Below are 144,179 nucleotides of genomic sequence, written 5' to 3'. Positions count from 1 at the left end.
CAATGTGTGTGGCAAGGACACATCTGACATGCCTCTATCCACCAACATTTTTTTTAAGGATGGCACTTCCATTCTATTCAATGCAACAAATATTTCTTAAGCAACTATTATGTGCCTGATCCTGAGGTAGATACTGGGGATAGAGACAAAAGAAGAAAATCCTGCTTTCAAAGAGCTTACACTTTAATGGGGCACTTCCTTGGTGACTGAGATCAGTGGGTCAGTTCCAAGCCTTTGCCATCGACTTCACAGCTAGATAGCATCCTAGCTATTATGTGGGAGAAGGGCTATATCTCAGTTTTGTTAACACCAATAAGTCCACAGATTGTTAGAAAGGAAAACGTTCCCCACATTTCTCTGTATTATTTTCTAATTATGACCGTCTACCTCTTCTGTTAATTAAGGAGACAGTGGCCTTTTCCTTCCTAGAACTAAACAGGGAGCAGGCCTTGAGGAAAGGAGATGGTTATGAGATGAAGTGAAGCCTTTGGTAACATGATTCTTGGGCTACAACTCCCCTTCCCTATATCATAGATGATGGAATTCTTGCTGAAAGGTCAGGGAATTGTTTCATTCCTGCTTCTGCCTCCCTCTTTCTGGGTTGGCAGCCCTTTGGGTTATGCTCTCTGAGCAACTGTAGGATTTGGTGGGGGGAAGGGAAAATGACTCCATCAAGACATTGGTGAAATTGTCGGGGTAGGGACTGTATTGAGAAACAATGTTGTCTGGTAGATGAGTTTGAAGACCTGGGTTCTAGTGCTGACCTCTGCCACTGTGTGACTTTGAATAATTTAAATTAATATTTGTTAAGCACCTACTGTATGCAGAGAACTTCACTAAATGCTGGAAGAAATACCAATTTTATATAAGATTTGGTCCCTGACCTTATGAAAAGCTCATGGTCTGGTGAATCATTTAACCCCTCAACTTCCTCCTTTGAAGAATGGAACAGTAATTTCCCCCCTACTTCCCTTACAGAATTTTTGTGGTAATCAAATCAAATTGAAACCTTATAGTGCTATACACATGTAAGGTATTATTCATGTTGTTTTTTAAATTGTTGTTGCTTTTTTCCAATCATTCAAATTTACTTTGGAGCAACAAAAAAAGGCAATACATTTGGAATCAGAGGGCCCAGATTCAAATAAAGGCTCTATAATTGTGTGACCTTTCGCAAATCACTTACCCTCTCTGGGCTTTTATTTTCTCACCCATAAAATAAGGGAGTTAGACCTAGCTCTCAGTGTATGGTATTATGATCCTAAATTGTGTTTTTAGGGTTATTCTGGGACAGAATAAGTGTATCTATTGGAAGGGTGAGTGACTAATAAAGATTAAAAGACAAACAGCTGTGTGACCCTGGGTAAGTCACTTAACCCTCATTGCCCCACCAAAAAAAAAAAAAGACAAACAGGTGGACATCCCACCAGAACTCAAGTTTGTTCCCCTTAGTAGTTTCCTTAATGAACATCTTTATGAATCTTCTAGAAACACAACTGTGCATTCAGATACATATATGTATATGTATAAACCCATGAAATACAACCTCCTTAAGGACAGGCACCGTTTATCTTGTTGAAATTCCTATTACATGCCCTTATAATAGTGGGTGCTTAATAAATGCATATTGAATTGACTTGTGTACATTGAAGACCCTGACATACATCTAATGATAGGGACCTGGAAGATACCAAAGGCCCGTAGATAGTTTATTTCTCCAAGCATCAGAAGCCACACGAATGAATACAGTATGCATATTATCTCTGCTCTGACATGACATCCTCTTTTCTGTCTCTGAGATGGAAAGAGATTAGAAGGTAAATGTATGTTTGTTTTGCCTTGTAATGAATACTTAGACTTACGTGGACACATGAACTCACAAATATGTCTATGATGTGCTTGGCCAAATATGTCAGTCTGTGTACATCTATGAATCTCTTTTGTGTGTTTGCTTGTATAAGTCTGAGTCTAATGCATCTAAGTGTAAATAAGAGTGCATAGAATGGATCACAGCTGGCAAAAACACATTCCCTCATTGGCCTTCCACTTTTCTCTCCAAGGACCAGGTTTCATGTGCCACATATTTCCCCTTCCAGTGCTGACAAAATAATTATTAAGTTTAGGAGGCCTGAGATAGGACTTTGCCTGTTGCCTCAACAGCAACACTCATCTAGCAATTACTGGATTTTGATGGAGTCCCTTTGAATTAGTTAAACAGGAAGAGAATTGGTCAGGAAAGTCAGGGTAGGGAAGATTGATGAAAGACTTGTGGGACCCAAGAGCACAGAGTGCTTGGGTCAAGCTCAGATTCAGGGAAGGGAAAAGGACAAAAGTAGGTCAATTCCACATAGCCAAGACTTGGGCTTTAGTGAAGGTTTGAGTTAAAAGTTCAGATTCTGTAATCTCCCTCTTCAGTCTTTCACTGGCGATGCCATGTCTTTGCCCCTGATGCTGTGATTTCCCTTCCCTTTTGAGTAAAAGTTCTAGAGTGCCTCCAACCTTGCCTCAGAGCAGTAGGGAGGGGTTGGGGAGGAGAAGCAGAGAACGGTAGTGGTCCTCAATTAAGGACAAGTCAGGGCACCCAGGAGCAAGGGAGTGGTGTCTGTGGCCCCATCTTCTAAGGATTCTGGAAAAGCCTGTGGAGGCCATGGATAGGAGGGGACCTAGGAGAGAGGGAAAGTGGAGGAGCTCTAGATGCTGGAGCCAAATTGGCCTGGACCATTTATTTATTCTAGTGTGTTTGAACAATTCTCAATGCAAACCTGAAAGTATGCAAGTGGATTTGTGCATATTTACATACTTTACTATGTCTTCACATTTATCTCTTTCTCTGTGTGTGTGCTTGCACATGTGTGCACCCTGCCCAGACACCCAGATTCCATTCAATTATTCAAAGAATAGCTATTGCACCATTAAAGAGAGAGGTTGGGGCTGAGAGTCAGGTTGTGTCTCCAGGGCTGCAGAGAGCCAAGGCAAGGTGGAATTCTCTGGTGACCTCAGTTTATAAGGACAGGATTATTTCATTCGGCTTCACCTAGGCCTTTGATCTTTGTGCAAGGCTTGTTTTAGTGTGGGCCAGGCCCACATAGAAAGACGGGAGGCAAGGAGGAGAAGGAAGACAGAGACTGAGAGACAAGTAGAGAGAAATGAGCAGAAATGGGAGAGTGGGGGAAAGAAACAGAGGGTCAAACAAAAACATATCAAAAGAGGCAGAAATGGAGAGAACTGAGTATAAATGGAGAGAAAGAAACACAAGGAAGGAGGAACCCCCAGGAGAATAATAAAAATGGAGAGAAGCAAAGAAACAAAGATGGGAGAGAGACAAAAGTGACAGAGATAAAGATAAATAGAGAGATAGAGAACAGAGGAACAGAATTGAGAGAAACAAAGAGATGGAGAGAAAGAGAGGAAGAGATGAAGAGAAACGGGGGAGAGGGAGACAGATGTACATAAAGAGACAAAGATGAATATAGAGACTGAGATAGATGGAGACCAAAGACAGACAGATAGACTGAGCTGGAGAGACAGTGAGAGGGAGAGAAAGAGAGAGCGAGCCAGGAGAATTGCTGCGCCTCCGGAGCTCGGCGGGCTGGGCTCCCCAGGGAGACGGCAGACACTTTGCGGAGATGTGACTCCGGAGTTGGAGACGATGATAAATATGATAATTTGTGTAAAATCTGAATGGGTCCTGTTTTCAGGGAGAATGCCTCCGATGATGAATGGGCCCGGCTCTCAGAGAGATGGCTGATAAAAAGTGTATTGGATTGTTGAGAGCGATTTTAATTTTAATTCCCTACCTGCAGATGTCTGCTAATAACGCTGTCTCCGGGTAGCGCGGGGCTGGGGAGAACCACTGGCCGGCTCTGGCCACGGCCTCTCCAACAGCTCGGGAGACTAGTGAAATGACTCTAATTACAGAGTTATTAATTTTAAGAGGAGGGTGAGCGGGGGTTTATGATTATTAATCGAGCCTGTGCGCTCTCCAGGAGCGACGGGGGACTGGGCAGGGAGACGGGGAGCGATGCCTAGCGCCCCGCTCTGGGAACCAGAAAGATCCGGAGGATTGGCCCGCAGTGCGGCCGCGGAGCCGGATCTCTGTAGATTTGCTTAGTTCTCTGGAAGCTTTGGGAAGGATCCAACCCCTACTCCCTACTTGCAGTGAAAGAGGGTGGTTTCCCTAGAACTATCCGGGTAAAATACCCAGTATAAGAAAAAAAAGGGGGGGTAGGAGAGGGACTGTTTTCAGGAATTCTCCCCCCCTCCCCTCCCCACCCCGACTTCCCATCTGTCAGCTTTCTACTCTTTCTCCATCTCAGGCCTAGCTAGGAAATAGAGAGCCTGGGGGGAGGGGGAGGTTTGAGGAGAACACTGACAGACCCAACTCACAACTACCCACATTCGTTCACGGTTACACATACACACTCATTTCCTCATGGAGTCACTTACATCCACTCACACACGAGTATGACTGATATCAAAGGGAATGGCTAAAAGGTGGTGATACTTAAAAAAAAAAAAACACACTAGAATTTATCCATCCAAATCAGAGCTCTCCCATTCAAGGGCATGCCCTTTTAAGGAAGCTGCTCGCCAAATTCCAACAAGACTTCATCTTCTCCAAGCACTTCCCAGAACGAACTCTTCTTTTGTAACTGCTGTGGACACAGGAGAGAAAAGCTTTTTGTTTTATCCTTTGCAGTCTCTTTGGTTAATTATTGATCAAAGCAGAATGCCCAAACCCATCTCCCTACTCACAACTCACATTCGTCTCTAAATCTGTTTGGACAATTTTAAAACTCAATTTATCTTTCAAAGGACAAAGATTTTCTGTCATGGAGGATATTCAGAAGTCTGTACAGTGGTTTCCAAAGGCAATTCACAAACAGGAGTGAATTCCTAGAACATTCCCTGCAATGGAAGCCTTGTTGGAACAAGTGGTTGCCCTTCCAAGGCAACTACTTTAATGGGGTACTGTGTTCATATGGGTGCATAAGTCCAGGTCTGATGGTTAAACTGTCACATCCTGTATACATATACAAAGCCATGCTCATACCCAGACATTCAGGCATACATACAGATACAGATGTACACACACCAAGAGAGATATACACCAAATACACAATATATAGATATTCACAAATGCATACACATAGAATACATATGGATAGAGACATATGTGTACAGATGCAAACAAACAGAATCTTTCTGAGCCTCAATTTCCTCCTTTGTTAAAAAGAGAGGTCAAATTAGGATAGCTCTAAACAGGTATCCAGTACATTGTACAATTCATTGATTCTATGCAGACATGCAGAGACATATACCAGGAAAACATCCCCCCTCAATAATCAGCAAGAGAAGAGTGACCTGGAGATTTTTCTTTTCCTTTTTAAAACCTCTGTCTCTTTATAAAAGGCCATTTCTCCTCCAGGCTGGTCTTTGGAGTGTAGCATCTGCCTCCTGCCAGCTCAGGGAAGCCTCGAGCAGAATCAGGTTAGTTTACAGGCAGAGTTAGTAGCATGGAGAAGCCACCAATTGCTTAGTCAGTCCTGGAAGCTGGTTCCTACTCCGAGCATGGTCCATAGGTGTTGGGACAGGGACAATCCAACAAAGGCTAGTCCCACCAGAAAGCAGGTAGTGGGCCTGAGGTGTGAAGGATGGAGGGGTCAGTTATGGCTCACCAGAATAAGGCGCAAAAGCGGGGAAAAGATTTAGGGGTCTCTGTGGACTTTGGGTGAAATCTATGATTTGCTTAAAGAAGCAAGTAAATAGACCCCAAGAACCCCTTATTACACACACACACACACACACACACACACACACACACACACAGAGTATTAGAGCTCCTACATGGGTGAGCAGGCAGGAGTGGGTAGTGGCCCTCTCACTGGTTCCAGCAGAGATCAGACCAGTCCCTGTCCAAGCTGGCTCTGACCTCCTCTCCTCAGAAACAGGAGAAAACTCAAGATGGTAAAAGCAGAAAGCGCAGGAAACTGGAGCACAGCGAAGGTTAAAGTTAGATCTGGAAAAGAAATGGATTAAAAAATTGTGAGAACTCAGCCCGGAGGACTTCTCAATTCCACAGAATTAGATCAAAATAGAAAAGGGACCTCCCCAAAAGAGAAAGCCGCTGGCTAGTTCCGGTTTCTTCTCTCTAATCCACAAACATCTGAGACCCAGTTCAGGACTACAAATTCTCTGCTTCCCACTACTTGATGGTCATCTACCTGCAGGGACCACTCATGAAAGCCTCATTGACTAGGTGAAGGACAATCACCAGGGTGCCTACTTCTCTTCTCCAAATCCTACATTCTTTTTTCCCCTACATGCTTTTGAAAGCCAAGTCATACATAGATCCATTTCAAACCCCCAAGTCTTCCCTGAGTACCATAGCCTGCTCTGATCTCTTTCTCCCCTTAGGATGCTTCTATTACCACATGATTTCTGCACTGATACCTACTACTCATCACCTGCTTTTTGTTGGCTTTTTGAGTGGGTGTCCAGCCTTATACATACTTGGTGTTTACTTAATGTTTGCTGAATTGAGTTGAATTGAAATGAACTGTTAAGCTCCCTAAGGACAACCTCTCTATCTGACCGAACCTGGGAGAGGGTTTTATATATTCAGAGGTTCAATAACTAATGAATGATTGGTTTAATGTTAGGTATAGAGAGGTTCTGTGTTCAGAAGAGCTCAGACTCGAAGGCAGAGGACTCATGTGGGTAAGTCATTTAAACCCAGAGCCTCAGTTTACTAATTTGTAGAAAGAGGGAGGTGCACTATACAATCATTAAAATCCCTTGAGTTATAAAGCCTAAGGATTCTTCTGCTAAAGTGGTCGTTCCACACACTGATGGAAGAGTGCCAGGTTGTATGATAGCCCCAAGGACAGGCTATCTTCTTTGCTTTACAAACTGAGCCAAGAAGGAGGGAAGCGAGAGCCGAAGGTAGTAAGGAATTTTTTTAAAGCCCGCATCTCTTCCTTTCTTCAAGTGGATACAGTGCAGTTCCAGGAGGCCAGATCTTCCCTGCCATGTTCTACAGTTCCCTTGCTCCCTGCTTGGGCAGTCTGCTAGCTGACTCCTGTGGGGCAACTTTATCCCACAGGATGGCTGTTCAGTTTGATTACTGGAAAAGTTGGGTGCGATCAGAAATGACCCCTCAAATCGAGCTATTCATTTCCCAGATGTGAACCCCTAAGCACAAATAGCCAAATAGCAAGCAGAGAATTCTCGAGTGTGGAAGGTTCAGTGCAAAGCATGCCCCAGCACCCCCTTCCTTTCATACATTATATATATACACACACACACCATTTCTGTATGGTCTTTCTTTTGTATGTAGTGTAAGAGGCCCAAGCTTCCTGGTCTGCAGATCCTGGAAGGGATAAGGTGTAGGGCCAGTCTAGAAATGAATATATGTGTGGGAGAAGAGGTAGAGTAGGGAGGTAAGCTCAGGGTGGCCCAGGTGAGGCAATTCTGATGGTCACAAGAAAACTTGTTAGAGCAGAAAGAAAATAGGAATCAGGAAAGGAGATTCTAGCCCCACTTCCTACACTTATTAACTCTTTGGCTTGAGCAAGTCACGCCCCTAACCTCAGTTTCCTTTTCTGTCTTTTTGTTTGTTTGTTTTTTAGTGAGGCAATTGGGGTTAAGTGACTTGCCTAGGGTCACACAGCTAGTAAGTATTAAGTGTCTGAGGCCGGATTTGAACTCAGGTACTCCTGACTCCAGGGCTGGTGCTCTATCCACTGTGCCAGCTAGCTGCCCCTCCTTTTCTGTTAAAGCATGTCCTTTCAAGTACAAAATGTTGAGGTGGCTTGAGAAAGTGTCCAGGGAAAATTCCACCAAAGAATCTCCTACTGTTCTATATCTGTCTGTCTGTCTCTGTGTGTGTCTCCGTCTGTCTGTCTCTCTTTCTGTCTTCCCCACCCTTTTCTTCTCTCCTAACCCCAAAGAATCAGGAAGATTCTGCGGATTCTGCGATCTATATGCCTTTTTGCTCTTTAGGAAAGAGGCTGCGTAGGAAATGCGCCCTCCGCTTGGCCAATGAATACAGTTTCTTCCTGACGCGCTTCCCAGAAACCAACATTCTGAACCCTCGGGTGTATGATGGTGGAGTGAGAACCACCCCAGAGAACAACTGTATGGACTAGGTGGGAGTCAAAGCTTCAGAACAGCTCTGATTTATCATCCCCAAATTGGGTAAACAGCTTTTGCCCGGTTGTTTCCCCTGACATTGCAAAAAGCCCCTAGCTCATGCTGAGCACTCAGGAAAATGTGATTGATAAGGAAGTAGAACTCGTCCTCTGCCTCAAGTTCTCAGTCAAGTCGACTGCATCAGGTCCCCTTCCTTCAATCTCAAGTGGACAGTCCTGGGACTTATCTCCACCCTCCCCCCAACCCCACCCCACCCCCACAAGTGCGGCTCTTTCTCTCCTGTGAATTCCTAACCCCAAATCCCCATTTCAAACACCTGGTCGGGCACCTGGAGTCGAGGTCGCAGCAGCCAGGGCCCGAGTTAACTACGCGCGACCCTGGGCCCAGCACTGCGGGCGCGCTTTCGCTCCTAGACAAAGCTCCCTTGGGGCGCTAATGCTTAAAAACAAAAGCCATTCCTGGTTTCTTCTTCTCCTTTTCTTCTCTCTATTCTTTGTCCTTCCTTTCCCCCTTCATTTCCTCTCCTCTCCATGTTTCCTTTCCTCTATCTTTTGCCTTTCATCTACCTTTTCTCCGCCTTCTCCTGCTACTTTTACTAGGGTTACTTTCCTGTCATATGTATCTCTACTAAGACTGTCCATACATGTGTTTCTTTGTACTGGTTTCCCTACGCCTGTCGAATTTTCCGTACCTCCTGCGTTCTCTCTCCTTCAAAAGCTCCCTTTGGGCTTATTTTCTTCCCCAGTAGGCGTCAGGTGCTAAACTGAGTACCCAAACAAGAAGACAGATTTCCAAAAGAAGGGTTTGGTGAACAAAATTATCCTAACGACGGATTGTGGCCGCTCGGCCACAGCCCGAGGCCCGGAGCTGGGGAATAAATGGAACCGAGCTGAGTCCCGGGAAGAGAGATCTGTGGCAGTTCTCCCGGAGTTGCAGTGCCCACAGCCCGCGCCTCGCCCCTTCGCTTGGAATTTCTTCCTTCCTTCCTTCCTTCCTTCCTTCCTCCTTCTTCCTTCCTTCCTTCTTCCTTCCTTCCTCCTTTCCTTCCTTCCTCCTTCCTTCCTTCCATCCTTCCTTCCTTCCTTCCTCCTCCTTTCTTTCTCTATCTCTTTCTTTCTTTCTTCCTTCCTTCCTCCTTCCCTTCCTTTCTCTTCCCTTCTTTTTTTTCCCTTCCCTGGGAACTTTTCCGTTCAAGTTTACTATTAACCGTTGGCAAGAGCAATTTCTTCGGAATTGTAAACGATTTCCTTTGCTCGGCGGAGGCAGATTAACATGCAAATAATGAGATTCCTGGTTCTGTCCCGAATCGACAAGGATCCCCCTGGCTCTAACAACCGGCCCTTCTCGTCGGAAAACTACAGCCCTCCCTCCTCCCTCCCTCTCTTGCTCTCTCTCCCGCCCCCGCGCCCAGTTCAGAAAACCGTGACGAAACCTGGGCGGCTTACAATTGTATGTGGAAAAAGCCGACTGCACGTGCTTATGTGTGCTGAACCTATGTGTGCACGGCTGGTGCACGCAGCCACTCATACCTAAAGATGCGCACACAAATACAGTCACTCATTTTTAGAGACATGTATTTTAACTTTCTTGAGTTGCCACACTCCAATCTTTCTCAACTAAAGCTATTTCCTGTTATTTACCAAATTTAAGCCTTGGCCACAATTACTCCAGCCCATCCCCGAAAATCTCTGGTTTTTTTCTCCGCCCAACCCAAAATTCTCTGCCCTCCCTAGACCCCTGAAGAGGCAGTTACTTTCTCCACAGAGTCGGTTCTCAGCTGCTCCACGCTTATTTCCTACCCAGCCCCAGCCCCATCCATTACAGAGGGCACTTTCTCAGGAAGACAGAGGAACATCCACTCTTTTTCCCCACAAGCAATCCCAGGCTCCCTGTCCTTGCTATTCTCGGCCTGGGTGAGATCAGACTGGCCTTGGCGTTCCGCAGCAGGACTTCCCAATACTCATTGCCCGGCTGTGCCTGGGCACAGGTGGGGAGTCCTCTGGCAAAGCGCGAATCCCTTGTGGGGTGGCGTTTCTGGCCTCACCCCACTGCCCATCTTGGATTTTCTCCTTCTTTTGTTCTATCCTTTCGGGTGGGGGTGGTGAGGTGCTTTAAATTCCTGACCCATTCCCCTCTGCCCTTCGTCTGTCTTTCCGTTTCTTTAAAACAACACAACAACAAAAACAAAAACAAAAAAATCATCCTTCTACCACCTTCGGAACGCTTGCTCCTTTCCTGCTTGACTGCCTCTTTGTCCCTGTCTCTCTATCTCTAGCTGTGTCTCTCTGTCTCTGTCTCTGTCTCTCTCGTTTGTTCCAAAGCCCGGACACTGATTGCGCCTTATGAAGTTCTAACTGGTTTTCTGTCAGGAAGATCTTTCTCGCTGCTCCCCAGCCTGGCGTGACGGATTAAACATCAACTAGTTAAATAAAAATTAATATCAACTGCCTCCTAACTTCTAATGTCATGTTGTTTATAACTAATGAACTGATTAGGGGATAAACACATCAGGGAGACACATTCCGCTGCCCCTGCCTTTCTTCACATCTGCCCGTTGCCACCTTCTTGCACCACCCACTCCTTCCCGAACTGGCAGGCCCAGGGAGGGCCTGCCACAGTTGAGGTCAGATACTTTTTGGAGGAAGCCCTGGCCTCCACTATCTTCCTGCCTTTTGCTCTTTCTTTCTCTCTTTCCATTCTCTGTCTCTTCTCCCCTTTACCCTCTGTTTTTCTTTCTTTGTCTCTGCCTGTCTCTGACTTTTTTCTTTCTTCCTCATTCTTTTTCCCTCCCTCTTTGTCTTTCTCTTTCTGTCTCTGTTCCTTTCCCTCTCTTTCCTTTATCCCTCACCCCCACTTAAGTTGAATTCTTTCCTCCCTTCCAGTGAGTGGTTAATGATTACCAGGATTTGTGTGTAGGGTTGGAGTTTCTGCTGCTGGTACAAAACAGACTGCTTTCCCTCTAGGCCATGCACCTAGTAGAAATAGCTCGTAGCTAGGCTAAAGTTGTTAGCAGAAGGCAGCGATGGAGGAGGATCCATCCATTCATCCATCCAGAAGAAGAAGAAAGAGGAAGAGAAGGAGGAGGAAGAAGAGAAGAAAGAGGAAAAGGAGGAGGGGGAGAAGGAGAAGAAGGGGAGAAGTGAGATGGATGTCTACATTTCCTATTGCTTCTTTATCCTGGGGTGGGGGGGCTGGACAAACAGAAAGTGACTTTTTTTTTTAGAAAGTGATCTTTAAAACTTTCTCTTTTTATATTGTTCCATATTGCTCAATAAAGGAACCCTAGAGGGCTAAGTTATGTGTAAAGGGGAAAGAAAGATCCCAGGATGTCTTCTTTGCAATCTCTAGGAGAAAGGAGTGGGGTGAGCCAGCTGAGAGGCCTTGCCAGCTGAGCCCTTCCCATATACCCTTTTCCACTTGCCTAGATCTCCAGACACCTTCTTTTCCTAAAGAAGATACCAAAACACAGTTGCAGTCATCATGATTCCAGTAACACTCCTGGGGGTGAGAGTGGGGGTAAGGGTATTGAAATCACAGTAGCATCACAAGGTGTGTGTGTATGGGGGGGATTTTTTCAAGAACTCTTTTGTGCCCTCAGACCACAGGGTCTGACAAGACAATAACAATGGGGGTGGTGGTGGAAGCTTTTAAAACCAATTTAGCAAATGTGAAAATGTAATCCTAATGAAGAATCAATAAGATGGTGGATCATTTTTCCTGGGACTCCTTGGAGGACCTGAGAGAGACTTTCAATCAATGGGGGGGGGGGGACAAAAAATCCAAGAGAAAGAGCTGGTCTGAGAGCCTAGGCATCTGGAGACAAAGAATCAGGAATTGACTAGATCCCGGTCCTTTCCTTGGGCCACTTTTTCTTCTTATACTAAATATTTTCCCAAACCCTTGGGCTGTTGCTGGGCAGTACAGAAGGTGTTTGTCAGACTCCCCAAAAGCAACACCCTCCTTCTCCAATGCTCACTTGGGATTCTATCTAGATTACATCCCTCTTCTCTTATAGAACTCACCCCCAACACATACTATTCTGGCCACCTTGTCCCTTCTGCTCAAGTAACTCTCCACCAAGGAGGCTTACAGGGCCAAGAGCAGGCCAGGGAATAAGAACCTCCATCCACCTGAGTGTCTCTCAGTTCCAGGTGCTTATTCGTGCATGACCTTATGCTTGAAGATACATTGTGTGTGACTGAATCTTCATAAAAGATTCTTGAGTATATATTTTAGAAAGTAATGCTGTAGTGCCTATAAAATGCAAGGTATGTATTTGCTTGTGAGAGGAAGTATATAAAGGGGTGCTTCTGTGAGATTGTGAAGAAACCCTTGAATTTGTGTCTGCCTGTGAAGGTGTGACTGTCAGACTTATGGGTGGCTTTAGTTGTGTAAGAAGATGTGTGTCCCTGGAACTGTCTCTTTCTGTGTGTCCAGGCTTTTATTTCTCCAACCATGGAAGAACTCTGTTAAAGCCAAACTGGAGGCCAGATTGGGGTGGATGGATGGGATCCTGCTGGTTAGATCATCCAAGTATGTGTAGGTTTTAAACTCGAGTTTCTGTCATTGCTTGATTAAAAAAAAAAAGGAAAGCCTCACTCTTGGGTTTTATCAATGATTCTGGCGCTCGAATTTGACCCCAAGAGTAGAATTTCATCCTCATTTAGGAAAAAAATGTATAATTTAAAATCTGCAGACCAGGGATTTGTGGTTCATTTTCTTCAAGTGTCCTTTTACAAATGGTATGGATGGGGAGAAGAGAGGAGGGCACCTACTTCTGGGATGGGTTGATTCAACTGGGGCAAGCTGAGGCAGGCCAGACACAGGAGAAGGGAAGTCTGGAGCCTAGGCAGGGCGTCTCTGATCAAGCCTACAGCTTTCCAAACCGATTACCCAAGGAGCCTGAGGAACTTGAGAGCCTTTGTAGCTCTGTGCATTTGCTTTCTGTGTGCAAGCAAGGGTATCATAGGAAATGCAAGGTCATTGAGTTATTGTGTGGTGTGTGGGTGTGGGTGTGGGTGATCTCCAGAGGCTGTGAGATGTGGTATATAGGGAAGGGTATACACGATTGTGAGAAGGGTGACAGAATGATTGTATATGTGTAGATGTGAGAAAGGGTTTATGAGTGCGGGAGAGAAAGAGAGAGGGGTGTTAGGGTACAAGTGATTGATAGAATGTAAGTCAGTAACAGTGCCTATGTGTATAGGAATGTCCACTAGTTGAAGATACATATGCATGTGAGAGTTTCACTCACATGCAGTTATTTTCTCAACCCCTACCCAGCAGCACTTTTCCCAAAAGTGACTCAGAGTTAGAAAAGAGGCCTGGCATCCCCTGGTTGTTTGACTAGAGGACAGTCGGCCCTAGTTTGTCTTTCATCTCTTTCCTCCAGGCCTCAAATTGTGTCCTCACTATGGGACTCTCTTTTTTATTTTAATTTTTGTTAAAAGCTTACAGCCCCTCACCTACAGGTTGGAGAGTCTATATACTTTCTCTAATGAGTGCAAGAGATAGTTGGAAGTACATTTATGACTGTAAAGATGCCCAGAAATGTGTGAGAAGGTTGAGTTGTGAGTGGATGAGTGTGAAACTGTGGAGGAGTATGTGACTACTAGAATGTCTGGGAATGTGTGATTGTATTTCAGGGAGTGTGATTAAGGTTGTCAGTGTGTGACTAAGTGTCAGGGAGTGTGTGACTTGTGAAGATGTGGGGGAGTGTGTGGCTGTGTGTGTCAGGGAGTGTGTGATTGTGTATGTCAGGGAGTGTATGTGACTGTGAGTATTAATGGAGTGTGTGACCAAGGATGTGAGGGAGTATGTGACTGTGAGTATATTTCATGGAATGTGTGACTGAGGATGTGTGTGAGTATCCTGGGAGTGTGCAATGTGAAGTGTATGAGGAGCGTGTGAATGTATTAGGGAATGTGTGTGTCTGTGAGTGTGCTGGGAAGTGGGTGAATGAAGGTAGGGAATGACTGTGTGTACCCGGGGTGTTTCCCTGGGTTCGACTGTCTTTTGAGTATGTAGATTGGTGGTGGTGGTGGGGTGTCTAGGTGACCAACTGTAGGCTAGTGTCCTCGAGGCTTACTTTGTGTGGATGCGTGGAGTTGTGAGTGTGTGCCTTAGTGTTACTGTGTGTGTGAGAGAGCGAGCGAGCGAGCGATCGAGAGCGAGAGCGAGAGAGCGCCCGCGCGAGAGCAGAGTTAGCTAGGTTATCTGAGCCGGTCAGTTTTGGGTGGCTGCGCCCGATCTCGGGGAAGAGGCAGTGGGGAAGGCTGAGAGCTCAGGAGGCCAGATTGCACCGCTGCGGCCGCACTGACAAGGGGGACTCGGAGAATGGCTCAGGGCGCGGGGCGTACAGGTAAGGGGTGGCGGTAGGGTGGGGGACCCGCGTCCAACCCAAAGCGGGAGGAGGGAGCAGAGTCCTAAAAAGGGAGTGAAACTCGGGCCTCGGTCGTAGCCTGATGTCCCCGCCATCTGCCCCGATCCTTCCTCGCCTCCAGTCTTTCCCGAGTGCGTACCCAGGTGGGGGCTGTTTTGAGAGAGGGAGTTAGGGATGGGGGAGTAGAGGTAGGAGATGGCTGGCTTGGAGAGCCGGACTGCAGGCGGGCCATCTACTGAGGGCGGATCTCTCCCGAGGCTTGGAGGAGGGGGGAGGGGCAACTACTTCAGTCGGTGGGAGAAGCTCGGCTGAGTTTCTGTGCCCTCAGTCTCTAAGGGTCGCCCAGTGGGGGAGGGGAGGGAAGGTGGGTAGTGGCCGCGGAGCATAGGGACAGTAGCCCCGAGGCTCGCCCTTTCCCAGGTACTTGGGTAGCTTCCAACCTTGTGTTCTTGAGTTTGCTAAATGCACCACCAAAAACTTTTCTCCGAAAAAAAGTGAGTTTTCAAAATTCTCCTTGGTCTTACAACAGAAATCCTCTTCCGTTCTCTTTGCTTCTTTCTTTACCTTCTCTTTTTCACTTGCTCTTCCCGTTTTATTACGCCATTTCTCTTATAAAAAATGCCGCTTAACTTGATAAAAGTTTGGGCATAATAGTGCATTGTTGCGTGGGGGAGGGGGAAAGTCTGTGCAAGTGTGTGCGAGAAGTCATTGGAGGTAACCCCCCTGAGAAGCTTGGCACGGAAGTGATTGTCCTATTCAGGGGACTTATCCTCCCTGGGAGGTGGCCCAACAGTGGGAAGAGTGAAGGGGTTCCCGAGAAACCCGGAGGGCTAATGAGAAGGGGCAGGAGTCCTCTGCAGTTTGAGTGGGTCACTTAGAAGAGTGGTTGCTCTTTTCCACTCCCTGCCCTCTTCCCCGGGGCCCTGAAGCTCCAGGCTGCCCTGGAACACGGACAGATTCCCAACTCGATTTGAGCTTGTGGTTAAAATCTTTAGGCTGCTTCATCCTAGTTACTTGGGATGTCCTGAATCGGGTTGGGAGAGGTGGTGGTGATGACAGAGAGAAGGGCTAGTTACAATTTGAAGGGTGGATGAAGGCTTCCGAGAAGTGACTCTCGTGCCTTCTTAACTAGGCCGGGAACCCAACACCCTCATGTTTTCCCTTCCCACGCATCCCAGGTCCTGCTAGTTTTCCTTTTTATTCTTACACTGTCCCCTTTCTGCCATCCTGCCTGCCCACGTCTCCTCTTTGAAGGGCCAGCTCAAACCTCTTTTTCTTTTGACAACGAAACGGCCCAAGCCAGTGTGTAAACCTAGCTTTCTTTTCGGCCTCCTTGCCCCAGAGGTCTCCTTCTCTCAGGCCTGCCTAGCCTAAGATCTAGGCCTCCACCTCGGATGCTGAGCTGCCGGACTTTTGCTTCCACTGGCCTCCCCCGGGGTTTTCGGGACTCAGAGAAACCCCTCCGCACCGAAGGTTTAAGTAGGGAGATCAATAGCAAACAGTTGTAATGATCTAATTAATTATGGCAAAATTAAAAGCGAGTAGAAAATCAATCTCTGATGGTGTTGAAGATGGAATTCAATTGAGAGTCCATCTGTGCACCCCCTCGACCGTATAAATATGCAGCCCAAGGACAGAGCTAATAGCTCAGCCTTCCTGAGAACCTCTCCCCTTTCTCTCCGTGTTTAGGACTTGAGCTCTGTCCCTGTCTCTATCTATCCTTTTCTCCCTCCCACCCTTCCTTCCTCTGGGATTCTTCCTACTTAGCTTTCTCCTTTTTCTCCTCCCTTGTACTGTGTAGCTTGTTTCCTTTCAGGCCCATCAACATAGCTCCTGCTCTTTCTGGAAGTGATACACAGGCGTTGCTTTTCGCTTCAACTTTCCTTCCAGATAAGCAACCCCCACCCCTTCGCAGTTCCTACCGATGCTGCGGGCTTTTGCGGGGAAGGACAAATAATCGGGAAATCAGCGGGGTCAGAGAAGGCTGCCCAATTGGCTTGGCGGAAGCCAGGCAGCTACCTCCAGCTCTCCTAGTCCTCACAAAGTTTCCGGACACCACCTCCTGCCTCTCGGGTTGGAAAAATAGATGGTCGGGCTAGACGGACACCGATAGGATTGAGGAAAGAGTCAGGGATCGGTTCCGGCTTTCCCAGGGGCATAGGCAATCCCCCCACCCTCCTGTGCCCGTGCCTACCTGCACCTGCCCCAGCTCTGCCAGCCGGCTCCCTGCTCCTCGGGGCTAGTTGGAGGAGATGGGAATGCAGGCACCAAGGCAGCTGGCCCGAGAGCCGGGGGCCCGCGCCCCTTCCTCCCTCCTTCCCTCCCTCTACTTGGCGCTCTGCGCTCTCGACCGCCCCGTGGCTTCAGGGGAGGGGGGAGGGACAGAGGCGGGAGCGGGAGCAAAAGAGGGAGGGAGGGAGGGCCGGGGTTATAAAGAAGGAACCGGCTCCCCTCCCGGCTGCAGGGGAGAGGCATTCGGACTACCTCTCTCTCCTTTCTCCCTCTTTTTCTCATTCCCTCTTTTTCTCTTTCTCTCCTTTCCCCGCCCCCCACACATACTTTTCTCCCTTCCTCTTCTCCCACAGCGTAGTAGGGCCAGACGCAGAGCCACACCAGGGTTAGGGGGCCTTTGGCATTCCTCCAACTGGACCCCACTTCCCACGGCCCTAGATTGTGCCCCTCCGGATGCTGCTAGTTCAATATGATAAAGACACACCGCAACAAACCCTGCGGAGCCCGGGCACTGCCGTTCAAGCGAGGTTTCCGAAGGATACGGGTTTTACTTGAGTTTTACTGAGCCAGTTCCTTCCGAAAGCAAACTGTAATAAACGAGGGAGTGGATGAATAAGCAGTGGGAGGTGGAGAAAAAAAAGATTTCGTTTTTGCCAGTTGCATTCTCAGTGCCTCCCCGCTTATTTTCACATAATAATTAAATATTAAAATAATAATTTGAAAATTCCCCTCTCTGCCCCCTCCACTCTTCTCTCCACTCTTATCCTATTGCCCCTCCCACTCCTTTCCCTCTACTTCCTTCTCACGTGTCCCTTTCCCACCCCTTTTCCTCCCTTTTCTTCCTTCACTCTTCCTGACCCTTTCCAACTTCTCCTATCCCCATCCTTCTTCCTCTCGTGACATCTCATCCTCTTCACGTCCATCTTCTTTTTCCTGTTCTATGGGGAAGGAGCTGGGGAAATCGGACTCTTTGGCCAAGGACACTAGAATTCAGCCTGACTCCACCATCCTGGTCCCCTAAGGCCTCAACACCACGGGAGTTTGGTTTGCTATATAGTATAATTGCTATACTGACAAAAAGGATTGATTGGCATCATTGCTGGAGGAGACACTTTCTCAGTCTCTTTCCTCCCTTCCTTGTGTGGTTAGCGTCCCTATAAAAGTCAGGGGGCAAAGGGAGAATTTAGTGAGTGCTGTTTGCTCTGAGTCCTCTTGTGTGTGGGGGGGGGCTAATGTCTGAGTTGAATAAACACCCCTCGCTTCTCATCCCTACCTTACCCCTAAAAAACAACAACAACATCATCACTCCACGGATATACACATTGAAATATATGAAAAGTTCATCCTGGTTGAATCAGAAATGGCAAATGAGGCATAATATTCTTAGTAGTCAGTTTTCAGGAATAGTCTTCTCCTAGTTTCCGGGGAATGAGGGGAGATGGAAGCTGCCTTGTTCCGATCCAGGAGAAACTGCTCCTGCATTTACTTTGTACTTTCTCTTTTCTAGGAGCCACAAAGTTAGAAATTGGAGGATGATTCTTGAAGAACGATTAATTTTTTTTAAGTTTAACATATTGGATATTAATGATCTTGACCTATGTCAGCATGGATTCATTTTACTCCTTTTGTTTCAAGTTCATGTTAGGGGGCAAAATTTGAACTTGATGGCAGAATTCGGACTGAGAAACAGGCACTACAATTTAAAGACCCTTAAGAACCTTCCCGATCACATCTCTCTCCCAGATTCCATATATGTTGCTCTATACTTTCTCCTCTCACCCCCAATACACATATAACTCACTAGCACAAATACACCTCTGAACCACACACTCACCATCATCAGTAAACACCATACAAAAGCATCAGGAGAGCCAGCCACATAAACATGCACACTCAGCTGGGGCTAAAGACGTTTGTTTTCCCATCTCAGAGAGGGGGAAAGAGGCAAAAGAAGAAGGGACGGAGGAAAGATATACAGACCTCCGCAGGGCAACAGAGATTCCCTTTCTTCACTTTACTCTTTCTTGGACTCTATGCGTCTCACCTTTATTTCTCCCCCCTCTCCCTTTTGGTACCTTGAGTCTCTTTCTTTCCATGTTAATCTTTTTTATTCCGTCCCTGTTTCTGTCGCTATCTCTGCTTTACTTCGTTTCTGCCAATCTCTGCCCCCTCTCTCTTACTACCCTCACCCCCCCCCCTTTCAGGCTCCCAGACTCTCTCATTCTCTTCCCCCTTTCTTCAGAGTCCTTAGGAAGGAAAATAGGGAGGAGTTTGGATCAGGGAGAGGATATTTGGAACCTCATCATAACTCTAAGAAAATTCAGTTCCCGTCCTGTCTCTATCCCCCCACCCCTTTCCAACCATCGGTCTTCTTTTTTAGGAATTCCACCTCTGTGGTGTGTGCCTCTCTCTCTCTTTTCCTCTCCCTCTTCCTCTCCCTCTTTTTGTTTCCTTTCTTCTTCTTCCCTCGCCTGTAAATCCGGCTCTCTCACTATTTCCCTCACTCTTTTCTACTCTGCATCTGTTGTTGCACCCCCCCACACACTTCAGCCCCTCCCCTTCCTAGGGCTGCGTTCCCCTTTTGCTTAGCATTCCCTCCCTCTCGCCCCTCTGATCTCTGAGGTGGCCAGAAACAGCAGTCAGAGTCAGAGACATCCCCGCTTCTATCACCACACCCCCCCTCCACACCTCAGCTACCACTCAGTTGTACTGAGGGCTCAAAGCTGACTGGGGAGGGGGACGGTTAATCATTATATCTCCACCAACATCCCTAGTCCCAGCTCCTCGCTCTGCTGCTTTCTCCCTGACTGATGGTCCAACTGCCCGGTTGGGAAGCTTTTTCTTATCCAACACAACCTCTTGAGTCCTTCCAAAGAGTCAGGTGCCTTCTCCATATTTCGGGGTTCCCTAGTTCACGCCTAATTCTCTTCCCTCTTACTACTTCCCTATTATATCTCCCCTCTCCCTCACCTTCCCTGCGCTCTCCCTCTCCTCCCCGGCCTCCTTTCTGTCCATTAGACTTTTCAGCACACCCCTAGAAACCCCTCATCCAAACTCAGTGCTCTGGTCATGTCTGGCTTCAGGGTTTTGTGCCTCTCTTCTTTGTTTGAAGAAGGGAGTTGACGGGACGGGAGGAAAGGGATCTCTCATGCCTCACTCATCCCATTCCCTTTCTCATTCCACCTTGCACCCCCCCCCCCAAATGTGCTAGCTCTCCAGGCGGTCTCACCGAACTGGCCAGGGGAAGGGACAACGCCAAAGGCCATAATTAACCCTCTTGCTGGGGAGGGAAAGGCAGCGGGGTACTGAGGAGTTGTCTGCTCCTCTAGCAGCTGCGTTGCTGTAAGGAAAACCCACACTGAAAGCGGGACAAGGAAGAACAGTGAGGGCATAGTAAAAGAAAATTGACAAACTGGGATAGTATTAGGAAGTAGTTAGTAGGAAGGGGGGGCGGGGAGAGAAGCTACAGGGGAATTCGCAGGCAGAGATGTAGGAAGGAACCCTTAGCAGCCCTCAGAGCGTGGCAGCCTTTGTGAAAACCTACAGCCTCAGCCCCAGAGGCATGACCACAGTTCCTGCCTTTTCCCTCACCCCTTGGGGCGAGAGGGAGATGCAGAGAAGGCAAGAGCTGCCCAGGTATTCTTCAGGCTAAACTGGGGGGCCGTGGTCCCACAGGGATGTGTCTGAGGTCTGCCTCAACCTCCCGAGCATACGTGGTTTGGGATCCGTGGACTCCCTCCACCTGGGCACTCGTTTTTGTCCACTTGCATGCACATGGATGTATGGGCATGATGTATCATTCCGAGGGACTTGCTTGGGCCATCTTCACTGAGCCATTAGGACACTTAACTTCTGTTGGAATTGACTATTCATAGCATGAAAGGCACAAGGTTACTGCTCGACAACGACCCTCAGCCCAGTCAGTCCCGGCCAGTAGGTGCTGCTCACCCTCATGTGGGTTGGCCTTGTGGTCACTACCGGCCTGCACACTTGGCTGAGCCCACTTTGGACCTCATCACGAGCCGCCAGTAGATCAACACAGTGGCATCAGTCCCTCCAGCCCAGCCTCAGAGAGGCTGCTTTGGTGGCCAGATGTCTCGAATTGTCGCTACCCTCTCCAAGGGGCTGAGAAGGGCCGGACAGGTCGCACCGCTGGGCCGAGGCCGCTAGTAAAAAGGAGCTCAGGGTTAAAGGGGGGCGGTAAGGATAAAGGGCCAAGCACGTGCGCAGGGCTCAGCAGGACAAACAGACCAGGCTGAGAAATGCTTGAAGCAGTGGGGGGCGGGGGGAGAAGTGGAAAGAAAAGAGGGGCGAGGGACGGCCTCCTGGGTCTCCAACAAGGAGCCCAAATATTAGGGACAAAAGCAGAAAGAAGAGAGAGAACGGGAGGGAGGGAGAGAGCGAGGGAGCGAGAGAAGCAGAAATTAGGGGGTCTTAGATGAAAAAAAAAAGAAAGTAGCTTTAGGGGAAATGTGCTGTGGAGTGTGAAATTGCAGCCCATGGTGCTCCATATTGTACCAGAAGCTCTTCCAAAAAAAACCCCATCCTCCAACGTGACCAGAGGGCTGGGAAGGGGGAGGGGGAGGGGCAGGAGGAGAAAAGGAGGAAGAGTGGGGCTGGGCTGGGCTGGGCTGAGATGGGGTAGGGCTGCAGTGGCAGCAACTGTGCCTGAATCTGGGTTTGGATGTCGGAGGACTTGTGAGCGTGTGCCCTCGTGTGTCTCCGTGTGCAAATGTCTGTTCATGTGAATGTGTGTATGCGCTTTCATACTAACTTTGGGAGTCTCATTCATCTTAACTAGGGAAAAAAGAGGATCCGCCATTGAGCAAAGCTCTCCGTTTCTCTTTAACACACTCTCTGTCTCTCTGTCTCTCTCCTCATTTCCCCTCCCCTTTCCTTCTCCTCGTTCTCTTTTTCTTCCCCTTGGACTAGTTTTTCCCCCCTTGGTTCTAAACAGCTTTTTCTGAACTTTAATGCGTTTAATTTGGTCCGCGCTGTGGGGAGCATTTCCTGGGGAGATACATTTAATTTCGGAATTTCTAATCCCCTCCCTCAGAGCCCCAGCCCCAGCTCCCCTTGCTGCGCCCCGGGAGGTGGAGGGAGGGAAGGAAGGAGGGAGGCAGGAGGCGGCAGGGCCACTGGGGGGGGGAGGGGCGAGGGTGAGATTTTCTTGCATTATGCAGGGGCTACAGCTGTGGGATCCGGACACTCTCGGCCTCCCGGGACACAACCCTCGACCTTCAGGCCGGTGCACTGTGATAAGCTCCAAGAAAAGAAGGAGAAGCCTTCAACTCCCCATCCCCAAAGGCACTGGCCACCACTTCTCCCGCCCCCCCCCCATCAAAGTCCCAGTTTGGCATTCTGAAAGAGTGCAAGAGAGGAAATAAAAAGCCCCAGTAATGGATGAAAAGCACTGAACTCTCGCCAATGAAGTTCTTCCCCAGGCACCCATCGGGACACGTGTAAAAGGACGAGAGAAGATGTAGATCTAAGTATAGATATAGATAGCAAGACTATGGTGAATATGTATATGTATGCAGCAATAATATTGGTCTGGAATCTACGGGTATGCAAGTCGCACTTATGGTTCGTACCCTTCCCGTAGGTACACATGTGCAAACCTAGACAGTCTTTCAGTAGCACCCCCTGTGGTACTATTGACACCTTTGTAGCCCAAAGGCAAGCAGATATTCTTGTAGCCCAAATCCCAGCAATAAAACAGTGGAGAGACATGCAGAGCATGCCACACAAGCCAAAGGAGAACCCCTGGGCTCCAGCCCCGAGGCCTCCGTGTTCCTGGTGAAGGGAAAGTATTGGAGAAGAGCAGGTTGGAGGGGGCCTGGATCGTATCTAGCCAAACTGCCTGCTCTGAGAGGGAGGGAGAAGTCAGGAGCGCCTAAGGAGCGAGGAGAGGGGAAAGAGTCGGAGCTGAGATCCACAAGGAAGATTTATTGGACAGATCAGATGCAGAGAGGCGGCTAATGAAGCAAATCCCGAGATCGGTATCAGAGCAACTCCCCAAAAGTTTATTTTCCTTTAAATTTCCGCAGGGAGGCGGGCGCCTTGTTTGAAGTGTAAATGCCCCTAGGTTGGGGGGTGGAGGGGCCGCTTTGAAAACACCAGAGAGAAAAGGTTCATTTAGAGGCGGAGGGGAAAAGCAACCAACCCTGACAGGTCGGAGCTCTGGTGGTGTTTGGGGTTAAGTTGTTTTTCTTTTTCTTTCCTTCCTTCCTTCTTTCTTTATTTTTCTTTCTTTCTTCTTCCTCTCTTTCTTTTTCTTTCTTTCTTTCCTTCCTTCCTTCTTTCTCCTTCCTTTCCTTTCTTCCCCTTCCTTTCTCTTTTTTCTCTTTCTTTTTCTCCCTCCTTCCTTCTAGTGTTTTTTTTTGCTCCATCCCCCATTCATTTTAACCAAAAGAAGAGGGAAAGGAAGAAGGAATAAAAGAGGAGAGCTAAAAAGAAACTTTTCAAGTAGGGCCCTTTACCATAGGACTCTGGATTATGTGAGGAAAGTCAAATTTATCCTGGATTCACATATCCTGCAGCTTTTTTAGTGGTATTTTTTAAGGCTACCTGAGAACAGACCAGAGCCTGTGGGGAAAGAAACTAGCTTTGTGAAGAAAGTTGACAGGGGTGTGCAAAGAGGGTTTGCAAAAGACAGTTGAAAAAGGGAAAGGGCTCTTGGGGTAGCAAGTATGTCTGTCTGCCCACCTCTTGGTATTTTTAGAAGTTCCTACCAGAGCCAGAGTGTGATTGTTACTGTTTGTGTGTGAATACATCTTTTTATATGCAAACTGCATCATGGGAATACATTTTCATTGTGCGACTACGTGCTTACACATGGATGTGTTTGTTTATTTGGCTGTCTGGAAGCAAGTGTGAATGTGGCTCTGGGAAGGGTCCTGATGTTCACACACCTTCCAAGAACTTCAGTTTCTGAATAAGAATGAAAGAAATGTGAGCGAATTTTGGACTTAAAGTTGGGCCTGCACACACTGGTGCACAGAGCCCTGAACATTGCCCTTTTACTGTAGGCCAGGATCTTGATGGCATACAGGTCCAGAATGACTGGAGGGGGTCCCAAGAAGAGATGAGGGGATCGTTGCCAGTTTTCTTCCTCCAAGTTAAATAGTCATTCAGACTCTTCCCCGTAAGGGACACCAAGGCTAGTTCCCATCTTAGAATGGGAAGGGGAGAGTGTCTTCTAGTGTTCCCCTAAATTCTGTCTTCTCTACTGCTTCCCTTCTCCCCGCAAGCCGATGCGTGTTCGTGGGGTTGCGAGGCCAAAGTAAACCTAGGAGCGCCATCTGCAGGTTTTCTGTGGAAGAGACTGACCCTGGACTCGGCCCCTGAAACAAACTACAGGCCCAAGACGCCTTATCTTCCTTAGGAGATGGCTGGAGTTGGGTCGGTGTTGGAAAGGGCAGACGCTTTCATCCTAGAACTTTCTCAGAGGTTGGAGAGGGCCAACCTGGAGGAAAGATTGAGGATCAAGCTGCGTGTACGACCCAGAGAAGGGAAAATACTGGGAGTCTCCTTGGGAAACCAAAAAGCAGGCCTAGGACCTGAGTCAGTCCAGTCTCCACTTAGCTAGATGGGAGTTGCCACCGACAGCCGTGCCCACTGGAGAAACAGGGTGGGGTCTTCTGTGTGACTACCCTGGTGCCCAGAACTTTCTCTGTCAGGATGTTTTTAGGCAGACTCGGTGGGGGACTACTGTCCAACCCTGTAGCCCCCTCAGAAGAACAGTGGACCTCTGCAGAATCTGCCCTTTCGGAGACCTAAAGAAATGGGGGGGGGGAAGGAGAGAGAGTTAAAACATCAGCTGAAGTGCCAAGATGATTTATGAGACGAGGGAAAATATTTCATAAAGATCTCTCAGATATTCTGTACTTAACCAGTTAGGAGACAAAGGGGCCTCTGCTGCCTAGCACGGGTGAAACAGATCCGAGCAAACGAGGCTGGGAAGAGATTGCTGGGAAGCCAAGGATGTGCTGTTTTTGCTCTGGTGTACTCGGCTTTGCTGCAGTGGCCGCTCCCGAGCTCCGCTCCGGAAAAGAGGCTGTGCAGGGCGCCGCCTGCCTTGCTTCGCGGCGGGCTCTTCACTCCACCGGGGGACAGAGTTAGTTATCCCCCGCTTCCTTAGCTGCCAGCTCCGCACAGCCGCCCACATTCTTCCGAATCCCGCTCCCTTAGAAACAGAAATGCAAACGGAGCCGAGAGAAACTCTTAGTGTTTTCTTGTCTTTGATTTGGGTCACACTGAGGCAGTTTACTCGAGGTGGCCAGTCCTGTTTGGGCTGGCAGAGATGGGGAGAAGTGATCATGGGGACGGTGGCGGGGGCTGGGGGGGGGTGAGGAGAGGTGAAATACCTAGCGTGGGAGCAGATCTAGCACAGCTGTGAGTAGTTGAGTCTAGAACCGTCTGGTCGCTGTTCTGGAGGTGGCAGCTCAGAGACCAAGGAGGTAATGGACAGAGTATCAGCAAATGACCAGGGGTTCATCAATTGGGCTTTCTAATTTGGAGCCTGTGGAAAGCAAGTTGAAGGGGGCTAGAAAACAAAGCAGAGAGGAAAAATACGTAGAGAAAAGGGAGGAAGGAAGAGAGGAAAGTGAGGAAGGGGCTGGCGGTGCTACGTAGCCTTAAGAGAAAGGAGCTAGCAGCCGCACTAACGACACTCACTGCCTGTTGGAGAGGCCAGGACTCGGGACTCGATGAGTTGGGAACGTAGGTCCGGAAGAGCTGAGCGCAGTGCGCTCCACAACCCCTCCGCTGTTGCCTGAATATTCATTAGCCCGGTCCCTTCTTTATCCTTATCTAACGTTTATCTTATCGGCGAGTTTCGTTTCTCTCTGTAGTTTTAATCCTCGGCTCCCCCAGTTCTCACCACTACTCCCCCACCCCACCCCCGCTCCGCACCCCTCCCTCCCTCCTTCCTCCCTCCCTTCCTCCTTCCTCCCTCCCGCTCTCTCTGCCCTCCCCTCCCCTCCCCTCGCCTCCCCTCACCGCCGCCGCCGCCGCCGCCGGAGTGACAGGCGCGGGGCCCTCCTCGCCCAGGCTCGGGGCTCCGGCGCTGGCGAATCACAGAGTGGTGGAATCTATTGCCTTTGTCTGACAAGTCATCCATCTCCCGGCGTGGGGAGGGGGAGGGAGATCTGGAGGGGGCTTTGCAGCTTTTAGAGAGACACACACCGGGAGCCCAGGCTCCAGACTTGGGCCAAGCCTCTTCGCAGCCGCATCCCACCTGGGGACAGAGCTGCGGACACCGGCTCTGGCTCCAGCTCCAGCTTCGCTCTCAGCCGCTACGAGCGTGCGCCTGCCTTTTTTTTTCTTTCTTTTTTTTTTTTCTGGGGGCGGGGGCCCGGTTCTCGCTCCATCCCTTCCCTCAGGCGCTCGGACATCCCGGGGATTGCTACTTCTCTGCCAACTTCACCAACTCCCGGGACTTGAAGCGGCCCCACTCCCCGGCCCGCGCACTCGGGCCACCTGGCCTTCCCCACCCCGAGCCCTCTACAACTGCCGTCTCTTCAAATGACTGGGTTTCGGGGGATCTGAGAACAGTTTCCCTGTCCCCCACCCCCCGCCTCAGCCGCCGCCGCACTGGCCATGAGACCCCTGTGCCCCCCGGCCGGCGTCACTGCCCCGGGGGCACTCTGCTGAACGGTCAGTCCCCGGCCCCGAAAGCCGGTGCAGAAGCGGAAAGTTGTGGCTAGTGCGGCGGCGGCGGCTGCTGCAGGTTGGGGCAGAGGCGTCCTCTCTGCCTAGTGTAGCAGCCCCTAGTCCCCCTCCCTCTCCCCAGCCCCCGCCCCCGCCGGGTCCTCCCCCCCCCCCCTTTCGCTTGGCTGACCCGCGGCAGATCGGCCCGTTCTCGTCCCTCCACTGTCCCTCCCTTTTTTCCTCAAGTCCTGAAGTTGAGTTTGCGAGGCGACACGGCGGCGGCGGCCGCGCTGCTCCCGCTCCTCTGCCTCCCCATGGATATGCACTGCAAAGCAGACCCCTTCTCCGCGATGCACCGTGAGTACCGGCGCCCAGCTCCTGCTCCCCTTTCACACTCCCCGCGGCTCGGGATCGCCCCCGCCCCCACCCTCACCCTCACCCCACCCCCCATTGGCTTCCCTTTACCGGCCCCCCCCTCTCTTTCCTTCCCCTTTGGAGCCTCTCCGACCGCTCTCTCCTTTTCTCCGTCCCTTTGCCTCTTTCTCCCTTATTAAATTTTTTTCCTGTCTTCTCTCTGTGTCCTTCTCTTGTCTCTCTCCTCTAACCTCTCCCTACTCTTTTCATCCTCTCATCCCCTGCGCCCCTCTACAGCTACACCCCCACCCCTTCCACCTGCTCCTTTCGAAGGCGGCCAGGTCTGCCCCAGCCCTCTCTTCCTTATCTAGCCTGGCTTTCTGCCGCTACCACTCCCTCGGCGACCCCTTTCTGCTCCGGTAGCCGAGGGAGGAGAACCAGGCATCCTTCCGTTTCTTTCTCTCTGTGGAGTCCGGGACATCAGGGAGACTCAGGAGGGACCCCTGGTGCAGGGAGCAACAGTGAAAGGGCAGAGCCCTAATCCGAGGTGAATCCGCCTGCGGGTGGCCCCTTCCCATCATTGCTCCCACCAGCTCAGGGCTCGCCAACCCTAGCCGGAGCTTATCTTGCTAGTTTGTTTTAAACATTCCCCTTCCCTTCCCTTCATTTTCTTTCCTCTTCTGTTCTTCCTTTTTTCCCCTTTCCCTTCCTTTCTCTTTCTTTTCCTCCCTCCTTCCTTCTCGTTCCTTCCTCTTTCTTTCCTCCTCTTCCCTTCCCTTTCCTTCCCTCCTTCCTCCTTTCCTTTCGCTGTCTCTTCCCTTCCTTTCTCCTGTCCGTTTGGATTTTGGAAGCGGGGGGGGGGGGGAAGTAAAATGTCTTGTTAATCCCCCTGAGAGCTGCTCTAAAAACAAAGGGAGTTTCTGAGGGAAATTGCGGATCGGCTCTAGAAAGAGCAGAGTCCTCGCCGGGCCGCATAGCAGACGGGCCAAAGCCAAAAGCCCAGGTACCTGGGCAGTTCTGACCAAGTCTTCCTGCAGTCTCTGGATAAAGCAGAGAGTGAGAGAAGGAAAGGAGGGGGAAAGGGAAATTATGGGGAAAGAACAAAAGGATAGCAAATGACAAATGAAAGGAAATATCGAATGCATGTGAGGAAACGAAAAAATTTAAAAGAATAAGGGGCATGAGAAAAGAAAGACCAGGAAAATAAGATAGAAATTAAAGAAATAAAGAAGGGGGAAAAAAGGAAAATTATTTTGATGAAATCCGAATTCTTCTTAATCGTCTTCAGCTTGGAAAACAATTGAAAAAATTTGGTGAGTGAGTGTTTTAAAAGAAGCAATATTTCAGACGGGAAACTCATCGCCTCAGGAGCTTAATAATTAAGGATAATTTGCAACTTTTCACAGGGAAACTTTTTAGACCTGGCTTGGTTCTGTACCAAGGATAATTGAACTGAAGGGATAGCAGATTTCTCTAAATAGACATTTAGAGTTTAACATCAGATTTCTACCAAGCCTCCGAAATAAAACATATTTTTTTGCCTCGTTTCCAATAATTACAAGTCAAACGAAGTCCGAAGCTCCGAGTCTGGGGATAGCCCCAGCTCTTCCTGAGCCCAGGGCCGTAGAACTGTGCCCCATTGGGAAGCTTATAGAAGTCTAGCCCCCTAACCCTCTCCGGCTGACTGCTTGCTCGCCTGCTCTCCAGCTCGGCTCCCAGTCCCGGCGGCTGCGGTTTCTCGCGTTCTACGGCTTGCTCCCGCAGGGACAAGCAGTGACCACTGACGCAGCTTTGAAAAGCAGAGGAAGGGATGCAGGAACTGAGGAGCGAGGTGGAGTAAGGGTAGCGAAGGACGGGAGAGAGCAGAGAGCAACGCAGCACCGGGCTAGCCAGCCGGAGTCGGAGCTGGAACCTGTGCGGGAGCGGGCTCAGGCTCGGGCTCGGGCTCGGGCTCCAGCGCGGCCCGCGGCCCCACTCTCCTCCTGCCGGGCTCCCCGAGCTCACAGCTGGTCTAGGTCGCAGCTAGCTAGCTCTGTTCTCCCTTTCTCTCCTTTCCCATACCCCGTCACTGCTCAGATTGGGCCAGAGGGGCCGGGCCGGGCCCAAAGCCCGGACAGGCTGAATTATTCATCTCTAATCTGCCCGCAGCTGCCGCCTTTTCAAGCCGGTAACGCGAGTTCTCTCGGGGCCTGAATTATTGATGGTCTAGGTTGGAGTGGGTGTGGTGGTGGGGACCGAACCGGAGCTGGGCCCTTGTAGATGGAGAAGGTTCGAGAGGGGAGAGCCCCATTTCCTCTCCATTCCATTCTAGGGAGTTAGGAGCGAGCGGCCTTCTCTCTCCAGGGAAAAGCCGGGGCTCCTGCCCTTCCTTGCTCATCCGGACAGGTGGACCGGGCAGCGCCGGAGGAGTTGGAGGTTTAAGAGGGGAGGGGGACGGGAAACACACTGGGAGGCACAAGTATGCCTGCTTTCCCCCAAAAAACTTCTCTATTTTAGGGCAGTGAGTTCTTCAAGTTGTCAGCCGCCCCCAGGCTCCAGTGTCTAGGGCTGCCGCTGTAAGAATCCTGAGCCAAGGCCTGTCTGGCCACGGCTGGCTTCTTAGCTCTGATTTGTTTATTTCCAGGAGAAGCTGCAGGCCAGGGAAGGGCCTTGGAAGTGGAGGGCTCAGTGCCCCCCTATGGCCGCTACCTTCCTCCCTCCCCCAACCTCCAGTCTGGGTCAGGTACCACGGCCGCTGTTTGAATGTGTGTGTCCGTGTCAGTAGGCAACTGGGATTGAAATTCCACTCTTCCTCCCTTTCCAGGGAGGGACAGTCCCTTCATTTTAATGCCCCACCACCGACCAGTGGCCTCTCTCCTCTTGTTTGAGCCTAATGATTTGTGAGCCAGGCCTCGGCGGGCCGGGCAGGGCGTTTTCTCTGATCGTTTGCCCTTTCCCAGATCAGACTCTTATTTCAGCGGGAGCGGCAGGGTTCGTGGGGAGATATTTTTCCTGGGGTGCAAAAGCAAGACTAAGCTACTCTGTGGCGGCAGACCGGCCAGAGTTTAACAGCCCCCGAGTCCCTGCCCGCCATCTCCTCTCCCTGGTTTGGTTTGGTTTTGGTTTTTCCTCTCTGGATTTCTTGCACTTCATCTTCCCTTAAAACAAAGAGGACAAAGAAACACTAAGTGAGAAAAAAAAATAAAATAAATAAAGAAGTAAGAGGAAAAAGAAAGGAACGAAAACTGACAGGAAGAAAAATCAGGGAAATGGAAAAAGAGGAAGGGATAAGAGCTACAAAGCCAGGGGGAAAGCGTTGGGTTCAGAGAGAGACTGCCGCTCCTCTACTCAGTCCGTTTTCCTGCCTATTCCCCACACGAACCTAAGTAGCCTTGGATCTCAAACCCCTATTCCCTAAGGTCTGGGGCTCTAACCTCAGAAAGATTAGCCTTCCTCCCCCCCACCTCCCCCCAAAAACTTCTCCTTTTTTAAGCGCAGAAGGAATTAGTCCCTTCCTTGTCCCGACTGTGATCCTGAAAACATACATCTCTGCCGTCTTGTTCCTTCCTTCCCCTTCCTAGCTTTCTCCTGTCTCCTTACTCGTTCCATTTCCTCCTTCCTTTTCTCTCCCTATCCCTGTTTCTCTCCTTGCCTCTCTCGATACTGGTCCTGCTGTTCCTTCGGATGTCCCAAGCAACACGTCCTGTTGTCCCTATCTCTTCCTTTCCTCTCCGGCCATCTATCTCTTCTCTTTGCTTTCCTCCTCTTCCCTTCTGTTTCTCCTCCCCATCTCTATATTCCTTTCGGCCTTTTTCCTTTCCATGCCCGTTTCTTCCCCCTCCGTTTCCTCGTTTAATCTTTCAGATTTTGAATTGTTTCCTTTCTCTCATGTTTATTTATTTCCCCTCTCGTTCTTTTTCTTCTATCTCCCTTTTCTTCTTTTCATCTGTTCTTTTTCTTACGCTCTTTCTTTTAAGCCTCTTCACTTCCTTTCTTGTCCTACCTTTCTTGAACCACATTTTCCTCTGGATGTCTTTCCCCTCTGTAGTCTTTCTTTCTGCTTCCCTGTGTGTCTTTTGTCTGATTCTTCTTCTCTCCCTTTTCCCTTTTCCTTCATTCATTTCCTTGTCTATCTCCTCACCCCTTCCTCAGTGCCGCCCGCCCCCTTTCTCCTTTCCTTAGCCTTTTCTCTCAGTCCGGGTTCAGAACCTAGTCCCTTCGGTCTCGCGCTGGCTCCCAGCACCCCTAGTCCTCCCGCTCCCACCGTCGGCTCTGGCCTGCCTGCTGTCCCTGACTAACGGCCTGTCTCTGCTGTGTGTGGGGCGTTGTGTTTTTTCTTCTCTCTCCCCAGCAGGGCACGGGGGTGTCAACCAGCTCGGGGGGGTGTTTGTGAACGGACGGCCCCTGCCAGATGTGGTGCGGCAGCGTATTGTGGAGCTCGCCCACCAGGGAGTCCGGCCTTGTGACATCTCTCGGCAGCTGCGGGTCAGCCACGGCTGCGTCAGCAAGATCTTGGGCAGGTAAGGGCTACCCTGAGCTCCAAGCTTGCTCAAAGAGATCTTTTGGAGGTCCCCCCTCTTCCCTTTCCATGCCTTTAGGCTGAGTTTCTGGACAGAGAATTTCCCCCCAAACGCAGAGAAATAGGGTCTGATAGTGGGTGACCCCTCCATCCTGCCCTGGGACACGTTCCACCCAAAGAGAGAAAGGTGCACTTGTGAACGCTGCTCTTGGGGCCTCGACTCTCTCCCTCCATGCCTGGCAAGGGTAGGAAACTGGGAGAGAAGGAAGAATGGGATGCGTGAAGCCCTTGGTGGCACTTCAGGGACTCTACCACCAGACCCCAAATCTCCAAAAGTGTGTGTGGGGGGGGGGACTATCCTGGATAAGCGTCGCCCTTAGCTAATGGTTTGGAGGAACAGAGGAGGGGGCGGAAAGCGGGTCCCTAAGGGGCAAAAGCCCCGAAGTCCGGAGGAGGGCCCTGGCTGCAGTACTGGATTGCGGGGATCAGAGGGTAAGGGTTTGAAGGGTGGCGCCTTCTAGCTCAGCGCTCTTAAATCAGAGGAATCGATGGGCAGTTGCCCGCTGGCTCATCCTCCTGAATCTCTGCCTCTGGCCGTCCCCCCCCCCCCAGGGGAATGGAGGTCAGCTTCTTTATCCCCTGGTCCAGCGTGTGCCTGTTCCCTCTTCCCAACCAATAAGCCTTCTTGGGAGCTCTCCTAAATTCTCCCTCCTCCCCACTCTAGGGGACTCATGCTATTCCGGTGAATCAAAAGTGCTTTTTGGCTTGTTCCTCCGATAGGACACTCCGAGGCTGCAGTGCACTAGGGTGCTCCAGGGCTTAGGATTTGGGGGCCGGCGGTGGGACAGGTCGAGAAGCTTGGAGCTCTGACCTGTGGTCCCAGAGGGAAACTATCCACCAGCATACTGACCAGAAGGGGGGGTGGAGGGGGGCTTTTCGATCACAGGTCTAATACGAAACGGGCAGTATCAAGCCCGGGGTGATCGGCGGGCTCCAAGCCCAATGTGACTACACCCAAGGTAGGGGGTGGACACGATCGCTGAATTACCCGCGGCAGAACCCGACCATGTTGCCTGGGAGGATACTGGCGACCGACTGCGGCCGAGGCATTTGCGACAATGACACAGTGCCCAGCGTCTCTTCCATCACAGTGATGAGAGCGCCCCCGGCCGGCGACCCAGTGCTTTCTTAGTGGGCCAGGGTCAGGCCAGGTGATTAGGGCACCCGCTCAATCTGCTCTGCCCTATCCTCCAATCACGTCTAAGTTGGGACCCTTCAGCCAGGTGGTACCAAGGGTATAGGAGAGGCCACTATGTGGTGGCAGATTGGGAGAGGGAATGAGGCTTCTCTCCGGCTTCCTGGACTCGGGCGTCCCTGCCCGGCCTCTCTCGCTGTCCTGGAAATGAATCCAAGTGTTTGTGGTAATTAAGACTCCAAGATTACTCGCCTCACTATCTAGAGACAATCACAACCCGTAGCCCGAGCCGTTAAAATGACCAGTGTCTATTCATCGGCCTCCAAACAGACTTCCCTTTCTAAAGGAGAGTTCGCTTTCCCCAGGGGCATCGCCCCCCTACTCTGCCCAGGTCCTAGCCTGGGCTCCTTGCTCCCTCTTCCTCCTCCCCGCCATCAGAACCGCTCTCCAGAAGCTTTTTAGCCTTGCTAGCTAGACCGAGAAAAACATTCTTCCTCCCTGTGGCTGGCAGAAAGAAACGACCACCCACCAGGCACAGATTGCTTCACCCCTAAGCCCAGGACAAACCACCCCTCAATGGGAGGGAGAAAGCCAGGTTTCCCTTGTGTCTTTGGAATAATCTCCTACTACTTTAATCTTCCTAATGGGATTTGTGAAAAGTCGATCAGCAATAAATACCCACAGTCTATCCCAATCTTAGACTTCGTCAACACAGTTGTTTTTGGATATTGCCATGGCCCTTAGTTTAGACACTGAAAGCTCATACTCTGCTTCATCTATGTTTATAACCAATAAATCATTCCCACGTGTCCCAAGGAGAAGCACCCACCAACGACACCTATGATTGCAACCTGCACTGAGATCTTTATTTAGTCACTCATAGCAGAGTACACATTGAGGTTCTCTCCTCTAAGCCTCCCCACCCCCACAGGGATCCCATTGGGAAAACATGTATACTGGATCCATGTGCCCCTGCTAGGGAATGGCTCACCTTATCTGGTAATGGAACCCCATGTGGATCACAAAGTATAGCTGAAAACCAGGCCTGGCTGGGCTGAGGTGATCACAAATCATATATACAAGAAATACACACCTGCAGCTGAGGGAAGCCCACAATAGGTCAGCCAACATTTTAAAAAAGCTAAACAAACAAAATTAAACACCCAAACCTGTCCATGAAAGATGCAGAGGGCAAGGGAATGTGTGTGTGTGTGTGTGTGTGTGTGGTGTGTGTGTATGAGAGAGAGAGAGAGAGAGAGAGAGAGAGAGAGAGAGAGAGAGAGAGCCTGTCTGTTTTCCTGTGCACTCTTCAATCAGGCTATTATCAGAATAATGCTAATAATTCAGATGGTGTTGATTTCTGAATTTGGCATCACATATCAAGGGTTTTTAATATTTTTGCAAATGATATGGAATTATCCCAAATCATCTTGAAAACAGCAGGTAGAATTAGCTGGTAGAATGTACCTTGGCTAAAGAAGATTCCCTCTGCCACTCTCAGTCGGCTGTACCGTACGACAAGGCGACCCCGGAAATTATACCAGCGTGTGCCATCTGTATTAAAATGGTTATTCAGTTATGAACAGGGTAACCATAATACTTGATCAGCTAATTATACACCCCTCCTAAACCCCTCTAGCTCCCTGGGTCTAGCTCAGCCAGGTATTGAAAGCATAGCTGTTTGACATTTCAGACACCCTAGCAAGGAGCTAGGGAAGGCACAGGGGTGTTCCTGAAAGGGATAAGTCTGTCATATCTCACAGTCCAGGAGAAGGACGGCTAAGGCCCTGGGGAAAGAGGCCTTGCTTTCAAAGCCAAGCTGAGTTTTAACCTCCCTCTGCTGGCTGTTCCTCCTGAGTGTGGGTCTGGGCTGGCGCGGCTTTTCAAGGAGGGAGGGATTGGCATTGGAGAGAGCAGCTGGGACAAGCCCTGCTGTGGAGACAGACTGCCAGGACTGGACAGTGGTGTCTGTGGGGACGGTAGAGGGGTTTTTAGTGGGACAAGTTTGTTCTTTGGCTGGGACTTAAGAGTAAAGTAACCACCTTTGTTCATTGCTAGGACTAAGCTGTTAAAAAAAAAACACCAAAAACTGAAGCTTAATGTCCTGGGCAACTCTGTCATGAGAAGGCACAGCTAAGGAGGCTGGGGATTCCAGACAGTGCCAGAGCCCTTGGAATATATACCTATTACCTGCTGGAAATGAGAGAATGTAGAGTGGGTGAGCACCCAGGCAGGTGAAAGGAGGAAAGGGTGATTGGGAGAAAGAACAACTTGTGTATGCAGGTGGTGGGAGCAACTCAGATGAGGCTCTGTGCCCAGCATGTAGGCGGAGAACGCTTCCTTTCGGGTGTTTGGGGGGGGGGGGGCGGGGGGGGGGGGGAAGGTTCACAGTGGGAATTTGCTGCTTGGATAGAAGTCAGTGGGAGGGGACAAATGGGGATGCCACTAGCAGCATAGGTGAAAAGATCCACTGGGTCTGACAGTCAGGTGGGAACAGGTTGGCACTGTTTCTTTTCAAATGAGGAGAGGCTAGAATGTTCCTATTTCTCACAATGGGGCAGACGCCACTTTCTGTTTCATATTTCAGAAAAGGCTCCGCTGGTGGCTCAGGGCTGATTGGCTGCTGGGTAGTTCCTGGCCATAGCACCCCACAGGCCCTATTCCTTTGGATCAAGGCAAGCCTTTAGTGCTTTTTGCTTCAATAAGGAAATTCTTTCTTTCTTTCTTTTTTCTGAGATGAGTCTATTTTCTTGAAAGCTCCATGAAAACAGGAAACTTCCTGTGCATTGGTCAAGTGTGGGATGAGGGCTCAATTGTAGAGACAGGATGGTGTAATGAAAAGAGCAAATGGATTTGGAGTCAGATGACTTGTAGTGGACAAATGGTTCTGCTTTTTGCTGCCTGGGTGACTTTAGACAAGTCATTTATCCTCTCCAGGACTCAGTTTCCTCTTCTGGAAAATGATCTGGTTGATCCAGATGATCTCTAAGGTTCTGTCTAGCTCTAAACCCTAAGATCTTCTGGGTTGTGCTGGGGTCATTGTCCTTTCTGTCCTGAGTTGCAGTCACTCCTTAGTGCAAGGGGAAACTGGAGGCCTTCCTCTGCTGGGGAAAAAGATGGGGTCTTGGGTAACAAGCAGTAGTGGAGCTCAGTGGTTACTGCTTATGTGGTGACAGTTTGTGCCAGTCTCTGTGTGTGTGTATATATAGCTTTGGCAAGGAGAGAGGCTACACAATTGCTCACCCACCTGATCCACACTGCACGGTTTTTATCTTCCCCTCCCCAAAACAGATGCTGTCGCTGCACTTGAAATATGCTGTTGCGCTTATAAACCAAATTGCTTTTCATGCTTTAAAAATTGGCTCTTCAGTCCCGGCAATCTCTGCTCCTGTTGCCATGAAGACTTGTGCCACCCATCCTAAAGCTTCCTGTAGCACATCCTTTTGTAAATGTCTAAGGGAGTCCATTGAGAGCATGGCAGATTCCTATGCGGTTTGTTGGGATGGCCCTTGGCAGTGCTAGGAAGTCAAGGACATTTCATTATTTGTGTGGCACATGGAATTTATCTGAACTGTTCTCAATGTTGGGACACTTGCCATTTGTGGAATGTGAGTTTGTAAGCTCTCTAGCCTGATGGCTTTAGAAGAAGACCTGGGGTTGGAAAGAGTCTGCAATAGAAAGCAGGAAAGTGAGATCTTCGCTACAGGAAGGGGGAAAGGTCCTGAACTACTTTACTGGGCAGTTGATTAGGAAGGGAAAGATTTTCCAGATAGAATGCTAACATTTCCAGGTTTAGCTATTGCTCTGAGTTGGGAATGCAGCTTCTTCTTCAGAATGGAGGCAGAATTCAGACTTTGCCAGACTTCTTACAAGGAAGAGGGTGCATATTTCTTGGAGTTTCCATTTCTGATTGAACTGGCTCTCACTGATACCATTCTTCTCCATCTCTCCTAGCCCCATTCACACTTTAGGATTATGGAGCCCAGTTTTCTCAGCCTTTCTGACTGAGATTCTTCCTTTGTTGCCCATTCCAAGGTGAATCCAACGTCCTTCTTCCTCTGTACCAGCTGTAAACGAACTGGGTTAGGGCTCTGAGTGATGGCTGCTGCCCAGGCTGCCACTGGGATTGTTAGAGTTAAGGAAATTCATCTTACAGCATTCATGATCCCCTAATAGGTAGATTTCTTGGGACTTTTAAAGAAGCTCTGGCGTCAGAGAGATATGACAGTCCACAAGCTGCTAGGTCAAAGACCTTCCCAAACCAAATGATTGCCACTAGCCATGGACTTTCTAGCTAATTAGGTATCCCCAGATGGGGTACTAGGGTTGGTATCTGTGGTTTTTCTTCTGATACTCAGTGCTTAGAGGTTAGCCATGGAAAGGAACTTGACTCTCATGAGATCCTATGCTTCAGTGATAGTGAGTGGGATGGCATGAAGTCATTATGCCCTTGTAACTATTTGGAGGAAGGACTCTCCAAGATGGGCTGCTTAGCCTGCTGGAGATCCCAAGAGTGTCCCTTTGTAGGTGCAGGAATGAGTGCACGTCTAAGGAAATTCTGAGGTGAACACTTGGCCTTCTCTGACCTTGAAATAGTTAGGGCAACATCTAGCAGAAGAATGTACTATTCTGCTCAGGTATAAACTAGCATGAGGTAGCCCACAGTCCTTGGGCTTTGGTGGGAAACCCCCTTACTTCAGGAACCTGGACTCCTTCAACCCTACCGAGAAGTGAGCCAACATCTGGCTTTCTCATTGTTTGGAAGAGGCTGAGTATGCCTCGTCTTGAGTCCCCCTTTCAATTTTCTCAGTGGTTCTAGCAACTGTTTGCTACTATTAGCTTCCTTCTCATTGGGTAGGCTCTTCAATTCATCTCTCTGTCTCCTGGTCTAGTACAGAGTCCGTGTTAGTGCACGTAGGCCCTGAGTAAGGAGAAAACCTCTACATTGTGAAGCTTAGTGTCCCCCCTAAATGGGGAGGGGGAGCATGGTGGCCGGCTGACAGGATATAGCCATCTGACTCCAGAGGAGGAGAAGGTGGGAGGGGTGGTCCCCAGTGAAAGCACCAGGTGGGTTCCCAAGAGAACTACAAAGAAAAAGAGAGGAAAAACCCCTAAATAAATAAATAAATTGTGTCCTAACTGCTCAAAGAACTCAATAAAACAATCACATCAAATATGAGGAGGTATAAATCTCACGTCTGCACAGGTAACCCACTCAATTGCTTTTATTATCGCTCAAGCTGGCTCCATTTATTACCGTCCGCAGCCTGGGTGAAGGAGACTGCGTGGAGGGTGGTCTCTGGTGCAATACTACACCAGGAGTGGCAACAATCAGCCCATACAGCCAGGGATTTCGATGGGAGACTGGGACGGGCCCATCTGTCTGCATGAAAACCAATCAATAACTCTGTAACCAGAGCCCTTGTCACCGGGAAATGGACAACACAACAGTTCAATACAGGGGCCACAGGGGGAATTAGCCAAGTGGAGACGGGGCCAGGCAGGAGATGGCCCCCGGAGGGAGGAAGGGAGATATGGGGACTAGGGGATTTGTGTTTATGTTTTATGTGCCAGAGGAAAAAAGCATATTTACATCTGTGTGTGTATGCACACACGAATGCGTCTGCACACACACGAATGCACAGAAGGGAGTTCTTGTATATAAACATGAAGGAGAGGAAAGGAAACAGGAATGGAAGGTGGGGGGGAGAGAGAGAGAGAGAGAGAGAGAGAGAGAGAGAGAGAGAGAGAGAGAGAGAGAGAGAGAGTGTGTGTGTGTGTGTGTGTGTGTGTGTGTGTGTGTGTGTGTTTAGGACCAGATGGGAGCATTCCTGTTACTATAGGTGGCATGTGTCTGCGTGTGATTGAACTAAAACTGAGGGAATCAGAGCTGGAAGGGATTTTCAAGATTACCTAGTCCAACCCTTTCATTTTGCAGATAAGGGAACTAACTGAGGCCCTGAAAAAAGTTAAATGACTTGTCCATTGTTGCAAACCTGGTAAGTGACAGAGTCAGGATTTAAATCTAGGTGTGCTTATTTCAAAGGCTCTGGGCTTTCTGCTATGCCACAGTGACTAGGGGTAGCAGGCTATCCAGGGAAATGGACCTTGACCTTGCTGTCCCTTGGTCAGCTCCCCAAGGTGCAATCTTCCAAGTCTGTTCTCAGAAAGGCAGGCTCTAGTTGAATGCTCAGGAGTTAATGCTCCCTAGGTTTCTCGATGGGGCTTTTTTGCCTAAAGGATAGCGCTCCCTTTCCCCCCCGAAGAGAAAGAGCATCACAATCCTTCCTTGGTTTCTCCTGATCCCACACCCACTAGCATTTCTTAAGCATCCCTAGGGGTATTTTAAAAAATTGAAAAGTACCTACTAAAAAAAAAAAAGAAAAAGAAAAAAAAGGGGGCAGCTAGATGGCGCAGTGGATAGAGCACCGGCCCTGGATTCAGGAGTACCTGAGTTCAAATCTGGCCTCAGACACTTAACACTTACTAGCTGTGTGACCCTGGGCAAGTCACTTAACCCCAATTGCCTTACTAAAAAAAAAAAAGAAAGAAAGAAAAGTACCTCAAGGAGCTTATATTTTCCTGGGAGATAGAATAAGGACCCAGATAAATAAATACAAGATAATCTGAGGAGTCCAAGAGCAGACAATGCTCAGGAGGATCACAAAAGGTTTCCCGTAGGAAGTGCCTCCTTATCTGAGCCTTGAAAGAAGCCAAGAGGTCCAAGGGGCCCAAGTGAAGAGGGGGTGCACTGGAGGGATGAGAGATAGCCTCTGCAAAGACAGAGAGGTGGAAGATGGAATACCAAGTTCAGGGAATAGTGGTGGTGGTGGGGGGAGAAATCCAATTCTTAAAAAGACAGCACTGTGTAGGGGAAGAAATATGAGAATTAGAATTTCAATTGTGGCTTTACTTTAATTCTGCTTGAGTAGAGCGGGAGCTAGGTGGTGCAGTGGATAAAGCACCGACTCTGGATTCAGGAGGACCTGAGTTTAAATCTGGCCTGACACTTGACACTTACTAGCTGTGTGACCTTGGGCAAGTCACTTAACCCTCATTGCCCAACCAAAACCAAAAACAAAGTAGTGCTCGAGTGGCCTGGAAAAGTTACTTTGCTTCTCAAGTCTCAGTTTTGTCATCTGTAAAATGAAGGGTTAGACTGCAATGCCCTATAATAAGGTCCCTTTTAGTTTTAAATCACGATTGTAATCCAAAAACTCAATGAAAAGTGTTATGTAAGTCAAAAGGCAAAATATTTCCCTGCCACAGTCCTATACCCCACATCCACACCCCGAGAAATCCCAAGTGCCAAGTCCAGGGTCCGAGGCAAGGCAGCAGCTGAAGATGTGGCAGGGCTCCTGTGGGAGTAACCTATATAGAAGGGTCTGGAGAAGGCTAGACGTGTCCAACTTACCTAAGTAATAAGCAATGGAGGCCATATCTGTCCACCCAGTTCCAAAATAATATGGTGAAGAGAAAAAAATAAAATAAAATTGGTTTGCATTTTGCTAACAAGCACCAAATAACCAGATTCATGAATCTACAAAAAAAAAAAAAAACAAAAACCCCACAAAAAACAACCCAACTCTTTTTCCCACTGACCTGACAGGTTGTACTGATGCAGTGAATACAACTTGAACAAACCTGTGATAATGTTCTGACCTTCATGTCAGCTCCAGCTATGTTTGTATGCATATGTGTATGTGAATGCAGGTTTGTGTGTACTGTGTAATAGATCTGCCCCTAGGGCATAGACCTTAATGACTTTGGAAATTTTCAGGGGCACCAGTTTCCTCTTGGAAGGAGTCCAGGAGACCCTTCCTCTTGGCTCAAGCCTTTCTCCTTTATTATATTTTAAACCTTGCTTATGTCTAATCCACTGGGATGAGGCATGGAGCCCCTAACCTTCTTTGTCTCTGATTGCTTGGCCGTTTGGGCTCAGAAATCAGCTTCATCCAATGCCTAATTAGCTTTTCCCTTTTCAGCCTTGGTCACTATCCATGAAGTTTTGATTCTAGCAACCATAACTGCTTTCCTATCTTTCTTCTGCTGCCACATGATTTCCTTTTCTAGGTTTTTAAGCACAAGGGAAGAGACTAGTTTACTGAACTCTCAAGAATAGGTTTGCATGTTGGGATAGAATGGAGTCTAATTTTAGTTCTAAGGGCCCCAGTCCCAGTCATGAGGCAGAGCACTTGGTCTGGAATTTTTAGTTAGTTTAGGAGAGTTTAATAAACTTGGGTACTATCTAGTCTAGGATGGATCATTTTTCTTTTTGTATTCTAGTTTCTTTTGTAATTGTAATGATTATTTATAATGGGAGTTTCTTGTATTTAACAATTTGTATTACTTTCCTTGGTACATGAATATCCTTTCACAAATTCAAGGTGGTTTGGATGCGGTAAGAGAAAAATGTGCTCCTGTGATAGCAGCACAGGGCATCTCTGAATACTACATCTAGATACAGAGTTCTCTACTTTGGGAGAGTAGGATTCAGGCTCTCAAACATGAAATATTGCCCCCAACCAGAAGGAAAGTCTGGAAATTTAGTGAATATTGTGGCTGCCTTACTTCAGATATAGGGCAAAATTCTTCACGGAGCATGCTCATGTGAGTGTTCTTGTGAGGGTGTGGATATGCCTAAAGGGTATATTTGTGGGTGTATGTATATCCAAGAGTGTGTGTGTGCTCATACTTGCATGAGTTGTACAGGTGCCTTTTTGGTCTCCTATTGGGGGAAAGGAAAGGGCTGAGGGTAAGAAATAAAAGGGAGGAGAGACTACAAAATAGACAATGGCAGATAAAGGGCTGTCCCAAGTGTGACGCAGAATCATATGGTACCTCTATAATACAACAGGCATGGTGTTGGGTCGGGGCTTTCTTTCTTTCTTTCTTTTTTTTTTGGTGAGGCAATTGGGGTTAAATGACTTGCCCAGTGTCACACAGCTAGTAAGTAGCAAGTGTCTGAGGTCGGATTTGAACTCAGGTCCTCCTGAATCCAGGGCTGGTGCTCTATCCACTGTGCCACCTAGCTGCCCCAGGTTGGGGCTTTCTAATTCATGAGAATATAAAAAAGAAATCTCCTATTTTATATAAATAGGCTAAATTGTCACATCAATTGCCATTTCACTGGGTATAAATCCAAGAGGCAAGCTATCTTGAGGTCACAGGATTTTTTCTTTAGTAATGATGGCAAAGTCAAACATTTTGTCAGGACATGAGAACACCGAGCTGGTTCATAGTACTGGCTGGTAACTAGCTTTACCGATTCAGAGGAGAGGCTCTGTTGGAGGGCTCTCTTTCCTCCCACAGTCACAGCCATAGCCACAACCACAGCTAGAGCTAGCCAGCCACAGCCAGAGTACCTCAATGTGGCAGCCTGCCCAGACACAGGGTGGGGGTGATAGAACCATCACCTCACCACCTACTGGAGCACACTCATTGGTAGAGTCCTCCCAAGGGACAGGCCCTACGGCCTGCAGCAGAATCTTTCCCCAGGAAGCCAAGATGCCAGGGAAACCAGGAAGGCTTGGAAGAAAATGTTAGATTAGAAATTGGATGGAATCTAGAGGTCTGGCAGGGCATGATGAGGACAGGGAAGCAGCAGAAACCACAAAAGCCCTGAGGGAGAGGAGGTTATAACACCACCAGCAGCAGCTAGCATTTATAAAGAACTTTATAAAACATTTTACAAATATTTTCTCATTCTATCTCCACAATAACCCTGGGAGGTTGAGTCTATAGGTGCTATTATTATCCCTATATTACAAGTAAGGAAACTGAGGTATATAGAGGTTAAGTGACTTGACCAGGGTCATATAGCTAGGAAATATTTGAGGTTGGATTTGAACTTACATCTTCCTAACTGCAGGTCAAATATTACCCACTGGACCACTCAGCTGCCTATAATTATAAGGGAAACAAGAGGAGATCTGGGACAGAAAACAAACCAGGGGACCCAAAGGGAACAGGACATTACAAGGTCCGGGGAGGGTTGGGAAATGGACCAGCTGTTTATAATTGTAAACCTCTCATTGACAATCCTAATTAGCTATTATCATGATTTTTTGGTTGCTATTTGATATAAACAATATACCTTTGTTGGGAAGCAAAGCATTTATGTTTCCCCCACTGTTTGACTGGGTATATGCATCTGAAGAGGTACCAATGAGGGAAGGTTTACTATAGGTATGAGAGGACAAGAGCAAACATTGAATTTAGAGTAATAGGTTCAAATACCAGCTCTAATTCTTATGACCTGTGTGACCTTGGGCATGACCCTCCATCTCTATGAGCCTCAATTTCCTCATCTGTAAAATGAGTTTGACTAGTTCGCTTCTAAGGTCCCTTCTGTCATTCCATGAAAGTAGCCATAAATGGGAGGTTGAGGAAATTCCCTCTGCAGAGAACTAAAGTTGGGAATATGTTGAGGGTCCATAGGATTAAACATCACTTTTTTTTAAAAAAGACTTCTTTTGACTGGAAAGATTAGCAGAAGACATCAGAGTTTTGGTTTGGTTTGGTTTTTGAAAAATAAAAATGATGAGCTAGCTAAGAAGAATAGAAAGGAAGAGAGGCCACTGTGAGAGTGTGAATATGCACGTTGGGAACGAAAGAGAGAATCGAGGTAGAAAGTGCCAGATAGCTCCCTCTGTGTGTTTAATGCAGCTCTTTGAAGGTTTATATGTAAATACAGGGATTGTGAAAGCTAGGAAAAGAGGCAAAGGAGTGTGCTCATTTGAGCTAAAGGTTTCTTGGACCTTCTGTTGTTTGCAAAGGGCAAACCCCATTTGGGGTCAAACCCCAGGTCCTTCTGGAAGGCAACCAGAACACTGAGAGGTCATGGAACATCCTGAGGGTTGGGGAACTGCCTGTTTTAGAGTGCTTAGAGGCACAAAAGAGCCTGGAGGGAGAGAGGGGAAAGAGAAAGAAACTCATGTCTGTAAGAGAAAGGAGAAGTTTCTAAGAAGTGACCTGAGAGCAGGAGGTGGAAAAGCTCCAGAAAAACTGTGAGATTCTGGGAGCAGATCCAGGAGAGCATGTGGTGCCAGGCACGGCGGCCGTGCGACGGACATTGATGGTCCAACAGACAGGCAGCCGGGCAGCGTACCTGCAGTGGGAGGAGGTGGGTACCAGGGGCAGAGCAGACTGTTTTCTCAATGACCTGCAGTCTGGTTGCCTGCAATGCAGTTCCCCCCACCTTATCCTAGACGTGGAGGGAGGAAAGGAGAGCTGATGACCTCTATTCCCTGTGGCTTCTGCTTCAGAAGTATTTCTTGTTCTGGAAGCTGATGGTAGGCCTGGGGAGGACTCCCCCATTCCCCTCAGGCTACATGCAGCCTGGCCTGAACCTCATTGAAGTGAACAGCTCCCTCCATTGATTTAGGGACAAGAGAAGAGCAGTGGGTTCTTGAGAGGAAGGAAAGGTTGTGTAAGACAACAGAGAGTCTGGAGATAGAGCATGGAAAAGAAAGGCAAAGATGTGGGGGGACAGAGAAAAGAATGGAGAACATTAGGACAGAGGAGAAGAGGAAGAGTGGAAGCAAGGTAGAGAACTTTGGGAGGAGAGAGAGAATGCCCTTAGCTAAGAGAGCCTCTCTTGTTTTGTTTTTGGGTTGTTGTTTTTTTTTTGTGAGACAATTGGGGCTAAGTGACTTGCCCAGGGTCACACAGCTAGTAAGTCCTCTCTTGTTTCTAGAAGTCATCTCTTTCGTGTGATTTGGTTTTGCTCTAATCAGATAGGGTAGAGGGGGGTGGTACATGTTTGGGGACTATGGAGAGACCTCTCATGGGAGAAAGGCAGGCAGAAAAGATAGGAGGGTCTCAGCACACTGGCCCAACCTTCTTAGAGGGGAGCCACAGGAATCAGAGGGGAAGCCCCAGAGCCCTGACAGCAGCAGGCAGGTGGACCAGTGGATGGAAAGGGGAGGATCCTTGGGTTCTGATGGCATCCAGTGGCCTCCTTTCTCACTCTTCCTAGGCTAGCATGGCCAAGTGTGTGCAGGGACCCTGGGGGTGGGGGACAGCTTATGGATAACATCTTCTTGGTTATTTGCTAGCAATACTGGATGGAGTCTTGAGTCCCTCAAACTTTGGGATTTTGATATTTCTCTGTTAGGAAAAGGGATTGTGTGGCAACCCAGCAGCCCTGGTGTTGTGTGGAGATGTCACGAAGGTTCCTGTTGAAATGTCTGTTCAGAATTTAGAATGTACATTGTTACTACTGCTTTGGATCCACACCCAGATAGATCTGATGATGAATAAGAGGCAGGGGTTTTCATGGGTCTTTTATATATATACATACATACATGTGTGTATATACACACATATGCACATATGGATAGATATATGTGTATATCAATCTTGTCATGTAAGTAAAGCATCATGATATGTGCCGGCAAGCACATGCATGTGAACATATGTGTCCTAACTCTATATGTTGTTTTATGTCTTGGTTTGTGCATGTTGGACAAAGATTAATTTTTCATGGTTGTGCAGGGACGAGTATATGTAAGATGAGTATAATATGATCCAGCATGTTTTAGAGAGAATCTTTCAGTTCAGGCTTGCCAAGTGTGCAAGAGGATTTCTGAGGTTCAAAATATTTATCCCCTTTTATCATCTACTGAGTTACATATCTCAGATCCTCTCCCCATCTGTCTCTCTACATCTTCCTCCTCCTTTTCCTTCTACTCCTCCTTAACCAAGTTAGCTTGTTTGGGTTAAGAGGCCAATCTCAATAGACTATAATTGAAGAGCGAAGAGAATTTGATAAGATAAGGAAGGGCCATCCTTCCTCTAGGGACCAATAGAGGTTTCATGTTCCCCCACTCCCCTGCTGTTTCCCTAACGAGTTGACACTCGGGAGGGGAGGGCCAGGCATAGGCCACTTTCCTAGCTTAGGTTGTCTACCAGGGACAGAAAACAGATAGAAAGAGGAAAGTAACTGCTTATTGGTTTTTTTTCCCCTACCTTTCCCTAATCACTCTGGAATTATAAGGATTTTTTAAAAGCCTTCGAAGAGTCTTGAATGAGAGACAACTGGCCTTTGGATTAAGAAAGGAGGAGGATGAAGGGAGGAAAGTGGGGGAGGGTGGCCGCAGTGGGGTACAGAGATGGCTCCTTGGCATTAAGTTTCTCTTCCCACTCCGCTCTCCTCCCCCAAGCCCACAGAGTAGTCCTCAGAATGGGGGAGGGTAAGAGGGCAGAAGGAGTCTTGCTTTCCAGTTCACCTCTGAAACCTTTTAGCCAATCTGTCGTGACCCAGTGGGAAGACTTATCTACCTTTGAGGTGCCCTCTCTCCATTCCTTCCAGATACCCTGAACCATTCTCTGAAGTCTAAGTGGGTCCTATTCCTCAAGGAAGCAGTTTAGTGAACCCAGGAGCCTCCCCGGGGGACAGCCCTGAGGCAGGCACAGAAAAGTAGGAAGAAATTCATTTCATGGCCTATGGCTGCTTAGAAAAGGCGATTCCAGCATATGTATGTGATAAATGTTAACTGAGCATTAATCGCATTAAAGAGGGCCCTATAAACTTTTCATTTCTAATTAAATTCAGTCCAGTGATGCTGCTGGAGCCATGTACTCTGGGCCTTTGTTTATGTGGAAAATTAAAATGCAAATACAATGGGATTTATTTTCATGACTGGAGTGTTAGGTTGGTCCCTCTGGCTGACTACCAGTCTCCAGGGACCAGCAGAGTAGGGGACTGCTTTGATCTGGGGTGTTGCCACCCTTGGAGTTTAGGCTACAGTGAGAATAAAGAGGCCAGGGTTACCTGTTAGGTTCAAGGTCAAATGCAGATTTTTCCTTTTTCTTTGGGAGAGAGATAAAAAGCCAGTGATGAAGTGAGGGAGAAGGGGAAAGAAGCATCAGAGCACTAACTATGGAAAGAAGGCTTCCATCCCACTCCAATAGCATTCCAAAGTCCATTTAGAAGCACCCTCTCATTCACAGTAATGTTGTTGTAGTTTGTAGGGGTGGGGCAGGGTAGAGAGGTTTTGGAGGAGAGCCGTTCTTTCCATGGGGCTGTTCTCCATGGTCCTGCTCCCCAAAATAGTGCTTCATTATTAGAGTGGGTCAGAACTAGAAATGGTCTCTAAATGTTTAGGACTCTTGCCTTCTCCACTGAGATATGCCTTCCAATATGAACCTACATTATCACAGGGCCACGAGCAGACCCATATAGGAAAAGCTGACTATGTGTAATGTATAAGAGTACATACATATATACATGTTATGTACATAAGAGTAAATACACGTGTACAAGGAGGAAGCATAGTGCTCGCTCCTCTCAGCAACCAGAGGGTCAACCAACAGGCAGGTGGGTCATTTGAAAATTTCACAATACTTAGTGCTTTAGAATGGGATACTATAAAGTTGGGTTTTTTAGTTCCTCTGTGTATTCCCTTCACTAACACATTTTAGCAGCTCAGGTGTAACTCCATCATATTGGAGATTTACCTGGTTCATTCAGAGAAAGAACAGATGACTTGTCCATGGCTATATGGCTTGCATGTATCAGAAGCAGGATTTGAACCCAGGTCATCCAGACTCCAAAGCTTGTCTTCTAAGCCACATTGTCCCCTACATATAGGGGAATCTTTTTTTTATAAAGGAGACAAAACCAAAGATTAACAAGGAATTCCCTTTGCTGATGTCAGTTAAAAGTTCTGAAAGTTTCTTTTTATTATTATTTTTTTGGGGGAAGGGCAATGAGGGTTAAGTGACTTGCCCAGGGTCACACAGCTAGTAAGTGACAAGTGTCTGAGGCCAGATTTGAATTCAGGTCCTCCTGAATCCAGGGCTGGTGCTTTATCCACTGCACCACCTAGCTGCCCAAAAGTTCTAAAAGTTTCTTATGGAGAGATTACATGAAGTTGACATTAACATTTGAGAAAGAAAGGAGAAGGAATAAGCATTTACCTACTATGTGCCAGGCACTGTGGTAAGCACTTAACAAATTTCATCTCATTTGAGCCTTACAACCTACCCTGGGAGGTAGGTACCTGGGAGATATGATCCCCTTTTTACAGTTGAGGAAAGTGAGACAGACAGAGGTCAAATGACTTGCCTAGGGTCACACAGCTAACCAGTGTGAGACTGGATTTGAAGTAAGCTCTTCTAGACACCAGGCCCAGTTCTCCATCCACTGCATCATTTAGCCGAAACAAGGTAGATAAGGTAGGTTGAGAGGAGATGGCAAAAGACTAATGATGTTATGTATGAATTTTCAAAATATGTACCTGGACCATCATAAGAATGTACAAGCTTTGCAGAAACACAAGCAAGCACACACACACCCATTCAAATGGTATGAATGAGGTTGCATCTGTGAGATGAGATCTAATTGGGTATGACACCATTAGCTTCATATCTCTGTTCAACTGGACCATGGTCAACCAGCTTTACAGTAAAGTGATCTGATTTGATTTTAGAGAAAGCCAAAGTAGCCATGTTAGCCTGTGACTTGAGTAGTCTTCAGGGTCAGTTTTCCAGAAGTTTTATGTACATGGTGCTAAGAATCTAGATCTTAGAAACATTCAGTCAATTGAATTTCTCAGTTTTTATACATAATTTTCTACTTATAGACCCAGCCAATGAGAAGCTACCTCTCTAGGACAAAACTCATAGGCTCTTTTAACAGCCAGAAAAGAAAGCTTTGGAAGCAAGAAGTCAATGTGACTGATACCCTCAAGCCTGGTCCTCTGACCTGATGGGAGGCAGGGGCTGACCCAAAAGCCATGTTAGGGAAGCTTCTTTGGGTTTGGCAGAATTCAGCTAGTTTTACAAGAGGAACAGCAACAGATAGGAAATTTTTGTGGCTTAGGGGAGGATTTTTTTTGTCCTAAGAAGCTAGAATAGGAATTACGCAGCCAATTTATTTTTATTTTTAATTTTTCTCAATTACATGTAAAGATATTTTTGAGCTCCAAATTTTTCTCCCACCCTCACTTCCCTTCCCCCTCCCAAGGCCAGCAAGCAATTTGATACAGGTTATACATTACAATCATGTTAAACATATTTCCACATTAATCAGAACAAAAGGAAAAAAAGCAAGAAAGAATAAATAAGAACAATAACAAAAAAGCAACAACAAAAGTGAAAATAGTATTATGCAGCTGATTATCTTGGGTGTTTAAAAGAAAACAAGGCCAACAACAAAAAAAGAATGCTCTCTTTTGTCACAAGTTATTAAATAATGATGATGCCAGGGAGTTTATAGATGTGGCATGTCATATATAAATGTACAAGATAATGAACTGCATATGGAGTTGGTGTGGTACAGAAGGGAAAGCACTTTGGAGTCAAAGGACCTTGATTCACTTCTCCTCTATGGTCCTCAGTTTCCTCATTTGTAAAATGTGAAGGTTGATTTAACCCTATGAGTTTCCTTCAACCTCTAAATCTATGAAAGTCTTCTCATAAATAAGTTGAAGGAATCCAATAAATAATTTGGCAGGTTAGCTTTAAACTAAATGGCACTGAACTGCATGACCTCCAGTGACTTTGGAAAGCAGACCCTGGACTTTTATGGGAGTGAGGAGCTCATTTGGGACTGTGGCTATATAAGTTAAATGGATAACTGAGGTCATTTTCCGTATGTTTAAAGAAACACAATTCTTTGTCTCAATTACATGAAGATTTCAGGGAAATCTGATTTTCTTTGCATTTTGATTAAACCACATGACCCAGTTGTCCATTTCACTTTGTACCTATAGCTTGTCTTTATTTTTTCCCCAATTCTCATAAAGTATTTTATTTTATTTTTTCCAATTACATGTAAAGATAGTTTTCAACATATTGTAAGATTTTGTAAGATTTTTGAGTTCCAAAACTTTTTCCCACCCTCCCTTCCCTCTCCCCTCCTGAAGCCAGCAAGCAATCTGATATAGGTTATATATTATAATCATATTAAGCATATTTCCACATTAGTCATGTTGTGAGAGAAGAATAAGAACAAAAGGAAAAACACACAAAAAAGAAGAAACAGCAACAAGAAAAAAAACACAACAACAACAAAAGCAAAAATAGTCTGCTTCAATCTGCATTCAGACTCCACAGTTCTTTTTCTGGATGTGGGGACATTTTCCATCGTGAGTCTTTTGGCATTGCCTTGGATCATTGTATTGCTGAGAAGAGTTAACTCTATCACTGTTGATCATCACACAATGTTGTTGATATTGTGTACAATGCTCTCTTCATTCTGCTCATTTCATTCAGTGTCAAGTCATGTAAGTCCAGGTTTTTCTGAAATCCACCTGTGTAGTATGTCTTTAAATGGGAATATATAGGCATGGGTGAGTGCCCACTCCTCCTTTATGTTAATGCTTGCTGTTTCTCTAGTGAAAATCTCAAGCTTGGCATTTTCCAGACTTCCTGGATTGTGGGACTTTACATTTGATGGCATACTTTCTAATGTGAAAGGAAACGATACAGGAAAAACCGTCTTTGGTATTCCTTTGGTATTTCTGGTGCTATGGAGGGAAATTCAGGTAAAGGAGATGAGAGGGGAAGGAAAGGGTAGAAATGAGAGAGAAGAGAAGAGGAATAGAGGATGGAGATGGGGAGAAAAGAATGGAAAGGAAAGGGAGAAGAGAGGAGAGAAGAGATGGAGAAATAAAGGTGAGGGAAAGTTAAAAGGGAAGAAAATATATAAGCAACTGGGTGTCAGGGTAACTGTTCTTCACTCTCTGACTGTATCCTTATCGCTGTTGGAGTACTTAGAATCTACCAGGCTCTTTCTGGGTCCTTCTCATAAAAGGTGCCTAAATCTATCAGAAGCCTGAGAAGCCCAAAGCAGCTTTGGCCCCAAAATTCCTGTGCACAAAACCAATGGCCTTCACTTGCTTAGTCCATAGGAGGCTTTGACCACACTTTATCACATTACATTTTCTCAGCCTCACTCTTGTAGACACTTCCAAACCAAAGGGAAAACTTGGCAGTTATCTTTCTAATTCAGACCAGAGTCATATTTTGCCTGAATTATTCAAATTTTTCAGTTATAGAAATGGGGTATGGGTAAGGTGGGGAACGTTTTGTTTCTGACAAATTCTTTCTCTGCCAAGTTCTTTCACACACCTCTGATTATATGGACAAAGCCAAAATCAGAATTAATAAGATTCAAAAATTTTTTCTAAGCATAGGTGGCAAGGTATTTTCATTTACCAGATAATCCAGATTTTAAAATCTCAATTTAGGACTGGAAATGTGAGATTCAACTGTCTACATTTTTCAAATGAATGGATAATTGTAATTCTTTTCCTTTTCCTTTGTGCCCACCCAGATGAAAATGAAACCCTGATTTTCCAAAGCAGTGAATAACCATGATCACTTATATTTATATAGACTGTATTTAGGTTAGTGTTTACGAAGTTGACAAAATAGCAAATAACCATGATCGCTTATATTTATATATAGGGTAGTGTTTACAAAGTTTGCAAACCCCTTTTTTCTTCTTCCCTACCCCCTTCTCCTTCACCTTCCATTTTTCTTTACATCCTTTGCTTACTCACTACCCTAAGTTCCCCTCACCAGTGGGACTAACACACACATACATTTATAATTTTCATTTGATTCTCATAACAGCCTTAAGGGTCTAGGATATTATTATCCCCATTTTACAAAGGTTGCCCAACACAGATAGTAAGTGATGGAGGTTGAATTTAAACTTAAATCTTCCTGACTCCAGTACCCTATTCACTATGTCACCCTGCCTTTCAATTATTTGGAGACCTTACTCCCAGGTCCCCTAACTTTATGTAGAAAAACTTTGGTGATTCTTAGAAGGTGGTTCAAGTCTCCTTCCTGTCCTTAGAATTCTCACTCTTCTTCATTAGCTTAGTTGAGCATGTCTCTGCCATTTACTCTTAATATTATATTATTTTTTTTTGTGGGGCAATGAGGGTTAAGTGACTCGCCCAGGGTAACACAGCTAGTAAGTGTCAAGTGTCTGAAGCCGGATTTGAACTCAGGTCCTCCTGAATCCAGAGCAGGTGCCTTATCCACTGTGCCACCTAGCTGCCCCCTGCCATTTACTCTTTTATAGGCAACTGAGAAGTTTAGCTCAGTGGGCTTGAACAACACATAGAAATTATTTTATTTCTCAAGCTCTTCTTCCCCACAACTTACATAGCTGAATTTAGACACTCTCCGTAATATGGGAAGGTCAAGCTAATCCCTATCTATTTATTGATTGAAGAACTGGCTTTAATAAGTAGGAAATAAACACTAAATCTGCTGAGTAACTAAGTTTGAGTTCTGGAAACTCAGTTAATTTTCCTTTAATTTAAAACAACAACAACAAAAAGGAATTTAAAACAACATAGTCAATAATCAAGAAATATTTATTAAGCATCTGCTATGTTCCAGGCACTGTGCTAAGTTAAGCACCGGGGCTACAAAGAAGGGCAAAAGGTAATCCCTGCTTTCAAGGAGCTCGCAATCTAATGGGAGAGAACACATGCAAACTACTATGTACAACAAGATAGAGATAATAGAAATTGGAGATAAGAAACAGAGAGTAGACACTAGAATTAAAGGTGATAGGGAAAGGTTTACTATAGAAGATGAGATTTTAGCTGGGACTCCAAGGAAGCCCAAGAGGTGGAGATGAGGAGGGAGATCATTCCAAACATAAAAGATAGTCAGTGAAAATGGCCAGAGTGAAAAGTGTTTTGTGCCATTAAAAACATTTCCCTCTCTTTTCTCCCTTGCCCTGTCAATGCCAGAGGGCACTGAGAGGGAGGGGAGAAGGAAGGGAGGGAGAGAGAGAAGGAGAGGTAGAGGGGGAGGGAAGGAGGGAGGGAGGGAAGAGAGAGAGAGAGAGAGAGAGAGAGAGAGAGAGAGAGAGAGAGAGAAGGTGGGAGAGAGAAGAGAGGGAGAGAGAGTTCTGGTGAGAATGAGAAAGCTCCAGCCATCCACCTTTTTAAGCTCCAGGCTCATGACTTTCTCCCACTGCAGGTCCCTCATTTTTCTAATTTTAAAAAATGCCCATACTTTGTTGACTTTGGGTCCTCCTGTAAGGATACACACAAACATAACCACTCATACTTCTTGGTGTCTAGGCCCAGGAAATTGTTCTCTTCATACTTACACATGTGAACCAAGGGAAATGCTGACATGCATACTCCTCCTCTCCTCCCCCCATTCTACCATATGTTCTTTATGTTCATGCACAGCTGTGAGTTCATACACTTACCTACAAGCTTGGTGTACAGAACACTGTGCCATATGTAGAGACTCATGGCCCATTCTACACATGTGAAATACATCTATAGGCTGCTCCACCCATGGTGTACATATACCTGGCCCAGGTCACAACACATCTGCCTTCACTTTCTATCCCAGTCAGATATTTGTAATACTCTCAGACAAGGGTGTAAAGTGGCCATACTCCCTTAGGATTCAGGAACTTTCAACATGTGTCAGATCATCGCTGAGTCATATAGTCCTTGGCTGGACTGGTATGGCAGGTGTGAAGGAGAGAGTTATGGGCAAACTCACTAGATTGGACCTTGCTAGAGATTCTTAGGGACAGAATGAAGATTTCTGTTGTTAATTTTCTCACTTCCACAAGTTGTGGGAATGAGAAGGGGGATTGTGGAGGTATGCGTTTCTGTTTTTTTTTCCAACATGTGGGGACTTCTGCAGGTACAGTGTTTAGCTCCATAACCAAATGTTCCAAATAAGCCTCATAAGTGGGAGTGGGAAACTGATCTTGGAGGGAAATCTCCTTATTAGTGTGGTATAGGACTGTTCATCAGGGCATCTTTCTCCTCATTCCTTCCTGGGAGGATTTTGGATTCTCTTTCACCTGGTAGTCTGCAGATTTTTGAGAAGAGTATTTGTCCTGGGGCCTGGTTTCTGGAATAGGCAAGATGAATTAATGGCAGAAGGGGTGTTCAAGTCCCTTGTAATTATTCAATCTACATCACCAAGGAGACACCCATTAACCTAACCTTTGAGACACATATTACCAAAAAAAGACACAGATATGATCAAGGCACACGCCACAATTCAAAACAGCAACACAGACATTAGCTCTAAACAATACTCAAATTCCTCCAACTCAATGCTATACAAAGTGCACCCATTTCTCTCCCTCTGCCTTATAATGTCACAAAGCCCAGAGTAACAAACTCTAAGCCAGCTCCAGGAATGCGCCCGCACAATACAATACAAGCTGACAGCACAATACAATACAATACAAACTCCGAACCTGTAGTCACACCCATGTCTACACAAAGAGGGAAATTCAGGCAGTGAACACAGGACCTCGGCAGCAAGAGCAAGCACTGGTCAAAACACCCAGATGGAGTCAGGAACACACCGCCAATGCTCTCTCATTAGCGACCAGCTGTGCAAAGCCTTCCTATGCACAAACAGCAGGCAGGGACACAACTGTAGACCAGAATAGACCCCTCCCGATCTGGGTTCCCCAGATCGCATCGTGGCCTTCCAAAGCCAGTAGCAATTGCAATGGCAGAGCCTCCATCAGGGGCTGCAAGATGGGCCTGAGCCTTCACCTCCAATAAGGCCTCCAGCTTCTCATTACTCAGAGAATAAACTGTCCCCAGAGTCCTTGTTTCCCAAGACAGGGTAGATCAGCTCTACCCTATTTGGGCCCATAACAAGGTTTTGCAGTAACTTAAAATGACAGCGCTCCAGGGAAAGGGGGGAAGGGGCTGACCAACCTGGGTGCAGGAATCCCCTTCCTCCCCCAAGCCTCAGTCTGTGGCCCTTCTAGAGCCGAAGTCCTCTTGCTGGGTGTTCGCTGAGTATTGATTCAGTCTGCAAGCAATTTTAATATTTCTTCAGGGACTCCCAGCAACAGCACAAGTCATTAATTCACCCTCCCAAATTGCTTATTCAATAGCAGGAACATGGCTCCTGAATAAAGTCCCAGAATTTATGTGACTCACATGAGTCAGGAGGTCAAACAACTGTTATGGAGCGAAGTTAAAAATCCAAATAAAATATTGACACTTTTTTGGGGAGGGGAGGGGGAAGCAAAGGTATTTAAAATAGGGTTTTGTTGCAATGCCCCCAGGATAAAGAACAGAAGGAGACTGAAGACAAGTTGGAGTTTGTAAAATCAATGGAATTTATTGCATATTTGCTTGGTGTTTAATAATTCCCTCATTTCCCCATTCCTCTACCCTGGACATAGGTAGAGATACACAAGTACACAAACACACACATCAACACCAGTATATAGGCAAGCATACAAACAATATACATCTCTAAGCACACCAGAAAACAATGACAGGTCCATATTTGTATACCCCCTTACATATATGAATATGTATTTGTACATATTATATATATATACAATATAGTAAATTTACACAGATAATCCCTCGATACAAAATACAGAGGTACAAGTACATTCAGAAATGCAAGAAATCAGATGTATATAATATCCTGCATATGTGCACATACAGTAGTCTATATGTAAGAGAACTATCCATGCACATGAAATATATGAAACCTACCATTATCTAATTGAAAGAAAAATGCAACCCCATTTACAGGGCAGACGTGCATGCTTACTCATCACAGGACATGCATGTACACTACATGAACAGATATTTCTATTTCCCTGGCCACATGTTCTTTTTGCTAAACTGCCCACACATAAATTTGCTCAGGTCACTGGCTCAGATGACTAAATCATAACCATATCAAGCTACAGCAAAATAGAGAGACCAGTCTGTATATCCCAAAGTCACTGATAGGCCCAGAGAAATGCCAGTCTAAAGGCTGAGCCTCACCCCTTCAAAAAACATCCCAACGACTGGACTTAAGGTTTTCTTTACTCTTCTGTTCCTGGAGTGGGACCCATTAGAGAGGAGAACAAAACATTTCCAGGCAGGGCTTGTTCTAGGGTCTGGCTCTAAGGGTTGAGCCCCTTTCTACCTGGGGTCATTTCTTTACAAATACTATGGAAATATGGATAGGACTATACTTTGAAGAGAGTTAAATGCTGGGATTTACAATTTGAACTTGATGTAGTACATAGTAAGTGGGAAATTACTGGAGTTTTTTGAGAAGGAAGTAGTAATTGTCATAATTTATAATAAATATTTATACTAAATAATTATAATAGAAATATGCTTAAAATAGAAATATTTATACTATAATTATAATCATTTCTACTAAATATACATATACATTTATGTATATATTTAAGGTTTTCAGAACCTTTATTCCATACATTATTTTATTTGATCCCCTCAAATAAAATGTATAAACACTGCAGATACTATTATCCCCATTTTATGAATGAGGAAACTGAGGGTCAGAGAGAGTAAGAGACATATAATATTATATCCTGATTAAATGGGAGAGACGGAATTCGGAACTCTTTCTCTTTATCAGAATGGGCTGGATTGTAAAAGGGAGAGCCTGGAACTGGAAATGCCTCAGAAGAGGAGCTCCCCATCTTTCCTGCCCCAGGGCACAATTCTCTCAAGGATCGATGCAGAGGGAGTGATAGAAAAGAATAGGCTCTCATGTTTCCTGTGGAGTGTAGAGAGGACATGGTTTCAGGTGGAGATCAGACTGGATGACCTCCTCATGTCCCTTTTTCAACTCCAAGACACTACGATCCCATGATTCTAAGTGTGACTTTGCCTCTTCTAGGGAAGAGAGGCTTGGCACAAAAATAATGTGTAAGTACAGATCCCTAGTCCTTCTCCTAACCTCTGGAGGTGGAACCTTTCAAGGCAGGGTGGTGTACTGGGCAGTAGGTCTTCCTACAGCCCACTCTGTCACCAGACAGGCCCTGGCTCTAACCTGGAGAGCCCTGATAGAATCTGAGAACAGACTCAGTTCAGAGTGGGACTAATCTGGTCACGCTCTGGGTTTGGCAAGCTCCTCAGACTGGTTTCCAAATGGTTTGTCAAACACATTTCCTCTTAATTTTTAAACCTATGCATATCTTAAAGTCAAATTAATCCATATGCTTTCAATTCATTCTTCCAAGCCCATCTGAACTGTCCCCCCTCTGTCAGCCCCTTGGTTCACCCAGCCTAGAATCCTGTTTCTGCCACAGGCACCAAGGGACATATTGAGGGAGGGCCTGGCTCTTCTCCTTGATGTCAGTCTTAGAAGGCCAGGCATATACCCAAACAGTCTAGCTTCCTCAAGCATCCATTAGGGATCTGTCATCCAGGAACTGGTCAGAAATGTTTATTAAACTATTTCTATCTGCCCCCAATTCTCTGGGCAGGGGCTGTTTTCTTTCAAAGCTGCAGGAACCTTCTTATCTTTTTAAGTTGGGTGAGTGGCAGTAGTGGGCCACCTGAAGGACTTCAAAGGCAGGGCTAGATAGGACCAATGCATCCCCAGGATTAACAAAATATTGGCTGGCTGACTGCTTATAACCTTCCATGGCTCTCTTGAAAGAAACCCCAAAACAACTCCCCCATAAGGATCTGGTTTCAGCTTCTGCATCCTTAACACATTGACGTATACTGTATGCTTGGCTAAGTCCCCTGGCTTTGGTTTCCCTCCTGATAGGCTTCTTTGGGGCTGAGATTGCATTAGCAAACATTTCTTGGGTGCCCACTCTGTTGGGTTAGGCAGGTGGACACTGGGTGTGATACAACGACAAAGCCAAATCATGTAGAGATGGGAAGGAGTATATTTACCTACTTAAAAGCATTGTGTGTATCTCTCACTGGACTATGAATTATACTTATTTATGTACATCTTGTGTCATGGATTATAAGGTCATTAAGGACAGGGACCGTATCATTCTTCATCATTGTATCCCCAGCACCTAAAAAATAGGCACATAATCTTTGAATTGAAAACCAACATGATACCTGTCCTCAAGGGGCTTACAATCTAAGAAGGGGCATAGAAAATGTAAACAAATGACTACCATACAAGGTTGGCTATAATGTGGACAAAGGAAACCTCCAAACAAAGTGTTCCAAGAAAATTTGAGGAGGGAAGGGTCTATTTAGCTGGGGGATCAAGAACGGCTTCACTGAGGATTTCTCCCTGGAGTTGGGTCTTGAAGGTAGAGAAAGATTCCAGGAAACAGGAAGGTAGAGGAAGTGTGGGATAATGCACAGAGGAAAGAAAATTGAAGATAAAAATTGAGAAAGAGGTAGTGGTTTAGTTTGACCTGAAGGCAGATTGTGTGAAGGGAGAAAATGAAAATAAGAATAGAAAAGTCTATTGTAGTGTATATCATATCTTGACTAAGCTATGGTGATTTTAGGCCAAAGAAAGCTAGCAGAAGATTGGCCAGAGGCCCTGGCTCCAAAGGGACTGACTAGCACCTACTTTACTGATTTTTGTTTGGCCAGGGGCAATATAGCCACACTAAAGAAATGTCTCTTGCCTGGCCAACTCCTCCAGACCCCTTTCCAGCCATATATTCCTAACTTTCTCAATTTTGTTCTTACTGTTGTTTAGTCATTTCAAACTTTTCATAACCCCATTCGGGGTCTTTTTGGCAAAGATACTGGAATAGTTTGCCATTTCCTTCTCCAGCTCATTTTACAGATGTGGAAACTGAGGCAAACAGGGTTACATGACTTGCCCTGGGTCACACAGGTAGTCTGAGGCCACATTTGAACTCAGATAGATGATTCCTGATTCCAAGCCTAGCGCTTTATTCACTGTGCCACCTAGCTTCCCCTTTCTCAAGGACTTGCCCAATTAACAAAATATTTATCAAATGCCTACTGCATGTAAGGTATTGTGCTGGGCTGTCAGGATGCCTGCCCTCCCTTAAGAAGGTTACTAGATAATTATGGAAATAAGTGAAAACATATTTTCCATATTTTAAAAAAAGACAAATAACAGTTCAGTACAATATCAGATGTGATAGGACACGACATTAATTCTCAAATGAGTGACACAAACACCAAGTGTTATTGCAGTTCAGATCAAGAAGAGATCACTGTGGGATGGAGCAGTCTGGAGATTTCAAAGATGAGGGATTAGACTGGGGCTTGAAGGATGGGGAAGATTCAGTTCAGCAAAGGAAAGGGAGCGCGAGGCGTTTTAGGCAAAGGGGAAGAGAAAGATATAAACCAAAGCATGAGTCGGGAGGCTCAAGACATGTTGAAGACAGTGAGATTTCTGGCTTTGTTCCATATATCATGATAAAACCTTTTTCTCTTGATTCTAGGATACTGATATCTGACCAATATTGCCTATGAAATACTATCAATAGAAAAATTTTATAGAGGCAAACTTTTCTAATTATGATCAGCTATCTTAAAACTATACCAAGGGATTAGATGGCAACTAGCTGTATTTCTATGATCTTGTATGTGTGTGTATGTATGAATGTATTATATATATATATATATAAACACACATATATAGTTAGAGCTACAGTGTATTTGTATGTGTATGTGAAGTGAGTGTTAAGCTTTGTGCCAACCTCTTTCTTGCTGTTCATAGAATACCATTTCATGCTGCACACCTGTCTTATAGCTGTGGGGTACACCCTCCTTCTGCCAGGTGCACACATATACTCACACATGTGTATTTCAATCCCTTCTTCTTGAGCCGTGAGACATAGTAGGCAATTCTGAGGGCCCAGATGCACTTTGGAGATGAAGAGGTTGGAGGCAAAGGACTTTGACCCCTCCCCTCCAAAATGTTTTTAAATGGTCTAGCAATGTAGTCCAGTCCCACAAAGATGTTATTGTCTTGATAATATGGATGCTTATAGCTTTATTTTTAGTGAGGCAATTGGGGTTAAGTGACTTGCCCAGGGTCACACAGCTAGTAAATGTTAAGTGGCTGAGGCCGGATTTGAACTCAGGTACTCCTGACTCCAGGGCCAGTGCTATATCCATTCTGCCACCTAGCTGCCCCTGCTTATAGCTTTTTTTTTGTTTGGTTGGTTTTTTTTGTTTTGTTTTGTTTGTTTGTTTGTTTGTTTTTGCAGGGCAATGGGGGTTAAATGACTTGCCCAGGGTCACACAGCTAGTAAGTGTCAAGTGTCTGAGGCCAGATTTGAACTCAGGTAGTCCTGAATCCAGGGCCAGTGCTTTATCCACTGCACCACCTAGCTGCCCCTGCTTATAGCTTTTTAAAAAAGGAAATTGAAAAGGAGCTCCTTTATTTATTGTGAGTTCTTTCTCTAGAAGCATAAGCTCGGGATATGGCAAAGAAAGAGAAATAATATATATAATATCTATTTCTTTTTGTACACAGTGAGTGGAAGGGGACTGAGAGGGAGAGAGAGAAAGGGAGAGAAAGGCAGAGAGGGGAGGGGGACTGAGAGGGAGAGAGAGGCAGGGAGAGAAGGAGAGAAAGAAAGAGAGAGAAAGGGGAGAAAAGGAGAGACGGAGAGAGAAGGAATAAGGGAAAGAGATGGGTGAGGGAGAAGGAAAGGGAGAGGGAAAGGGAGAGAGAGGGAAAGACTAAAATTCTATATAGGTTTCAAAGCTAGACTCAGTATGGGACTGGAGATCTCATATAAACAGGGTTCTTATGTTCATAATAATCCTTCAAAAGCTCTGTGATTTTATTGATATGAGCACTCACCCTATCTGGAAGGGGTGTCAGCCCTCCAAGCAGCCTGGCCAGCAGAGCCTTATCTGTGTCAGATGATTTAGAGAATTGTTGCACCCCCTACCCCCAGCCCCAGTCATCACACGGGGTGGTCAGTCTTCTAATGTTGACACTCTAGCAATAGTGAGAGGCTGCCCTGGTAGACCCATATGTTGCAGGGTCAGGACCTAAAGTCTGTTCTACTTGGTGGATCCTGTCAAGGTTCTTGTCTTCAAGAACTGAGTCATGTCCATGCCATGATAAGACACCAGAGCAGAATCTTAGTGCAGATGAATACCTTACATTTATATAGCGATTTATGGTTTGAAAAGCACTTTTAAAATTCTGTCCCCTTTGATTCTCACGACAATGCTGTGAAGCAGATTATTTCCCCCAAATTAAAGAGGACACTAAGACTCAGAAGATTGAATGATTGACCAAAGGTCATACAGATAATAAGCTATAGAGCCAGGATTCAAACCCAACCCAGTTTTTCTGATCCCAAGTCTAGTGCCTCTTCCACTATACTACAGCTATATACCTATAGAAAGTCTTAAGGTTTGGAGGTGAGATGGAGAGGCAGGAAGGATGAGGGGGAGGTAAGGCAAATGCAGACTGTGTGGTGTGCCTTAGGGCTCCGGAGGATAGTGTGGGATGCTGTATATTGGACCTTAGACTTCTGAGGGAACAGTATGGTATGAATGATACACTTTAGTGATCAGGGAGGGGGGGCATTCTGGTGTGGATGATGTGACCTTGAGGTTCTTAAGGTTAGCAGTGTGGAGTGAACATTATAATGGTTCTGAGGGGCAGAAAAGTAGGTGTCATTTCTAGTAAAAGTGAATCTTTTAAAAATGATTTTCCATAGTTCATATTTGAAACCCTGTTGGAAAAAGTCTCATGATGCTTTTTGTGGCTAATTTGCCTAAGGGGCATATGGCTAGTGTGGGCTGCTTAGGAAAGACACCTGTGGACCGAGGTAGAGTGGAAGAAATTACATGGATTAGTTGGTCAAAATCCCCTTGGCTTCATGAATCACAAGTTTTATTGGCTGGGATGTTCTTGATTATGGTTCTCCAAAGCATGGATTCACTGAGTAAAAGCCCTACTGTCCACTTGCTTGAGGCAATCATACTTCAGGATCAATGAGCACAGGGAACCAGCTGGTCAGAAATAGTATGCTTGGTAGACCCTTGGATTTGCCGAGTAAGAATGGCTCTCTCTCTCCCTTCCTTCCTCTCTTTCTCCTCCTCTATCTTCTTTTCTCTCTCCTCTCTTTCTCTTCTATCGTCTTCCCTCCCTTCCTCTGTCTCTCCCTCCCCCCCGTGTGTATATATATATATATATATATATATATATATATATAAAACACACATTTATAGTTAGAGCTACAGGTATTGATTATAGATATAGAGTATATTACATCCTCATCTGAGACCCCCTCAGCCTGTGTACCCTGTGCTCTCTGCCAGTTGCTACTGTGCCTCAGGGCTTAAGCAAACCAGCACCAGAAAGGTGGTTTTCATGGGAAGAGGACAGCCTGTTTTGCGTCACTGGTCAAGCCTGGCAAGGTCCACATGATACGCTCTTACCACCATCACCTGGTTCCAGTCGGTGGTGTTGTCCCCATTTCATAGTTAGAAACAACCCGGTTGGCCCCTGGGGTCCCTTCTAGCTCAAGGTATGCAATTGTCTGAATGACTTGGATTGTGGCAGTCACTGACAGATTGGAAGGAGAATCTCTAAGTATGTTCTTCTGCTCTTCCATGATCCTGCGTGTCTTCCTTTTGGGGCTTTCATGAAGAGGCATAGGAGCATTGCTCCTAAAAAACCCCTGGTAGACCTAGGTCTAGAAAAGATGTTCCTGGATACCACTTTAGTCTAAGGTGAGATGTCTGGTGTCACTTCAATGCTAACAGGACCTCTTCTTGTCCCCTCCTCAGGGAGACTTTTCACAAGCTATTTATTATAATCTAACATCATGCAATATAATATCATACATAACATAACATAATATGATGGGTAGGTTAACTTGGAAACCCTGAGGCGGACTGTGGATGGATGGATAGATGAATAGATACATTTGTACTAAGTATACATACATTATATCACTCTATTGATTTGTAAAAAGTTCCTGGTCTGCCTGGCTGTAATGAGATTTTTGAACTTTGCGTGGCGATCAATGAGAGGAATATTATTGGCCTGGAGAATTGATATACCTGCTTTCGGTGGCTTGTTCTGCTCCCGGGCTGCCCCGGCCCCCCAGGTGTACGATTCCAGCAGACACTTAACCTTTTTTACAGTGTCATCAGGCTAAAAGGAATCTAATAGTGACACAGGACTTGTGCTCAGCACTCTGGCACTATTGCTTTCCTGTCACAAATAATTTATAGCCTTCTATTTCCATCCCTATGCCTGCACCCCAGCTCTACCTCCTGCTTTCCCCCGGCTCCGGGGAATCAATACACTCACATAGCCACACTGGTACTTCAGGGTGCAAGTGGAGGGAGACTGAGACAGAGAGATAGAGAGCATAGACAAATGGACGGACAGACCAAAAGGAAAGAGAGAGAAGCTGAGAAAGACAGAAAGAAAGTAAAGGAAATGAAAGAATTATATATTACATGTAAAAGATATTACATATGAGAGGAGAAACAGAGAGAAAAGCGAGGAGGGAGGGAGGAGAGGAGAGGGGAGAGAGAGAGAGAGAGAGAGAGAGAGAGAGAGAGAGAGAGAGGTGGGGGAGGTGGGGGAAGAATGTAGGAGAAGGGAGAGAAGAGGAAAAGGAGGGGGGTGAGAGGACAGAGAGAGAGAGAATAATGACAGAAAAGGGACCACATCCCAGGCACATTGTTAGAAGCTTGAGATTTTTCTCTTCAATGTTGGTTTAAAAAAAAACTTATGGGACAGATTCTCTTGATTTAATGCTCATTAGAAGTACTGAAGAACTCACCTGTCTGTATTCTTAACCCATAAGGACCCTCTGGCTCCTGGGACTTAGCTAGGAAGGGGGTTGCCCTATCCAAACATCTAGACCTTCCTTGAGTGTGAGGCTCTCAGGGACCTTCCTAAATATCAGCTCTTCTCAGAGAGAGCTGCTGCATCTGTCTTCTAGATATTCTCCCTAGGAGAAGATCCTGGCCAGGGAGGACCAGGCCATCCCTCCCATTCTCTCTTTCTCAGTCTTCCACTGTCCTATATCATGATAAGTGTTCCATCAATCCCTTGCAAAAAATCTGTGGCCAGGAAGACAACCCTTCTTTCTTTGTGCTTTCAAAAGGGTCTGCAATGTGATGTGATGGGGCCTATGACCAGGCCTTGCTAGGCCTGAGGTGTGTTTGCCCACTGGTCCTGAAATATGTACAGGAAGGGTCTGACTGTGTGGAAGCCCTTGATACCCATGGCTGGCAGTCCCTCCTGAGTTGAGACTCACACCAGAATTCCAGAGCCTTCTTAGGGAGAAGGTCTGAAGTGAAGACAGAAAGAACACAGTATATATTTAGTTGAGCTTCCATACAGAGGGAAGGAAGAACTGACAGGCTGATGGAGTACCAGCTATCTCAACCCTTCCTTGGTAGAGTTAAAGAGAAAGCAATGAGTCTCCAGAATCTCTTATGTGTGCCCTCCAATGATGGGGTGCTGGGGGATGGTGGAGGCAATAGGAACTACTCACCAAGAGTATCCTAGGCTCTAAGATTTAGCCTGCTGATTGGGAGTGGAGGGATATCTAGGGATCTGGCCTTTCTGAGACCATAAGTGAATATGTGTATGTGTGTATATACACGTGTGAGCCAGGTTGGGGGCTACCTCATAAGTTTCTTAGCATTTCAAACTGGAAAGGATCTTAGAGGTCATCTAGTCCAAACCCTCTCATTTTACAAATGAGGACCAGAGAGCTTCAATGGGTTTGATAATCATGGTGGAGCATGAAGTATATAGGCTAATCAGCTGCATTGTTTGCCCTGATGCCCTTCAAAGGGAAGGAAATGGAGTGGTACCATGCTGTAGAAAGAACACTGGGTTTGGAGTCTGAAGTCCTGGATTCCAATCCTGATTGCCACCTTTTATCTGATATGACCTGGACAGGTTATTTAATTTCTCTGAGTTTTCTCATTGGTAAAATGAGGGGGCTGGGCTAGGTGACCTCTAAATTTCTTTCTAGCTCTACTTCTAAGACCCTATAGCCTATATTTATTCCTTATGTTGCTCTTGGTTGTTGGATTCTTATCCTGGATCCAAGAAGGAAATGCTTTGCCTTTAGGAGGATGGTGGGTTTGTTTTTCCCAACATTGCCAGCTCTTAAGTATCCTGAGATCAGCCCCAGGGACTGAGTGCCCGCTCAGTTGGTGGCATAGACACCAGGACTATTAGTAACCGACAGCAGGAGCCCCAACCAACTCCTTTACCACGCACCACCAAACTGCTGTCGGAGAATAGTGATTTTCCATCACATTCTGACTCAGCTAAATCTGCACTAGTGCCCCGGGGGTCAGAGGCTTTGGGTAACAAAGACAAGCGGCCCAGCAAGGAGAGCCCTATCTGTGCTAAGCTTGCAGCTATGGCTTCTCATAGTCTCAGCATTTCTTACCCTTGGCCCATAGCCCATCAGCCAGAGTCTGTATTCCAAATCCAGAGACCTCAAGGCCACCTAGGATGCCCATTGGCAGGCTCCAGAGCTTCCTGCTCCTGGGTTAGGAACAACCTGCCATGACTGTTCAGCAATCCTTTTATTCATCTCGTGTTGACTCCCTGGCACACGTGCCTCTCTTTTCTAACTTCTTTAGGCTCTCAAGCCTACACCCAACTCCCTCTTTCTCAGCAGATGACCTCACCTCCTCCTTTACAGAAAGGTCATTTAAGCTTCCTGGCATTGAAAAATATCTGTTTTTATCAGTCCTTAGTTCCTTTCCTCCACTCTGATGAAGATGTTTTATTTCTTCCCAATATGGAAACTCTTGCCTGATGCCCTTGACCCCATCCCCTTCCACCCTCTCTCAGACCTTCACCTATCAAAGATCCCTCCTCTTGCATGATCAAGCATTCCCTCTTTCCACTGGTTCTCCCCATTCTCCCCACAAACATACTCATGCCAACCTCTTTCCCTCAGTCTTTCTGACCCTTTGTGTTAGAGCCAAATCTCTTTCCTTTTTCTACAAAACTTTTCAAGAGGACAGCCCACTGCCTCACTTCCCACTCACCACTGAATCCCTTGCAGTCCAATGCCTATACCCTCCTCTCCCCCAGTGCAACCGAAATCACTCTCTCCAAGGTCAACGATCTAATTCCCAGGCCTTTTCCCCTTGACTTCCATGATACTTCCCTGCCTCAGTTCTCCCTTACCTGTCTCTCACTGGCTCCATGTCTTCACCTACTTCCTTATTATGGGTATTCCTAATGGTTTGGATGTTAGCTTTTCTAGCTATACTTTCTCCTTCTGAGATGTCATCCATTCCGATGGACTTCAACTATCATTTAAAGAAATACAAGGATAGGAAGAGGGATAGAGACTGGATCATCGGTGATTTCCTAAGTACAAGCACCTCCCAGAAGAGGAAATTCCTTCTCCCAGGGCAATTTAGAAGCTTAGATAATTACCTAGAGCAGTGTTGTCAAACTCCAATAGAAATGAGGCCACTATTCTGTACACAAGGATCCCCGAGTGCCAGGTATTGACTTAGTTCTAAAAGATAATATTATATATGTTTCATTGTATTCTTATTTATTTTAAAAAATATTTCCCAATTACATTTCAATCTGGGGCTGTACTTGAGAGTGTCTCAGGCTGAATACAGCTGGCAGGCCATGTTTGATACCTCTGGCCCAGAGCCCTGAGAGGTTAAGTGAATTGCCCTGGGTCACACAGCAGTATGTGTCAGAGGCATGCCTTGACATCATGTCTTCAAGGCTTCAAGGCCACCCCTCTCTCCACCACTGGACAGGCTGAGTCTCTCACTTGAATACAAATGATCTCTAAATTTACATTTCTAGCTCTGCTCTCTCTTCTGAAGGTCCAATACTCAGGACAAGATACTTAATGGCCCACTGAATATTCCCACCTCAATATCCCACCTCAACCTCAAACACAACATGTTTAAAAATCAAACTCATCATCTTTCCCTCTTCCTGATTTCCCTCTTTCTGTCAATAGTGCCACTAATCTCCTAGTCACCCAGGCTTGAAACCTCAGAATTATCTTCCTCCTCTCCCCTCCCCCCATCTAATCAGTGGCCAACACAAGTCCTGTGGAGTCTTCATTTTGAGTCTTCCTTTGCAATGTTTCTTCAATCTGTCCTTTTCTTTCCATGTCCACTGCCAACACCTCAGTCCAGACCCACGGCACCTCTTGCCTCTTTTATTACAATGGCCTCCTAGCTACTCTCCTTACTCCTGGTCTCTCTTTACTCTGATCTAACCTACACTTTGATGGGCAGATTCATATTTCTTTTTCTTTCCTTTTTTGAGGGTTAAATGACTTGCCCAGAGTCACACAGCTAGTAAGTGTCAAGTGTCTGAGGCCGAATTTGAACTCAGGTCCTCCTGAATCCAGGGCTGGTGCTTTATTCACTACACCACCTAGCTGCTCCCTCAAATTCATATTTCTAAAGCACTGCTTCACTCACATTCCCCTTACCCCCAACCCTTCAAAGGCTCTTCATTGACAGCCCCACACATTGAAGGATAACACTCATGTTCTTTTTCTCCCCAAAAGCAATAGATTTAGACCATCTGAGAAAAACACCCCATGCATACTCCTGCCTGTATATCTGTGCTTGTACCATTTCCTCTACTTGTACTACCCTTCCCCTCCTCCTTTCTCATTTTAGAATCAGACATATATACTTTCAGTGAAATTGTTTTTTCATTCCTTCCTTCCTCCTTCCCTCCCTTCTTTCTTTTGCTTTCTCTCTTCCTTCCTTCCTTCCTTCCTTCCTTCCTTCCTTCCTTCCTTCCTTCCTTCCTTCCTTCCTTTCTTTCCTTCCTTCCTTCCTTCCTTTCTTCCTTTCTTTCTTTCTTCCTTTCTTTCTTTCTTCCTTCCTTCCTTCCTTCCTTCCTTCCTTCCTTCCTTCCTTTCTTTCTTTCTTTCTTTCTTTCTTTCTTTCTTTCTTTCTTTCTTTCTTTCTTTCTTTCTTTCTTTCTTTCTTTCTTTCTTTCTTTCTTTCTTCTCTCTCCTCCAGGCCAGAAGCGCAACAGTCACTCACATACCCAATCCCAATAGTGATTTAGAATGAATGGCTAGACCTAGGCCATTAGGCAGCCTGCTGGCACTCTGTTCTGGGGCCTTTCCTTATGAGTGCTAGACTTAGCACAGATACCCCAATGGGCTTTAGTTTAGCCCTTACTGCAGCTTCAAACTCCTGAAGTCAGGTGATGCACCAGCCTCAGACTCCCCCAGGAGCAGGGGATACAGGTGTGTGCCACCATGCTTGGCCTTCAATGCATTTTCCACCACACCCATGTAACCTCTTATTTAAGTTATGTGCTGCCTTTGAGACCCAGCTTAGTTCTTACCTCCTCCTTTTTCAGACATTTCCCAGATGTATCAGCCTACAGCACTCTCCCCTTCCATAAACTCCTATAGCGCTTCTCCCCTACTTCATTCATTTGGCCTTATCATAAACTGTTTTGTGTTCTGGATTAATTTTTTATCCTTCTGCCCAAAGTAGATCAGGAGTCCCTTGAGGAGAGTATTCCCATACTTATTTCTCCCCATCACCTAGCCCAGTACTCTACAAATCTCAGGTGTTCAATTAATATTAATTTTTCAGGACCTTGCACGTAGCTGGTATAACTATTTGTTGAGTATGCATTCATGATAATGCTAATTTTAATTCAGCTGATAGCCCTGGTTTATTGAGTTAAGAACAACTCACCCGAAAACATCCCAGGAAAAAGTAGTAGTTTCATTGAGAAAGGTTTTCCCAGGGTACTTGATTTGTCCAGTGTTCTGAGGGACCTTCCCTTAAGCACTGGTACTTAGGGAGGGTCTTTCAGGCTGTTGGTCGGCCACCCTGGAAACCACGATCATCTCTCAAACCTGAGACTTCTCTCTGGTTCCTTTAATTCTGAGTCAATTCACAGAGCTCCAACCAAAGCTTTACACATAGTAGGCACTCAGTATATGTTGATTGAACTGAACTGAATTCCTGAGATCATAGGATTTAAGAGTAGAAGGGATGGAGAGACTCAATTTGGATCCAATTTGGATATTGCCTGTTTTACTGATGAACAAATAGGCCCAGGGAGGTCATTCAGCTGGGCAAATTGATATGAATGGCTATCCGGGGAAAACATTTTCTCCAGGTAGAGTTTGATCTCTCACAGAATCAGACTGGGGCTCTGCTCTGTCTGAGGCCACTACGTAGGAGCAACAATGGAACAACCTCCTCCATTAAGGCTTCACACTGGGACACTGTGTGATCTTTTCACCATGAGACAAAGGGGCATGAGGGTGGTTCACACCTGTGAACCATCTTTTGCCTTCTTCTTACCTTCTACTAAGCAACCCCTTCTGGTCCCCTGGAAACATCCTGGCACCTCCCCTTTAGCTAGGGTGCTATCCCTTCTCCTTCTATGCATCAGAGCCCTTTACTGGGAGGGAAGCCTTGCTTGTTGTCTCTGACATCCCCCTCCTCCCCAATTCCTATGTGCCTTGTTTACTTCAAAGGCTGGGGTGGGGGGCAGGAATATGGGACTCCACCACAGAGAGTGCAAGTCGCCCTCCCCCAACCTCCCAGAATGGGAAATGCTAGCTACTGTGGCATGCTGTGCTGTATAGGGCCGTTGCCTGGTCTGCCTTTTCTATCCTTGCTGCTGAAATGAAGCTGCAATTTGGATGATGCCCAGGGGTAGGACAGAATGCAGATTGCTTCCTCACTGAGCTGCACTAGATTGGATTGGCAGAGCCAACGGGAGGGAAAACTTGCTCCTTGCAGCAGTCAGGGCTGGGCAACTGGGAGCAGATGGATGAGAGGGAGATAAGGCGCTAAGGAAGACAGAAAAAAAATCAAAGCCAGTGGCTGGGCTGGGCTGGGCTGGGCTGCGCTGGGGTCAGCTGGGGTCACCCAAGTTTCTGACTTGACACGCTGTTTGTTGCAGGATCATCCGGACCAAAGTTCAGCAGCCTTTCCACCCAACCCCAGATGGGACAGGGACAGGAGTGACAGCTCCTGGTCATACCATAGGTAAGAAGAGAAGAGGACTCAGGGGATGGAAAGACAGATCTTGGGCCCTGGGAGAATCCCAGGGCAATGCAAATGAGAGCTGTCCCTATGAGATGCTCACCTAGCAGCAAAGGGAGATGCATAACAGAGCCCCATGGAGGTGGTCTAACTCGCCTGCTTTTCCCCAAGGTCACTGAGGAGCTTAGAATTTCTTCTTTGGAAAGCTATCAGATGATCCCTTCCCTCCTCCTTTTTTCTTGTCGCTTTGCCTCTCATTCTCCTTCCTTCTTTTTTTCCCATCTAATACTGTCCCTTGGCTATCTGTCTCATCCTAGCTTATCCTCTCCCCTCTTACTCCTTCTTACTGCCTCATTTACTCCCTTTTTCTTTCCTTCTCTGGATCTCTAGCTCCCTGGATTTTTTTTCTTTCTTTCCTCCTCCTCGTCTTTCCCCATTCCTGTGCATCTCTCTTTCTCACTCTCTAACCCTCCCTCTTCCTAGATCTCTATTTTTCTTTCTCATCTTCTCTCTGTATGTTTTGGATTTCTCCCTCTCCCTCCTCTTTTCTGTCTATCTGAAGTCCATGGTGTGGAGTTCAGCCTTGAAAGAATAAGAAAAAAATGTTTGCTCCAAGGTGATCCCATCTGGTCTAGGAAATGGAACCAGGTTATATGTGGAGGTATCTGTGAAATGGATTTTGCTACATTTTCTATCCTTGGTCGAATTTATCTTGACACGCCTTGTACCCCACCTGCAATCCCTGAAATATCCTGAGTAATGTCTTGTCTCTGTGATGTAAGGAAGGCCTGGGTTCAGGCCATCATTACCACAGAGAAGGTTGTGAAAATGAGGGAACATTAAATGGGGTTGAAATGTAGCCATGGGGTGGCCCATATTGAACACCAGAAAGAGGAAGAGATCATGGGCTTCCCACTCTGACTTGGGGTTCTAGCCTGAGTCTAAGGCTACTTTCCTGACAGCCTTTCTACTTTGCCTTGTCTAGTTCCCAGCACGGCCTCCCCTCCTGTTTCCAGCGCCTCCAATGATCCTGTGGGCTCGTACTCCATCAATGGGATCCTGGGCATTCCTCGCTCCAATGGTGAGAAGAGGAAACGTGATGAAGGTAGGGAGCAGGATAAAGGCTTGGCCTCCTCTTTGCGTGCTTTGTCTCTGGGCACAGGGCTCCGGTTTCTGGCCTGGCCTCGCAGCTGCTCTTTGGTGAGATCAGTTTTAGTAGTGAAGCCTGGTCCCCCCACTGCCCTGCTGGCTCCCAGACAGGGGTAGGGTACGGACTCCACCATCTGCTCACCTACCATTAGGACTCACCCTATCCCCATTTGATTCTGGGTGGAACAGGAACCACTTGCCTTGAAAAGGTTTAGGGAGGCAGAAGATACAGAAAGCCAAGGAGCTAGTAGAGCAGCTCCTCCTATTTCCTTCCTCTGACCTCAGACTGTCAAGATGGGGGAAGATGCCATCCACGACAGGCCCTGGTGCTATTTCTCTATGGCACCTGGAAAACTATCCTATTTGACCAATTGGGGGGATTTCTTAGCCTTGTATGAAGGGGTTATTTCCTCCATTTGCTGGGACAATTCCAACATTCAAGGAGGAAAAGAAGGAGGAAGGAAAGAAGGAAGGAAGGAAGGAAGGAAGGAAGGAAGGAAGGAAGGAAGGAAAGAAGGAAGGAAGGAAGGAAGGAAGGAAGGAAGGAAGGAAGGAAGGAAGGAAAGAAGGAAGGAAGGAAGGAAGGAAGGAAGGAAGGAAGGAAGGAAGGAAGGAAGGAAAGAAGGAAGGAAGGAAGGAAGGAAGGAAGGAAGGAAGGAAGGAAGGAAGGAAGGAAGGAAGGCAGGCTGAAAGACATATTAGTTCTTTCTGAGAACTCCCTTTCCTCCCTTTGGCATAGCTACTTATCCCTTTAAAGACCAAAAACTTGTGGATTTTTTTGAGGACGGGTGGGTTTTCTGGGTCTGCTTTGATGGCAGTCTTATAGGCCCAGCCTTATCAGAGATCCTCACCCTTGGGACTACATATTCCCCAAACCCCTGTCTATATCCTCTCATTGAATCTGAAGCCTCCTGTTTGAGAGGATCCATGTATGGGAGCTCTGGGCTCCAAATTGAGGGGATAAGATATATGAGTGTCCCAAACCTGTAGGGGCAATATGTGTGAGAGCCTCAAGCTGAGATGTCCTGTGTGAGGATTCCAAGCTGAGGGGACAGAGAAGAGAGCCCCCAGACTTCAGACTAGGGGACAGATATGTATGAGGGCCTCGGGGTACGAGCGTGGTATGTGTGAGGGCCCCAAGCTGATGGAACAATGTGTTCAAGGACTCCAGACCCAAAGCTGAGGGGACAGTGTGTGTGAGAGCCCTAAGCTATGAGCACAGTATGTATGATCACCCCAGGCTGAAGGGACAGCACGCGTGAGGGCCCCTGGTCCTACTCGGAGGGAACAGTATGTATGTATGTATGGGGGCCTCAGGCTTCAAGCTATGGTCCAAAGTATGTGAGGGCACTCTGTGTATAACAGTGAGGAACACAGTGTCTAAAGGCCCCAGGCTGAGGGGACAGTGTATGTGAGGCCCCCAGGCTGAAGGGACAGTATGGGTGAAGCCCCCAGACCTCAGGCTAAGAGGACAGTGTGTTTGAGGCCCCCAGGCTGAGGGGACAGTATGTGAGAGCCCCAGGCCTGGCAAGATAGTGATGACCTAGTGCTGGCCTCCTTCCAGGAGCCCTAATGGCCTCGTTTCACAGGGAAACAGCTTGTCTGGCTCTATTTCGCCTTCTTCTGAAATATCCAAACCCATTTGGCTGCCACGGGCTACACCACTCACTAAATTTCATTTTGGTTGTTTTGGCGGCAGCCTTGCTACATTAGGGTTAGAGGTGGTGAGAGAAAGGTTCCCACCCCCAAATCTAACCTGAGCCCAGTTATGGGGAGGGAGGGCTTGTATCGGACAAGAAAGGGAGTGTGTAGTCAGGGCCTCCCCCCAGCCTCGGGGATTCTCATTCCCTTCCAATCCCAGGTACCTTGGACAAACTAAGGGATTTGGAAGTCCATTTCAAATCCTCAAAAGTATTTGACCTCCAGCCTGCCTTGCCACTCCTATCCCCTCCAGGTCCATCTCCTCTCCCCCTATCCCTCCATATATCAAGGCCTGGGTTATTGGGGGAGGGGGGGTGAAGGATTGGAGGGTGTGGAAAAAGATAGGGGCAAGCCATGGAATGATTTTCTTTTCCCTTTTTACTCATTCCACTGCTGGGGTGGATTTTGAATGGGTCTTCTCTCTGCTCTTCGGATCCTGGTAGAATGAACCAGTTTGCAGCAGGGTATGGAAAAGGTAGGAGAGTGTAGTCACTATATGCTAGACCTGGCTGGGGCAAACTACTTTTCTCCCTGGAGGACTGACTGTATTTGTTTTCTGTGGTTTTTAACATCCTTGCAACCCTTGGAGGAACCTGTGGAACCCAGCCTGATATAAGTGGGAGGGGAGGTCAGAAGCTTAGTGCGCGTTCTCTCTCTCTCTCTCTCTCTCTCTCTCTGACTCTCTGACTCTCTGTCTGTCTCTGTCTCTGTCTTTGTCTGTCTGTCTGTCTGTCTGTCTGTCTCTCTCACACACACACACACACACACACACACACACACACACACTCCTGCCTTACTCCAGAACAGGGAAACATACAAGGTGGGTAGATTTCAGGGGAGTCTGTGAACTTGGATGGGAAAAAAATTACATCTTTATTTTTCTTAACCTCTACCTGAAGTTTGATATTCCCTTCAGTTATAAAAGTAGACAACAAACATTCTGAGGAGTTTATAGGTTTCACTAGACTGCCATGGGTTCTATGATACACAAAAAAAAAAAGAAAGAAAGAAGAAAATAAAAAGAAGCAAAAACAAAAAAGTGAAGCTCTGTTCTAATTAGAATTTTCCACTTCTCCCTAGAAGGACAGAAGCAGGACATGCTAAGGTAGCTTCCCTCCCAGTGAGGAGGAGAGAGCTTCCATGGGAGAGACTGAGTGTCCCCCAACCTGTCAGATCTGGAGGATTCCCTCTGAGATCATTGCACTGGAGTGCTCCAGTAGGGCTAGAGAGTTCTCTCCCAGCCCTCACCGTGCAACCAGTTCTAGCCTGTGTTAGGTAGTAACACAGATGATTAAGAGGAGTGCAGATAATTATATGTCAAGATGATGTAGCCCAACTCTCCATCCAGGCAAAGGTAGCAAAGCAGCCTGTAGTCAGGCCATACAAGGGGGACTAAGGGAGGGGCTGCGCAGATGCCCCTGAGTGCTTCATTCACTGGGTCTGATGGGCTGGAGGACAGAGGCAAGAAGGGAACCAGACCCCAACAGAAACAGCTGGGAGGGTGGGGCATAGAGGGGAAGAACTTAAGTATCCCATTCCCCTCCTAGGGGCTCCCTAGGAGAGTAGTTATACTTTGATCACTTTGGTCTCCATTTGGAATTGAGGATGATTGGCATTTTCCATGAGGGGCCACCCTGGGCCCAGGGCAGGCCTATTAGGATGACAGGAAATTACAGAGATGAGGAGCATCAGCCCCTGGGGGGCAGGCCTCAAGGTGCTTCCTCTTGGCCTAAAAGAGGCTGATTTTCTCTTCCAGCCTTGCCTCTCAGTACAGTGCAGCCCATTCTTCAGCTCTAACAATGTCACAGGGGTGGGCATTAGCGAGGACAATCGCTGCAGTATGTGCTGGCATTATTGGAGACAATCTCAGCAGGAGTTATTGGTGTTCACAGTGATAATACCCAGAGCATTATTGGCATTGGCACTCATAATGTGGACAGTGTTATTAGAATCTGCAGCAATCATAGCTGTGGGATTATTAGTATAGGACCTATCAGCTTGGGCTCGGTGGGAGAGAAGTGGTGTTATAGTATGAGTCAGAAGCCTCCTGACCAGGCCTTCAATGGGGTGCTGTGGAGGGAGGTTTCCAGGGTAGAGGTTTGGGAACAGGAGCTGGATGGGAGATTGGTGGAGAAAATGCCCTCCTAAAGCATGCTATAATGGTGTGGCCTAGTGCAAACCTGGCGGGGCAGGGCGTGGTAAAGCAAGGGGTCAGTTGGAGTGTGTCTGCGTGTCCATCTGTGACTCTGAGAAGGCAGTGTACCCCATTTACTGACCCTGAAACATTCCTCTTTAAGCATCCAATTAATACTGGCTTGAGTTGGGGGGATTCCTGGGGCTTTTGGTGGCACTAGACAGAAAACATGTGTTTTTTATAATAGCAATAGAGATATAAGAATGTGTGTTTTATCATTGTGACAGTGGAATGGGCCCATGTCTCTTTATATCTGGCTTTGGAAACATTGTTGAGCATTAAATGTTGCTGCCTGCAGCTTGAGAAAGGGAAAGTGAGTCACAGAGTAGATCCAGAAGATCCTAATGAAGTCACATGTCTGTTGCTGGGGGTGGGGGTGAGGGGCTAGGGGGGAAGGGATGTGTGTATGTGCACGGGTGTCATCCTTCCAAGTGTGAGGTTGCCAGAGGCCAGAAGTTTGCATTGAATTAATTAGACACCCAGTGCATTGTGGTGTCCAGCAAGTACAGTTATGCTTGGTGGATGGTGTGGCTGTAAATGGCAGATTCCTATCAGTTTCTTTAATATCTCCCTTCTGATTTGGATGAAGCCATAGCCTGAAAAAGTCGTTTATTTTCTCAGCAAGCTTTTCACTGAGACGTCCCTCTGGGTGTTGTGCTGATTGGACTTAGAGCAAGCAGGGAGATTAGGATGTGGACAGAAGTAACACCCAAGGCTTCTATCTCAGGGCCTGTGGTGGGGGCAGAGGGAGAAGGAAGAGGCCCTCAGCCTAGGGGAAGAAGGGAGGTCGGCAGAGCAGGGGTAGGAGGGGGGAAACCAGTAAGGTCCAGTAGACCTGGACCAGCCTCACTCCCTGTCCCCAGAGCCTAGTTGTTCCTGAGAGTAGCTGGAGGCCTGTGCAGGCTTTTTTATTGGCAGGTAGTTATGAATGTATCTGGGAATGAGCCTGGGAGGAGAGGCCATGAATTTCAAAGGCATAATGGTCAGAACCATTGAAAAGAAGGAAAGTGAAGTCATATTAGACAGGAACTTCCTTGAACATAGCTCACACAGCCCTTCCGCGTGAGGGCTCTTTGTTGGAGTGTTGAAGGGGTCAGGGCCAGTGTGAGAAAGGCCCATACAAAGGAAATTCGGCTCTTGTCCATCTGGGTCTGCTAATGTTTGATCAAGCCAGTTGTCTCTTGGTATACTATAAACGTTTTTACGTGTAAATAAATAGATAGATAGTGGTACGATGTAAAGCGTCCTGGAGTCAGAGGATCAGGATTCAAATCCTGCCTCTGACTACTTATTTCCTGTGTGGCAAGTAATTTAACCTCTCTGAGTGAGCCTCAGTTGCTTCATCTGAGCCAGGTTACATGTCAAATGAAGGCATTGAACTAGGTGTCCTATTCCTTCCCTTCTAGTTAACATCTATGACCCCAGACAGATAAATGAAATACTTTGCTGGGCTAACCAACGGTATAGAAAGAGGAATTTAGAGCCAAATTACCTGGGTTCAAATCCCAACTCTGCTACTTACTGTCTAGATGACCTTGGGCAAATCACTTCCCCTCACTGAACTGTGGTTTCCTTTTCTATAAAATGGAGGGGTTGGGCTAAAGTGCTCCTTCTGAAGTCCCTTCTGGCTCTAAATCTATGTTCCTATATTCCTTTAACCTTGACCCATCAATCATTACTTGTCTGATATATCTTAAATCTTCCCCCACCCCTTATGGTTCCTTCTCCTTGACCTACGAACATGCTCAAACTCTCTCATTTCCCTGTCCTGTGAAAACCTTTCCTTGACCCTGATACCTCTCTCAAGCTATCCCTCTCTCTTCTTTAAATATCTGGAAAGTGTGGTCCATATTTCCATTCACTCACCCCTTAGCTCCTGCCAGTCTAGCCTCTATTTCTACCACTCTACTGAAACCACTTCCCCAGTTATTTACAACCTCTTGCTTAACAACAAATCAAAAGGACTTTTTTCAGTCCTCATCTCTGACCTCTTTGCAGTATTTGACCATCCCCTTTTTCTCTCTTTCTCTCTGTCTTTTACTCTGTCTCTCTTTGACTCTGTCTGCCTGTCTCTCTGTGTCTCTATCTCTGTCTGTCTCTCATCCTCTCTTTGAGAGGAGAGTCTCCTTATCTCATGCAGACTGGAAGTGCAGTGGTCATTCACAGAGCTGATCCCTTTAGTGATGAGCAGAGAAGTTTAATCTGCTCTGTTTCTGATCTGAGTGAGTTTGCCCCTCTGTTGGCAGCTTAGTAGCAAATGGAGACCCAGGGGGCTTACTCTGTTGGTGCCTAACTTGGTGTGGAAAGCCATGGGCTTTGGCCCTACCTCAGCTTAAAACTCCTTAAAACTCCTCAGCTCAAGTAATCCACCAGCCCCAGCCTTCCTCCCCAGTAGCAGAGGTTACAGGAATTCACTCCCACACCTGCTCCTTCTTCTTGCCACACTCTTTTCCTGTGACTTCAGTGACGTGGCATCTTGAGTTCTCTTCCCATCTTTCTGATCCTTTCGGCTCTGTCTCCTTTACTGACTCCTTAACTTCATTTCCCCTTTAAACGTAGGTGTCTCACAAAGTCTGTCCTCAGCCATCATTTTCTTCTCTTTACTGTTCTCCTCCACTCGTGTGGAGTATGTGGGTGACTCCCAAATCTCTATTTCTACCTGCAGCCTCTCCTCCAAGCTCCAGCCCTATCCTTCCAACTACCTGACGGATGCTCTGCTAGCATCCCAAACTTAACAGGTATAGAACAGAATGATTAACTTCCTTCCCAAAGCCTACCCCTCCTGACTTAATCGCTTCTTTGAGGAGCCACCATACTTCTATTTACCCAGACTCAAAATCTCCAAGTTATCTTTTACCTTACACTCTACATTTATTTGCAAATTTATGTTGTATGTAACATTCACAAGGTGCTTAGCTCGATGCTGGGCATATAGCAAGTGCTTAGTAAATTCTTATTTCCTTCTTCCTTCCTTACATTTCTAATGAGTTATCAATTCCGATCAGATCTTCCTCTATTTTTCCTCTGTTCCTTTCCCATGGCAACCATCCTAGCTCAAAGTCTCATCATCCCACAATTTTTAAAGATTAGTTTAACTATCATAACTGTGTATTGTAAATGTATTGTAATTATTATATTAACACATTGCCCGGCACACAGTAGGCACTATGTAAATGGTTATTCCCTTCCTTTCCCCCCTATTATATTGCCTTCTAATTGGTCTTCTGGCTCCAATCTCTCCCCTTTCCAACCTGTCCCTTTTTTCTCCTGCCCAAATAATATTCTTAATGCACCCACCCCTACTATCATTCATCTACTTAAAAATCTTTAGCAGCTCCTTATGGCCTATAAATAAAATATAAACAATAACAGTAAAAGTGAGTCTTTATATAGTACTTTATACATTTTAATTCATCTGATCCTCAATAACAACCCTGGGAGGCAGGTGCTATTATGATCCCCTTTACAGATGAAGAAACTGAGGCATGGAGAGGTTAAGTGACTTGCTCAAGGTCACACAGCTAGTAAACATTCCTGTCAAGACTCAAAAGCCAGGTCTTCCTGACTCCAGCACTATCCATTGTGCTCTATCCATTGTGCCAACTAGCTGCTCTTTACACTGACATTCAGGCCCCTCTATGATCCAATTCCAACCTACATTTCCATTTTCAGCATCTTACATTATTTCCCTTAACATATTTTATGTTCCTGCCAAAATGGATTCTTCACTGTTCTGTACCTGCCCGCTCTTGTGTCTCCATTTTTGTTCAAGCTATTCCTCTGGCTTGGAATGGACTCCATACCTCCCCTCCCCTCCCATTTCTGTCTTTAAAACCTCTCCTTTCCATCAAGGCAAATCTGCTGCTATCTCTTCCATGGAGCCCCTCCTGGCCTCCTCCAGCTGGAAGAGATTACTCCATCCTAAATACTCTCATCTCACCACTGTACCCGCCACATTCTGCCTTGTATTGCAGTATCCATTATCTCATTCTCCATAGATTATAAACTCCTTGAGAGGGGCAGCTAGGTGGCGCAGTGGATAGAGCACCGGCCTTGGATTCAGGAGGACCTGAATTCAAATCCCGCCTCAGACACTTGACACTTACTAGCTGTGTGACCCTGGGCAAGTCACTTAACCCTAATTGCCTCACCAAAAAACAAAAAACAAAAACAAATGAAGTCCTTGAGAGGAGGGACTGGTCTTTATTTTATCTTTGTAATCCTCTACAACTTACCATGGTACTTTGTACATAGTAGGCACTTAATGAATGTTTTTTGAATTGAAGATGCCTCTGTCTCTCCTTCCTTGCCTCCCTTCATATACATGATAGTTCACACATGTTGAGATCCGTATTCACTTGGGAAATGTGCATTTGTGTCCAGAGGTCTATATATGATTTTTTTTTTTTTGGCTGGGCAATGGGGGTTAAGTGACTTGCCCAGGGTCACACAGCTAGTAAGTCAAGTGTCTGAGGCCGGATTTGAACTCAGGTACTCCTGAATCCAAGGCCGGTTCTTTATCCACTGAGCCACCTAGCCGCCCCTTATATATGATTTTGAGAAAGACAGAGACAGAGACAGAAAGAGAGAGAATATGTGTTATGCTTAAATCTTTGGATGAAGAAATCTTTAGAAATAGTATATCTTTTTTAATCATAAAAATATTTTGTTATTTTCTAGGTACACATAAAGATAGTTTTCAACATTTGTTTTCATAAGATTTTTAGTCCTAACTTATTCTCCCTCTCTCCCTTCCCTCCACCCTCCCCAAGACAAAAAGCAATCTGATATAGGTTATATATGTATAATCATATGAAACATATTTCTGTAAGAAATATCATATCTTGATTGGGTAGAATTTACTTTCTCTGTTTTTGTTTTTTTTAATTTTGTGGGGCAATGGGGGTTAACCCATTTGCCCAAGGTCACACAGCTAGTAAGTGTCAAGTGTCTGAGGCCGGATTTGAACTCGGGTGGGTACTCCTGAATCCAGGGCCGGTGCTTTATCCACTGCGCTATCTAGCTGCCCCCCAAATTTACTTTCTCTGAATAGTACATGTGTCTGGAAATATTTTGAGCTGTGAGTATGTGAAAAAAGGGGGTGTTTTGTGAATTTAGGGATATGTTTTGTGGGACTGCATTTAAAATAACTTGTATAATTTTATACCTGGTTCAGGAAATCTCCTTCACTGAGGGAGGGGGTAGTGGCATAGTTACTGATACAGTTAATGATCACATGGGAATGTGTAGGCAGAACATCAAGGACCAGATAGGTGTCTATGACTCTTGATGATTGGCAGTGAAAGGGGCATGGATTATTTTTTCACTTGCTAATAGGATGAGCCCTGTGAGAAGCTGAGCAGAGTCAAGTCTAAGATGGAGGGTACCAGGAAGAAGGAACAGTGAGAGATGAAGAGAGAAATACAAGTTAGAAGGCATAAAGCCAAGTGGCTAGCTAAACTTCAATCTCAGATGAGACTCTTATAATTACAATAGAGTTATTAGAGGCTGCTATTATTTTTTTGCATGATCACTTCTTGCACCCTCTTTATTATCTACTAATTTACTCTTATTCCTATAAATAAATATCCTTGTTTAAATCTCCATCTGTCTAGAAAGGGGAAAGAGAGGGTGAAAAGGTATCAGAATAGAGGTGGCAGTTGTTAGGGGAAGGTACAGGACAAGGAGCTAGAGTACTGAAGACACTGGCCAAAATATATCACCTGTGAGGTGGCAGCAAAGCTGGTGTCTTAATTTGTGAGCCCTGGCTAAACCAACTGTAGCAACCAGGTCAAGCAAGGGTCCCAGCCAATGAGACAGGGTGTTTTCAAAACATTTATGAGTTAAGTAGGGGAAATAGGGGATCAAGAGACGACTTTGTCTTGGATATAGGGGTATGGATTTGCTGAAGACTTATCATGGGGCATGAATGTGTTCTGACATTGAATGAATGAATGAATGAAAAAGCATTGATTCAGTATTTACTATGTACAAAGAGGTTTTTTTTTACTCATAGGTCTCCACAGATTGTTGGCTCTTCTGGACCCTCCCTCCAGGGATAGCTTCATGGGACAGAATTGTGGAGACCAACATTGGGGTTCCCTGTCCCCCCCTTTTCCTTTCCCAGATTCAAGCCCCATTCAGCCCTTTTAAATAGAGTTTGCTATTTCTGGATCTCGGTCTATCTTACTGGATTTATCTGTCTGTCTGCCTGCCTGCCTTTCAGGATCTCTCAGTTTCTGTCTGTCTGTCTCTCATTTGCTCTAGTCAAAGTATACACTGATCCTGCCCACATTAGAGGAGGTGGAGGTTTGCATCTGTTCTGGACTTTAAGAGGTATGGGGGTTGGGGCAACATGGTCTTGGGGATTAGGGGACATCCTTTGGGCAGTTAAGAGACCATCTATCTGAGTGGCTAGGGAGCCAGGGAGGAGAACCAGGCCTCCCCAGACTCGAAAGGAACTTTTCAGGGTCTGGAGCACAGGGGTCGTCACTGGTGAGGTGGGTAGAGGACAGGGAGATCTTGAAGCACCGTAGTGGGCTGGTCAAAGAGGATGGGGTGCTGCCCACTATCAGGCCTGCCAGCGAAGGTGGTGGCGGGGGCACTTCTGCCAGCCTTTGGAAAAACAAAGAGCAGATCGGGCCGTAAAACAAAAGCAAAGGAGACTTGGAAGCCCCTGACAGCTCTAATTCATCACGGCCCAAGTTTTTTCCCGTGTTCCCATTATATTTGTTTGTAAAAGTGGAAATCAATTTTGAAGGTAATTTTCTGGAAAGAATGGAAGGGAGGTGGGAGGGCCGGATAAGGCAGAGATGGTAAAAGGAAAAATTTAGGCCAGGCACAGCCCAGGGGCAGCTCTTGGCAAGGTGAAAGAAAATTGCATATTCAATCTCCATCCATGAATCTCCCTCACTGCTGCCCGCCTCCTGCTTGAAAACAATGAAGCCTTTTCCCCAAAGCTGGGCAGGGCCTGACTATCAGCCTCACTTTAACTTCAGGGTCATTAATTCCCTGATTATTGAAGGAGAAGAGAGGGTTGCAGCATCTTCAGTTCCAGAGAGCTTCCTCTCACCCCAAATGTGGTCAGGCCCTGCTGGAGTGGGGGTGGGGGACAGCTTAGCTGAGTGTTCTGGCCTAAACTACAGGCTATGTTTGGGAACAGCAAAGGGGGGGGGCGGGGGGGAGGAAATGGGAGAGCCAACTGACCTGGGAGGGGGGGAGCTGGGAAGCTGGGAGGAGGGTTGGGAAAAAGCAGTCATTACTGCATACCTCTGTTGTGTTGTTATTGCAAATTAAAAGTAGCATGTTCCACTCCACAGCTATCTTTGGGGAGGGAGGGGCGCTGAGGGAGGTGGGGGATCTTATCATTGCTTCTTCAGCAGACCGGCGGCGTGGTGGTGGTGGTGTCACCGTGTGAGGTGACATTTGAATTTACAATTCCGCTGAGAAAAGCCATTAATTCACAAATTAACATTTCTCCCTCTCCCTCTCTCTTTAACACTCTCTCTCTCTCTCTCTCTCTCTCTCTCTCTCTCTCTCTCTCTCTCTCTCTCTCTCACATGGATGTGCAAGCAATTGAAAAGACAAAGGAAATAGCCTTAAGGAAGAGACTTTACTGCTAGTCTGTCTGTGCTGAGATTGCTCCCCCTGCTTCCAGATAGATAAACCAATTACCTGAGAGGCTCCGCTAGGCTCTTGCTCTGCTCCTGGCCGTCCGCTCACACCTCCTTTTGTAGGCTGACTCTGTGGCTGGAGTAGACTCCTATGTAGCTCATTAAAGGAAGTCAGTCCAGCCCTGGTCATTGACCTTCCCCACCCCCACCTCTCCTCTCTTGCTGTTGGGGGGGGGGGAGTGGCTTGGAAAGAGGAAGAAGTCAACAGAAAAGGGGGCGGGCGACAGGTCCATAACCTAGGGGGAAGGGGAAAAGATTGCAAGTGAAACCTCTGGTACTAGGACCAACAACAACAGCCTACCATCTTGAAGTTGACAGAAATCCACTTTGGGGACTGTGGGTAGAAGTTTAGATGAAGCCTCTTCCCTTGGCAGAGAGGGCACAACTGCTTGTTGGGTATGAGGGATGAGGAAAGGATTGGCAGTAGTGGTGAGGTCAGTAACCTGGGACCACCTGGCTTGAAGTGAATGTCTGTGTACAGGACCAGGTTAGGTTGAGTAGTGTATGGTTTTGAGGGTAGACAGTCTCCTGAAGAACAGGATAATATGCCTGTAACCACTGTGATGTTAGATTGAATTTAAAACATCAGTCAATGTGGGTGATCAGTAGCCATACAAACACACAGCCCCCACAGCCAGCACCACTTAGCCCACCGGGCTCCACAGTCGCCCCATCATTCAGAGGCATCTCAGAGTCTTTCTGTGCATGGAAAGTTCAGCCAAACTCATAAGATGATGAAGGGACTCTGGAAATCACCGAGTCCAGTTTCCTCATTTTACAGATAAGGAAACTGATGCCCAGAAAAGTAAAATCGTTTGTTCCAGGTCGATTCCAGCTCTTTCTCCGCTGTACCATGCAAAGGAGACAGCACATTGCTTCATGGGAGCAAGGATGGAGAAGTCCCAGGATGCCAATGACCTGGGCATTATAAAGTACTACAATAGATAAACAAAACAAGCTATCCAGCCAACACGCAGGCCGGACTAAAGTCAGGCTGGCTACCGTCCAGTCTTTCTATGCCTACATATCCAGGTCTGATTCTCTTTTCCAGCAAACCCCAAGAGAAGTGCAGGCCTGCCCTAGGGGAGGAGTTCTCTGACCTCTGCAGGGAAGTAAAGCTGAGGACTGGGTGCTCTTTGCATTCTAGGACCTGAAAACCTTCCCCTTGCACGAAGCCTGCTCACAGCTATTCATAGGCACTGCAAGAAGGATTTACTTTTGTGTATCTGGCACAAAGAAATATAAGCCACATCTGGAGCATGCAAGTGGAGGGGATATATTGTTCTGAGCATCTGTAAGAGAAAGTTCTGTTCTTCACTCTCTGAGTGCTGTCCTCTCTAACCTACCATACTATAGAACGTTGTCAGAAGACAATCCAGAAATGAAATCAATATAGATGTATTCCTACCCTTAAGTATACAGGCATAGCTCCCAGAATTATGTCTTTGGGCCTCTAATGCTCAATACCAGGCTAATGTCCAATTTGGACCCAAGGGATGAGTTAATGTTTGATGTCTCATGTCAATTAAGATACAGGAAAACGTTCACAGAATCATAGATTTAGAGGCGGAAGAGAGTGCAAAGACCACCCAGTCCAATGCCTTCATTTTACAGATGAGGAAACTGAGGCCAGAAGAAAGAAGGGAAGTGACTTACATAGCTAGTCAGCTTAGGGGCACGATTTGAACCCAGGGCCACCTAACTTTCAAGTCCAGCATTCTATCCATACTGCCTCAGATTTAATCTCCCAATTCTATATTTCCTATGTGATGTGGTACATTAAACTGCCATTCTTAAAGGAGGTAAGATGGAGAATTTTCCTTGTTTTAACTTAAATTACATATTGCAGACTGGTTGGCCTCTTTGGGGAGCATTCAACATTAGCCCACTGTTGAACATTAATTATAATAGGATCATAGTGGTATCATGGAAAGAGTGCTGAATTTGGAGTATTAGGACCCGGGTTTGAATCCCAGTTCTACTGTGCAGTTTTCAACAAGTCACTGTGCCTCGGTTTCTTCATCTGTAAAATTAGAGAGTTGGCCTAGATGATATTTTAGTTCCCTTCTAGCTCTAATAATATCATCCTTATAACGCCCTCATCTCATAGTCAAAGAATTGAGGTACAAAGACAGGGAAATGACTCACCCAAGGTCACACAGGTAGTGAGAAGCAAAAGCTGGAATTCCATCTCAGAGTCTTCTAACTAAAAATCCAGCGTTCTCTTCACCATACTATGCTATACATTCACCACATACATATGGGTGGTATGAATGTGTGCTTGCACTTCATCGGCCTAACAAGTGAAATAGATTGAGGGCCTACTGTGGGTACAATGCACATATGCAATTTATCAGGAGACGATGGCACAGTGGATAGAGTGCTGGGCCTGGAGTTAGGAAGATCTGAGTTCAAATCCAGCTCATACTTTTACTAGCTGTGTGACCCTGGGAAAGTCACTTCGCCTCTGTTTGCCTTAGTTTCTTCTATGTGAAATGGAGATACCAATAGCATCTATGTCCCAGAGTTGTGGTAAAGATTAAATGAAGTAATAGTTGCAAAGCACTTAGCATGGTTTCTGGCATGTAGTAGGTGCTCAAGAAATGCTTGTTTCCTTCCTTCTTTCCTTTTTTCTTTCATTCTTTTCTTCCTTCCCTTTCTTCTTCCCTTCCTTCCTTCTATTACCTGAACATATATGACAACACAGGGCTATGCCTTGATACATGGGAGTATATGATGGGAGACAAGCCTTACTCTCTCAGGGACCTTGACCAAAGTACTAACCACCTCTATGCCTCAGCTGGTCTGTGTGAAGAGGAGAGAGGGGGGGGGCTGAATTGAGAAAGAAGCATTATGAGATCTAGAACAAAGAACAAAAAATGGGGATGATTCCCAGGACTGATAGGCATGCCATTTGTATGACGAGGATACAGTCAAAGATCTCACACACACACACACACACACACACACACACACACACATGTGCGCCGCCGTGCACCTCAGTGTGCTGTGAGAAGGGGGTGCTCTGCCCAGGCAGTTTCGACTTTCTTAGCAGAGGCTGTCAGGTATGGGTTCGCAGAGTCTCCTTCCCATCTGACACACTGTCTCTTGCACACTCACGCCTCCATACACATAGCTAGTCCTGGCTACCCTTACCTAGGAGCTTCCTGGCAGCCTTGCAGATAGGCATCTGATCCCCTTCCCCCACCCACAAGGGCACGGATCTAGAAATCTGCTGCCTCAGCTCTGCCCTTTCTCCCCCATGCGTCTCTGGACTGGAGGAGGGAGGAGCCCAGGGAGCCGAGGCTGTCCCCTAGGCATCGCTGTGCTGCCAGGGAGAGGAGAGATCTCCTCTTTGTCTAACTCCTCATCCTCACACCAGGGGGCCAGGGCCCAGGCGTGGGCTGGTTGTCTGGCAGGGGCACTCTTCAGCCATGCCCAGGGATTTAGGAAGAAGGCAGGCAGGAGGAAGAGAGTCCACACTCGGAGAGGAATGCCAAGGGCCCCAGCATCCCTTGTAAAGAGAAGGGTCCTGTAGGTGGAGTCTCTTCAAGGTTTCTGGGTTCCAGAGGGATGCAGGGTTCCTGGGGATGCTGAAGGGAGGGGAGGGAAAGGCAAGGGAGGGGAGGGATGGGCCCAGCTCCACGACTGGGAGATGGATCGCAAGCAGCAGGGCTGCTGCCGAGCCAGTAATTCAAACCATCCTGACCCTTCGGTGAACCCGAACCTGCTGACCTTGACAGCAGTAGACAAGGGAGGCCTCAGAAACCTCCACCTGTGTGGAGGCCTCTTCAGAGCCAGCTTCCAGCTCTGTCTTCACTTCTTCCCCTCCCTTCTCAGAGGCCCATAGCCCCAGGCCTCCAGGTGCCTCCTAATTTGACTGTCTCTGCACCTCCTCTCAAGCAGTGTCTCCTCACCTAGGGCATCTGCCTCCCCTCAAAGCACCCATTGTTGTTCTTTGGCAGTGGACAGAGGCATTCTGAGGGTCTCCTTGCGGTTCCCTGGGGTGGAGACTGTGGCTGCATCCTCGCTCAGGGCTAAGGTTGGGAGGGAGCTCCAGCTGCAGGCCTTCCTGCCTCCAGAGCTGGCTGGACCCCGTTGTGTGCGTGCCTGTGTGCCTGTGTATACATAAAGGGAATGGGCCCCGTGGGGAGAAGGACAGGCTCGCGGAAGGGCAAGGAGGGAGAAACCATGAGGGAGGCAGAGGACAAGGGGAGGGCTGGCGAGCTTGAAGGATGGCAGCCCCAGGAACCTGCATTAAAGTCAATGCAGTTTATGAAGTTTATGCTTCTCTCAGGGAGCACTGGATCTCATCCAACAGGCCTCTCAGTGCCTGCCAAACAGCTCCTGAAGCAGAAAGTGTGGGCATGCAAGCCAGCCAGCCAGCCAGCCAGCGAGGGAGGGAGAAATGCATACACATATACACACACACACACGCTCTGGCTCATATGCAAGTCTGCAGATCCTGGCAAGCCAGGGAGACCAGCAGGGGTGTTGAGATAGTGGATTTAGGAAGCTCGACTCTGGGTTCCCCAATCCCTCTTTGCTTGTTTTCTGAATGGGCAGTGTGTTAAGCTGATTCATCCTGACCTTGACTGACCCATGCAGACAGGCCGCGGAGATCTTGGTGGTCAGATTGTATGAAGAACTTCAGTGAGATTGGTGTGGACAGCCCAGGGGAAGGCTGTATAGGCCAGCTAGGGCAGAGGGTCCATGTGGTGATGGGCTCTTTCTCAAAAAGCTGCTTTGTCTTCAGATGATGGGGACCCTCTTTGCTCTGGACACTTGAGTAGGAGAAGGTAGCAGGTCGGAAGCTCAGTACATTATAGCCTCTTAGGAAATGACTAAGAATAGAGACTGGCCCCATAATTTCACTGGCATAGGGAATGCCCAGGTGAGAAAACTCCCTCCAGCAATTCATGTCAGCACCTTCCCTGCAGTTTGATAGTCTTAGAAAAAAAGGCAGGGTAGCTAAGTAGTGCAGTAGATAAAACACCAGCCCTGGATTCAGGAGGACCTGAGTTCAAATCTGGCCTCAGACACTTGACACTTGCTAGCTGTGTGACCCTGGGCAAGTCACTTAACCCTCATTGCCCCGCAAAAATTAAAAGAAAGAAAGAATCTTAGAGCACTGAAAATAAGAGACTTGCCTAGGGTCACATGACCTGTATCTGTCCTAGGTAGGACTCAGGTCTTCTGCTTTCGAGGTCAGTCCTCTATCCTTATGTCATGCTATTACATCTTAGGAGGCAGTTCTTGAACCAAAATATTGATCCTGGGACAGAACTCAAATGGGCTTGTCGTGAAAATCAGTGCAAAGAGCTTTCCAGGGAACTCGGATGAGTTTCAAGTATCACTCACTCTTTGATAGAACACATATGTGTGTGTACATAAACATATGTGTCCATGTGTAGAGAGACAGACATAGATGCTATGAAGATGGAGCAGGACTCTCTACCAAAACAATGGTTTGCATATAAAGCAGGGAAGTGACCTGGAAGGAAAGGGAAATCTATGGGAAAGATTGGTCTCCTGGCTGAGGACTTCTGTCATGGCTGGAGAGTGAAGGCAACATGTGGGGAGAGTAATGGACTTAGAGGCTGAAGACCTGGGTTCATATCTCATCGGACACTTACTAACAGGGTGACCTTGGGTAAGTCATATGATCTCCTTGAGACAGTGGCTTCTTTAACTGTAAAATGGGGATAATAACATCCTAGGGCTGTCATAAAACTCAAATGAGATTGTGTAAGAAAAGCCTTTTATAAACCTTAAAGCTCAATAGAAACATTAGCTATCTTCTTTGGCATCAGCACGGAGTGATTTGGGGATACCATTATTTCTGTTCCCTTATCCCATTGGCCATTACTCTGCCTCCCTTCACAAAGTGGTAGAGAGCTCAGTGGTCCCTGTAAGAGTGGGCCTCTGGATTGAGATTTGGTTGCTAAACTCAGGGATTCTAAAGAGAAGGCCGAAAACCAAGGAAGGTGAGAAGACCAGGGCCAATTCATAGATGGGGAGAAGTTAAAAGGGGAAAGGCCAAGATAAGCCCAGTGAATGTTAGAGGAGAAACTCCTGATTCCACAAGATGGAGTCTGGGCAGCCAGGCACAGATGGGCATAGAGAGGATAAGATGGACCGGGCATGGCTCTCCCTCTTGTTTCCCTTCCCTCTCTTCCCCCTCCTCTTTTCTCTCCCTTTTCCTTTTCCTTTTCCTTTTCCTACCTCTTCTTTCTCCCTCCTTCCCCTCCCTCTCTCTCCTCCCCCTCCCTCCTGCCCTCCCTCCTCCACCTCCCCTCCCTTCCTCTCCTCCCTGTCCCCCTCCCTCCTCTCCTTCCCTCTCCCTCATTCCCCCTCCCTTTCCCCTTCCCTTCCCACATCTTTATTGGTTCGGGTAATGGTGCTGATTTGCATGTCAAGCAAAGCCTTGCTACACACACAAAAGGAAAGAAAACCCCAGCCCTGGCAGTGTGGCAGTGTCAGCTCTCGCTGTTGTTCGACAGTGTAAAATTAAATTAATAAAGCCCCCAACACAGGAAAACATAACAGGAAATTAATGGCCTTTACTGTCGCTCTGATGCAGTCATTTGCAACCCTGCTTTCCGCACCAAAGACTTCATAAATGCAAGCAGTTTCTCTAAACAAGCATACTTAGGGCGGCATGGTATGTAATTTTTCGCCTTGCCTATGTCCTTTGAGCTAACAAAGCCCCCTTCCTTCTGGGTTCAGGACGGGTTTCTAACAGATCTCACCTCTAGGTCCTATCCTACTGGTGTCTGGACTGGAGAAGAGATGGCCACTACCCCCAGGAGCCTGGGGAGGGAAGAGGGAGAAGGCCTGGGGCCCAGCCACAAGGCCTCCCCATCTCCTTCCCCGTGAAGGCAAAAAGCTTTCTCTTTGCACTGAGGCAGCAGTTAGGCCCAGCCTCTGTCTGCATGGCAGTGGAAGGGTACACCACTGTACTCAGGGAGGGAATGGGATGCAGACAGGTGGAGCCCATCTATCCTCAGAGCACTTTCCCCCCTCATCTATGTCTTCTTCCCCTTCTCCCTTATCTGCATGCTCTGTGGCCCCCATGCCTCTGCTCCCCATACCTGTGTCCCTCTCTTGCCTCACATGCTGGTGCTCCCATCTCCTTCTCTTCCTACCCCCATTCTCGCAGTTATGTGACTCAGTGACCATGCACAAAGGTGGGATATGGGCGAGCCCACAGATGTGAGGGCAGCTGTATGCATACATAGAATTCCCAAAGGAAAAGACCCTGATGAGTCATCCCCCTGCTGTCAGACAAGGCTGCCCTTAAACGCCATCAAATAGTTGGAAGTCTCTGGCTTTTGACAGGGAAAAACAGGTGGCATATCATGTAAACCCTCTCCTAATCTCTGTTCAACTTTGTCTCTGTGTAGCATAGGACTCATCTATGTTCCTATCATCAACCTACAAAGGCTTCCCAGAGGCCAACCCTGTAAAGGAACAAGAGATGTATAGTATTCAATATGGTTTCTAGCCCCCGTGAGTTCAAGGTCTGGTCATAGATATGTGACACACGAACAGAGAACAATTAAATGAGAACTCTGTTGTGCAAGGACAATAGGCTCTCTGAGGAGAGGGAGGTCCCTCTGGGTTAGAGGAATCGAGAAAGGCTTCATTGAGGAGGCAAAGCTCCAGTTGGACTTCGTGGCTAGGTTGGCTTTGGTTAGAGAGAGAGGAGAGACACTTCCAGGAGAGGAGTGTGAGCAACAGCAAGAAAGTAGAAGTGATCTTGTCATGTGCAGGGGCAGCAGGAAGAAGGGGTATGTTGGACAGGAATGAGATCTGAGACACAAAGTTGCAAGGGAGTATCAAAGTCATCTCGTCCAAGCTTTCTTGTTATTCAGGCATCCAACTTCTACTTGAATAGTTCTTAGGACAGGGAGCTCACTACCTATATCCTTTTTTGGACAGCTATAATTGTTAGAGTTTTTGCTGATATGGACTCTCTGTAGCTTCTACCCCCAAATTCTAATTCTTCCCCCCTGAAGTTACATGGAACAAGACTATTTGAGACATTGTGCTAGGCAGTAAGAAATTGAAGATGAAATCAAGCATAATGCCCTAAAAATGCTATTGCCTTCATTTTACAAATAAGGAAACTGAGGTTGAGCAAGAGCAGAACCCCATGGAACACAAAGCCCATTGTGACTCCAAGCACAATGTTCTTTATTCTACACCATATGTCTCTAATAGTAGGGGAAGCAATGCATATATGCAAATAGGAATTAAAATATGATCAGCACAATGGAGAGGACCAGATAGAGTGTTATGAGATATCTGAGGGTGGAAAGATCCTTTCTAACTGGAAGAATCAATGAAGGCTTCATTAAGGTGGAGGCTTCTGAGCAGATTTCAATAGACAGAGGTGAGAGTAAGTAGAAAAGTATATTCAAGTTGATAAGGATTTTGTGAACAAAGACATGGAGATGAGAGAAGGCAGGGATGAGATCAAGGACTGGTAAGTAGTCTAATCTGATGAGGCTATAAAGTTCATGAAGGTTGTAAAAATAGGCTGAGAACAGTCTACAGAGGGCCCTGGATGTCCGACTAAGGAGTTTGGACTTTCCGTTTAACTCGACAGGCATTTCATTTCTTTTGGTAGGCTCTGGGGAGCCACTGAAGATTTTTGAGGTGTGGAGTGACATCAGAACAGGGGCATAAGGAAGATTAATCTGCCAGCCTATGCAGGATGATTTGGGGTTAGGGAGAGACTGGAGGCAGGAAGGACAATTAGGAAGCTGTTTTAATGGTCCAGGTGAGAGATTGTGAGGGTTTAAGCGGTTGGCAGTAGAAATAGAAAGTGGAGACCAATTCAAGAGACGGCAGAGACAGAATCAACAGAGTTTGGCAACTGATTGGATGGGGAGTGGGGGTGGGATGACAAAGGTTCAGACCCGGGTGGCTGCCTAATCCCTGATTCCATGGGATGGAACTTCACGTATTTGAAGACAGATTCATTTATATAGCAGGGTTCCACACATTCATTCCAAAAGTATTTGTTGAGAATCCACTGGATAGAAGACACTATGTGGAGTTCAAGGTTGTGTCAAACCAGGTCCCTCCCCTCAGGGCACACTCAATTCTATCCTGGCTGCTCTCCTAAGGATACATTGTAGAGAATGTTATTCTTCTTCAATACGGTTGCTTGTCATTGTTGTTCAGTCCTGTCTGGCTTTCATGACCACATTTGGGGTTTTCTTGGCAGACATCCTGGAGTGGTTTTGCCATTTCCTTCTCCAGTTCATTTTACAGATATCGAAACTGAGGCAAACAGTTAAGTGACTTGCCCAGGATCATACAGCTAAGTAAATGTCTGAGGCCCGATTGGAACTCAGGGAGATGAGTCTTCCTGTCTTCGGGCTCAGCACCTACAATGTAAGACCCAGAACCACACAGTTGTAGTCCAACAGGGCAGATTCTGGTGGCACTGTCACACCTCTTGACTGGAACCCTATAATGATAGAATTTTTGAATTGGAAATGATCTTCTAGAGACTATATAATACAACTTTCTTCATTTTACAGACAAAACTCAGAGAAGGGACTTTGGCCTAAGTCTCCTCGCTTTTGCCAGAGCTGAGATTTGATTCACATAGAGCTTGTGGTCAATTAAAATCTCAAGATCTTTTTTTCACATGAATTTTTGTCAAACTAGGTTTCACCCCATCCTTTATTTATGCAGCTGATTTTTCAAACCTAAGTGTAGGACTTTATCCATGTTGAATTTCCCCTTGTTAATTTTGGCCCATTGTTCTTGCTTATAGAAATTATTTTGAATCTTCACTCAGAATTGATAAGATTTCCTTCCATGTCTTCATCACCTAATAAAAATGTTGAATAGGACAGGACCAAGAACGGAGAGTGTTCTGTTCTTTACCGTTAGAAATCTCTATCTAGCTTTATTTTGATCCATAATTCTTTGGGTGTGGTCATTCAATCACCTGAAATCCACTTCAGTCATCATCTAGTCATCATCTATGTCAAACTCAAATAGAAATGCATATTGGCTTAGAAAACCATAAATTAATGTTATCTATGTTTTATTATGTTTTGTGTATTTGTAAACATTTCCCCAATTATATTTCAATTTGGTGGCAGGGGTTTTTTGCAGATAGCAACCGATAGGTTTAAGTTTGACATAGTCTACATAGTCCTCTTCCAGAAGATATGAATGGCTTTGTCAAATGACTATTTGAAATAAAGATACATTCTGCCTATAGCTTTTCTAATCTAAACCTGTCAAAAGTGAGATGAGTTTAACATTCTTGTTTTTGTTAGTAAATCCATGCTGGCTCCTAGTGATCACCGCATTCTTTCCTAAATATTTGCAAGCCATATGTTTAAAAATCTGTCCTGGAATTTTGCTAGAGATCAAGCTTAAGTTGACTAGTCTACATTTTCTGGAATTCACTTTTACCCTCTGAAAATCAGGACATTTCCTCAACTTCAGTCCTGAGGTAATTCTCATTCTTATCCAAGATTCCTTAAAAACAACAGTAGTTTCACAGTCACAATCTCATTGTTTTTAGTACTTCTGTACATGGTCTTCTGGGCCCAGAGAGTTGAAAACATGCAATTTAATTCTCTCTTATCTCCTTCACTTAGGTTTACATGGACTGCAACCCCCTTCTTATAATATTTATTCCACCTTTTCTAGTTTGAAGCTTAATCTTAGTAAAGACCATAGGAGTTTAGTAGTTCAGTCATCCTTCCCAAGCAGTGGGCCTAGCCTTGTTTTCTTCTTGCTCTAAACATATGTTTTTTTAAAGGTGTGGTGGTGGCTTTTTTTTAAAAATCATTTTAGCCCAGTAAAGAACAGCAAGCTGTTTTTGTCACTGTGTGTTTGAAACAGTTTTGATACTGTAAACTTGTAGTGATACAATTCTGGGGAACCATTCCCCGGGGAGATGTAGGGAAATGGGTAGAGCTGGTAACCTGAGCTTGCTGGATCCTTGAACCCAAGGTCCATTGGGTATACATATTCTGCAAGTGACCCAAGAGCTAGAGCCCTCCCTCAGTTCTTCAGATAGAAAGAGAGAGAAACCAAGGTAGCAGTTGAGAAAACAGAAAGAGAGGAATCTTTGGTTGGAACCACTGGAAGGAGCTGATGTAATACATCAAGGCAGCTAGGATGGTGGTGCCCTCCACTGAAACTCTGTATAAGTGAGTGTGTGTGTGTGTGTGTATGTGTGTATGTGTACAGACCTTTGTGGTTGTTGTTCAGTCATTTCAGTCATGTCCAATTCTTTGTGACCCCATTTGGGGTTTTCTTGTCAGAGATACTAGAGTAGTCTGCCATTTCCCTTTCCAGCTCATTTTACAGATGAGGAAACGGAGACAAACAGGGTTAAGTGGCTTGTGTAAGGTCACAAGGTCCTGATTCCAAGTCCAGTGCTCTATCTACTGTGACACCTAGCTTCCTATACACTGAAAATAGAGGTGAGGAAAATAATCAGAACAGGAATGCCCTGAAAGCAAAGCTAGCCAATCTAGTCCATGGCAAGGTTCTATTTACCTTAGGATGAAAACTCTGTAAGCTTGCCATTTTTATGCTTTCTCATTTTGTTTTCTTTTCCCTTCATTTTCTATTAAATTCCCATTTGAAAAAACCCAATCTTCTCTCTGTTGAATCCCAGCTCTACTACTTAATACTTGTGTGACTTAGGGCAAGTTGCTTCATTTCTCTGGGTCTCAGTTTCTTAATTTGTATAATTTCATCCAACAATGGGTTGGATGATCCCTTAGGTCTCCTCCAGTTCTCAATTCTATAATCTTATAATACTATGAACAAAATATGTACAGTCAGGCTAGGAAAGGGAAAAGACAGAGAAATGAGAGCCAGCCTTGGTGGTTCCCAGTTCTTACCTGCCTCTATTTTCATATTTGTATATAGGACCATTAAAAAAATCTGACTGCCTTAGAGAGTTCCCTGTGTAGCCACATTGGTGCTTTTATATATGGCTTCCCTTTTAATGCTTTTAACACTCTCATTGGGATGGCTCACAATTATATCATCAGAATTTCTTCTCTGAACACTTCTCATTTCTCTAGAGCCTTCTTCCTAATCATTTCTCTGAATTCTTCTATAGTCTCAGATACATGACCCATGATGACTTTTCCTTGTTTATTATGAACTATCAGATGACATGGCTAGTTTCTCTCAACAACCTTCCTCCACCAATTCATTTCTCCTTGTTGGTTAGAATCAAGTCCATGATTGCAGTTGCCTTCAGCACTTCATTCTACCTTCTAAGGGATGAAATTATCAGAAAGGCAGGCTTGGAATTTTTTCCAAAACTTTGCTTTTAGCAGAAAGCTGAACCTTAACTAAATCTCTCCCGTTTTACATGTGAGGAAGTTGATGGGAAGTGCCTTACTGAAGTTCTCATAGATGAGTTGGTGAAACTTGCTAATTCTGGCATCTGGATATAATATTCTACCCCTCCCAGTCCATCTTCCTCCAGATTCATCTTTTCCCATTTCACCTCCCCTGGCTTTAGCAGGGTTGGTGCTTCTGAGCCCTTTGCCCCTTCCCCTCCCTATTCTGACTGAGGTGTGGATTCACAGGATTATCCGATCTGTGTGCCAGGGATGGAGGCTAAGATTCTAGTTTAGGCAACGTATTGCATAGAAATCTCTTTGGAGCTGGATTTCCAGAATGTTGCTAGTCTCTTCCTTCTCAACACACTATTGGAGCTTGGGTTCCTTTGCTAGTATATCCAGGCCATAGAGTGATTCCAGTGGTGTTTGCTACTGATTGGCTTGGTGGGAGACTAGGAAACAGGCATTTGTGTCTAGCACACCTCCTAGCAATTTCAAAGGAAGGCTATAGGGAAGACGAGAGAAATGTCATTTTCCTGACACAAACACAGGGCTAATGGAGGTATTGAAGCCAGCATTTCCTCTAGCCCCCATTTTTTTTATTCCCTTCTCATAGCCTTTCCCTCCCCCACTCCCAGCAACACACCCCTGCCATTATTATCCACTAACCCTTGGCTTGCTTCATTTTTCCTCCCCTCTTCTTTATCCTTTTGCTGTTACATTATACTGAGAAAGCTCCACCCTCCAAACCTGGCCCCCAGCTCTGCTAGATGAGAAGGTGGGGTGGCAGCTCAACTCTAGCTACCCAGCCCCCCTGAGAGCTAGGAACTGAGCCTGGGCTGGGGGGTGGGGGGCTAGGCAGCCCTGAATGACAAGCAGGGATATTGATCGCATTCTGAACTCGGCCCAGCCGATAGAAGGTAATTAATGACTCCATTTGCCTCAGGACTGAGGAGAACAATTGAGTTTGAAACTGCAACAACTGGCAGTTGGGGAGGGCCAGGGATATCCAGGGAGGATGTCTAAGAGGGAGCACAACAGAAGGGGAAAGGGGCCACAGCAGAAATAGAAGGGTGGCAAGGAGGCTCTAAGGAGAAGCCAGAGCAAGGCTAGGAAATGAACTTGTCCCCCAGCCCCCCCTTCCCTCTCCCCTCTCTGCCTTTACTCTCCCCCTGGTACCAAGGGTTTCACAGAGCCGCCCCACCCCACTCCGTTCTCCCCATTGCCCCAGCCAGGGCCCATCTCTAACAATCCCAGTTTCCCTTAACCTTCAGAAAGTAGCTAAATCCTTTGGCAGGGATGGAAGGGAAGGCGGTTCTTTTTATTTTTAGCTATGTCTTCCCTTCAGGTGAGTTTCTATCCACTGAGTGCATAAGCTTTCTTTTTTTATTATTCCCCCCCCCCCTAAAAACATGTGTTTCAAGCTTCCACAAGTGTCCCTAGTCCTTATGTGCTGGAGTTGGGTGAACATGCCCATATTCATCCTATCCTGACCACCACCCCCCCCCCCCGGGCCCCCCCCCCCGCCCCCCACCAAGTTCATAGGATCATAGATTTGGTGCTAGGTGGAACTTTAGCGATCCAGTCCAAACTCCTTATTTTATAGTTGAGGAAACTGCTCAAGGTCATATAAATAGTAAGTAGCATAGACAAAGCTCTTTCAACTGTACTACACTTTCTTTCCTTGCAGATGCAGGCTTGAAGCATCATGGTACAAATAGTGGGAAGAGGGCTTACTCAGGACCTAGGCTCAGATCTATATCTATCTCTGATTAACCCTGGTATTTATGAGGGGAAATTTGAGCAAGTCATTTCATCTTCTGGGCCTCAGTTTCCTCATCTGTAAAATGAGGGGGGTGGACTAGATAGCTCTTGAGCTCCCTTGGAGTTCTAGATCTAGAATTCTATAAGCTGTTCCAGGTGGAAACATAATCTAAGGTGATTGCCCTAGATGAGAGGAGTCAAGTGTTTGCTGATTTGTTTTCCGCTACCTTTCTAATGGCAAGCATTTGTGTGGCTTAGGATACAGGGACTGGTGTCCCTTTACCCCTGTCCTGAGCCATCCCTGAGAGCTCCTTAGGAGGAGCCCACAGCCCTGAGTTCAAGAAAGGGGACTGTAGGGGCAGCTAGGTGGTGCAGTGGAATTCAAATCTGGCCTCAGACAGTTGACACTTACTTAGCTGTGAGACCCTGGGCAAGTCACTTAACCCTCATTGCCCTGCAAAAAAAAAAAAAGGGTGGGGACTGTGGCTTTGGACCAAGGAGGTGGAAGATAGATTTTAGAGAGAGGCATAGGACAAGGGTTTTTCTCTCTGATTGATTAACTTGTACAAGGGATGATCCAGAGACAACAAGACATCTGTACTCTTCTGGCCATTAAATCATCACTATTCTCAATCCATCTCCCTTGTGAGCCTCCATACTAAACCTTGACCCTATATTCTGAGAAGCAAAATGGTGCACAGAAAACATTGAATTTGAAGGCAAAGAACCCAGAGTCAAATCCAGCCTCTGCTACTGTCTGACTTTAGACAGGTGACTGACTTTACCTCTGGACCTCAGTTTCCTCATCTGAAAAAGGAGAGGATTGGACTAGATGATATCCAAGGTCATCTCCACTCCTAGATCACATGATTCCATGGTTGGGGTCAGGTTCATAACTTGCTAATCACTTTGCTAGAATTTCCACCCCTCCCACCCCCCCACCACCTTCCTTCCTTCCTTTCTGACCTATTCATCTTTTTTCCCTTAAATCCAAGCATAGTGTTTATTGATAATAAACCATTAGGTTTACAGTATAGTAAAAGGGCATATGTGCTATATATATTTATACTATATATCTACATACCTACATACATACATACACTACAAGGATATATGCCCTAAGCAGATTTGCCAGATCATCTGCAATCTTCTCTGGCTCTGATTTCTGAAGGGAAAGGCAACATACATGGTTGTTCTAGAAAAACCATACTTTCTGAAACCCCAGTCTGGATCTGAAGGGTCCCAACACTTAGGGTGAATACTTTTTTATGCTCAGGAAGACAAAGGGAATTGAAGCCTTTTAAATTAATCTATTAATTTTTCATTCTATGGGTAACCCTCTGCTCCCCTCCCCCTACTCCAAAACCAAGCTGATTTCACGTGCTATTAATTTATGGTACATAATCTCATCTGGACCCTCACTGTTGCCCAACAATCCTTCTCCCTTACTCTCTGACTTCATATCTCATTTCCCTCATTAACTATCCCAAACCTTTTCTTTTCTTCAACTGAACTCCATTTACTATTTTTTGTTGTTGTTTTTTGTTAGTGAGGCAATTGGGGTTAAGTGACTTGCCCAGGGTCACACAGCTAGTAAGGGTCAAGTGTCTGAGGCTGGATTTGAACTCAGGTCCTCCTGAATCCAGGACTGGTGCTCTATCCACTGCGCCACCTAGCTGTCCCCTCCATTTACTATTTATACTTAGACGGCTTAGCCTCCTACTTCACTGAGAAAATTGAAGTCATATGATGGAAGTTCCCATAACTACTTCTTCTATTCCTCAAGTCTTTGAATTATCATCTACTCTTTCTTCTTTCCTTCCCATTAGCTAAGAAGAGGTAGTCCTACTCTTCTGTGAGCTAAGGTCAATCTCTCATTCAGCATCTTTGTTCCTATTCTCTCTTGCTCTGTCCTGTTCCTTTGGTTATCACTCCCACCCCCACTATCCATCATTATTCCCTTCTCCAGTGCCTCCTTCCAATTGGCTAACAAGAATACTCATGTCTTCCCAACTCTAAAAAAGCTTTCCTTTCACACTCCTCTCTCCTCCCCTTGCCAAACTTCTTGAAAAAATTTATACCTTATACCTACCTACAGTTATTTACCACTCATTCTCTCCTTAATCTATTTGAACTAGCTCTTGCCCCCACCATGCTATGGGACCACCTTCTCAAAGGTTATCATTGGCCTAACTACCAAATCCAGTGGATTTTATCTCCCAATCTCCTTTATCTGTCTAAAGCATCTGATACTGTTTACAACCCTCTCATCTCCTGACTATCCTACCATTTCTCTAACTGCTCCTCATCATCCTTCTTCACCGGCTTCTCCTTCAAGTAGATGTCCTGCCCTTGAACTTCCCTCTCTACACCCCTTTCCATAGGACTATCATTCACTCTCATGACTTGAACTCTCAAACTCAACCTATCTAAAATTGACTTTATTATCTTTTCCCCTAAAACTGTTCCTCCTTCAAACTTTATTGTTTCCATCAGTTAGGCAAGACAATTAAGTGATGAAGTGAATGGAGCCCTGACTTGAAGTTAAGAGACCTAAGTTAAAATTCAGCTGCACACTTACTAGCTGCATGACCCTGGGCAAGTCACTTAATTTCTGTTTGTTTCAGGTTTCCTTATCTGTAAAATGGAGATAACAGCACCTACCTCTCAGGGTTGTTGTGAAGACTAAATGAGATATATGTAAAGTGCTTAACAATGCCCAGCACTTAAGAGAAGCTATATAAATGCTTGAACATTTCCCCTTTCCTTCCCCTATCAGTAGAATTACCATTAAACACAGTCATCTATGTTTGAAACCTTAGTTATCTTTGATTCTTCCCTTCCCCTCACCTTTCTTTATTCAACTGGTTGCCAAATCCAGCTGATCTACCTCAGAACTATCTCTTGTATCATGTTTCTTCCTCTTTATTCCTGACACCTAAAAGGTCCTTATGTCTCCATTCTCTCCTTTCTCCAATTCATTTTTCCTGTTACCGGATAAATCTTACATAGAACTGCCATGTCACTTCTCTGCTCAAAAATCTTCAGTGGCTCCCTATTTCTTACTGAGTAAAATTTTGTCTTCCATTTAAGGTCCTACCTGCCTCTTCTTTTGCCTCCTCTAAAGTTCAATCTAAGTGCCACTTTCTTTCCTAATCTTTCCCCATAATATGTATGGGGGTGGGAGAAGTGAATAACACTTTGCCCCTCTGTAACACATTTATCAAGCTTTATTTTGTATTGTCATATCTGTAAACTCCATGAGGGTAGGGATCATGTCTTATTTACTTATGTGATAACAGTGCAGTACCACAGTACACACAGTAAGTGTTTATTGCATGTTTATTGAACTGAATAAAGACAGGCATATGACTGGTGACTTTTCTACCCTGGCTTTCCAGTATTGCTTTTTATGTTGATCAGGTTCCCACGGTTTAGTCACTTGATTTTCTGGTCTTTCTGTTATTCTCCCACCAGCCACAGGACACTAGTTTGATGTGACGCTTTCTGTCAGCATCATGCTGCCTTTTATGGATTAGAAGTAGCTGGCCCAGAGTTGGGGATGAAACGGAGACACTGTCCCCTGTGCCATGTTTTAGCCTCTTTCTGGCAGCCATGTGCCCATTAAGGGATCATTTTAAAGTCAGTTATCAATACTATGACATTGGCATCCTTAGGTTTGGCACCTTGGCTGGTTGCCTTGACCTCTTCCCTTTGGGCAAGAGAAGACCAGGTGGCCAGGGTTGAGTCATTCAGAAAAGATATACTCTTTGGCTGTTGAATGGAGTCTTACAATGTTACACACACACATAGACTCACTCCCTCCCCTAAGGTGCTTGCTATTCCATGACCTCAGGGTCTGTGTTACCTTGCTGGGGAGAACACCTAATACCAAAGTCCTTTAATGGAACTATGCTGGAGTGGCTTTTCCCATAAACGGGCAGACTGGCGGGCTGCTTTCTGGTGATCTGCCCTTGCTGGGTCAGGTTCTGGTGCCTGCCAGGTCACTCTGGGCTTTCCAGGCTCTATCTTTGTCTTTAACAAGACAGATTAAGTTCTTTGGAGAAGAACCTGAGGGGAATTTTGATGCCAACCCCTGGAACAGAAAAGAAAAAAAAGCCAGGGGGTAAACAGTTAATGGGTATTTGGAAAGGTAAGAAAGAGGGAGTACAGTGGACTAAGCTGTGGCCTCTTCTTCTATTGAGCTGGAACCTTGGGAGTCCTACAGGTACTAGCCTAAATCCAAGGCCACCTGGGCCAGCACTGCTTACTAGGAGAGTTCCTCAGCAAAAGGAGGAAGGTTATAGGGTTTGGTTGGATCTGTTCACTGGGTCTAACAGTTTCTCTCTCTCTCCCTCCCTCCCTTCCCCCTCTCGCCCTCCCTCCCTTCCCCCTCTCTCTCCTCCCTCCCCTTCCTTCCTTCCTCTCTCCCTCCTCCTTCCCTCCTTTTCTCTCTTCCTCACTCCCTCCCTCCATTCCTTCCTTCCTTCCTCCCCCTCCCTTCCTTCCTCCCTCCATCTCTCTCTCTCTCTCTCTCTCTCTCTCTCTCTCTCTCTCTCTCTCATACTCCTTCCTTTATTGAAGCCCATGCCAAGCCTGTTTTCACTACATCTCCCTCCTCCCTCACAGCTTCTTCCACCATAACACGACCTCTACCTTTCCGACAGCTTTTTCATTCCTTCCATTTCCCTGACCCAATAACTTGCTGCTCTGCCCAGCTACAGGCCTCACTTCCCCTGCAGCACCACTGGATGCTGCTTTCTACCTCTGGAAAGCTCCAACACTGAGCCCTCCTGATGCATACACAATTCTGCCCCCCCCCAATGGCTTATATTGACATAGTCCCACTCTCTTCTCTCTCTCCTTCCTTTCCTTTTCTCTTTTTATTCTATTCAATTCTCCTTCTGTCTCCTTTCACTCCTCCCTCCCCCCCTTACTTCAGCCTTCCTCTTCCTCTCTTTCTTCTCCTATTGCATTCCTTTGCTTCCTCTTCCCTTCTTCATCCTTCTCCCACTTTTCCTCCCATTCCCCCTCCTCCTCCTTGCATCTGGCTTCTGCTGCTGTTTTTCCTCCTCTCTCCCCCTCCCCCCCCCAAATCCCCCCCCCCCCCCCCCCCCCCCCCCCCCCCCCCCCCCGCCTTGCTGGCTCTGTAACCCGTCTCATCACCAGGGCCTGAGTTTACAAAAAAAATAAATAAATAAAAAGGTCAGTGCGTGGAGGGAGCAGCAATAACCCCTAAAACAGTACTATCAGTGGAACATGATTGATCAATTGAATTCCATAGCGGCTGAAAAATGTGGGATTAAGTAGTGTATTATACGCACAATGAGTTGAGGCATGATGTTCATTTCAAGTTCATTTCGCCGGCCTCTGCCACCAGATCAGGCAATCAATAGGGGCAGCAGATATCATATATCACCTCTCTGCGGGCTGGGGAGAGAGCACCATAATCTCTCGCAAATTTAGAGTGACAGATTTGTCAAGATCTGAAGGGCCCCTGAATAAATGAAGGAAGAGAGAGACTCCTCCAGCCAGTGACCTGAGGACAAAGCTGCAGTTCACCCCTTACACAAGCACACATACACACACACACACACAGAGTATGCTACAATCATACCATTACCGCCCCCCTGCATATCCACACATACATGAATGCACTCATATGCACACACAGGCATATATAGCTTTATGTACCTATACTCCAAGGCTTACACATGCCCAATTCCCTGGAAATCCCTTGCCAACACCACAGCAGCCCCACACAAGCACACACAGACACACAGAGACATTAACTCAGCCCTGCCAGCACAGCCTGGAGCAACTTGATGTGGCCTTTCTGAAAGGTGCACTCAGAGGCAGGAAGACTCCATGAAGGGTGGGGAAACAGCAAGACATGCAAAGAGCTGCCCAGATCCAGACAGCAGTGATGCCCCCATCCCATAGGGGCTCATACTTCTCTCTTTCTCAGTGATTTCTCTCTCTCTACATTTGTCTCTGTTTCTCTCTCATACACACACATGCACACACTTACTAAAGTGTCTGAACACACATAGACATACAGATACACTTCCATCCAGACCATTATACATACCGAAATGCACTTACCCCATTGCCTATGGGCATATGCTGGATACCTACAATGATACACAAACATCCATATAAAAGCATACACAAATGTGGTACAAAAAGAAAAAACAAGGAAAAGCCCAGATCTGTACCTAACTCACTCTGTGATGTTGGCATGACCTCTCTGGACCAGTTTTAGGCTTCTAAGGCTCTAGAGGCTCAAGACAGGCAAACTGTCAAGACTGGGTGGTGGGCAGACATGTCCTAGAGTCACCTTTCCTATCTTTTTCTATTTCACACACTAATCCCTGTCCTATACATGTGTACATCTGTGTTTTTCTCCCACAAACCCATACACACACCTGTCTTCTTCCCCATATCTGTGTATACCCCTGCCATATATCCTTCTGTCTCTCATCTCTCTGCTTTCTTTCCTCACTTGATGTCTTTCCCCTACTTTTTCTTCTTCCTTCTTTCCTTCCTTCCTTTTTTGTTTTTCCTTCCTTTCTTCCTTCCTACCTTTCTCTTTCTTTTCTTTTTTCTTTCTTCTTTCTCCCATTTTTCTCTCTCCCCCTTCTCTCTCTGCCCCCTTCTTTCTCTCCCCTTCTCCCCCCCCCTTCTCTCTCTCTCTCACACACACACAATGGCTCCAGGTTGAGGTTAATCAATATGTAATATTTTCTATGGTCTCACGAATGATACTGTACGGTGTTACTGTATATAATGCAATATTGATTATATCATATCATATAATCACCTATAAACTGATATATATAACATCCCCTGTACTTTTGGCGTGGCCCTGGCTATGGGCCTGGTCCTAGTCCCAGGGCTCTGCCAAAAGGGGTTGAATATAACAAAGTCAAAGACCCCCAAGGTTGGGGTTGGGGTTGGGACTGCGCAGGAGAGATTCAGGATAAGGAATCAGAAAGAAACCCAGGAGCAAGACTAGCCAGAGTGGGGTTGGTTTTTGCAGGCCTGACTTGAGCTTCCCTGACAAGGAGGGAGATGGATAGAAAGCCAAGCACTCATCTGTTCCCCAAAATGGGACCTGAAAAGAAAGGCCTGAGCCAGAGCACAGCCTAGAAGCTGGGAAGCACCTGGCCATGGGGTGGGCTTTGACCCTAGAGAAGAGGATGACTGACAATGGAAGCCCCCTTTTCCAGTTTCCACAACTCCCTGATCCAGCCCCTGCTCACAGGTCCCCTGTCCTCCTTGGCCCCTACCCCGACTCCCTAAGCCTTTGCTCTCAGAACTCTCCCTCCCTTCCTAGTGGAGTTAATTCTTTTACTCAGTGACCATGTTACACTCAGCCACAGAGATTTGGTGATTTTTTCACCCCTGGGAATCAGTGGGACTGAGACTCATCTCTGAGCTGACCTTGATTCTCCACATGCTTCATGTTGCCAGTCCGAGGGGTAAATCCAGATCCTCCCTTGAAAAAGGCCCAGCCTCTGGGAGTGAAGGGGCCCCCGGGGAACTCATACCTGGAAAGCTGCTTTGGTCTCTTCTCAGGATCCTTCCCTGATTCCCAAGCTTTCCCCAGTTTTATTTCCTCTTTCCACCCTGTCTTTCCAAGCATTTGGCCAAAGACAATTCCCTCAAACACTGCCTCCAGCCTCATGGTCCCTGGTTCTGTCATTCCTGGCTCCTCTCCATCTTGAAAGCTGAGAGCTGGCCAGGGTCAAGGGATGGCAGCAATATGGCTCGAGTCATGGGTCAAACCTGAGTGTTGCCTTTGTCCACACTTTCTCCCTCAGCTTCTTGGTCTAATACTGGTGCCTCTGTCCTGTATGTCCTCCAGATGTGTCTGAGGGATCCGTCCCAAATGGAGACTCCCAAAGTGGTGTGGACAGCTTGCGGAAGCACTTGAGAGCGGACACCTTCACTCAGCAACAGCTGGAAGCTTTAGATCGGGTCTTTGAGCGTCCTTCCTATCCCGATGTTTTCCAGACATCAGAGCACATCAAATCGGAGCAGGTGAGGGGCATCCGAGTATCCAGGGCCTCAAGGGTGAGCATCCTAAGCTGAACCATACCAGCCTTCCCAGAATATAGACATGGGACGCACTTGGACATAGCCAGTGTGACATGTATAGGCATGTGGCCTTGTGCGTTTGGCATGTGCATACACTCTGGTAGAAAGGAACCTACCACTCTGTGGGTCACATCTCCTACCCCTGACTTTGACTTCATCTCTCCCTGGAGTCCTTCAGGAAGCCTGTTCTGGCCTCTAACACCCTTTTGCCTTAATCTACAGTGGGAAGGGCTTTAGCACTTGGAAGGAAAACTCACCCCGAGTTTTTTCAGCATCCAGGCTATATCTGTCACCTGCTCCATGACTTAGACCTCCCAAGGTGACACTGAGGCCAGCCTGAGCTGTTCTCTGTCATATCAGAGGGCTGAGCCAGGGGCTGCTTCCTCCTGAACTGCATAGTCCACACTCCTGAGGCAGGATGAGCAAAGAAACACAGCCAGAGCCCACATGACATGTCTGTGACATAGACATTCAGCAAGCATTACACAGAGCACAAAATGTACCCATATAGCATCTATGTGCAGAATGCATAGATCATGGACACACACACACACACACAAAACACACAGCACATTTAGAACACAAGCCACACACAGTACATCCTGGCACAGACCCAGATGTTCTGGACAGCATAGCTCAGCTTTGCTCTGAGGTCCCTTCAGCTCTCAGCTAGCTACTTGCCTTCCTCCCAGCCTGTTCTTTTATCCCATAAGCTGTTTGTCTTCATAAAACAAAAATCAAAAGTCTTTTTAAGGTGCCCCGAGCCATAAACCAACAAAGGAGTCTCAGGCTGCTCTGGGCCGGCTCCGTGAGCTCGCCCCGTCCCCGGCTGTATTACAATGAATAACCTTTATTTACTTTCATTACACTATTAAACACTAGCACAGTCATTTTTCCCCCTGAAACTCGGAGCAGGGCCCATAAAGCAAATCCGAAGCCTAATTGAGTTCATTTTAATTTCTCTCCGATCACAGCGAATTACTCTGGTGATAAATCAGGGGGCAGCTTCACCCCCAGTAGAAGGCCTAATTTGCAGCTAATTACAAAACTGATTTCTACAGGAAGATCAATACGAGAAGGAATTGGAAATGACGAGGCAATCCCGTCCAGCCAGGGAGGGGAGGGGGCCCACTGGGGGGGCCAGGAAGCGGAAGGGAAAAAAACGGACCCGAAAGAGCAGAAAATCAGTTTTAATTTAACGTAATATTAATCAGACCAACTTTTCCTGCTTTGTGCAGGCTCCCCCATTGCCCAGCTCTGGGGTCTGGCTTGGCGGCTGCCGCAATAAAAAGGCAATTAGCCGCGTGTTTCGGGCAGGACACCCTTTCAGAGTCAATGACTGGCCCCCTCCCACCCTTCTGTTAGCCATGTGGACTCTCCCCCTCCCCAATTTCATACCCCAGTGCACAAGCAGAGAGCAAGGGGGCCCGCTGAGCCCTCTTTGTTTGTTTTTAAAGAAGGGGAACCCATACCCACTCACAAAGTCAGGCTGTGCCAGGCAGGCAGGCCTCAGGAACCTCCTTCCTCACCCCGATTATCTGCCATCACCAGTACCTTTCCTCTTTCTTCCCGTGATGCTCCCCACCCCGGGGAGCCACAAGGACACCCTTCCCCTCACATTCTGAGCTGAGGTGAGGTGAGGTGAAGGATGACCCAGACCTCCCTACTCCTGCTCTTGGATAGCCCTTCCTTGGAGAAAAATAAGCTATGGAAACCCAAAGTTGCTGCCACCCCCACCCCCACTGCCCCAGCAATAATTCAGCCTCTGCACATCCCTCTGCCCCCTCCCCCACAGTGAGGACACTTCATCTTCCTCTGAGACCTTCCCTTTTCAGGCCTCCTCCTTCTTCCCCATCTGGGAGGACTCCCCTGTTCCTCCTCCCCATCTGCACCAGAATGGTCCCTTTCTCTCTCTCTCTCTCTCTCTCTCTCTCTCTCTCTCTCTCTCTCTCTCTCAGTGCATCAATAGAGAGCTGTCGCTTTTCTCTCTCCTCCCAGGGGAATGAGTACTCCCTCCCAGCTCTGACCCCTGGGCTTGATGAAGTCAAATCGAGTCTATCTGCCTCAGCAAACCCCGACCTGGGGAGCAACGTGTCGGGAACCCAGACGTACCCCGTGGTCACCGGTAAGCCACCCACCTCAGTGAGGGGGGACAACAGGAGGGGTGGATGGTGTCTGGTTCATGACTCATGTTATCTTATTCTATAGCATCTGGATCTAGATGTAAGAGGGAATTCAGCAATGAGTGACATTGAAAGAGGAGGGAGGGATTGTAACAAAATGAAGAGATGGCAGGGCAGGGAAAGGAGTAAGAGAAATTTGCTTCCTTTCTGTGTTCTGGGGCCCCTGAGTGCTTCCAGACTGGATGAAGGTTTTTTGTTTGTTTGGTTGGTTTTTGGAGGGGTAATGGGGGTTAAGTGACTTGCCCAGGGTCACACAACTAGTAAGTGTCAAGTGTCTGAGGCCGAATTTGAACTCAGCTACTCCTGAATCCAGGGCCAGTGCTTTACCCACTGCGCCACCTAGCTGCCCCCGAAAGGGGGAATTATCTTAAGGTATTTGCTATCTGTGTGCCCTTGGGTAAGTCACTCTTCTTCCCTAGCCCTCAGTTTCTTCATCTATAAAATGAGGAGAATGGATTTGATGATCTCTAAACTCCCTTTCAGCTCTGCTGATCTATGACTCTCTAACTAGGCCTGGTGCTGGGAGCCAATAGTGTTTATTCTTATTGCCAGCTCACCCACCTCTCTCTTTGCTCTTTTCACCTTTACCATTTTACCCAAGATGCAGCAGTTACTGAGCTTTGGCTGAGTCTAGAGCAAATGGGGGTGGGGACGGTAATGTCCAGCCTGGGGAGAACAAACAGAAAGGTACTTGGTACCCCATCCTCTGACAGGTTTTAGGTGCTACATAGTTGTCTGTAAATAATAAACATAAACATTTATATAGTACTTACTGCATGCCAGGCACTGTGCTAAGTGCTTTACAATTATTATTTCATTTGATGCTCACAACAACCTTGGGAGGTATGTGTGCTAGTATTACTTCTGTTTTACAGATGAGGAAACTGAGGCAAGTAGAGGTTAAGTGATTGTCCTGGGTCACACAGCTGAATGTCTGAGGTTGGATTTGAACTTAGGTCTTTTTGACTCCAGGCCTAATGATCTATCTGCTTCAACAACTAGCTTCTCAAGCACTTAACAATAGGCACTTAATAAGTGTTTGTTGAATCAGTTCCATGGTCTCTGCCCTATTTCTCTCTCTTACTGTGGTGCCCAGGCAGGACAGGGAAACATGAGTGACCATGACTTTAGAGGCTTGGGGAAGGAGGAAGTTCTATCAGGAGAGCAAGGTGCCACCCGAATTTTAGTCCATCTTCTGTCCCGCCGGACAGTCAGGTGATCATCACTTCCTCTCCTGGAGCCGTACATATTGCTTTTGGCCAGGCTATCACATTCAGGCAATAGGCAAGGCAACCCAGCCATCAGTACGGGCAGAATGGGTTCCTTTGATAGCTTATAGGCAAGCAATTCAATGCTATAAACATTTGTTAATGATTTGCACACGTAAGGTACTAGGCTTGGCATTAGGGATGTAAATATAGACAAGACAGAACCTATTTTCTGGGAGGACAAAATCAAGTACACAAATAACTAACATACATGAGTGTGAGATAAATGCAAAGGAAGAATTCTGGCAAAAGGTGATGAAAAAAAAGGTGATGAAACATTTTGTAAAGAGACATATAATTTTCGGCCAGGGGTGCCATTGGGGAAAGCTTTATGGAAGCTAGAAAGGAAGGGCTTCCACAGAACGTGAAGCTGGGAAGTCCTTCTTGAGCCTGGGAGATGGTTTGTGCAGTAGCATGGATGTGGGTGAAGGTGGAACAAAAATGGAGGTGGGGGGAAACATTGCAGAGAGTTGTTCACTTTGGGTAAAGCACAAAGAATAGGAAGGGAAGTTGTATGAGAAAAATCTAGAAATATAGGTTGGAATCAAATAGTGGACAGCCTAGAATATCAGAATCAGGAGTTTAAACTTTAAAAGCTAGTATTTATATAGCACCTACTATGTGCCAAGCACATCTCATTTAATCCTCACAACAACCCTGGGAGGTCAGTGCTATTATTATCCCACTTTATAGTTGAGGAAGTTGAGGCAGACAGACTTTCCCAAGGTCACATGGCTAGCAAGTATCTGAGGCTGGATTTGAACTCAGATCTTCCCGACTCTAGGCCCAGGTGTATCCGCTGTGCCACCCACCCACCATGTTTAGTAGACAATAGTGAATCAAATAAAGGTTTTGAGGAGAAGAGAGGTAAGAACATAATGTTGCTTAAGAAAAGTCCTTGGGCAGAAATGTGAAGGATCTACTGGCTATTGAAGAGTGGGTGGTCTGAGGGCAGGAAGACCAGTCAAAAGGTGATTTTAGCGGTCCAAGCAAGAAGACTAGGTTAGCTGTAGTGGAAATGGAAGGAAGGGTCAGATCAAAATTATGGAGGAAATAGCATCAACAGGAGCTGGTGAATGATTTGATGTGAAGGATGAGAGAAGAGTCAAAGGTGAGTCCAGTTTTGAGCCTTCCCAGATTAGATGGATGGCAGAGCCGCCCACAGAAATAGCTGAGCTAAGGGGAGGAGCCAATGGACACTTCAATTTGGGACATGTGGAGTCTGAGGTCAGGATGTCCAGGGAGAGGTATGTAGCAGGCAGTTGAAAACACAGGACTGGAGCCCTGGGAAGAAATGGGAGGGGGGGTAAAGATGGAGACTAAAGAAGTCATTTGCACAGAGGTGAGAATTGAAGGGACAGAATGTGGAGAGAGAAGAGGACCAAAGACAGAACCCTGGGAGGCACTCTTGGGAAGAGGTGGGAGGAGGCAGCAAAGAAGAAAGAAAAGGAACAAGTCAGGGAAGTGGGAATGATGGTGGGGAGGGCCTGAGCTGGGGGCAGTAGCAGGGTGGGGTGTGGCTGAATGAAAGGCCCAGTTCTGCAGGAGCTCCTGGTTGCCCCACAGAAGGTGCCTGGCACTGCAGAACACTTTCCGGGCCAGGAAAGTGCCCAAGTGTGAGAGACACACATTGAGGTGTTATTAAAATTCACCTAATTATTCTAGAGACACTAAAGCCAATGTGCCGTTCATTGGGAGACAGGATGATTGAGAACGGCCGCGGTGGGGATTGGGAGACACTGAGGCGTTACCCGCCAAGCGAGGAATGGAGGCGGCATGGGGACCTGGCAGAGGGGCTGCAGGCACTCTGCGTCACAGCCAGCAGCATCGGCAGGGAGCAAGCATCGGAGCCCCTGCCGAGGAGAGCAGGCCCCCAATCCTGGCCAAGAAAACTAGAAGTGGGGAATGGAAGATGGAGGGACATTGTTGATGGCTAAGATCCTGGGACAGAGAGCTGTCCCTCCCCCACATAAGAGGGGCAGGGTTGGCCCAGCCTAAGGTCTCTATCTTGGAAGCCTAAATAGCAGCTTTTTCTTGTCCTCCATGAGATGGTCATTAGGACCACTCTTTTGCTGCCCTTCTCTTGGGCACAGAGGCAGTCACGTAGATGGAACCTGTCAAAAGTCACTAGGCCCAGGGGTGTCTCAAAGAACCTGACTCTTCAAAGCCAAGTTTTGAGGGATGACAGAGTAGCCTAGGATAGAATGTGGCTTCTCCTAGAACACCTATTCAATGGAGTGCTTGTGAGCCTGACCTCAGAGCTTCCCTAGGCCAGTCTGACCTGACAAGCCAGAAGCAGCTGGCAGACTCCAGGGTGCCTTTTTTCTAGGCCTGGGCACAGACTGAGAGGTGCTAGTGTTAGCCACCCCCAAACTGGAATTCTCCAGGGATATGGCAGAGGAGGAGTCAAAGGGGTCTTCCCTTGTCCTGACTGGGCCACCAAACCACCAAGGGACTGCTTGAGTCAGGGATGTGGCTCTGGGTGCAGGGGGCTCCCACTGCAGGAGAAGCACTTGGCTGATACAGAAAGTGCCTCCACCTTCCGTGCTTCTCCACCCCCCCATCCCCACCCCCCACCCCCAATGGCCCTGGAACAGTCCCAGCTCAGCCTGGGAACATCTCCGGCTGATCCATCTGGATCCAAGTGTGAGAAAAGTTCATTTCAGACCCAGCTTGACATTCCCAGGTGGCAAGTTAGCACTAACATCTCAATCTGTATGCGACATTTCAATCAAGCGAGAAGTAACAAAAGCAGAACCATTAACATTCGGAGCTGTTCACCAGTGGTAATGACGGGGAAACTCGCTCCGAAACTGGAAATTACCAAAAAGAGAGAAGTGGGGGGGGGGGGAGAGCATGAGGAGGGGGCAGAGAAGGGGGATGATTTTTCTACACTTAGGCCAAGATCCAATGTTTGGATTAATGGCGCCATTACCCGAGAAAGGGCTGCAGATTACGCTCATTCTTAAAATGTTTTTGCTGGCAATTAAACGGCTGCAGTTATTGATCTTTGTTGATTTTATGTCCTCCTGATTTGCATAATCTATTAAAGATGAATGATTCATGATGTGTTTATTATGGGGACAAGCACAGTCTGCTGGAGGTGCTGTCAAGGTGAGAACCTAGGTTCTGTTCAGGTCTTCCTGGGCCACCTCAGAGCCTGCTCTCCTAATGGTCTCTGGCCTGCCTGTCCCCCCACCACTCTTTGCCTCTTTGGGAATCTGGAGTTAGAAAGGCGAGCTAGGGATTGGAAGTACTGCGTCTCAGGTGGAGTCCCTGCTCTCTTCCCATTTTTCTGTTAAGTGTGTTGTTGGGAGATGTTACGACTAGGCTCTGAGTATCTCTAGGGTTAAATGAGGTTGGGGTTAAGGGGCCAAAGGGCACCAGCCAGGGGAGGAGGAGAAGGAGGAGGAGTCGGAGGTCTCTTGTGTCTTTACAAACTCCACTGAAAGATTCTTGAGAGTCTTGCTCCGTGGGAGAGAGTTAAAGCCTTTGGGGAAGGAGAGAGGTGGGGAGGGAAAGAAGAGGAGGGCAGGCCTTCTCAGGGACCCGGCTGGCCAGGTGTATGCTAAAGGTAACGCAGAAGCCTGTGTATGGCCTGCAGCCTGCTATAGGCCTAGACCTGTTACGGGCTGTCCCAAAGCCTCTTCTTTCTTGGGACACTTTGGGGACCAGCTCTAAGTAAAGTGGCTCAGCTGGAAGCTCAGCCCAGTTAAGAGGGCTTGGTATGTAGAGTATTCCTGCTGCATTCTGGCAAGGAGGGGATCGATTTCAAACTTAACCAGCCACTTGATGCAGTTATTCCACAAGGACAATGTTAAGAGAGGGAAGTCTTTAGATTGTGTGTGTATGTGTGTGTAAGTGAAGGAGAGGGACAGTGGCCTAGGGCAGGCTGAATTAGAGTCTCCATCAAGAGTGGTCAGGAGAGGCCCTGCTATCACCCCTCCCTGTTTCCTTCCCCTTTCTTTCCTTCCTTCCACTTCACTCTTTCCCCTGGCACCAAGAGACCAATTTTTCAGGGTGGTATTTGAAAGTTCTGCCGAGATTTTAATTTCCCTGCATCACAACTCAGCAAGCTGCCCAGTCGAGCTGGTTATTTAAATTTATCACCCACTTTCCCTTCCGCCGCTGGGCCGCTCTAGCTCAGCCGTGGCTCTTCTCTCCAGCCCACTGCTTGAGGCTGCTGGTCTGGAACCGAGCCCAGTCTTAGAAGTGATAAGGAGAAGGGGACCAGTAAGAGGAGAAACTTGGCTGGGAGGGGAAGGCAGCACCCACCCCCCCAAACCCAGGCTCCCTACAGCTGAGAGCAAGGCCAGCAAGCCGGCAATGGTACATTCAGGATCCACTGGGGAATGCCCAGGGAGTTTCTGCACCAAGGCCAGGAAGCCCAGGAAGTAGCCAAAGTGTCCGTGTATCAAGGGACATCTCAGTCTCCTGGGGGTAGACCAAGCACAGGTGCATGGGGGGGGGCGGGGATAACCAAGGAAGAGAAAAGATTCTGAGATTCATAGAATATCATAGCTGAGAGGGATTTCAAAGATCATCTAGTCCAAGTGTCTGGTTTTTGTTTCTTTACAAAGGATAGAAACTGAGGCTCAGAGTCTCCAGGAAACTGCAAAGCCTAGGCAGAGAGCTAGGCACCTGAAACAAGGCAGTGGATACTAAAGATTCAGCAGGGGAAGGTCCTTTTGTTTCCCCCTTCCCACCTATCCCCCAAGTCCTAATTTATGCAATAGGTTCTGGGGCCAAGGGATTGAGTGAACCTATCCTGCCTTAAAATAATCACCTACAGGGGCAGCTAGGTAGCACAGTGGATAGAGCACCGGCCCTGGAGTCAGGAGTACCTGAGTTCAAATCCAGCCTCAGACACTTAACGCTTACTAGCTGTGTGACCCTGGGCAACTCACTTAACCCCAATTGCCTCAGTAAAAAAAAAAAATTATAATAATAATCATCTACCGACTGCTTAGCAACCCCCCACCCCCAAAGCCCACCCTCTGCCCCTCTCACTGAGGCCAGGGAGGAAGCCAAGCCCAGATACAGAATTCCAGATATAGTCCTGAGCAGTCAAAGACTCAGCCCCATGGCAGGTCATGGGCAAGCCTAAGTGGGGGCATTCTGCTCTCACCAGGGCTCTCTCCCCACCTCCCACCCCCCAGCCCATAACTTCACTGTCTCTAATGCCCATTCTTCCCCTCGCCCCAAGCCCAGGGAGACTAGGAAATCCTCAGACTTGGTGTCTCTTCCCCTCTCCACTAACTTAACCCCACTACATTCTTTTTTTTTTTTTTGGTGAGGCAATTGGGGTTAAGTGACTTGCCCAGGGTCACACAGCTAGTAAGTGTCAAGTGTCTGAGGCTGGATTTGAACTCAGGTCCTCCTGACTCCAGGGCTGGTGCTCTATTCACTGTGCCACCTAGTTGCCCCCCACTACATTTTTAATGTTTCCCATTCTCTAGGCCCCACCTCCAGTCCCTCCCAATGAATCCTGAGAGCCTCAATTGTAAGAATTCTTTGTTTCCTGTTGTTAACACCCCCTCTCTTTCCACTGTAGTCACCTTCTCCTCTCTGGTCCCCCCCACCTCCCCTCCTGCCCTTTCTGTCCCCAATAAAACAAACAAACTAACTCCTTCTTTGAGAGGAGAGGGTAATAAAGGTTCTAAGGAGTGTAAAGGTCTCCTGCCCTTGCCAGTGGGCTTAAAACCACTGACAGGGGAAAGGAATTTCTTCCCAGAGATCACCAGTTCCCTCTCCTGCCTTGAAAAGAGAAGGGCAGCCTGGTTGCTGCTTGGAAAGAGGGAGAGTCCTTTTCTGTTGCGATCAGACCAAATTAGAGACCCTCGTCTTAGCTCTTCCATGGCTCCTTCAGTGCCCTGAAGGCTGCCCCAGCCAAGACTCGGTGGCCAGGCCAAAGAGTCCAGAACAGGAAGGAGACTCACGATCCTCTGTGTATCTCTGGGGAGCCCAGTCCCCAGGCTTCAGTACAGGAGTATTTCCATAGCAGTGAGACATTGACAAATAGTGCCTGTGCCCTGACCTCCCTCTCTCTCATGGTCTCTCCTTCCCTTCCTCTTCCTGGTCTTCTGCCTTCCCTGAAAGAGGTAGCCTGCAGCAAGAGACCCGTTGATGAAGCAGTAGGGGAGTCAAAAACAGAGGCACCTAAGGCCTAGGGAATCAGCCCAAGTTTCAAAGGGACTAGAGCTATGTCTTCCACCTCACCTCCAATCCTATAGCTCCAACCCTATAGCACCCCTATCCCCATCTCTATCCTTACTTCTCTCCCTATAATGCAATCCCGCCTCCCACACTCTCCTAATGCCATACCCAATGCCAAGCCAAACCCCAATCCTGATGGCAGGCTGATCTGCCCAGCAGTGTGCTGCATGGAGTGCACTGTGATTGAATGTTAGGGGTAGGGGGAAGTATGAAATATGTTTAAGGGACATTGAGGAGTCCTTTTTTATTACCGTTCTTATTCCATAATCTTCCTCCTCCCTCCTGAAGGATTACACGTAGACAGCTCTTGCCATTACCTCATGGTTTCACCAATTCACTCAGCCTAAAGCAGGAATTCTTACCTTATTTTTTCTTGGTGTCACGCACTCCTTTGGCAGAATGATGAAACCTCTAGATCCCGTCTCAGAATAATGTTTTTCCAATGCATAAAATAAAATGCATAGGAGTCCAAAGGATGCCAGGTTAAGAATTCCTCGTCTAGAAGAATAAGGCCAGTGAGACTTAGTGACAAATCTGAATCATAGAGTATTTTAAAGAAATCGATTTCATCATCAAACTAGGCTAACAACATGTTTTCTAGTCTGGGGCCTCTGGGAGCATGTTTTAATGAATAGCTAGGCCTGTAGTTAGCATATTAGCGGTTTGCATGTAAACACGGCTTCTAAAGTGCTGGTGCTGGAAAAGTTTGTACCTTTAAATGTTTTAGACCTTGTCCCTGAGATCTTGTTTATCTCATTCATTTGGCCTCTCCATTAAAGAATGGGTTTGCTGAGCAAAGGGAAAGCCAATCAGCCTGTGCCTATCTGAAGGATCAAAACTCCTAATTAGTGGGGTCCAAATGAATGCTTCATGGATCTTTTGAAGCCTGGCTCTCAGAAGCTTTGGAAGAGTCTACCACTCCATTACTTAGGGAGATGGAGAAGCCAACACCTCCACATATGGACACACCCATTCTCCATAGCTATTACCTTGACAAAGAAGAAGAGCCCCCTTCCCCCTCCTCTCCCAAGATGGCAGAAGGGTGACACCCCCAACCAAGGCAACAGAGGAAGCCAGTTCCCCACTCTCAGCTCCCTAGGAATCGACCCATTTCTGTCCATTAGTGCAGCCAGAAGCTTCAGGACAAACAGCAGGAATACTTCTAGCCCTGAGCTTTGGGAATCAACCCCTCTGCTATTGTCACCTGGGAGAGGGCTTTGGAAGCCTTCAAACTGGAATCCTCTCCTCTTCTCTGGACTGGCAGCTGGGCCAGCAGGCAGGGGGGGAGGAAATCCTGGGGCTGGTCAGAGACGGACCTAATGCGCCAGCAGCTTAAGTGACCGTTTTCCTTGGGATTAGGGTTTCACTTACACGGTGCGGTTGAAAAACACTCCGCTTTAGGGAGGATTAGAGCTGACAATTCAGTGCTCTCAGAGAACAAAATAAAGCCCGAGAGGAACTGGAAAACCTGGAGTATCAGGAGACTGTGTAAACAGGATTAGCCTCTGCCCACCCAGCATGAGGGGCTCCAGACTGCATAAGAATACCCCAGTACCCACCCCTGCCCTGAGCCCAGCTTCTGGCTGCAATCACTTCCACGAACGCCAGAGCTCTCTGCACCTCCCTTCGGGAACCCATTTATTCCTTGCTCCCCAGCCTCAGTCTTGTTCCTGGAAGGGCTCAGAGGAGAAGAAATATTTACTAGGGCCTCCCATCACTTGGGCCTAAAGACACTCTGTCACTGTGGTTGAGTGTAGAGCCCTTTGGTGGTTGGAGAAAAGCTATTTTGTAGAATTCTTAATCTCTAAAAGTAGAAGCAGCAACCCCCTATCACCCATTGGCTAATGGCTTCCCAAAACCGAGCTGCCGGGTCACTGAGTCCTTTTCTGGGGACTGAACAAACCTTAGGTCACTCTTCCCAGCTCTGCTTGCTGGTGAAGTTCCTTTAGGGACCAGCCCCATCAAACCCACAGAGAAATAGCCTTGAAAAGATCTAGTGCTACAAAGAATAGACTGTACTAACTCCACAGGGAATGGGTTTCATGTAACCTACCCAAAAAAATCCACTAATATAATCCATGAGAAATTGACCACATGTAACTACATGCATGGAAATTAAGTCATATAGTATGACTTCCCACAGGGAATCAGTTACAATGAATCTACAAGGTAGTGTACCCCACTGAGAACGGGACCCCCCAAAACCCTATCCACATATTTCATAATAGCTTGCAACTAATAAGGGTAAGAACAACTTAAGTTTTACAGACATCATCACAACAGCTGTATGAGGTAGGTAGTTTAAGAGTTTAGCCTAGATAATCTCCTCGGTCTTTTCTAGTTCTAAATGTTGGGAATCAGTTGATTTTTTAAATTTGATTTTATTTTTTTTACAGATGAGGAAACAGAGGCTCAGAGAGTTAGTGACTTGTCCAAGGTCCCACAATGAGTTCATAGAAGAGCCTAGGACTCTAGTCCAGGCCTTTCTGACTCCTAAGTCATATTGTCTTTCTACCAGTGTTGTTTTTTATGCCAGTAGGTATTTTTTGAGCCCCAGAGTTATGTCTAGCACAGAACTAGGCACTAGGGATGGGATATAGAAGTAGTATAAGCCATGGTATAGTAACGTAGCCATCAATGAGTTTATAACTGGAGGCAAAACCAGAGATTTAAAATATCTAGAAAATTTGAAGAGGACAGGGAGAGAAGGGAGGTAGAAATTTAGGGTGAAACAGGACATACAATACTTTTTTAAAAAGTGCCCTCTATGGGGACAGCTAGGTGACCCTAAGCAAGTCACTTAACCCTCATTGCCCCAACCAAAAAAAAAGTGCCCTCTATAAATGCAAATTGACTGGGTTAGTTCAAGAACTTGTATTATATCTGTATGTGTGTGTGTATGTTTTGCCATAAAATAGTCACTCAGTTTTCTCACCTTAGGGGCTTATTAGACTATGGTGATGACCTTTGAAGTCTGCACCAGCTTTGACATTTTAGGACTCTGTGTTTCATATGTAATATTTTAAATTTTATTTATTCAGTTGTCTAAATTTCCCCATTGAATTTGCCTTTTAGATGATTTTATTTGTTTGTTTGTTACAAATGGGATATCTATAAGCTGTTGAACTTTAGAAAACTAGACTATAGTGGGGTTTTTTTGGTTTTGAAAAGCCATGCTGAATTTATGAAAAGTTTGCTAAAAGTTCAGTGAAAACATCAATATTCTAATAACACAAAGTTAATATGTTTTCCTGACTTAGGTCTTCCTATATAATCATGCCAAGCTGATAGAGAATCCACTCATTGTCAGAAAATCAACTGAAGAGGAAAAGGATTTTTTTAAATCCTTTAAATCCATTTGAATATAATTTTATCCCACAGTACTTTTTCTAATCATGCCGTTTTTTTTTTTTTTGTGCTGTCATTGCATCTTCTGATGCTTTATTTTTCCATCTTCAATTCAATTCTATAACCATGTTCTAGGTGCTAGGGAAGGGACAAAGTTTAGATGAAACAGAGATCCTGCCTTCCTGCCCTCATGGAGTTTGCAGTCTAGTGTGTGTTTTGCAGGGCAGGTGCAGAGGAAGTGGAGATAAGGTATATAAACAGATAACTATAACATACAAGTATTATGAATTTGTGGACTTCTGAAAACTGAAGCCTGATTTGAGACTACTCCTACCATATGTTCATTGACTTAGTCCTGAATTACTCTATTTCCAGGTATAGATTGGTTTCTGTCATATCTTCAGAAAGTGGAGACATCTAAAACTAGCAAAAAGCTCAAAGAGGCAGGCATTGTGTAGGCCAAAGCCCTTCCCATTACCATGTTGCAGGAAATGTGTGTTTGGGAGGATTCTAGATGGTTTTCCCTGGACCAAACATCCAAATGTGACCTCTTTTCTACACTATTTAAACAGACCTCTCTAAAAGCAATGCCTGAGTGTTAGTTTGTTTTGTAATCCAGTCAAATGCAGAATCAGGACCATCATCACTTATATGTTTGCCTTTGAATCTTGGATCCAGGAGATTTGCAGCAGTTGATTTGATCTGGACCATTTGGTAAGGAATGCCTGACATAAGTGCACTGTCTGATTTGGATGCTGTGATTGCTGAAGGAATTGTCTTTAGAATCTTCAGGGAGTTCTGTATTTGAACTCAGAAGACATCCTCATCTAACACAGCACTCCTTACACTTCTGGGTACTTTAAGATCCTCAACTGTTAGTATTTCTTGGAGACTGTCTTTATTTTTTAGTAAAACTCTCAAAGGACATTACCACTCCACCCCATTGAGTTTTACACCAGTTTCCATGCCACTAATTTATTCTTTGCATTTCACTTGCTTTTTCTCGAAGGTAGAAATCCCAGTATGAGTAACATTCACTTGTTTGATAATTCAACTTAATAAACATTTATTAAAAGCATACTCTAGGGGCAGCTAGGTGGCACAGTGGATAAAGCACTGGCCTTGGATTCAGGAGTACCTGAGTTCAAATCCAGCCTCAGATACTTGATAGTTACTAGTTGTGTGACCCTGGGCAAGTCACTTAACCCTCATTGCCCCTCCAAAAAAACACAACAAAAAAACAAACAAAAAAAGGCACACTCTATTCATTATCCTGCAACTAGCATGTAGATATTTCTCTGTTATGCATTCCTATGAGGCTTTCCAGTTGTTGCCTGCATTTTCAACGGGCAAGAGAAACACATCACCATTCTCTCCCTTTTGTAGGACTTCATAGATTTTATTTCTGACATGCCCTATGATGCATTGGTTTGTTCCTTTTTCAGTGCTTCCATTCACACACACACACACACACACACCTGATTGAGGTGTGAATACCACCTAGTGTATGATTCCTTCTCCCCTCATATTTGTCCATCCAGCCATAAGCAATGTAAAGAGCAGGGCTGTGTTGATTCTTCCTGGCAGAGATTCCAATTCCATTCATATTAAGATCTTAGTAATTTACTGACTTTTTCCCAAGATGCTTTTTCTGTTATTGACAGTGGCAGTTCCAGAAGAATAGACTCTTTTGACAAGAGTTGGGTCAATGTATTCCTGATCTTTTGGCATCATGTACTGCCTGCAATCTATGGTAACTTGAAGATACTGAATGGGCAGCTCTATGATGAAACCCATTCATTAACTTATTCCTATATTCAAATATTTATGGTATACTTACTACGTGCAAAGTCCTGTGATATTAGGGGATAGCAGCATCAAGTTCTGAGAAGATTGATTTATACTTTTTTCAATATGATCCTTCTCACATACACCCATAAAGAATAGCTTAATGGGGGTAGCTAGGTGGCGCAGTGGATAGAGCACTGGCCCTGGATTCAGGAGAACCTGAGTTCAAATCCGGCCTCAGACACTTGACACTTACTAGTTGTGTGACCCTGGGCAAGTCACTTAACCCCAATTGCCTCACCAAAAAAAAAAAAAAAAGAATAGTTTAATGGTCCATAGGATACATCTATATGTAAGACTGCCCCTCCTAAAAGCATTTATAAATTCATTTTTCATTTGATGGTAAAGCATTTTACAGATTCATCAAATTTTAGACCAGAAAGGGAAGTCAGAATCAACTAGTCCATCCCTTCATTTTATAGATGAGAAGCTGAGGTGTAGAGAGGGACAGTGACTTGCCTCAAGTCACACAGCAAGTTAATGGAAGAGACCAGAGAAGAACGCACGTCTCCTGATTCTCAGTTTAGGGTTCTTTGTGCTTCACTGCACTATGTCTGCAAATCATGACTTTTTTCTTGTCAGAGTGACTTGAAGCATGGAGAAAGTTTCCATATGTTAGAAGTTGGTCTCGCAATTTTCCTGAGGAGAGAGGGAGAGAGACAGAGAGAGAGAGAGACAGACGACAGACAGACAGACAGACAGAGAAATATAGTAGTTTAGTGACTAGCTTGCTAGTCAACACTCTGCTCTCAACATTCAGCATGTACATGTTGATTAATGGTATCCCTCAAGTATTAACTATAAGCAGCTTTCCAGCCCTGCAGGCCCTGCTGACCTCACTGCTAAGGCTGGGTAGATGATTTTGCACAAAACAACAGATTACCAAGAACTGCATTACAATTTATGTGGGTTGGAGAAATACACTAATGCAGTTGAAGTATAGTTTCACAGGAGTTCAGATAAGTTTAAACTCTTACAACCTATGTTTCTTAATGAAGTATTCCTTTTCTCAGCCCCTTTGTGGATCTAAAGGTCAGAGGGCTGGGAGGAACCAGTTCCAATTTCCATCTAAGTCCAAAAATCTTTAAACCAATCCTTACTCCTCTCTGTCCCGAGGTGCTCATTGTCTTTTAGACAAGCAGAACAATACACTTCTTGTTTCTAACATCCACAGGAATAAGCATCTGCTACATTCAGGATCACGGGCACTAAAGCTAGAAGAGATTTTACAGATTGTCTAGTCCTAGAATCACAGATTCTAGAGGCTGGAAGGGACAACAAAGAATCTTTATTACAACAACCTGACCAATGGCCATCCAGCCTTTGATCTAAAACCGTCCATTAGGGAGTACCCACTACCTCCTAAGGCAACTTATTCCACTTGGATAGCACTAATTGTTAGGAAGTTTTCCCTTACAACAAACCAACTTCCTCCCCTTCCAACTTTTAGCCATTTCTTGTTTCCTGTGTGCTCTCTGGAGCCAAATGGAATAGTCATTCTGTCTTCCACATGATAGCTTTACATATACTTGAAGACCACCAACATGTCACCTCCTAAGTGTCTTTTTCCCCAGGCTAAACATCTCTGGTTTCAAATGACACTTTTGCCAGTGTGGGCAGGGGTCAAGGGACCAACATTCCCCTTTCCTAATTCAGTAAAGCTAGTAATTAAGTCATGGGCTGATGAGCAAAGTCATTGAGATAGCTGAGATTCAAACCCAGGTCCTATGCCAAGATTTATTCTATTATAGCACAAGGCCTCTTAGTGGGTCAACAGGTATTTACTGAGCAAGTTCAACTATATCATTTTACAGATGAGGAAACTGAGGCTGGGAGAGGTTAAGTGACTTGTCCAGTGTTACACAGTGTTAAATTTGGATCTGAACTCTGGTCTACCCAACTCAGCTCCAGGACTCTATCTGCTGTACTACCTAGCTCAAATATATTAATACTTTCCAGTTTACAAAATATTTTCCTCACGGAATGATGTTTCTCATTTTACAAATGAGGAAACTGAGGCTCAGAAACACTGAGGCCATATTATCTATCCCTGGTAGAACTGTTGCTCTTTCTACTACATAACACTTTGTCCTTATGGCTGTAGTATCACATCCAATATCTAGATCAAAATTCAACAAGAGGAAAGCTATTAGAAAAAGGTTTCTGAATAGTTCTACCTTTTAAAAAGTAAATGTCAGTATCTTCTGTAGGTCAAAAGACATCTAACCCATAGATTTAATTAATTTAATTCAATAAACATGTATTAATCAGCTAAATGATAGGAAGATACAAAACCTAGATAAGATAGGGTCTCTCTCCTAGTGTCATTTACAGTCTTAAACAGACACATGAACATGTAACTGTAAAGCAAAATAATAAAAGAGAGGTGCAAGCAGAATGCTTTGTGAGGTCTAAGAAGAGAAGGATCAAGGGGTTTTTTTGGTTTTTTTTATTTTTTTTTCATGTTTTTTTGTTTTGTTTTGTTTTGTTTTTTTGGTGAGACAATTGGAGTTAAGTGACTTGCCCAGGGTCACACTGCTAGTAAGTGTTAATTGTCTGAGGCCAGATTTGAACTCAGGTACTCCTGACTCCAGGGCCGGTGCTCTATCCACTGCGTTTCATGGGTTTTTAAAAGTTAGAATTTCAATATGTAGGATTTCAGTAGGAAGAAGTGTTGAAAGGATAATAGGGAAAAGTATAAGCAAATGCATAAAAGTGGAAAAGCACAATGACTGTCAAATAGAAAGCATTTAATAATTGCTCATTGGTTGAGAGAATGTAAGCTCCTTGTGGGAAGGGCCTGTGTTGCTTTTTGTACTGGTATTCCTGGTGCTTAACACAGTGCCTGGGAAGTAGTAAATGTTTAATAAATGACCATTCTTTCATTCATTCACTCAAAGTATAGGACATGTGTGTGAGAGCACAAGTAATCTGTTTTGTCTGAACTGTAGAGTTCACGGACAGGGGTAATATAAATAAGTCTGGCACCAAACTGTGGAATGTCTGTTATCCCTGGCAAAGAACTTTAGATGGCAGTCAATGGAAAGGCATTAAGGAGCTTTGAGTATGAGAGTGACATAACCAGAAATATACATAGAGAGGAAGAATCTGGAGGTGGTGTAGTTATTGCAATAGTCCTGGTGGGCGACAGTGAAAGTCTATACCAAGGTGGTGGCAGGGGGATAAGAGAAAAGAAGATGCATGTAAGGATCAATTGCAATAGGAGAATCGATGGGACTTGGAAATTCTTATGTGAAAGGTGAGGGAAATGGAAAACCCAAGTGTTACCCCAATGTGGTCAAGATGGGAAACTGGGGAAATGGTGGTGGCACTGACAGAAAGAGTGAAGCCAGAAAGAAAAGCCAGATTAAGACAAACAATAAACTCAATTTTAGACATGCTGGGTTTGAGGGGTTGGTAAGACATCCCAATGGAATTATCCTGTAGGCAGCTGAAGATGTGGCTGTAGATGTTGATTTGGCAGTCACCTGAATAGAAGTACTCACTGAAGCTGTGGAAGAGATGACCAAGAGAGACAGTGTAAAGAGAGCAAGATCCAGATGAAAGAAACAGAGGAGGGGTAGTTAGAGAAGTGGGAGGAGAAGCAGGGGAGAGTGATGTCCCAGAATCCAAGGGAGGAGTGAGCATCCAGAACAAGGTATTGTCAACAGCATCAAATTCTGTCAGGAGACTGAGAAGGAGGACTAAGAAAGGCCACTGGATTGAGTGATTATGAAGTTTCTGATGTCCTCAGAGAGAATAGTTTCAGTCAGAGATAGGGATTGAGTCTCACTGGCACTGTTGCAGACTGCTGCTTTTCCTTTTATAGGAATTTACAGGAATACTGAATATGTATTGCACAACTTTGCACAAAAATCTTTCTGCCTATTTTTTGAAATAATTTTCCAAAGATCATGTATCCATTAATGAATTTTTAGAAATTTATTTCTAAATTTTATCTAAAAATTAGAAAATTATTTCTAAGAATCATACAATAGATTTTTGTGCACACATATTAGTATTTTCTTAAATATATTATTCATCATTCTAAAATAAACGTAACCCACAATTTAATTCTAGAAGAAAGGGAGAATGTGTTTCCTTCAAATTCCAACCCATTTTTTTTGTCCTTTACATCTAGCACAGACATAACAATGAGAGAATAATTAAATGTTAAATTGTGTGGTACTGATTACCAGTGCAATTAATCAACAGGTATTTATTGAGCACCTGCTATGTGCTTATTACTAAGGGGAATACAGAAAAAGAAGACATAGTCCCTGCCTCAGGGAGCTTTCAGTCTACTTGAAGAGGACGAACTATTAAGTGCTAATTATGTAAGGCAGACTTTGAATGCTCAGAAAAGAGAGGTATCAATGAGAATGCTAAAAGTTTAGGAAAGCTTGAAGAGTAAAAACCTTAAGCTGAGCCTTGAAGGATATAAAAGTTTTGAGTAGCCAGTGAAAGAGGGGAGCACTATAGGCATGGATTAGGGGGTGAAAAAGAACATGGCTCAAGTACCGAGACAATAAGGTCGTCAGCCTAATTAGACCGGAGGAAACATGCTAAAGAGTAGTAAAAGGATATGAATAGAGAGGTTATAGGATCAGACTGTGGAGGGCCTTGAATGTCAGGCAAAGGTTAGATCTGATATGGTGGGAAATAGGAAGCCAGTTCTTGAAGGTTCTTGAGAAGAAAGATGATGTAATGAAAATAGTAATTAAGGGCTTTTAATTTAGTAGGGATATGTAGAATAGTTTAGAAGAGTACTATTCTGGAGTCAGGGAGCTCATCTGGAAGCTTGTTGAAGGAATCTAGATATCAAGAGATAGAAAAGGTCATCTTGGGAGGGTACCAGTGAAAGTGAAAAGGGAGGCATTAGTTTAAGAGGCATCAAAAGAAGAACTGACCAGACATTGATTATATGTGAGAGACAGGTATGAATGAAGAGGCAGAGATGACTCGTTTCAAATAAGGAAAAAAAGAGGATGGTGGTGCCATTGATTGACAAGAAGAGGAAAGTTGAGGGGGGGAGTGTTGAACCAGTTTGTAGAAAAAGATGACAAGTTTTAAACATATTGAATTTAAGTTGCCAGCGAAATGTTTAAAAATATTTTTTATTAGTCCTGTGATCTCTTCAGTATTGGGAGTTCCTTCTTCCAATGGAGATTGTCACCAGCTCTGCAATTTAGTCTTAGTTGCTGGGGAGCGCTGAGAGGTTAAGAGTTTAAATGACTTATTCAGGATCACACAACCAATTCGTATCAGGAGTAGGACTTGAACCCAGATCTTCTGAGGTGAGATAATGTGATAAAATAATTTGGGCACTGTATTTGAAGGCAGAAAGAACTGTGTTCAAATCACACCTCAAAAATCAACATACCTCACTGGACCATATGACCCTGGGCAAATTGCTTAATCTTTCTATGCCTCAATTTCTTCATCTGAAAAGTGATGGGTGGATGCAATGGTTTCCATTCCATTGACTTGGTCAACAGTGTCAAATGCTTCAATGGGATTAAGGAGAATGAGGAGTTAGAAAAAGCCATTAAGTTTGGTCATGGATGACCTTCAAGAAAAGTTTCAGTGGACTGGTAAAGTCAGAAGACAAATTACAGGAGGTAGAAGCAAAGGGTAGAATGAAAAAAAGAAGGTGCCAACGTAAAGGGTTGAGTCAAAGATGCTAAAAGAGGGGTAATCTAGGAAGTCTTAGTGAGGTTGGGAGGGCATTGCATCCATGAAGTCCAGGTCTTTCCATGGGGCAAAACCAGAAGGATTAGATTAACAGAAGAGAAGGAAGGCAACTTCTCTTAAGATGGGGAGGAAGGAAAAAGAAGATGAAGAGGCACATATATTAGATGGGCATGAGACTTGATGAAGGCCTCCATCTTCTTAGTGAAGTAGGAGGTAAAGTCATAGACCTCAAAGAGTCACCAATATGGGGGAGATGTCAGGGCATTTTCTCCAACTCTTATTGTGTATTTGAGTTTATAATTCATCTTCATTCAATTTCTTTAGCTATCCGATTACATAATTTTCCAAAGAAACACACCCTTTGTCTACATAACAGATCTTGGGGGACTGTGAGCATGATATACCCTGGGGGCCCCTGTGCTAGGGAACAAATGATAAATAAACAATAAGATTGGGAAGCAGCTATAAGAGCCTGAGTTGAAAGCTGGACAGCATAAATCTACAATGAACCAGGTTTGCCTGGTTCTAAAAGCCTTTAACGGGGCTTTGCTTTCTGGGATCAGGAGCAGGGAAAGCTCCAAGGAGCATGAAGAATGATTTAAATGTGACACAGACTAATAGCAAAACATCTCCTGACTCTGCCCCTAGCACTTGCCATAGGGAAACCAGGCAATGTCCACAGTGAGGTTATATCCTTCAGGACTCAGGAAGGGACATGGTGGGAGGGGTGAGTATCGGGATGGGGGTGAGGTAGGAGTTATATTCCCTAGAACCATAGAAGGTGTTGGAGGGGCTAAAATTGGAAGGTCCATGAGAAGAAGGGCTGGGGGTGGGGGTGGGGGTGGAAAAGGTTGTGATGTTACCAGAGACTCTACTCACTGGGAAGCAGTGGAGGGACCAGGAAATCCAGTCAAGAGCCATTTATGAAGTGTTTACTATAGGGATATAAAAAAGGAAAACTCCTTCTCTGTCCTAAAGAAGCTCACTTTCTAATGAGGGAGACTATTGGAGTTAATCAAATATATGCACTCTGTGTGTGTGTGTACACACACACACACACACACACACACACACACACACAGATCAAAGTCCCCTGACTCCCAACCCTGTATCATGTGTTCTCTCTGCTGCCCCCTGAGAAGACCTGGTAGCCAAACACATAAAAGATACACACGCACATACATGTGTGTATATAATAGATAACAGTCTCACATATACAGATGTACTGCTATTTTATACATGATCAAGTGGCAGTTTCTTTTTCATAGAGTGACCTGGTTTGAGTACCAGCCCCTCAACCCTATGCCTTGTCTCTTTTCAGGTCGTGACATGGCGAGTACCACCCTGCCCGGTTATCCCCCCCATGTTCCCCCCACTGGCCAGGGAAGCTACCCCACCTCCACCCTGGCAGGAATGGTGCCTGGTAGGTAATAAAAGCCACAGTCAAGGGCAGGGGGAGAAGGGGAGGGGTCATGCTTGGGGAAGCTCAATAATAGGTGTTGTGTGAAGCCAGATTCTCTTTTCTAACCTCCCCTCTCAGTCATATGACTTCTTTCCCTGCTATCCCCAAAAGGTGGTGGTCCCTTTCTGTGGTTACCTTCTCTTCCTCTCTTCGGTGTAGGCTGATTGGAGCCCAGGCCTGGGAAAACCCCTAGAGTATAGTTGCAGGGGTTACATATCTGCCCCCCCCAACACAGTGGGTCACCTCTCCTGTCACATCATCCTTAGCCTGCCACTCCCACCAGTGACTAGAGGCCACCCCAGGCGCCAGCCAGCTAACTGACTATACACCCAGAGCATTGGGCCAGGCCAAGCTGAGGTGGCTTTGAAAAGCCTACCCTGGTTTCCATGGAAACCTGGAGTCAAGCACCATTTCTAGACAAATGTCAGTCACCTAGACAAAGCCACCCTGGCTAACACCAGCCCCCAGCGGGGAGGCTGGGAAAGGCAAAGGGGACAACTTCCAAGAAGGCAGATGGAGGTTCCAGGATATGCCCTGGGTCAGAGGGGCTCTAGCTCAAGTGAGACAAGGCAGAAATAGAAGCAACTCCTCCTCTAGCTGCCCTATGCCCCAATGTGGGAGGCATCGCCTGATGTTTCTATCTCTATATACAACCAGCAGTTAACTCTCCCCTTTGTCTGAAAGAGGCCAGGCCTGTTTGCAGCATCTCTGAGCAGAGTAGGTGGGGTGCAGAAGGGGATTTCCCTTGGTTGGGACTCAAGGAGGAGGCACTGGAGAATGACCCGGCTTTCCCAAGCCATTCCTTCCGAGGAAACCCTTTTACCCAAATGAAGGGCTGGGACTAGGTCCCTTTCTCTCCCACCCCCTTGTCCTGTGGTGAGCTCCTTTCTCCTACAAGCTAGAGACTTGTAATCTGATTTAGAGGGCACATCAGTAGGCTTATTTGTCTGTCCGGGCCACTCCCTGTGGACACAGGAGGGTATTGAGGGAGTTGGGGGCACTAGGTGTGGAGGAGATAAGGAAACTGGTGGGAGATGAAGAGGAGAACCTCTGGGGAGGAGAGGTGAGATGAATGGGGGATGGTATGAGGACACTGGGAGAAGGTAGGAAGTGAAGAGACGCGCCCCCCCCCCAGGGGGAGTAAGGGAGCAGGCAGATAAGGGGTAAGGGAGGGTGGGGGGTAAAGTGAGTCAGTAGGAGGGAGTTAGGGAGCTGGGGGGGTATAGGGAAGGGAGGGAGAGTGAAGAGAGGTGGGGGTGGGAGGCAGGGGAGCCGCAGTGGCAAGAGGGGAGTCGTTAAACAGAATCCAGTGCTGATGAGGAAATTACACTTGTTTCATTAGCGATCGGGGAAGGAGATAGCTCAGTTCCTCTTGGTCACAGTTGAGCTCAGAAGCTCATTATCCTGCTGCACGCATGCTTTCCCTCCTCGTCAATAAACAGGCTTTCCAGTGGCTGCATCCCCCCTCCACCCCCACCCCACCCCCCCAGCTCCCTCTCTGAGAGGGGCTCCTTCTCCTCTACTTAACCCGCGCTGCGGGATCAGTGTAAACAGTCTGGGGTCATCACACAGGAGAAAGGGTGAGAGAAAAACTCAGAGGCCTGGCCTTTCTGAGAGGAGAGTGAAAGGGAGGAGGCAGGGGGGACAGGCAGTGCCAGCTCCCAGGAGTCATCCCACCCCCACCCCTAAGCCTTTGGAGCACATGCCCCTCTCTTCAAGGCCCCGTCCTTAGACCAAAGCACTGTCCATCTTCTTCCTGTCTTGTACTCTATGGTATCTCTCTTCTCCAGTCCCCATAGTCTTAGAGAACCAACCTTAACCACACCAAAGTGGGTTCTGTCCACATTGTGATTTCCTTTGGGCATGACAATGGAGAAGAAGCAGCTCCTGGGCTTTTTCTGTGTCCATGGGCATGGAACACTGCTTACCCCCTCCCTGTTCCAGGCCATTCTCAATAGCACCAATTGTGGGAAAATAGGTCTCTTACCCTCTGGTCTATTCTTGGCAATGCAAGCCAGAAGTCTAGGTTCGATGGATGGTCCAAGCCCTTCAGCTTGGTCTGGCTCAGCAAGGATCTCAGATCCTCCTGCTGATTCCCAATGGGCAATGCCATCTCCCCAGTAAGAAGAGCAGCAGATAGTGCCAGGCTTCCCAGTCTGTAGAAGGAATCACCATCAGAAAAGGAGGGGAGCAAAACAGAGCTTTGCTGAGTAGGCATGCATTCATCTCCCAGCAGCCTTTGGATATACTCTTGGCATCAAGACCTCTACCCTGGGACCAAACCAGTTTCCTCACCCCATTCAACAAGCTCCCCCTGCCCACCCCTCTAAGCCATCATCACTCTATCTGTCTGGGCCAAGCCAGGCCTGGCTGTCAGGGGAGGGGCCTTTGCCACTTCAGAAGCCTCAACTGCCCATTGCCATGATGAGAATGATGCCGTCATCCCCAGGACTCACCCCCTTCCTGTCTCCTCTCCCTTCCCTACAGGAAGCGAATTCTCAGGCAATCCCTACAGCCACCCTCAGTACACAACCTACAATGAGGCCTGGAGATTCAGCAACCCGGCCTTACTAAGTGAGTACGACCACCAGAATGTCTTGTCTGTCTGCTCGCCTGTTCCGTTCCTGGTTTTTAGCCCCACTTATGTCTGAAATGGGAGTGGGGGGCGGGGCGGGTAGGGGAGAGAGGTTAGCTCAGACCTGAAACTCAACCCAGACTCCTCCTTCCCTCCTCCTGTCCCAGATGGGCTGGGCAGGGCAGGCAAACCTCAGCAAGTGCACTTGAGAAACGTAATTCGCTGGCTCTGAAGGTTTCAGCAAATGGGTGATGGACTTGCTGGTGCTCGTGCCTGGTGGGCCCCAAGGGTTCGATCCTCCCAATGCATCGGTTTGCCTCCGGGCGGGGAACCCGGCCGAGGCCGAGAGGGGCCAGAGTCCAGGGTACCAAGGCCCCCGGGGCCGCACAGTCCGGCCCTCCTCGCCCCCAAGTCACAGCCCCGGGGGTTTTCGGTTTGAGTTACTTTTCCTTTTTGTTCTCCTGTTTGTCCTCTCACCCAGCCCATTCTTCTCCTGTGTTAACTTCCAGGTTCCCCTTATTATTATAGTGCCACCCCCCGGGGCTCCGCCCCTGCCGCTGCTGCCGCTGCCTATGACCGCCACTAGTTACCGCGGAGACCACATCAAGCTTCAGGCCGACAGCTTTGGCCTGCACATTGTCCCCGTCTGAAGCCCGCCCGCCCGCTCGCCCGCTCGCCCGCTCGCTCGCCGCTGGCCTCTCTCCCGCCGCTGGCCTCCCTCCCGCCGCCACGCACGGAGGGAGGGAGGATCCACGCCACGCCACGCGAGGGGACGGGACGCTACGCCTCCCAGTTGGCCCCTGTCCTCCCCATTTCCCTCTTTCCCTGCCCCGCAGTCTTTCTTGAAATCCGGGATCCGTAGAGACGGGACGGGCTGAGTCTCCGGAGGAACCCGCAGACCCTGCCCCTCTCTGGCCTCTGCCTCGCCGCCCTCCGCAGCCTCCCCCAGGTCCGCCGGGAGGGAGGCGCGGAGATGCGCCCCAGCCTAGTCTGGCGCCCGCCCCCTCCCCTCCCGGTGCGCCTCCTCGGGCCGGGGCGGGGTCTTGTGGCGTTGGCCAAGGTGTAGCACTCCCTGCCTATGACGGGGCCGCTCACCTGGGTTTGAGCCAAGTCTAGCGGGCTGGACTATAAGAACCGGGACGGCGATCGCCCCCACCAACCCAACCCGGTCAGGCCCGCCCCTCCCCATCCCGCAGCCTGCGGAACCAGAAGGAGAAAGCCACACGGTGTTAAGCCGTTTGCCGGGAAGGCTCGGGGAAAGAAAATCCTGAACAAAAAAGTTACAAACTAAAGGAAAGAACTACCCACCGGACCCCCGACCCCTAGCGCGCTGGGCTCCCGCCCCCACCTCCAGCCCAGGACATAAGGGGGAAATGCGGTGCAGGATGTCTGTGGGGCCTGAGTCCTACTAGACAGTACCTCTGTTGATGGGACACAGGGCAAAAGGCCCTTCCAGCTAACCGGACTTAGTCTGGTTCTTTCCTCTTCCCACCAAAACCGCCACACCCTACACCATCACTACTGCCCCTGTTGCTGTTTGGAGCTATTTCCCGCCCCAGCTCCCTTGGGCTTCCCGGAACCCCGTGACACACCTCACCCTGCATCTCAGACACCTCCCCACTCCATCTCAGCCTTTACAATCGTGTTCAATCTCAGTTGGGCTGGCTCACCCTAGAGCAATGGGGTCCCAGCCCCCGTCCCAGAACTGGTCCCAGCCCTGATTCTGGACATAGGCCCTCGGTCTGGGGCTGGCCAGGTGGAACAGCCCTGGACCAGCACGGTCCGCTCCTCCTCCCCCCGCGGAGGCAAGCCAGGGGGTTTGGGGTCCAAGTCGGGTCAGCATAGGGCAGTGTCTGAGCTCTTGCTGCCTGAGATAGGCTTGGGGGGGTCAGCAGGACCGCCACTAGTCTTATCAGCGAGGACTGGGCAGGGACCTCAAATTCTACAATTATTTAATATTATGGTATTTGCAAAAAGAAAAAAAAAGCCTATGGCTGCTGCTTTATAGAAAGACGGTGTGTGTTGTGTGAAGGCGAATCCTTGTGTATATAAACCCTTCCAATGCCCCTCCCGGCCTGGGCCATCCTGTATCGTAGTGACTAAAGCCACCCGCTGCCCGCCTGTAGATAAGCCCTGCTGTCTGTGCTGTGAGAGTCGCCGCTCACTTTGGGGGGGAGGGGGGAGGAGGGAGGAGATGGGGGGAGGGGGTACACAAGATACATACCCAATAAAGCACAGCACGTGGGGGAGGGGCGCGGGGCAGGGGGGGATTTTTTTTTACGTTGCAAAAAAAAAAGGTTCGAAAGAAAAGAAATCACTATGCAAAATGACTCCTGTGGACTCCTCTCCTGTTGTTGTTCCCTTTTAAACCATCTCTCTCGGTCCCGTTTCTCTTTCTGTGTCTCTTTTCTCTAATACTGGCTTCTCCCTCACCATCTCCTCCTATCAGGCCCGATTTATCATCCTTGAGCTCTCAGTCCTGCCTGGCCCCCAGATCTGCACCCTCCTGTCCTGGGAAACTGATGGCTTGAGCAGCCCCTCGAGCCAGTAGCTGTCTTCTAGTTTCCTTTTTCCTCTCTCCCTTCCTTTCTGCTCTCCTTCCATTCCCCTTTCCCATTCTCTCTCTCTCCACTCTGTTTCTCTTCTCTCCTCTTTTCCTTTCCTTTCTCTTCTCTCCTTTCCCGATTCCCTCCCCAGAGCGGCTGTGCCTGCATGTTTCCTCACCTGTGGATAGTGACGACTCGAAAAAAACAGAAACAAAGTCAATAAAAAGTGAAAAAAAAAATTTTTTTTAACCGGAAGAGTCCGGAGCCCGAGCCCTAGGGAGGCTTCCTCCTGCCTAACCCACCTGGCTGGTCTCTGAACTTCCTCCCAGAACTTTACAGAAAAAAGTGAGAAAACACAATGGTTTTACTGAACTGTCGGCGCCCCGGGGCGAACCCTGCCCTGATCCAAGCCGGAACAACTGACTGACAGGGCAGGGACCTGAGCCTGGGAGACTCAGAAAGTCACCCTCAGCCTAGGACTGACCCTTAGCCTCCCTCAGCCTTCCCCAGCTTCCTTCAGCCTCCCTCAGCGCCGGTTCTGTTTGATTCCTTTTGTGCACATGAGAAATAAAGAAATAATTAATAAATAAATAATAAATAATAATAATAATAATAAATAAAATTTTGTATGTCACTCCCAAGGACTCCTGGATTCCTTCTCCCAAACTCGAAGCGCCACCACTGACTCCCTTTATTGACACCCTCCACTGGCCCCTAGACTAGCCCTCTCCCACTGGCCCCCTTATTCATTAAGCCCCTCATTAACCACAACAATACTCACCTCTCCCACTGAATCCCACCTATCACATTCTCATTGATTCCTTCACGTTACTGGCCCCTCTCACTTATAACTTCCACAGACCTCCATCATTTTTCCTCACTACCCTTCCCCGCAATTCCCCAATCCTCCACATTCTCACAGACCCTCGGCAGCCCCGCCCCGCCCCGCCCCTTTTCCCAGCCAGATGCAGAATTAGATCAGAATGGGCAGGTGGGTCAGAGGTAGAGGGGATAGCCTGACCCCACCTTCCCGACACTTCACTAGAGATTTTTTCCATTTTGGAGCTGCCAAACAGCCAATCAGCAGTCGGGTTGGGAAGGGCTTCAAACTTTCCCCTCCTCCCCTCCTGGAATTAGGTATTTAGGTAGAAAGAGTCGCTTCTGTCTCTGAAGGTACAACCAATCGGTAACTCTCAACTGGATGTGGGAAAAGGGAGAAGAGGAATCAGATCTTGAGGCCGCTGGACTAAGTGTAAGTCTGGGCTGCACCTGCTGGGTGGTAGCGCCATTAGTCCTTCCTCTTCTTCCTCTTCTTCTTCGGCAATTGGGGTTAAGTGACTTGCCCAGGGTCACACAGCTAGTAAGTGTTAAGTGTCTGAGGTCGGATTTGAACTCAGGTCCTCCTGAATCCCGGGCCGGTGCTCTATCCACTGCGCCACCTAGCTGCCCCACTTCCCTTTCTTCTTTAGGGGAATGAGGGCTGACAGGTATAGGCATCCACTGAACGATGGTGGGTGGAGACAGAAAAGGAGGCAGTTGACACAGGAGGGGAAATGGTGGGGGGGGTTTCCCCTTTTATCTCCCAGTTTTCTAGGGGTTACTGGTCTAAGACCAGATGGACCTGACAACCCAAAGCTCCAAGCTCAAGTTCAAAGAGTCTGGGGACTCTGGCTCTGAGAATGAGGGCCATGCCCAGACCCCATGGATCCAACCCCTGTTTTGTGTGTTTGGTTCTTCCCAGGGGACCAGATCCTAGCTTTTGAGACTGGGAGGCCAGGGCAGTTAGCCACTGGAGGAAAATAGAAGTAGACATGCCCGTGTGCCTAGGCCTGTGCTCCCTACACGGGGAAGAGGGGAGAAACAGAAGGAAAGGTAACACATGTATCCTTCCCCTCTTAAATGATAAGAATCCCATGATGAGAAAAGAATTTAGGACAGGAGGCTGGGTGCTCATGCTCAGTTCCAAATGAGCTACACAGATGGTAGGAGCTGAAGGAGCATGGTGTGGTAGAAAGAGCACTGGATTTGACGTAGAACTTGGGTTTATTTCCTACTGTGTCATCTACTCTGTCCTCGGACAATCAATTGACAAGCATTTTATTAATTCCCTACTATGTACCAGACACTCTGCTGGGCACTAGGGATGAAAACATCACCGCAATTGGAGCCCTCATTACTTCAACTATATAGACCACAGGAATCTCCTAACCCATTTTCCTGCTTCCTATCTCTTCTTCCTCTAATGGAACCTTTAAAAATGTTGAAGTAATCAAGCCTCAGTTCCTTTGTCCTTCCTCAGTCTCCCCATCAAGACACCTTCCCCCCACAGCTTTGCCTTAGGCTTTGTCATCATCTAGAACTGTTCCATTTCCAAGGTCCTGAATTTGTAAATTCCCAACTCCAACCACAATCTCCTGTCCTTCGACCTCTCCCCTTCCCTCACTCCTTGCTCTTTGCTTTTATCAGGATCCCTAGCCTCTTAGGGATACTTCCCTTTTCTTTTTTTTTAAATCATAAAAATAATTTATTATTTTCCAGTTACATGTAAAGATAGTTTCCAACACTTGTTTTCATGATTTTTAGTTCCAAATTTTTCTCCCTCTCTCCCTTCCCTCCCGCCCTCCCCAAGACAGAAAGCAATCTGATGTGGGTTGTATATGTACAATCACATTAAATATATTTCTGCATTAGTCATGTTGTGAAAGAAGAATCAGAACAAAAGGGGAAAAAACTCAAAAAGGAAAAAAACCCACAAAAACAAAAGTAGAAACAGTATAGTTCAATCTGCATTCAGAATCCACAGTTCTTTTCTCTGGATGTGGAGAATATTTTCCATCGTGAGTTCTTTGGAATTATCTTGGATCATTGATACTTCCCTTTTTTGGAGGTCTATCCCACCTCCTCTGGTTTCCTATCCCTCCACACCCAACCTGAACCCTAAGATCAGTCATTTCATTAATGTTTTACTACTACTGCAGGCTACCTAAGGGGGCACACAATCTTGGAAGATAGGATCTCAGATTTAGAGGTAGAACGGACATTAGAGTCCTTTCCCACCATTTTACAGATGAAGGAACTGGAGTACAAAGAGTGAAGTGACTTACTACAGGTCAAGCAGGTAGGAAGTAGCAAAGTTCAAACTTGAACCCAAGCACTGACACCAATAATAACTATGAAGACATAAGTCGGTATTTATATTATTATTTAAGCTTTGCCAGGTATTTTATATGTTATCTCATTAGATTGCCTCCTTGCCCTTTATATTTTAAGGTCCAGGCCCCTTTGGTGATCCTCATCCCTGTGTTAACTCCACCATCTTTTCTCCTATTGCTGGGGTTTGATTTTCCTCAAAAGGCCCAGACCACCTAATATGGGCTTCTCTGAATTTATGCTCTCCACACTTCAAAATATTCTCATTTCACAGACCTTTTTCTCCTCCTTTCCAAAGTCCCTCCTTTCCAAAGCTAATCTCTCCATCTAGGCACTAGACCATCTCCTCCCAGATTTTACTCCATCAATAACCCTCTCTCTCTCATACCTCTTCAATTTCTCCCTCTCCTCTGGCTCCTTTTCAGTTGCTTAAGAACATTCTAATGTCTCCATTCTACTATAAAAGAGATTATCCTTGCCCCCATTACTCACTCATGCTGCCACCCAATCTCAATCCTAGAAAGAGAAGTCTACTCTCTATCTCCACTTCTTCACCATCCACTCATTGCCCAGCTCTCTGAAACTTAGCTTCTGCTTCTACCATTTCAATGAAACAACTCTCTTCAATGACTTCCTAATATCCAAACTCAGTGGCCTAGTTGTTGGGACATGCTTTATTTTTTGCTTGTTTTCAGTTTTTACACTCCTTTATCTCTCTATAACATTTGAAAGTTTGGATGCCCTTCTTGGTGTTTTATTTTTGGCTTCCCTTTTCTTTTCTTTTTTTCTTTTTTTTTTGCGGGGCAATGGGGGTTAAGTGACTTGCCCAGGGTCACACAGCTAGTAAGTGTCAAGTGTCTGAGGACAGATTTGAACTCAGGTACTCCTGAATCCAGGGCCAGTGCTCTATCCACTGTACCACCTAGCTGCCCCCTATTTTTGGCTCCCATATAACATTGCATACTGTTAGCTTTTTTCCCATTCCTTACTGCCTCTCCTCCTAGCTCCTCCAAACTCCCTTCCTTACCTTATTCAAATCTTCCCTTCCCAGACAACTTTCTCTAGTTTATCCCCACCCTAAACACCAAAATTATTAAAATTTCTCTCAGTTCTGTCCTTCCTTACTGCACTCAGCTATATTTTTGTCAATTAATCACTGTCTTTACTATGCCCCCTATTTATGATTCCTTATCCTTCTTTCTCCTTCCTCCTATCTTTGTCCTCAGACATCCCAAATACTGGTAACCTCCCCCCCCCCAAGGCTCTTTCCTTGGCCTTCCTCTTTTCTCTCATAGTCTCTCCTTTGGGAATGTCATCCACTCCCAAAGCTTCAGTTATCACTTCTATGTAAAAAGTTCTCATATTTCTAGCTCCAGTCTCAACCTCTCTCCCAAGTGCTAGACCCTCATATCCAATTGTTTTCTGGACATTTCCACATGCTTACCCCGGTAGCACCCAAAACTCAACAGTGGCAAGAGCTAGAATCAGAAAATGATGAAAATTCCACCTCTGTTGATGACTACCTGTGTAACCTAGGACAAGTCACTTAAATTCCCTGAGCCTTAGTTCTCTGATCCGTAAAACAAGGGCATTGGACTAGATGACCTCTGAGCTCCCTTTTTAGCTCTTAATTTGTGAGCCTATGAGATACCAACCAAGCTTATCATCTCTTCCCACCAAACCTGCTCTTCCTTAGTTCCCTATTCCTACTGAAAACCTCAGAGATGTCTTTAAGTCTTGCTTTTCCCATGTCCCACACACCCAGTCCAACTCATGCCAAGTCCTTTCTGCTCTTCCTGCCACTACCCAAGTTCTGGATTCACATTACCCCAGGCCTCGACTATTTCAACAGCCTCCCAATTGGTCAATCCTTTGCATATTGTTAGAATAATCTTCCTCAAGCATAGCTTTGTTACTCCTTTGCTTAAGAAACTTCTTTGCCTTAGGACAAAGTCCAAACTAGCTTAATACTCAAAGCTTCTCCCCCAAATGTCCCTTCTTCCTTCCTTCCTTCCTTCCGTATCATATTCCTTATGCTACCCTTGTGGGTGTTCTCCACACTTTATTTACACTGGACCCACCATTTCATGCTTATTCTTTCCTGTCTCCTTACATTTGCCCAGACTGTTCCTTATGACTAGTGAACCTTCTTCCAGTCACTGTCTGTTGAAGTCCTACCCAACCTTCAAGACTCAGCTTGATGCCACCTTCTTCATGAAGTGACATCTGATCTTCCTAACAAGAAATGATCTCTCTTTCCTTAGATTCCTTATGGCATCTTGTTTGAATGCCTCTTTTGCATTTTTCAATAAACATTTATTCAATTCAATATTTATTTATTAAGTACTTATTAAGTGTAAGACACCATGCCTGGTACCCAGGGTACAAAGATTAAAACCAAACCAGTCTCTTTTTCCCAAAGAAATCATGGAAAGGGGAAAGGGACCCACATGTACAAAAATATTTATAGCTGCTCTTTACGTGGTAGCAAGGAATTGGAAGTTGAGGGGGTGCCCATCAATTGGGGAATGGCTGGACAAGTTGTGGTATATGAATACAATGGAATACTATTGTGCTGTAAGAAATGATGAGCAGGAGGAGTTCATGGTCTTGCATGAGCTGATGATGAGTGAGATGAGCAGAACCAGAAGAACATTGTACACAGTATCATCAACAATGAGTGTTGATCTACTGTGATGGACTATATTCTTCTCACCAATGCAATGGCACAGAAGAGTTCCAGGGAACTCGTGATAGAAGAGGATCTCCAAATCCAAGGAAAAAAAAGAACTGCAGAGTATAGATGCTGAATGAACCATACTATTTCTTTTGGTTTTGATGCTGTCGTTTTTTTCTATTTTGAGGTTTTTCATCATTGCTCTGATTTTTTCTCTTATAACATGACTAATGAAGAAATAGGATTAATATTATTATGTTTTATATATATATATATAACCTATATCAGATTACCTGCTGTCTAGGGGAGGGGGGAGGGAAGGGAGGGAGGGAGAAAAATCTGAAATTGTAAAGCTTGTATAAACAAAAGTTGAGAACTATCTTTACATGTAACAGAAAAAAATAAAATACTTTATTAATTAAAAAAAAACCAGTCCCTGTCCCCAAGGAGTTTACTTTCTACTAGAACAATGCCACATGTATCTAGATGAATATAATGTACAAAGTGGGGACAGCTAGGAGGCAGAGTTAATAGAGCACTAGGCTGGGAATCAGGAAGACTTATCTTCATGAGTTCAAATCTGGCCTCAGACACTTACTAGCTGTGTGACCCTGGGCAGGTCACTTACCCCTGGATGCCTCAGTTTCTTCATCTATGAAATGAGCCAAAGAAGGAAATGGCAAACCGCTCCAATATCTCTGCCAAGAAAACCCCAAATGGGATGACAAAGAATAAGACACAACTGAAACAACTGAACGATAACAACAACAATCTACAAGGTAGGGAATGAGGGGATAAAAGCTGAGATAAAACAAAGTACTTTAGGAATATTTGATGAGAAAAATAACAATAACAGTTGAGAGATTGGGAAAAGGAGGGGGTACTCAAGTGAGTCTTGAAGAAAGATAAGGATCTGGAAATTTGGGCATGATAATTGGACTGCGTATCAGGGATGATGGGTGGTTTATCCAAATATACAGCACTAGGAGATGACATGTTGAGTTTGGGAAATAGATAATAGTCCAACTTTGCTGCAATGTACAGTATATCAAAGGGAGTAATATGAAATAACACTGAAAAAGGAGATTGGTGCCAGATTATGGAAAGTCCTAAATGTCAGGCTGAGGAGTTTGTATTTCATAGTAGAAGAAATGGGAGTTTACTGTCCTATTCTAATGTGAACTGTCCTATTTTAATGTATTTCATACTTATTTGTGTCTCTGTCTTAGCTCCTAATACTAAATCAGATCTTTGGGGTCACAGACTTGTGTCTTACTCATCTTTGCATTCCTTAATACCAAGCACAGCATCCTGGACATATATGAATACACAAAAGACCTATGGTGTTGTCAGTATAGGGAATTTCCATTGTGGCAGCTCCATCCACCAAGACATCTAGGTAGATAAATCCCAGAGGTATAACTTCACTAGAGTCATATAGCTAATGAATATCAAAGGCAGGATTCTAACCCAAGACTTCCTAACTCTTAAAAACTTAAAAACTCTTAAAAACCTCTCCAATTTGGAATTATGCCCAAAGGGCGATAAAGCTGTGCATACCCTTTGACCCAGCAATTCCACTTTTAGGTCTTTTGCCCAAAGAAATCATGGAAGGGGGAAAGGGACCCACATGTACAAAAATATTTATAGCTGCTCTTTATGTGGTAGCAAGGAATTGGAAGTTGAGGGGGTACCCATCAATTGGGGAATGGCTGGACAAGTTGTGATATATGAATACAATGGAATACTATTGTGCTGTAAGAAATGATGAGCAGGAGGAGTTCAGAGAAACCTGGAGGGTCTTGCATGAGCTGATGCTGAGTGAGATGAGCAGAACCAGAAGAACATTGTACACAGTATCATCAACATTGAGTGTTGATCTACTGTGATGGACTATATTCTTCTCACCAATGCAATGGTACAGAAGAGTTCCAGGGGACTCAGGATGGAAGAGAATCTCCAAATCCAGGGAAAAAAAGAACTGTGGAGTATAGATGCTGAATGAACCTACTACTTCTTTTGTTTTTGGTGCTGATGTTTATCTATTTTGAGGTTTGTCGTCATTGCTCTGATTTTTCTCTTATAACATGACTAATGCAGAAAAAAAAATTAAATTAAAAAAAAAACCTTAGCTCTCTATCCACTTTCCCACACCACCTTTACCCAGAACATGATAAAGCCTTAATAAGTATTTGTGAAGCTAATTTGTTGAAGAAGGGAGTAAAGAGCAACACCAAAGGCTACAGAGAACTGGGGAAGAAGGAAGACTGAGAAAAGACCATTGGATATAATGATCAGTAAGTGACTGAAATGAATTGTCACTTGAGTAGAAGGAGTAGCCTCCTAATTTCAGGGGACTGAAAACAGAATGGTTGATAAGCATGCCAAAGGAAGTGTAGATGGTCCTTTCCAAAAGTTTGGCACTGAAAAGAAGTATTTTAATACCTGAAAGGGAGCAAGAGGGTCATGGGAAAGCATTATTTAGAATAAGAGAGACCTAAATATATTTCCCATTAGAAGGGAAATAATACTTAAGAGAGGGAAAGATTGAAAATGCTGGAGAAGGGATGATTGAGTAACAAGATCCTGGAAGAAGCGAGAAGGAATGAGGTCAAAAACACAAAGGGTAGAAATGAAGGGCGTCTGCTGGGAGAAGGATTGAAGCTAAAATCAGGATTAATCTTGGGTACAGTTTTGGGACAGATATCTTGATAGGAAGTCTACTAAAAATGAACACAATGGTTGCCGAATGAGAAAGACCCAGTTGGGGGTCAGACAGCCTGAATTTGTAGTGCATTCAGTTAACTCCCAGTTCTCCTATTGTCCACCATCATGACTCTGGCTTAGTCCCAGCTCCAGCTTGACCTAGCTCTCTACTCTTCCATAGACTAGATACCTTGCCCTCCAAACCTTCAGTCCCTCCACTGTCTCTTCCCAGCTGTGATCAATATTCCTCCCTTCCTCCTTCAGGAAACCAGTTCAGTTTACCTTACCTTGACCAATGCATTCCTTTCCAGTCCTGGACTTCCTGCCATCGCTGTCAGGCAGAACTTGGCTGTGTTCCTTTCATTCTACCATGGAACATTTGGGCCCAGGTCCCTCTAATAGGGAGAAAGAAAGAGGAGAAATAGTCTTCCTTCTCAGGGAGCTCCAAGTCTGTCTGAGGAGACAAGGCTCTCACACGGGAAGCAGTGAGGAAGAAGGTAAAATGGTATGTGACTGAGGACCAAACTATATGGTATAGACAATAAAAGTTGCTCCAGTTTAGCAACAAGAGATGTCACTGTGGGCTGGAATAGTCAGGGAAAGCTTCCGGGAAGAAATGGGACTTGAAGGAGGAGAGGCAGAGAGGGGAGAAGGTAATCATCCCAGGTGTATCAGGGATTTTAGGACAACTTCTCGAATTAGAATCTATCCAGTGTCTTTCCTCAGACACAGAGGTCCCAAGGGTAGAGACCCTACCTCCCCCAGTGCCCAGCAAATCATACATGGGATGGGGCCTTGGTCAAAGTGGTGACTGATGGATTAAGGGGGTGGCAATGGGAATATGGGGTTGGTGGCCTAAGGAAGACAAAAGGAATAGCCCCTTTTTGGCCAACCATATCCCCCCTCCTCCAATCTCTAGTTAGCCCTAATTAGCTGGTCCCCTAGGTCCCTGTTAGCCATGCCGGCTGCCCGTCTGGCTCTCAGGGGACCAACCCCGCTATCTGCAGTCTAATCAGACCTTCATTTCCCCCCTTACAACACATAACACACACACACACACACACACACACACACATATACACACTCAGTTCCTCCTCTACTTCCCCCACTCTCCCATCAGGGTCCCTGGGCCCATTCTAGCCTGCAGAGGGTTAATGTATGCTGGTACTGAGCTCCCAGCTGCTGAACCTCCTCATCCCAGGGGGGTGGAGTGGGTAGAAGGATTAGAGAGTTGGGGGTGGGAAGATAAGGAAGAGGTCTAGCTAAGTTTGAGGGGGTTCCTCAAACTTGTGGGGTTGGGAATGTATAAGAGTTGGGGTTATAACTGTGGGAGCCCCCCTAGGACCCCAAACTCCAGAGATGGGGGCCTCTCAGGTCCCCTAGCTCAGGACAATTTTAGTCACGACCCAGGCCCCCCTCCCCCTCCTTCTGGCCCCCACCCTGTCCATCTCTCTTCACCCCCCCACCCTACCCCCCCACCCCGCACTGTCAGCCCAAACACATGATAAATTGCCCTGTCAACAGAATTCATTCAGGGACCAATTAATTCCACAGAAATGAACCAGGAGCCATCAGTTGCTGAAAAACTCGGAGTGCGGGGAGTGGAGGGAGGGGGTGCAGGCTGGGGGCGGGCAGGAGGGGAGGGGACGAGGAGGCTGGGAAGTTAGTCTGACAGAAATTGGTCATTTAATGCTTAAGTGCACGCTAGACAGCCCTGTCATCGCCCGCGGCCCCCGCGCGGGATTAATTATCGGGGGAGGAGAGGGCGGCCTGGCCCAACCCGTCCGTCTGTCACCAGGCCCTGGCCCTGGCCCCTGCCCACCCCCACCTAAGCCTCCTCAGTCCTAGTCTCCAGATAACCCAACTCTAATCACAATCTACCTTCTCAGTCTACCCAGCCTTTCCCAACGTCATGGTCCTCCTACATCAAGACAGAAAGTCAGGCAGGCTGGGGAGGTCCCAGTGACCAACACCTCAGGTCAAGATGGTTGAGCTAGCAATAAGCTTCAAAATCCAGAACCATGAGCAAACCACTTTTCACTTCTAGAAAGCTCAGTTTCTTCATCTGTAAAATGAGAAGATTGAACTCATTGATCTCTAAGGCCCAGCTCTGTTATCATCAAATCCTTTGGTCTTTATCTAGATATGTAGATTTAATTCAACAAGTGTTTGGGGACATATTTCATTCTCCTCAGTACCTAGTTTGTCTTCGGCTACACTGGGAAGAGAGGAGAGGAGAAAAAGAGCTAGCTCTCATCCATTCCCTCAGGAAACTCACAGTCCAACTGAGGAGACAAGGCTCATGTCAGAAAGAAGCAAGATGGGAGCCAAATTCTATGATGCAGACAGTAGGACCTCTAGGAACCCAGGAGAGGGGAAAGATAGAGCTAGAGTTCCTGAAAAAGCTTTCACAAAACAGGCAGCATTTGAGCTGGGTCTTTGAGATTGAGTTGGATGAAATAAGACAGAGAACTAGGGGAGGGATGGGCACTCCAGGCAGAAGGAATGGTGGCTGTGAAGATGCAGAGATGGGAATAGACCAGAGAAGAAAAAGGCACGGGCCTAGCAAGAGAGGAGCTTGCACGGAGGAGCATGAGCAGCCAAAGGTTGAGCCACTTTCTATTGGGTTGCCCTTCTCCCTCTCTGCCCGATTCCTGCCTGTCCTTCAAGGTCCAGCTGAAGCACTACATCTCTATGAAGCCATCCTTGATGGTGATTTTTCCCGCTTTGGATCCCCCAGAGTTCTATGTTCTTTCCTCTTCTGTGGGCCTAATCGCACTCTGCCTTGTGTTCTGGTTCCTGTACTTGTTATGTTCTCCCTGTTAGTCTGAGAGCTCATCCCAAATGAAGGGAATAATAGGTCTTATTCATCCATGTATCCCCCCTCAGTGCCTTGCACAGGGCCTTTCCATATAGTAGCCACTCAATCAATGTTTATTTAATGAATGATTGAGCAAATGAATTTTGGAGGCTGAGGGACCATGGAAGATTTTTGAGCAGGGGAATGACATATTCAGAGATGTGTTTTAGGAGGAATGATTTAATCTGGCAATGTTAAAAGACAAACTGGAAGATCAGAGCCCCAGACTTCAGACCAGTTAGGAATCTGCTGCAGTAGTCCAGGCAGAAATTGCCTAGACTCACCGAGCACCTGGAGGAGAGTAGACAGAACCACCAAATAGCTGACACACTTACTCAGGGTTGAGCCAGAGTAGATAGACTCATGCAGAGCTGGGGCACAATAGAAACCACTCTCCTCAGAAGGCAATTGTAAATTTAGGGCCCAGATAGGCCAGAGGTGCCTGGTAAAATGTAACTGTCAATACAAATTCCTACAGCCCAATACCCCGACTCCCCTCAATAAATGGTCAAAGAAGATGAGCAGGCAGTTTACACCTGAGGAAATAGGGACAGAAAATCATCAAATGGAAAAATGTGCAGCTGACCCAGTGATTACCAAAATGCAAAGTAAAACAACTTGAAGGCAGCAGCATGGAGATATTGACTCAGCTGAACTAAATAAAAATAGTCAAGTCCAATATGGGCCAGACGTACTCACATCAGGCTGTATTGAAGAGGGCACGTACGCAAGGCCATGGGCACATAGTCATAAAAGGCTGCAGTGTGCGCAAAGACAGTCTGGGAGGGGTGGGCACACAAGAGTTATGGGAAGCAGACATACAGAGGGGAGCACAAAGAGTCATGCTGGCCCTCCACCAGCCCAGTGTGTCTGCTAGGAAGAGAACCACTAAAATGGGGCTTTGGGATGCAGAGACACTCAAACGAGAGCTAGTGGAGAAGTTACACACAGGGCTAGGAGAAAGAGACTGATGAAGGAGCCGGAGGGGTGTAGGCACACTTATTCAGGCTTGGAGAGTGTAAACACACTTACCCAGCCTTGTAGGAGAGGAAACAGAATAATCAAGAGACTGACACACTCGGGGCTGAGAAACAGACAGACTCATGTAGGGCTGGGGCAGAATAGAAACATTTGCCCTGGTCTGGAAGAGAATAGACGTACTCCCCCAGGGATTGTTCAGTGAAACCACACTTCTTGTAGGCATTGGGGAGTGAGACATATACCAGGTAGCCCTTCAGGACTAGGAAGGGTGGGTAACCTGGGCTGTGAGGGGCAGACACACTCACAAGGAAGGCAGTGGAAGTTGCCGAAGAGATTTTGGTTCTATATAAGAAAAAGCTTGCTATCAGAGCCTCCCAAGGAGGAATGGGCTGGAATAGAGCTCATCTGAATCCAGAACTGAATCCAGAACTGGTTGACCATTGTAGAGAGTATTCCTTTCCAGGGGCTAGGTCATCTCCTTGATTCCTTCAATTCTGAGATTCTATGGTTATGTTTTTTCCCATAATGTCTGCTCTCCATTTGAGT

General features: G+C 46.5%; 1 protein-coding gene and 1 long non-coding RNA gene across 2 annotated transcripts; one reads left to right on the top strand and one right to left on the bottom strand.

Moving 5' to 3' along the window:
• Window positions 1-26,609: 26,609 nt before the first annotated feature.
• On the top strand, window positions 26,610-129,363 carry PAX2 (paired box 2). The gene is given in 12 exon segments (XM_043985823.1): window positions 26,610-26,779; window positions 31,107-31,275; window position 31,611; window positions 32,221-32,424; window positions 36,835-36,836; window positions 69,100-69,185; window positions 70,168-70,287; window positions 103,887-104,062; window positions 106,118-106,244; window positions 125,998-126,099; window positions 128,626-128,712; window positions 129,242-129,363. Coding segments are annotated over 12 exon segments (1,239 nt in total). The 5' UTR covers window positions 26,610-26,736.
• Window positions 119,225-129,242, bottom strand: LOC122741936. The gene is made up of 3 exons (XR_006354888.1): window positions 128,905-129,242; window positions 128,126-128,294; window positions 119,225-119,621 (listed from the first exon to the last, which is right to left on the bottom strand). It is a non-coding gene; the product is annotated as an uncharacterized LOC122741936 (long non-coding RNA).
• Window positions 129,364-144,179: the final 14,816 nt, after the last annotated feature.

Source organism: Dromiciops gliroides, chromosome 2 (genome assembly GCF_019393635.1).
Source record: "Dromiciops gliroides isolate mDroGli1 chromosome 2, mDroGli1.pri, whole genome shotgun sequence".
Classification (NCBI taxonomy): domain Eukaryota; kingdom Metazoa; phylum Chordata; class Mammalia; order Microbiotheria; family Microbiotheriidae; genus Dromiciops; species Dromiciops gliroides.
Note: the sequence above shows the minus strand (reverse complement) of the source record. Positions and strands in the feature narration are given on the sequence as shown.